Source organism: Ochotona curzoniae, unplaced genomic scaffold (genome assembly GCF_017591425.1).
Source record: "Ochotona curzoniae isolate NIBS_2020 unplaced genomic scaffold, NIBS_Ocur_1.0 scaffold_4506, whole genome shotgun sequence".
NCBI classification, from domain to species: Eukaryota; Metazoa; Chordata; class Mammalia; order Lagomorpha; family Ochotonidae; genus Ochotona; species Ochotona curzoniae.
Window position 1 is genome coordinate 74,267,483 of NW_024467119.1, and position 126,440 is coordinate 74,393,922.

At 40.3% G+C, this 126,440-nt stretch overlaps 1 protein-coding gene across 2 annotated transcripts; it reads left to right on the plus strand.

The window, feature by feature from the left end:
• Positions 1-42,903: 42,903 nt before the first annotated feature.
• On the plus strand, positions 42,904-103,564 carry EDNRA (endothelin receptor type A). 2 transcript variants are annotated; one of them, XM_040966869.1, is made up of 7 exons: positions 42,904-43,554; positions 78,791-78,918; positions 91,067-91,265; positions 94,993-95,145; positions 99,816-99,949; positions 100,717-100,825; positions 102,528-103,564. In XM_040966869.1, the coding sequence occupies exons 1-7, from the start codon at positions 43,135-43,137 to the stop codon at positions 102,666-102,668; spliced, it is 1,284 nt and encodes a 427-aa protein (XP_040822803.1). In that variant the 5' UTR covers positions 42,904-43,134; the 3' UTR covers positions 102,669-103,564. The 2 variants fall into 2 exon arrangements, with proteins under 2 accessions (XP_040822803.1, XP_040822804.1); XM_040966870.1 differs by lacking the exons at positions 78,791-78,918; positions 91,067-91,265.
• Positions 103,565-126,440: the final 22,876 nt, after the last annotated feature.

Consider the following 126,440-nt stretch of genomic DNA (forward strand, 5'->3'; position numbering starts at 1 on the left):
CATAGATAAATTCTATTATTTGCCTTAAAATAGCCAATGTAGATACTACAGTTCTCCAACTGTATGAAATGCATGAAGGGAGAATACAATTTAGAAAACACTCCTCACTGTTCTTCTTCACTTCCCACTTCAAGTTAAAACTATCTGTATGGACAATTTATATCAGCTTCTAAGGAATATATATACTATGGATCTTGTTAAAGTGAAGCTTCTGGATCTGTGAGATTCTATACGTGCAAGAAGCTCATAGGAGTTGCTAATGGGCCCAAGATCTCACTTATAAGCATAAAGGAGACACACCTTTTCACATCAAAATACACAGAAAAAAAGACTTGCTTTAACTTGGATAGAAGTAGATTGGAAAATGGTGTTTGGAGATGCAAATGAATTTCTGCTGTACAATTTGGTAACTTTTAGCCTGTGTGGCTATTTAAGTTTCAATGATTTTAAATTTAATAAAATTTAAAATTCAACTCCTCATTTACATTTCAGTTTAACAGTCACAGTGACAGGTAGTTCCCATACTGGACAGCATGGACACATGTTGTCATTAATCTGTTACTGAATGGTGCACTGAGATGGTTTGTGTATCATGCCAAAATTTTTACAATATAAGGTTTACTTTGAAACAAAGGAAAAAGTGAAATCTTGAACTGTCATCTGTAAAATCCCGGCCATATTTTCTCAGGAGAGACAAAACAAAGATCAGAACAACATGATACCCATTAATAAAGATGCTTACATTCCTTCTTCCTAGCAAAGGGCAGCACAACTCAATCTCAGATGGAACATGACATCAATGGGCTAAGAGGGAAAGATGAGGAGCAGGGAGCAGTGAAGCTAAACAGAGTAGGTACACATAACACACTAAACATTTGATGCCAAAACCATTTCATTACCCTTTGTTCTCATCTGTCATTTCTTCACCTGATGGAGAAAACTTTTCAACAAAAAAGGTATAGGTGAGGTGAAGCACACTTTATGCTCAGCCTACATGGAACCCTCAATCCTGATCACTCAACACAAGCATCAGTAAGAAACAAAAACAAAACAAAGGGTATATTAGAGTTCTCTAGAGTAACAGATCAATGGAGTGTGTGTGTGTGTGTGTGTGTGTGTGTGTGTGTGTGTGTAAAGAGAGAGAGAGATAAAATTTCAAAAAGTTCTAAGAAAAATAAAATCCTTTCAGGATGGTCATTGTAGAGCTATGGACTAAATCAACACCTGAGACACTGGAATTCTTTATCAGAATGTTTGATCCAAGCTACTCCACCTTCAAGCCTGCATCCTGCTAATGTACCTGGGAAGTAGGAATGATGGCTCAAGAAATTGAGTGGTTGCCTCCTTCATGGAAGGCTGGCTTTCTCTCCTCTCTCTCTCTCTCTCTCTCTCCCTATCCATTTCAAATAAATAATTTTTAATGTACGAAAGAATTTGAAACCCATACATAGACATTTTTTTCATATTGAACATTTTCTGTGAGTTTTTAGAAAACCCCTATATGCATGGACTTCAATTTTTTGCACTAAAACTTAACTTTTAATTGCACTTCTGTAAACTTTTTGAAGTGCTCTCATGTTTATTTTAAGGAATCAAGTCATGTAATTGTGGTGACTGGTCAGTCTGGATGATCAGGATGTTCCAAGGGAGTGGAAACTGAGGGAAACTCTACAAGCAAATTTCCTTATTCCTTGAGGAATCTGTTTTTCACTCCAGGCTTTTGATTAGGTTAGGTACATCAACACTGTGAAGATAGATTGGTGATACTCAAAATCTACTAATTTAAATGTTGATCACACCTGAAAGATGCATTCACAGCAATAACTATAATATTTGACCAAACAACTTAATGTCAGAGCCTTAAGTGAACATATTCATTTAATTATCACGTGGGGACAGAGCTTATAAAAATCTTTTGTTCTGGGCATCTCATGTTTGCGGCCTCTCTTTGATCTTCCATTCTTACAGTTTTCCCAAACCTCAACAGCAACATCAGTGCAGACTATAGCAACGGTGAGGACTGAAATAATGGTATACCTAGCCAAGGTCACCCATCACCTGTCCCATTTAAAAGTTTGTTGACAGTCCTGAGATCTCAATGAGCTTTAAGAATAAGACACTTAACGTCAGCACTAAGATTGTTATGGGATAAGGGAGCAGTGAAGAAACTGCCTTCTGTATGGATTGAACACGATTTGGCACTAGAACTCATGCAGAGATAGAGAGAGAGATCATAAGCTTGCAAATCTATTCTCAGAGCACAAACGTTGAGTTTTGAGATGATCAAGTTCTGGGACCTGATATACACCATGTAACACAGCTACAACATAGATTAAACTATATGTACACATATACATTTCTTCAAGAATCCTGTCAAAGATGTAGAGATCTTAAAGGTGTGAATTTCAGGTTCACCTGACTAAATAGTGTATTAATTTAGCTGAAGAGACAACTTTGGGGAAAGATAAGTGACAATGAGAATTCTCTCCTGACTAATCTAAGTAGGTCAACAGAAGGAACTATTAAATGGAGCACTTAATCCCTTTCCACCTCACCCCTACCAGTATCAAATGATGCCATTAGGGCTTAGAGAAAACTAAGCCCTTCAATTCTGAAGAACAACATCAAGAAAGTTATAGGTCATGGGTAGTCAAATGAACCAACAAAAACTACTGCCTCCTTTCTGATAAAATGGAAGAAATTAAAGATTTAGTAACAGAGTTGATATATAGATCATGCACATACAGGTATGAATTTTAACACCAAGTATAATCAAGTTCTAACTTGCTACCAGAAAAATAAAACCTAGATCAATATTTTTTAGTTATAAAAAAAGTGAAAATGAATTACATTTGATGTCTGACATCATGGCCAGAGCTGGTTAAGCTGCTGCTTGTGACACATTCATACCATACTGGAGTGCTAGTTCAAGTGGCGACTGCTCCACTTCTTAGATTCTTTAGGATGCAGCTTCCTGCTAATGTGCCTAGAAAAACAACAAATGATGTCCCAAGGGCTTGGTCCCCTGCCATTCATGTGGGAGACTAGATTGTAGATCCTGGCTGCTGGCTTTGGTCTGGCCCATCCCCAGCAAATGTGATCATGTGCGGAATGAAGCAGCATCCTGTTTCTCACTGTCTATTCCCCTCATTCTCTGTAACTCTGTCTTTCAAACAAACAAATCTTTTAGAAAGTTAATTATATTTTATCCAGAGAATTAAACTCATTTCATTTATTATGACTATTATTATAACTTCTTTCTCCTTTAAAAGAGAGAATTTAATATAGCTTTCTAAGACGGGTATGATTTTGAAATAGAAATTAAATGCTGTTGAAATAGAAATAAAAACCAGAAAAGAAAGAAGCAAACATCCTAAATCACAAAGGGGAACAGTTACTGTGATTGAGTTATACACTTGGCCCCAAGCTTGGCAGTTAATACTAAAAGGAAAGCACAGTGAGTTATTTAAAGCCAATGGAAAAAACTATGCAGATGCTTCAAGGGAGAAAACCTTTGCTTCTGATCATAAATTGTCCTCAAATCATTCATCATCAAGTTAAGCAATAATTGATAACACTTGAGGTCTTGTGGAAGGAGTTGCTTATTTCTTAAAAATATTTTATTTCGACAAATTTATTTTCCACCCTTATTTCTGAAATATTAGTATTATCTTAGTGAGGTTACAATTTGTGTTGCTACAGAAAAATATATGAGAATGTGGACAATGTGGTGAAGACTTAATTCTCAGTTACTCAAAAACAAACATTACACTTTGACCAAAGCTAGATGCCAGTCATGGTTAGATGCTAGATGGCATTAAACAGAATTTGTTTTCATCCTAAAGAATCTAAGAAACTGCCACTGTCTTCAAAAGCAAGTAAGCTTTAAAAAAAATAGTAATTGTGGGATTTTAAAGTAGCTTATCTATTTTACTATATCCCAAAACCTTTTGGAGTGTAGTGGTATTGTCTCCATTTTAATATCAGAAGGAGGGAATTGGGTTTGTTCCTCTTCCATGGAATGATACGCAGAAATGTTTACAACAGTAAGACACTGGCACGTGTGAAAGGTCATAGAAAAGATTAGCAAGTGGAAGATGAAAGTTTATACCAAGAGGCAAAACAAAAGAATGCAGATATCCCCACAGACAGAACACAGGAAAGAGACACAAGCATGTTTTTCAGAGCGAAGGTAAGTTATAAAAAGAAACTTTTGCGATTTGCTGAAAAGCCTGCCTTACAAAGAGAACTAAGAATAAGTGGAAACACAATTTGCAATGACGATGGAGATTTTGGAGCTCCATGGAATACCTTGGGAAAGAAGAAAAGATGCATCACTTTAAGTGTACCACCATTTTAGTTCTGTGAATTCAGAGTAATTATATCCAGATGAGAATTTGAAACCTTGAGACAGTTGCTATCACAGTCAAGAAAAAAAAAGAAAGAAAAGTGGAGAAGGAAAGAATCCTATAAGTGATTCAGTACATAAATAGGGACAGACAAGAGAGTGACTCGAGAAAAAGCAGTAGCATGACAGAAAGAACATGGATTTGGAATTTGATTTGGATGTGAATCAGTTTTTGTCACTCACCAGATCTGTTCTAGAGGAAAAGTTACAAAACTTCAATCTTCGGTGACCTCATTCACAAAATGGAGAATAGAAAACTAAATGAAAAAAAATTTAAGTAGGGATAAAAACAGAATTATAGATAAAGGTAAGTGGAACAGTGTGAAAAAATTTTAGCAGTCACTTCTATATACATTATCAATGTACTTATAGAGCAAAGGAAAGTGAGGAAGGGTTGGGGAATCTAGAAACAAGGAAAAGAGGAAGGGCAGAAAGGGAAAAAATAGACAGGAAAGAGATAATAGAGGAAAAAGAAAGAAATTTTTATTTGTGAAGCCTTGAATAAATATCAGAGTAAGTAAAACAGAGGATGAATCTCATGCTGTTAAATACTGTTGGAAGACATAGAGAAGATTTATTTAATTTAATCTCCTTTAAAATTATTGAGTCCAGGTTCAGCCTGATGGCCCAGTAACTAAATCCTCACTTTGCAAGTGCCAGGATACCATATGGATGCCAGCTCAAGACCTAGCTGCTCTGCTGCCCATCCAGCTCTCTGCCTGTGGCCTGGAAAGGTATCAGAGGATGTCCCAAAGCCTTGGGATGCTGCACCTGCGTGGGAAACTCAAAAGAAGCTCCTGGCTCATGGCTTCGGATCAGCTCAGCTACGGCTGTTGTGGCTGTTTAGGGAGTGAACCCGTAAATGGCAGAGCTTTCTCCTTGTCTCTCTTTCTCTGTGTAGATCTTCCTTCCAATTAAAGTAAATATTTAAAAAAAAAAAATGCCTAAAAGCTCCACAGCCACTCCTGGCCATTTTTTTTTTTAAACTATTGAATACAGCTTCAGTTTTGTAGATACCTAAACTGAGGTTCAAACTGATATTAGCTCAACATGACAGCCTTTTACAGTTTTTGGTGTTTCTTTGTTTTTGTAGTTTTAAAGTATTTTGTCTCCCAAGGTTCATTAACTGGAAGCCTGGTCAGCCACGTGGCAGTGCTAAGGTGTTAGGAGGTGGACCTAGTGGAAAGGAAGTTAGGTCATGAGGGACTCTACCTTGTGATTGGATTAATGCTGATCTCAAGGATTATGTTAGTTCTCTTCAGAGTAGATTGCAGGGAGGCAAGACCACCTAATGCATTTGGCCCCTTTGACATGCAAATGGTTCTCTTTCTCCTTCTCTATATGCTGTGACTTAAGCAGGGGCCCTCACCAGATGTTGATATTATCAGCCAACAATCAAATTTGTGAGCCAACAGTGTTTTGCTGTTGTTTTGTTTTGTTTTTTGCCAGAGTTATCTTAGGAAACAAATTTTTTCAGGCGAGGCAGAATGACTTGCATATGGCCACATGACAGGATGAACATGAGCCCTTACTGACCAACATTTGTAAGATGTATTACCTGAGTACTTTGCCTACTTGGGCCTACATGCCTGACAACACTCTAAATTCAATGAACAGTGTTGCATTTTCCATTAAGTTTAAGTATAAATAAATATAAAGAATCTACTGATCATTGTATTCATTATAAGATTGCCAAGACTGGGCGTGTAGTTCTTTGGAGTAAATAATTATTATCTTTTGTTCCTTTAACAACTGCCTCTGGATTCAATTTAGCCCAGACATGTCAATTAATGCCAGAATCATTGCTTCTTGGAAGCCATGGCTTCATGATACCATTCCAAATCCCAGCAGCTGTAATCCCAGAGATTCTTTTCAATGGAGTACATCCTGCCTCCTATTTTTAAATTGTACAGAGTTTATCTCAATGGGAAAAAAAAGGAAGGGGGCTTTTTTTTGGAGGTAATGAGATATTTTACAGTGAATTATACTGTAAAAACTCAAACTTGTACTGTTGCTGTTGTTGTTGTTGTCACTGTTGTTATTATTGTTGTTACTTGAGCAGCAAAGAAAGAGAAAAGGAGGGCACACAGACCCCTCACCCATTGTTTCACTCTATAAGTGGCCATGATAGCTAAGGCTGGGTGGCTGGAGCCAGAAGCTGTCAATCCAAATGACATATGAGTGGCAGCAGCCCAATATCTGAAGCCATCACTACTGTCTGCCAGGGTTTGCTATAGCAGGAAGCTGGAATCAGGTGTCAGAACCAGGAATGAGTGCAAGACACTCTGATATCGAATGCAGGCATCTTAATTAATAGGCCAAACACCCACAGCAAGGAATATTATTGGCTTGTTGCTTTATAGAATATGTCTCAATTCTTTTGTTCTTGTGATATGTGAATCACACATAGAAAAAACACTACACAAACTTGGAATAAAATTTTGATTTATGCTATTTTTTCATCAGCATATACAACTATATTGACTCAGGCTGATTTCATGTTAGGAGATTCTCAAACACTCTTGGTTCTAATTTTTTAAATCAGATTTCTTGACTTTTCACTTAGTAACCAGTTTCCATCTTCTTTTAATCCAATAGTTAAGCATTCTCAAGCTCTTTAAATCTTTATAGAAAAGGATCGGAAAGATCCCACTATTCTCATGAAAAAGTTTGCCACCTAAACAGATAATACTGAAATAATTTGAAAGATAGAAAATTTCTTTCTCTTACTAAAGCAGTAAATATAAAACCAGTGATTTAATTAATAAATGTTGAGTTTAAAAAAGGATGTTGGGGGACCAGCATGATGCCTCAACTGGCTAATCCTTCACCTGCAAGTGTTGGTTCATGACCCAGCTACTCCAATTTCCATTCAGTTCCCTTTTTATGACCTGGGAAAACAGCAGAGAATGGTACAAGTCTGTGGGATCCTGTACCCACTTGGGAGACCTAGAAGAAACTCCTGGCTCCTGGCTTCATATCAGCTCATTTCCAGCCTTGTGGCCATTTGAGGAGTGAGCCAACAGATGGAACATCTTTCTTTGTCTCACTTCTCCCTGTAAATCTACCTTTCCAATAAAAACAAATAATTCTTAGTAAAAAGAAAGAGGGACATGAGACAGTCAAGACCTACATTATCACTGACTGTCATCACCACTAGATATAGCATTTTGAAAGTGCTTATTATGTGTCATGAGCTAGCTTTAATAGTTTACACGTATTAATTCATTTCATTTTTGCACAAAATCTCTAAGATAGATCATATTACCCTATGCAATACGAAAAGTGAAGCTCAGAAAAACAAAGTGGCATGTCCAGGGTCATACAACTATCAGTAGATTTGAGATTGGAATTAGACCTTCTGGCTTCAGGACATAAACCCACAGGAAGCACAGGGGAAGTAGACTTGAGAATTAGATAAGATGTCACCAAGTGTAAAGCAGACTGGTGGGAAAGGCATGAGCAAAAGCACAAAAGGTGAGAAGAGCCAGTTTGCCAGAAGTGGGAAAACGTAAGATTGAGAAGATTGGCTGGTATAACTTAGTGTTGACAACAACTGAAACAATTACGCAAGAAACAGACAAACCAAAATGGCATTTTAGAAAGATTCATCTATCAATGACAGCAATATGGATTCAAATGGCTAGGGTATTAGCTAGCTGACCTTCATGACAAGTCAGATCTATGGGAAGAAAATGATGAATGGCAAATTGTACAAAAGAAAGTGTCAGATCTTGGTCACGCTATGAAGCTATGAAGCTAAGGAGTCAAAAAAAACAAGCCATGAAGCATGTTTCTGAGCTAAACATGGACAAATGAGAATCTGATATATCTGATATCACTCTTGAAAAAAAATTGGAGAGTTGCTTTTTCAAGGACAAGGATGAGCTAAATAAATCATTACTTGAAGCCACTGGTTCTCCTACACATATGAGTTTTCCTTGAAGCCCTACTTTTGTCTCTAGCAATCTAAGTTGGTACTTCCTTGTATATTCTTTCTCATCATTCACTGTGACAATTCATCATTCTTGTAGCTTCAGTATTCATTTCTATACTCATGATTCCTTCTAACTCTCTGACCACCACCTGCCCACTGGAGGTCACCATCTATTCTGATGTGCAAGTACTTGCACGTAAGGTTGCATCCATCATCCAGAGGTAACAACTTTTCAAATAAATGCCAGCAGACGATGAAGACAAAAGGACAAACCATTGTTGCAAGAATATGAGCCGTAGACTTTGATCCCAGCAATACATGAGAATAAACTGCGAAGTATATACAACTCAGACACAACTACCAGACTTCACAATCTCTAGGGGAAGGATGTGAATGCCTGGGTTTGAAGCCATCTCTGAGTCTTTTCATTTTAACATGCATGTTCAGAATAACTGGCCTAAAAGGAGATGTTCCAAGGTCTGGAAACAAATACAACAATGAAAAACTCAAACCCAGCTAACAGAGCTGTTTCTTGATAAAAACAACACCAGTAAATATGTAAAATATAATTTTGTTAGACACACAAAAGAGCAGAAATGGCCAGGGTATTGGACCAAACAGTCACGAGTAATAGAGGAAATGGCATAATTCTGCAAGTGTAATACCTATGCCAGTTTCAGCATAACTAAGAAGCTTGGAAACACAAAATGCCTGGACTATTGAATTTCTGATTCCCTTAAAGCAACACCAGTGCCCGGGGGGCCCAACCACACGTGTGCTAACAAGTCCCCAGGCCCAGGTGGTACTCACTAAGCTTTGAGAACCACTGGTTTAGAATGCCTGAGCATTCTAGAAAGCTTCTAGAGAGGAGACAATCTGAAGACGTTAAATTTCTTCCAGAATCACACTGAAATCTTATTAAATAACCTTGCCTTATACCACAAAGGAAGTTTCTAAGAGTTAAAAAATTGTTATCAGGGGCTGATGTTGTGGCATAGCAAATCAATCTGCTGCCATGCTAGCATTTCATATGCACAATGGATCATTTCCTGGCAGCTTCACTTTATTAAAAATATTTTTTATTATTTTCTAGGACACAGTTTTGGAGGTATAGAAATTTCCCTCTTTTGCTCTGCTCTCTCCCTCCCCAACTTCCCCTTCCACTATTCTTGCTTCCTATATTATTTATTACAACTATTTAACCATTTCCTGGGAGTCTTCCCTTTATTTGAGAGGTGTCTTCTCTTCCAAGGTGTCTTCTCTTCCAAGTCTTCTCTTCCAAGTATGCTAGCCTCATTATACAGTTCATTATGACCAGCTAAAACTATAAAGCCCATTCTACAAAACAAGGTACTAAAATTATCCCACTTATTCTGATGAACAATAATGATGTTACTTATATTTATTATTCATGGTTAAATGGGTATTCATAGATGATGTTAGTAGTAGCTATGCTAGCATGTATTGCTTAAATTATTTCATTCTCACTTTACAAAAAGATGGTATAAAACTCTTCTGAGATCAGGCATGTTCAGAGTGGTATGGCCATAGACAAAAAAAAGGTGGTATGAAAATCTGATGCACCCTGTAGCTTGCACACTTCAGGGTAGCACCTTTGCTACTCTGATCAGTCTTATGTTCAGTTTTAAATTCAGGTGGTTTGGGTTGTCTGGAGGTTGATTCTAGAATCCTTGTATTATCATGTTTGCATTGGTGATGTTTGAAACAAGGTATGGTGAGAATATCTAAAAACACAAAGTTTGTTTTTCAAGATTTTCTAGAAATCCATCAATCAGAGGTAACAACTTTTAGAGATTTAGAGAGGATAGGCAGAGTGAAAGACCTTCTGTTCTCTGGTTCACTCCCCAAGTGGCTGCAACAGCCAGAACCCAGCTAATCTGAAGCCAGGAGCCAGGAGCTTCTTCAGGGTCTCCCACGCGCTTTCCCAAGCCACAAGCAGGGATCTAGGTGGGAAATGGAGCAGCCAGGACACGAACCTGTGTCCATATGGGATCCTGCTGCTTACAAGGTGAGGATTTAGCCACTGGGCCACCATGCTGGGCCCAGATGGAGTTTTTGACACATTTTGTACCTGTTTGGTATTCATAAAAGTTGTGCATGTTTCATAAACTTCTTTGAAGCTCACTTTCATTACAACCTAGTAGTGAGGTGGTAATGGAATAGCAAGGCACCTTATACTCTCTTTATGACTATTACAACCTACAGAAAGATCTAATACACAGAATGGTTCTGTTTTGTCTCATTTCCAGTGGATTAAAGCAATAACAGGAAAGAGAAACCAGGCAAATGGAATATAGACAATTCCTTTAAGAAATTTCACAATGTATGCCAAAAAATAGAGTGATAGTTAGAAAAAGAAAGTGAAGACAAAAAAGATTACTGCATCTTTCTAAGCAGTCAAGGGAGTAATGCTTTTATCTATATTTTCTAATATTCTTCCAATATATTGAAAATCTCTCTCATTCTCTATCTCTCTCACTCTCTCTCTCTCTCCCTCTATCAACACACACACACACACACACACACACACACACACACACACACACACACACTCAAATTGTAAGTTCAGGTTACCTACAACATGTTAGTCAGTGGTAAATTAGTACACATTCTTAATCTGTAACTTCTACATTTAATGACGCACATACGTAATTTATCATTTCAAAGAGTCTGATCAATTAGGAAGTGAAGTTCAAAATTATCTTTTGAGGTTTTTTCATATTTTTTTACTTCTTTTTATTATTATCATTTTATGCTACAGTTTCATAGACCCTGGGATTTCCCTTATCTCCTCCCCAATTCCCCACCAGTCACTGAGTTCCCCTATATCATTATCATACTACAGTTCCCCATACACAGTCCTACATCCATCCTTGCAGGCATGGATAATGGCAGAATCCAATATCCTATTGTCAAGCTATAGTAAACAGTTTCATTGGGAGTCCATCTTTGTCTGGAAGTAGAGAGGCATATTGCATTGTATCCTCACATCTGGATATAATAGTCTCCATTGCACAGTTACTATACATCCCCAGAATCAACAACAGGAAGAAAAATAAAAATTTACAATACCATGAACTTAAATTACATGCTGGTAGATATAATAGTCTCCATTACACAGTTACAATATATCCCCTTAAATGAAGAGCCACAAAACAAAATCAACAACAGGAAGATAAAAGAAATTAACAACACCACAAAGTTGAATAACATGCTACTAAATGACTAACATGTAGCTGAAGAAATGGAAAAAAAAGCAACAACCTTCTTGAAGAAAATGTTTCTATATGACATATGAGTCACTGAAGAATTTAATGAGAAGAAAGTGTTTTCAAGAGATGAAACTAACAAAAAAAAAAATCAAAATCCGTGGGATACAATTTCCACTGATCTCTGTTGGTGAAATGTGTCTCCTGTAGGCTACAATTAGATCGTTTTACTCCAGTCTACTAATTTAAGGCATTTGATTGAGCTTAAGCCATTTACACTCAGGGTTAATATGTACAGGTGGTATTTTGGTCCCGTCATTTTAGAAATGGGTTGTTCATTGGTTTAGTCTTCTGCTGTTATTTTACTGGGATGTTCTTCACATTTGCCTTTGGTTTTGGTAGGTGCTATTCCTCTTCTCTGTCAAGAGAACACCTTGAAGTATCATTTGTAGGGCAGGTTTGGAAGATGCAAATTCTTTTAATTTTTCTTTACTGTGGAAGAATTTTATTTCATCTTGGAAGACAAAAGAAAGATTTGCTGGATATGTTATCCTGGGCTGACAATTTTTTTCTTTTAGAATCTTGAATATGTCGCTCCATTCTCTTCTTGCCTGTACAGTTTCCTGTGAGAGATCTCCTGTGAGTTTATTGGCATTCCTTTATATGTCAATTGATTTTTTTCACGTGTACATTTAAGGCTCTATCCTCATGTTCAGCTGAAAAGATTTGATTATCGTGTGTCTTGGTGAAGATCGCTTTGGATCAAGCCTGCTGAGAGTTCTGTGCCCCTCCTGGACGTTTTTTCCCAATTCTTTCTCTAGGTTAGGCAATTTTCCTTTATTATTTCATTAAGTATATTTGTAAAACCAGTTTCTCTTTCTGTACCTTCTGTGACTTCCATAACTCTTATATCAAGCCTCTTAATAGTGTCTTTCAATTCTTGAATACTTTTCTTGGCCTGATCCAGCTCTGCTTCCAGCTTTTTGTTTGCTTCACCCTGGTGACAGGAAATATCTTCCAATTCTGAGATTCTTTATTCAGCCTCCTTCATTCGATTTTAGGGACTCCCCTCTGTATTTTTTATTTGCTCCACTGTATTCTTCTTTTCTGATAGATCAGCTTTCATTTGATTCATTTCCAGTATGATATATTCCTTAAATTCCTTGAACGCCTGCTTTACATGCTTCTCATTGTTGATAAGAAGCTTTATAACAAATATTCGAATTCTGTATCCCCCAATTTCTTGGTGTCTTCCTTGGGGAACTCTTAAGTTGGCAATGGGTTTTGCTCCTTTGCAGGGGAGTCTTCAGTAATATTCATTGTGCCTCTGCCTCTTCTTTTGCTCTTGGTCATTGTACTTCTGGATAGCAGAGTCTTCTGCTTGGGGCAGGGTTCTAAGCTCTGTCACCCACAGGTCTACAGTTTGATTTTACTTATTGCAGTTGGTACACAACTCTTTGCTTGCAGTCAGTTGTGTCACTCCCTCTGGTGAGTTCAAGGTCTGCGTTCTTATGTTAGATTCCCACCATGGTCTCCATAGCCCCAGCTCCTGGCTCATCAGTCTCCACCTCCTGTGATGCCATGCTGAGGCTGCGCCAGTGTCTGTACAACTTTTCTACCACTTCCAGTTGGAGCAGGTCCCAGGATTAAGGAGACACCAGGTGTCCTATATAGCTAGGTTGTTGGTGGTGCTGATCTTGCCGGAACCTGCCTGCCATTAGGTCTGAGGACCACACAGACCTATTTTGACCCATACGATACCATAGTCGGTATTATTTTCCTGTGGGACCAGCACAATGCTCTGAGTTCAGAGAGTTCTCACCCAGCTCAGCACATGTTTAGCTCACTATTGTCCCCTGCAGTCTTAAATTCTTTGCCACACTGTAAGAAATGGCACTACTAGTGTTCTTGATGTGCTGATTGTCAGATTTGAGGGCTACCCAGACCTCTTGGGTGGAACTTGCTTGCTGGTGGAGTTCTGACTGCTGGTGTAGTTCAGATCGCTGTTTGCTGAATGCCACTGGGGTATCAGTCACCACACTGTTGTGACCACTACTTTCCTGTGTAGGTCTGTTTCTGGGTTCCACTCTGCTGTTCTGTCCTCTCCTATTTCCTGGAATGTGCCCTCTCTGCTTCACATTGGCTGATATTTCTCCATCTGTTTAAACGTGTCCTTAGTCTATCCCGCCATCTTGATTCTTGAAGTTGAAATTTATTAACATTTATTTAGTTTTATCTATTTCAAAGACAAAGTAACACACACAGAGAAAGAGTAAGAGACAACAAGAATGTTTCTGCTTCACTCCCCTGAACAACTGCTGTATCCAACATCAAGCCAGATTGAAGCCAGGATCCAAGAATTCTATATGAGTCTCCAATGTGGGTGATAAGCAGCCAAGTTCTTGAGCCATCATTGCTACCTTCTACTTTCTGTATATCAGCAGAAGCAGAAGTGGAATTCAGACCAAACACTCCAATAGGGAATGCAGACATCCAAAATAGTGGCTTAATCCATTTCAGTAAATCACACATTCCTGAAGTCTATTTGTAACTACTTGTACATTGCCATCCAGAGATTCAGTCTGTGAAACAAAAGGTGCTTGGGCCTTCAATCTTAATGTGAGCCTCCCTCAGCAATTGCAACTCAGCTGGAAGCTATTGCTTATAACACTGGCATGTCTGAATGTTCCTTCTAGTCCCTGCTGCTCAACTTCTGATTCAGTCCCCTGCTAAAGTACCTGCAAAATTATGATCAAATACTTGGACTCTTTGATGGAATTCCAGCTCTTGGCTTGGACCTGGCTCAGCACTGGCTATTGCAGCCACTTGGGTAATGAACCAGTGAGCAGAAGATTCTCTCTCTCTCTCTCTCTCTCTCTCTCTCTCTCTCTCTCTCTTGCTCTGCCTTTCAATTAAATAAATCATACACAGGTTGTTTGTGAAGAATTATGAGTGGAGGATTTGTTTCCATTGATAGTTCATTGGTCCAGCACAAACCAGCTCAACCCATACCATTGTTCTAGAAATGTGTTTGGTTTCTACAATCCTTGGACTGTTCTTTTTCAGCAAATGACTTTATTTTGACAAGTCAGCAAGTTCACAGAGTGAGCCCTCCAGCACAAGATGGAGTTTGGACCATAAAATGGAAGTACGGTGGTTAGCTTTCTTTCACAAGTTTTAGCCACTGAGGGAATGGGACGGAGTCTGTTGTTCTGTTCTGCTTCTTTGGAATGCCATTCCTCTTCAATCACCACAAACTTTCAACAGTTATGATTCTTCAGAGTGTTCTTTTTCCATAACTTCAAGTCCCAAGAAGGTTGCATAGGAAAGAAGGAGCTATTGCTAATGAATTCTTCTCTTTTTCCAAAGGCTTAACCTTGATCCATTAGAATGCTTCTTTTTTTTTTTTTTCAACAATAAATATACCCCAAGGTTATTTTCCCTGGCGAATTAGCCAGGCGCAAATGAATCCTGAGTTTTCATGGCCCGACTTCAAAAATTTTCTTTTACAATTCCTTGGCTGGCAGACTCCTCAAACTGAGGCCTGACTCACACAGACTGCTCAATGAAGCACTCTGATTAGAAGAAGGGTCTTTTCAGGTGACACTGGTTATTACAAGGCAATAACCAAGGAAAGGTAAATCCTAAACCTTTATTATAGACAAAGGTCTCTCTCAGCCAAAACAAAGTAAATAGACTCAAACCTGGCACATTCTAAACATTGTTAATCACCACCATCCAGATGCTTCTATGAAAATATCTCCAAATTGATTGCTTTGGGAAAGAATAATTTTGAAACATTAATGAAAACAAACATCTCTCAGATCTAATTAACTATTTCATTTCACTAACTAAAGAACATACTATTTTGCTTTTGTCTTTTTCTCATTATCAAAATTTCATTTTTAATAATCAAAAATAATAAATGTTACAGTTCAAAGGGTCATCTTTAAGGAATCCAAACATTTGATTGATTTTGAAGATCCAATCTATGCTCAAGGAAATCATTGGCAAAGCATAAGAATATTTAGTACTACCTCATATTCATCCCTCTTTCTTTTTTTAAGGACCATCATTCATACTCATTCTGTCATGTGACTGTCACAAGAAAACTGTAACACAGGGAAAGCAAGCGTAATTATTGCCACTTTGCAAATTAGAAAACTGAGACTCAGAAATTTTCAGGGAATTGCTTAAAGTCCCACAGCCAGTAAATGCCAAAGGCCAAAGCTAATTGTAAGACTCCAGACTCCAAACCCAATGATGCCTTTATCACATCACTTCACGTGCCTTTTGCACAGCTAAGCAGAAGAATAAATTGCCCAGTATTGTTGCATTTTTCAAGAGAATATAAATCAATCTTTTCTCAGTTAATTTAGTCAATGAGTTCTATACTGCCTTACTGAATGGGCTTCCTTAAAGATTACAAGTTTTTATTTAAATAAAAAGAATATTCAATAAGTTCAAGTTTAGTCACTTTTAGAAATGACTAAAGAAACACTTTTATCCAATACTATATCATACTGTTTAAAAGTTTTTTTTTAAAAAAACTACTTAGATTAGTTCATTAATAGGAGGCAAAGTAAATGGTGAAAATGAGACTTATAACGAGTCTAATAAAGTAAAAGCAATTGTTACACAGACACAAACAAGCCTTCAGTCCAAGGTGATGACCAAACACATGTGTTTATCCTCATTCCTTTCCAAATCCCACTTGAAAACACAGAAAAATGATTATTTTTTAAAGATTAAATGTCTAACAGCACTGGAAACATGAAAAAAATATAATCAATGGACCAGAAATGTTGAGGAAATTAAAAGCAGATGTAATTGGACTAAAGAAAAAGCTGAAGCAGAGGAAGTTGCCACACACACGAGGTATGGGTGAGACATCTGTGAAAGCTGTGTATCTCTAGGGACTCTTGGAGAAAGAGTGAGCGTGGAGTCCACAAACACTGGATTAAGAGCAGAGGATGAGATCACCAGGATGATAAAGAAATACATAGAGAACAGCCAGGCCAGCTATGTCTCCTCTTCTCCCTGTCTCTGGATATCTTTTGGTTGGGTATTCACCTCAGAGGAGTTAACAGGATGAGACTCCTGAAACAGGCAGAAACCAAAGTGCAGCAGAGTCCCAGCAAATACCAGATATCCTCCAGGTGTATACAAAACGCATGCACACTCAAAAAATGGAGAACACTGACAAATGTTAAAACTAACCAGAGTTTCACAGGGAACCAAGATACAAGAAAACTATACCAAAACTACATTATTACTATAAATTATCAGCAATTTATGAACTATAGTAAAATACCATAGTTGTAATAACAAAACTTTTTATATACAAATATGAGAATAAACAAACTGGGAAATGTAAGAAAATTACTAAACATTTCTGAAAAGCCTCTTAAAAAGATCAGAACAAAATCAGTATCTTATTCCTTTTTTATAAGAAAGTTTTATTGGTAATAAAGTTTTATTGCCAAACTGACAGCTATAAACCCAGACAATTCTGACAAAAATTCAAACTATTTTCAGTGGAATTGGAAAAGTTGATTCTAAAGTTTATTTGCAACAGTGAACCTGACTAAAAAGACCTTAGAAATTGGAAATAGAATAATGTTGAAGGATTTTCTCTAGCATTTAACAAATCAATCTATAAAGGCATGCTGATTAAAATGCAGAAACTACAGTAATTATGGATACAGCCACATCCATATGTATATTTATATAGAGACACACACATACACACACTCCATGAGAATGCCATTATCAAAAATGGTAAAGAAATATATGAAACAAGAATAATTGATGTCTTCCTAAGCTTTCCCTCTTCAGCAAATAAGGGCTAGCTAGAATAATCACTAGCAAATGAAAGTCAATGGGATGATGCAATTCAACGTTGCCTTAAATATACAATAAGGTACATGAAGACCAGATGTTTGCAGACTCCAACAGAATTATATAAAATCTAATCAGAATGATGTAGTTAAGGGTGGCCATTTAATTGTTGGTAAGAACAAGTCCATCTTCTGAATTTTGACCCCTTGGTACTAATCAAGGGCTGAGAAAATACTTGCCCTGTGAACTTGTGGACCAAGGATTCTTATCTTCACACCACTATAATTGGGTACCTCTCATTTTTAGTTGTGGGCAATTAAGCTCTGCATTACAGGATGTTTAGCAGCATTGCTGGCTTTGTTTTTATAAAGAAACCAAATTATCTCCCTTATTCAAAACCCCTCAGTGATTTCTCTACTGTGCTGTGGCTGCCAAAATAGTGTACCAAAAAGACCTCCAACTCCTAATCCTAGTAAAACTGCCTTCTATCTTCACAACTGAAATTAAAACTGTCTCCACACATTGCCAGATCCCTTTTGGGAACAAATTGGCCTCCAGTTACGAATCAATGCACAAACAATTGCAAGAAATAACACTCAGTGGCTGCACAGATCTTTTTAAGAATTGATGACAGAAATCTCAGATGGACTCAATGGGTCCATCACTCTCCCACTCTCTTGGAGTTTAGAACTACAGGGAATTATTTAAGCTCTTCTCTTTTCTCAAAACTTTATCAATTCATCCTCAATCATCACTTCCAACTAAATAGCTTCTTATTTCAGTATGAAAATAGAATAAACCTGAAAATAGCTTCCTTATCATTCTACCACAAAATCCATTCTCTTTAATGTGTCAATTCCTTTACATTAATAAGCCTTGCAATGCAATGCACAATTCCACCTTGTTTACAAGAAAACTCAGCTCACCTGCTTTGCTGCATTGTAAAGTCTTTGCAGAACCCTGTTCAAAAATAGTGTTTTCCTCTGCATACTTAACCTTCTTTTCTCTTAGTAACATCTGTAAAAATATAAATATGTTCTGATACCATCCTATTTTCCCCCCCTGTGGTGTACTTTTCTCCAAAGTTCTGTCACCATCTGCATTAACTCAGCACCCATTCTCCATTTCATCTGCCTACATTCCTACTTTTCTAATGATTTCACTTTAATTGAAGTCATCAAGACCTTTATCTTGCCTAACTCAGAGGTTTGGAGAACTCTTCAATTTCTCAGGAATATGATCATAATACTTTGTTCCCCTCTGTTCTGGAATACTACATTCATTTCTCCACCCATGTAAGTAGGCATTCCTTTCATGTTGTCTTCCCTGCCTCTTCCTTTTACTCACCTCCTGGAGTTAATACCAAAGGCTCTGTGCCTACATTCCTCTCATTTTGTCACTACTACACTCTTTCTAGATGAACCCTTTCAAGTTCATGGTTTAAACACTGGAAATAAACCCTCCCAAAATTATATTTCATATCAAGACAACTCCTCCATTGCTCAAACTCAGATGTCCAACTTCCAGCTCAGTCCTTACCCTAGGAATATTCTACTATGGTGGGTTGTTAACAGTTATATGTTGTGGGATCAGAGAGAACACCTACTATATTCTTGTCCATTGCAAAATACAAATGAGAAAAGCAACAAAAAGAGAATATAATGAAACATGCATTTATGGATTCTATAAGAGAGAATAAATACATTCTGATCCCTCAATGAGTGAGTCTCAGCATCCCAAATGCCCAGTGTAGGAAGAGCTACTAGTGAGATGTGATACAGAGGTGAGAAAGTGCTCCCCAAAACTAGCAGGGAGAGCATGCAGTCAGAACTGGTGACCCACATGGGAACCACAGGCAAGGAAAGGTGGAAGATGCATAGCATTTGAACATAAGTTGTTAAAAACATATTTTTCTGAATAAACCAAAGAGCATGTAGACTCAAAGAAGAGATTTCCTATCACAAAAAAATAATAAATACATGTAGGAAATGTGAAATGCTGATGCAGAGATAAAACCATTGCAAGTTTGTTCTATGGCATATGAGATGGAAGGAAGTATATGTGCTTCTAGGACTCCAGAACAAGAGTGCAGATGAAAGCCTCCATGCCCCAGAACTTTGGATCCCTACAAAATGCAGATGTTGAAATCCTAGTCCCTGAAGTAATGCTATCAGAAGGTGGTATCTGAAAATATATAATGTGGGCTAACTGGTGATAAGATGGATTGGTAAGCTTATAAAGGAGACCCAAAGGAACTTGGTGGACACAGTGAGAAGTCCCATGTCTGAACTAGGCCCTCACCAGACAGCTGATAAGCTAGTGCCTTGATGGTGGACTGCACAGCTCTAAAACTGGGAGAAATTCCTGCTGTTTCTAAGAAACCCATTCTATAGTATTTTGTTACAGTCACCTGAGAGATGAACTAAGAAGAGACACGCTAACAACACAGTGTCTGTGATTTTTAACTGCTTCTGAATAAAGATAGATGTGATGGCTGGAAATGGAGTCCCCATGAGAAGTCTTATGTTAATTATAACAAAGTATGAAGGATAGAGAAAACAAATGCTTCAGGGAAACATTAACACAGCTGAAATTGAAAGACAGATTATCTCCAAAGAATTAAGTAGGTTATAGCTAGTCTCATACAGATGAAGTTCACAAATAAAAGCATGAGTAAATTTTACCTGAACTAGCATCAACAGGTATCACTAAATGATGAGTAATCACACATAACCACATCCTTAAGACTCACCTACATCAGAATTTCCCAGTATCACTGACCACAGAATGCATTAGGAATTACAAAAGGTTGATGAAACAGCAACTTAGATTTCACATACACTTGATCAAAAGAAGATTGTCTTAAAATATGAATGCCTTGGGGCCAGCATTGTGGTATGGTTGGATAAGCCTCCACCTACAATGCTGGCATCCCATGTTAGCATTGGTTCCAATCTCATTACTCCATTTTCTTTTTTTTTAAGATTTATTTATATTTATTGGAAACAGATTTACACAGAGAAGGAGATACAGATAGAAAGATCTTCCATCTACTGGTTCACTCTCCAAATGTCCACAACAGTCAGAGCTGACTTGATCTAAAGTCAGGAGCTTTTTCCTGGTCTCCCACACAGGTGCAGGTGCTTGCACTGTCTTCCCCAACCATAAGCAGAGAGCTGGATAGGGAAATGGAGCAACCAGGACATGGTGCTTGCAGGTAGAGGATTACCCAGTTGAGGTATCACATTGGTCCCGCCCCTCCACTTTCAATCCAGTTCTCTTAAGAAGCCTTGAGAAGGCAGTGAAAAATGGTTCAAGTGCTCAGGACTCTGCACCTAGGTGGGAGACACAAATCAAACTCTTGCTGCTGGCTTCAGCCTGGCCTAGTCCCAACAGAAACAGTAATTTGGGGAATGAATTAACAGATATAAGAATAATTCTCATTTGCTCTAGCGCTGCCTTCAAACAAATAAATTGCTTTTTTAAAGAATGGTTCAAGAAAACATCGAAATTAAATTCGTATGTTTAGCAAAAGTTAAATATCGAATAAAATCACAAATAAATTAAGTAGGAAAGTGTCCTTATGTTTTAGAGATACATAATGAAATCCAGGCAACCCTCCATGTCTGTGCTTCTGTATCCATAGATCCTGCCAACCCAGGATTGTAAACATAGTTAACCCCATAATGGTATTGTCTGTAGTGAACATGTGCAGATTTCTCACTCTTTACATTATTCTCTAAACAATCAGAATAATGATGGTTTACATAGACTTACATTGTATTGCATATTATAAACAATTTAGAGATGATTAAAAACAGACGAGCAAATACAGGTATCTTATATGCAAATATGAGCACCCACCAATTTCAGCATCCACAAATGCATTTAGGAATAACTGTCAAAATGTTTTTACTTCACATATACTGCAAAGTATTTCTACAGAAATATGCATACTTAATAAGCATATAAAGAAAGTCATGAGCATTTTAGTATCATTCAAATCGAAAGAGCAATGCATGAGACAACAGGTTGGATAAAAATTATGCAGGCTGTATTTCAGTGATGTGTGCAAATGTGCAAAAAGCCATGCAAGCAATAGAATGCTTTGGGCTGAATCATGTTCCCCAAACTGCATATGCCAAAGGCCTCACCCTAACAGCTCAAATGCTACTGTATGCAGAGAAAGGGCTTTAGAGAGATCATTGTGACCAAATAAAGGTGCACAAATGGGCTTTTCCAACACAGGTGATGTCCTTACAAGAGATTGTAAGACATATTCACAAGACAGTGATGTGGACACTCACAGAGGAAAGACTATGAGAAGATATGGCTATATGCAAACCTCAGAGAAAAGCCTCAGGAGAAATCTAATCTGCTAACATCCTGACATGGCTTTCTTGCCTCCAGATACTGAAATGTAGGTTTCTGTTGTTTAAGTCATCCAGGCTATAGTATTTCGTTAAAGCAGCCACTAGAAAATGTCCTTCCAAATGTATTCCAATTAGAGAGTCCTAATTGGAAGCCAGCAATGTGTCTAAGCAGGTCAAGTTGCCACCTGTGATGCTGCCATTTGGTTAAGTCCCACCTGCTCATTTTCTTTCTTTTTTAAATGCATTTATTTTTATTTGAAAGGTAGATTTTACAGAGAGACAGAGAGATCTTCCATCCACTGGTTCACTTCCCACCCAAATGGACACAACTGCCAGAGATGACCAGATCCAAAGTTAGGAGCCAGGAGCTCTTTTTGGTCTCTTACACAGGGGTAGAGGAATTCAATGACTTGGGCCATCCTCTGCTACTTCCCCAGATTGTAAGCAGAGAGTTGGATCTGAAGTAGAGCAGTTGGGACATGCACTGTCACCCATGTGGGATTTGTGGTACCACCACACCAACACCAGCTTCTACATTTCAATTCATCTCCCTGTCTAATGTGCCTGGAAATGTAGTGCAAGATGATTCAAGTGTTTGAGCTCCTGCCAAACATGTAGGAAACCTGGAAGAAGCTCCTGGCTCCTGGCTCCTGGCTTCAAATCTATCCAGGTCTGGCCATTACATTTATTTGGTAAGTGAACCAGAGAGTGGAAGATCTGTTTGTCTATCCTTTACTATTTGTAAACTTTACAAATAAATACGTAAAATCTTTCAAGAAAAAATTATACTAAATATCCCCAAGTTACTGTCTAATATATCCATCACCTTTATGCAAGGCCACCTATGATCTTCCAATAAGGAGATAAAGCAAAGGATGTCTGGAAAGAAGAGTTGATAACATCAGAAAATGCCTGAGCTGTTGGAGATGGCACAGTAAGAACCAGAATTTTGAAGTCTTGATTCTAATTCTTTATAGCACAAAACATATCTATTTCAGAACTGTAGTTAGGAAGCCTTAGTTGACATTTTTCAAAAAAAAAAAATAGAAGTCTTTGCTATAGGACATATTCTTTGTTAAGCATAACAGAATTTAACTGACATATTAAAACTATAAACCTTCATGGGTAGCCACTTGACTAGTGATTAAGACAACAGTTGGGATGCCCCACAGCCCACATCAGAACGCCTGGGTGTGAGCTCTGTCTCTCCTCCTGATTTGAGCTTTCTGCAAATGCTTACACTGAGACACAACAGGCAATGATTTAAGTAGCTCTTGGGTCCCTGCCAACCAAACAGGAAACTTGGATTGGGTTCCTGGCCCCTGGCACTAGCTTGTTCCAGCCATGGCCATTAAGGACATTTGAGGACTGAACCAACAGATGCAAATATGTAAAAACATGCATGTATACATACAAAAAGTCTCAATTATTGCCTTTAACTCAAAACTCCAACAGGTAGTGAAAAACATCTTCAAACTCAGAATTGGAATTAGAAATTAGAAAAAGGATCGATCTAAATTTCACCTCCAAACTTCATCCTACTTATCACTTCTATAGAAAGCCACAAGCAGAATTGTTTCCCAATGAAGCTATTTTTCCAAGTTACCAAAAGGTCTTGAAAAGCCTGGTGTAGCAAGTGCTAATTGTGGAAGTGCTGATTTTTACTTCTACAAATGACACACATAAAGTTAGCAAAAAGATTTATTCTCACTACTAAGCAACATTTCTTCGTGTCTTTTTGTACTGTTTCTAATTACTAACTTGTTTCAAATGTGTGTAAAACAGAAGAGTTTGCCTAAGGCAAGGCTGGCCCTCTTTAGACAATAGCCCCTCTTTGCCCATCTCCATGACCTGCTCTCATTCTGCATTCCCTCTGACCTCTCTTGACCAACCCTTCATTCCTCAAGCTCTCTTCTGTCTTCCTGTCACAGGCACTGCCCCACTTCCCTGAGAGCTTCTCTGATGTTTCTGCTTTTGACAAGCTTCTAGTTGTTGCTCATCATGACTGGATGCTTTGTACAAGGATAGCCCTGGTCTCTTTGCCCTTTTCTTTCCCATATTCTGTCTCCAAATGAAACCCACTCCACTCATGCTTCAGTGACTAATCACTGCCCTTCATATTGCAAGCCCGAAGCCCGAAGCCCTCCCCTGGACCTAGCTCTTTAGTTCCTTGCATCTGCAGATGAATATCAGCCACCTCCACTTTAATGTTTTCAGACTATTTCAGAACTAAATTCCTTTTCTTTTTACCAGACCTCCCAAACCTGGCCTCCTTTCCAACTACCCTAATGGATTCACTGTCAGTCCTTCTATGAGGCTTGATGAAGTTGGTAGGAAAATGAAATTAAAAGTTAAGTTTCCTCCTCCCCTTCCCTTCCCTGTCCTTTCACTTTATTCCCTTTCTCCTCCTCCTTCTCCTGCTCCTTCCCCTTCTCGTCTCCCTTTGCCTCTTCACCTGACTCTCCCCCGTTCTCCCCATCTTGCCCTCCCGTCCTGCCACCATGGCAGGGGATGTTTCCCTTCCAGTTTTCTCCTCCTTTACCCTCACTCCCATTCCTAACCTGATGGAAAAATATTTTAAAAAGTAAAAACAGAAAAAGGTAAGTTTATTTTGGTGTAAAATATGCATTGATGCATTGTTGTTGCAGTTGTTTTTTAATGACATTCATTTTCCTGAACTTTTTAAGACCTGGCTCCTATCATTAATCAACAGCAGAGTACAATGGTTTTGACAAAAACCGAGTGATCTGCAGAAAACATTTCCTGATTTTCCATTTAGTAGGTTCCTCTAACCTAAATTTGGAGATTTATTTCTAAGTGGTTCACCACCTCTTACCCACATCAGTCTCCAGGCTTCTTTAGAATCAAGTAACATTTTATTCATTTTTTAAAGATTTATTCATTTTTATTACAAAGTCAGAAATATAGACAGGAGGAGAGACAGAGAGGAAGATCTTCCATCCGATGATTCACTCCCCAAGTGAGCGCAACGGCCGATGCTATGCCGATCCGAAGCGAGGATCCAGGATCCAGGAACTAGTTCTGGGTATCCCACATGGTTGCAGGGTCCCAAAGCTTTGGGCCGTCCTCGGCTGCTTTCCCAGGTCAAAAGCAGGGAGCTGGATGGAAAGTGGAGCTGCTGGGATTAGAACCAGCAGCCGATTTGGGATCCCAGGGCATTCAAGGCGAGGACTTTAGCCGGTAGGCCACGCCGCTGGGCCCACATTTTATTCATTTTTTTTAAAAAACCCTGTATAGCTAACACAGCACCTGATCCATAGTATTTACCTACCAAGTATCCTCAAACTATTTTGAAGTCCCTCCAGTAAGATTTAGTCATTCTTTGACTCTTGATTTTTCAGTCCTAATGCCAATATGCCCATCCTCCCTGCCCAAGATTCTTTGTTGCATTACTCTTCTGCAAAAATGACTATAAGAGAGACTGCTATTGTGGCACAGCAGATCCCATATTAGCACCAGTTCCAGTTCCAACAGCTCTACTTCAGATCCAGCTTCCTGTTTATGTACCTAGGATGACAGCATAAGCTGCCTTCGCAGATGCCTTAGCAGGGAGCTGAGTCAAAAGAGGAGTAGCCAATGTTCAAAGCAGAGCTTATATGGATTCTGATATTTCAGGCAGGCAGCAGCTTAACCTGTTGTACATACTAGCCTCTACAATAAACATTTTGATTGAAAGCATTCACACATGGTAAGACCAGACTTTCCATTAGTCTCCAAGCTACAGACAAGCCATAGAGCTTTTGGAACAGAACCAATTCATCACAACCCCTTCTCCTTTACCCAACAAGTGCCAGCCTCAGTTTCACCTCCAAGTCCTGCCATGATACCCTCACACTTACAGCTCACTACTTTCTAAGAACTATCATTTCTGCTTTGAAGACAGCAACTTCCACTTGTAATGATCAATCTTGGAAGAGTAACTTACACATTATCACAGGAGAAAATGTACATGATTGTTCATTTCAACCCTGTTTGTTTAAAAAAAAGGCACAAAGAACCTAAACACTGTAAACAGCTGATTGATTAAAGAACATCCACACTGCTTTGTAGTGTGGATGGCATTGTGATGCAGTAGACTAAGCCAACACCTGCCAATGCCAGCATCCCACCTGGGCACTGGTTCCAGTCATGGTTGCCCCATTTCTGATCCAGTGCCTGCTAACATGCTTGGAAAGTAGTAGAACGAGAGCCCCTGCACCCACATGGGACCAGAGGATGGAAGATCTCCCCAACCCCAGCTTTGCCTTTCAAATACGTAAATTTTTTTAATAGAGATTTATTTATTTCTATTGGAAAGCCAGATATAGTGAGAGGAGAGACAGATCTTCTGTCTGATGATTCACTCCCCAAGTGGTTACAATGGCCGGTACTGAGCCGACCCGAAGCTGGCCTGAAGCCAGGAGCCAGGAACCTCTTCCGGGTCTCCAACGTGGGTACAGGGTCCCAAGGCTTTGGGTAATCCTCAATTGCTTTCCCAGGCCACAAGCAGGGAGCTGGATGGGAAATGGGGCTGCTGGGACATGCACCAACACCCATATGGGATCCTGGTGCATGCAAGGCAAGAATTTTAACCACTACGCTACCATGCCAGGCCCCACAAATCTTTTTTTTTTTTTTTAAGAAAAAACACTAAGTTATCAAAAACAATGAACTCTAGGAGGGACAGCAGACTTGAAAAATGTGATGAAAGGCCTTTTTAATATTACTTTATATATTTCTTTACTTTGTGAAGCTTTCTAAGAACCTATCTTTATATAGTTCCACATGGCCTGACATGACAATCTATGTAGGCATTCCTTGTGTAAATTTTGGTAAGGTGAGAATTCTTCTCCCCAAAGAAAGCACAAGGAAGCTCTGGCATGCTCCGTAATGGTTGTCACTCTGCAAGCTAGCTTACTAACTTGGGGCCCTCTGTGTTAGAGGGCGGCAGACACAGCTCCACATTGGTCTTACAAATAGCTATTGAAATGCAGCCCATATTTGTTTACATTTTGTCTAAGACTGCTATTAAACTGCAAGGAGGCCACAGACACCACAGGGCCCTGAGAGTCACACATATTTAAAAACTGAATCTTCATACATGCACACACATTCTCTCTCTCTCTCTCTCTGTCTCTCTCTCTGTCTCTCTCTCTCTCTCTCTCTCTCTCTCACACACACACACACACACACACACACACAAAGGCTGCTAATCACTGCTGTAGGACAACAGCATGGAGAAATTTAACAGACCCCATGAGGCTCAGATTTATGATCTACCCTACTTTGGCCATGTTTTAATCACCTTAACTGCCACATACATTATCTAAACCATAAAATACATGTCAGAGAGCTAGATGACTTTTTTTCCTAAAGACTTTTCAGTTGTATTTAATTCTTAAGTGTCAACATGATTTTTAAAATATACAGTGTTTTGATTGGATTCCATTTTCTGTATGTCTAGACAAAACCTCTTATCTCTTCTATTAATTGAAACTGGAGCAGTTAATTTTCTAATACAGCTTGTCTGCCAGCTGCACATACTACATTGTTTTATTTACCTAGAAAAAAGTGTGTGGACTGTCTATATAAATTTTAAAGCTGCTTGCTTCTTAAAGAGTTCCATCCATCCTAGCCATAGGATTTTTTTTAAAGATTTATTTTTATTTTTTTTTATTGGAAAGGCGGATATACAGAGAGGAGAGACAGAGAGGAAGATCTTCCGACCGATGATTCACTCCCCAAGTGAGCCGCAACGGGCCGATACTATGCCGATCCGAACCCAGGAGCCTCTTCCGGGTCTCCCGCGCGGGTGCAGGTTCCCAAAGCTTTGGGCCGTCCTCGACTGCTTTCCCAGGCCACAGGCAGGGAGCTGGAAGGGAAGCGGGGCTGCCGGGATTAGAACCGGCGCCCATATGGGATCCCGGGCGGACGTGCAAGGCGAGGACCTTTAACCACTTGCGCCACCGCGCCGGGCCCAGGATTTAAGATTCAAAAGATCTTTGGGTTACTATATGTTCTTACAAAGCACAAAGAAGTAAAATCTCCACTCTTCATGTTAAGGTAGACCAAATCAATAAAATTAGCAGAACATGATAAAAGACAGTAGCAAAGCATCAATATGTGGCATGAGCAGAGGTTTAATGTCTACACAGGGTGCAGAAATCAATTAAACATGACATTATGGGGAATTTACTATGGAGACATTATAATACAGTAGCTTTCCTTAATGGTTTGTTAACAGGTTATTAGGGCTCTTACCAGGAATTAGAAAACTTATATCACTAGCAGTCATTGGCACCACTGAAAACTGAAATCACTTGCATTGTTTTCTCACTGCAAACCTGAGGACTTGGTATAGATGGTTGTTAAGGCTCATAAGAACACACACACACACACACACACACACACACACACACACACACAGAGCCACACAGCTTCTGCCTAAGTGCTACTCTCTAAGTTTTTTTTTGTTTTTTGGTTTTGTTTTGTTTTTTTTTAATCTTTGTGCTGCATTGGCAAAAAAACTGACATTGGGTAATCAGTCAAACACAGCAATTTATTTCTCACGGCTCTGGGGGTTGGAAAGTCCCAGATCAAGGCACTGGCATACTCAGTGTCCAGGGGGGCTTCTCTCTGTATCCATGACGGTGCCCCCTCCAAAGGCAAGGAAGGCTGTGCCACATGGCAAGTGAGACAAGAGGACTTAAAGCGGCTCTGGAGAGTTTATTCCAACATGCTTCACAAGCACACTAATGCACTCATGAGGTCAGAGCCCTCATGACTTAAACACTGCCTTCAAAGGCCCTACTTTTTAATGAAACCAAAATGGCCATTCAGTTTCTTCCCCTCTCCTACCCACACCCAGGAACTCTTGTTTCTATCCTTTTTGTTTTTTAAATTTTTATTTTTCATACTACAGTTCCATAGGCTCAAGGATTTACTCTTCCACCCTCACCATTTCCCCTCCACCCACTACTGTTTTCCCCCATATTATGACAATAGTACAGTCCTTCAGCAACAGTCACAAGTCCATCATTCTGCTATTCAAGAGTGTTATAACATTGAGAGTTCTGTAGGCAATGGTCCAGTATCCTATTGTCAACATTTGTTTTTAAAAGTTTCATTGGGAGTTCATCTTTTATTCAAAAGCAGAGATGCATACTGCACTGTATCTTTATTTCTCAGTATGCTAGTCTCCCTTATGCAGTTCCTCTAGATGGCTATATTAATTAATTAATTAATTAATTAACTTGTTCTGTCCTTTTGGGATTGGTTTATTTCACTGAGCATAACAGTCTCTTGTAGGGACTATTTGGTTGCAAATGGTAGAATTTCACAGCTATAAGAGAAATACAAATAAAAACTGCATTACACCTCAGACGAAGTTTCTTTGGTGATCTCCCCAATTGAAATGCCAGACTCAGAACCCTAACCATGAAGGGACAGAAGATGGAACAAGTTAATCAAACACCTCAGCTATAGGTTGGCAACAACATACCAGGCAAATAGAGATGATATGATGGACAATGTCAATTAATGAATTTTTCAACAACCTCATCGTGTTTGGAGAGGCAAGATTGGCAGCAATTTCAAAACTGGTGACCTATTGAAACCACTTCAATGAGTATCTCGGAGCATGCCCCACATGCGGGACTTGGGGTGGGTGGGAAACCGGGTGGGGCTTCTCCCTCAATATCCCCCTTTACCTTGGATACATGAAGGAAACAATATGGAAATAATAGTCTTACCCACTTTCCTGTAGCCCTTGACCCTTTTTCCCCAATTTAACTATGTAAAGATTGTCAAAATAAAAAAAATTATAAATCAAAAAAAGAAGAAAAAAATTTATATGCCATGAAATTAAATAACATGCTACTGAATGATTTCTTTTACATTTTATTATTATTATTATTATCATTTTATGCTACAGTTCCATATTCCTTTTTCCCCTCCCCAATTCCCTTCCCCATTCCTAGTTCCTCTAAATCATTATTAACATATAGTTCTTCATATTCAGTCATATGTCCATCATTGCGGGCACAGACAATGTCAGAGAGTCCAGCATCCTATTGTCAAGATATAGTAAACTGTTTCATTTCAAGTCCATCTTTGTCTGGAAGCAGAAATGCATACTACACTGCATCCTCACATTTGGATGTTAGTCTCCATTTCACAGTTACTACACATCCCCTTAAATGAAAAGTCATACTACAAAATCAACAACAGAAAGAAAAATAGAAATTTACAATGCCATGAAGTTAAAGGACATGTTACTAGACTTGACAGTCTCCCATTACACAGCTACTATACATCTGCTTAAATGAAGAGCCACAAAACAAAATCAACAATTGGAAGCAAAAAGAAATTAGCAACACCAAGAAGTTAAATAACATGCTATTAAATGACTAACGTGTAGCTGAAGAAATAAAAATCAAGAACCTTTTTGAAGAAAATTATGCCACTGCATGATCTATGAGTCACTGAATGATTTAATCAGAAGAAAGTGTTTTGAAGAAATGAAACCAACAGAAAACAACAAAACCCATTTGATATAGTTTCTGCTGATCTTTGTTGAAGTGTGTCTCCTCCAGATAATAAACAGATGGGTTTTGTTTTTTAAAAAAAAAAAACTGCATTAAGATTCCACCTAACTCCCATGAGATTGTCCAACATTCAGAAATCTCCTAACAACACCTGCTGGCATGGATATGGGGAAAGGGGTACCCTGCTTCAGTGTTGGTGAGAGGTTGTTTGTAGAGTCACTAAGGAAGCAAGCATGTAAGTGCTAAGAACTGAAAATTGATCTACCTTACAACCCAGCTATCTCATTTCTGGGAATATATCCAATGGAAATGAAATCTGCACATGACATGTAATCTTATATTTACAGCAGCACTGTCTACAACAGTGAGAGCGTGAAAACAAAACAGATGGTCATTAAAAAAGGAATAGATAAAGAAACTGTGGTACATCTACTCAGCCATTAAAAACAATGAAATTCTACCACCCAGTTTCATCACTGAACTCTGGAGGGAACACATTAAAACTATAGCACTTAAGTTTATAACAATGGACAAGCTTCCTACACTTCAATTTTTTTATTACATAAAATAGGGACCTGGGCAGAACTGTTATAATAACCACATGACATAGCAGCTACAAAACAGTAATTACCATGTTCATATGTAACAGGTATGTAAAGAGCATTTAATATTATGAAGAACCCTTCCATTATCATTGTTACTATCTGCCAACCATGGAAATTAGGAAAAGAGCCTTACAGCAAAGGTAATACAGTCTGCCAAAGAAATATGTCCATCAAGATTAGTCCTACTCACAAAGATTAGTTAAGCCTCACTAAGTTATTGAATATTTCTCTGCAAGCCCCTCCTAAAACTGTTCTGCACCTCAACTGTTGACATATGCCTTGTTAGAGTTATAACCCAGTTTAGACTATCCTAAAATATGCCAAGTTCAGCAGAATTATGCTTCAACACTATAAACTGCTAAATACTAAAATGAAAATAGACATGAGACAGCTGAATAGTACCCTATTGCCATTTTAAGGTGTATAGAAGCCGGTTCTGTGTATAAACTGAAATTGAAATGTCAATGAAGTAGTCACAGGATGTGGTTAAGAACTTGCATTTTCTTTTTTTTTAATTTTTTTTAAAGATTTATTTTTATTATTATTTTTTTTTATTGGAAAGGCGGATATACAGAGAGGAGAGACAGAGAGGAAGATCTTCCGTCCGATAATGCACTCCCCAAGTGAGCTGCAACGGCCGATGCTATGCCAATCTGAACCAGGAGACTCTTCCGGGTATCCCATGTGGGTGCAGGGTCCCAAAGCTTTGGGCCATCCTCGACTGCTTTCCCGGGCTACAGGCAGGGAGCTAGAAGGGAAGCGGGGCTGCTGGGATAGAACCGGCGCCCATATGGGATCCCGGGCATGCAAGGCGAGGACCTTAACCACTTGCGCCACCATGCCGGGCCCGAACTTACATTTTCTAACATATTTATTACTCAATACCATGTCAATTAATTCCATAATGTTGTAAATTGTTGTTGATGTTATGTTGTGGCTTTTAATTAATCAGAATGATATTCTGCCGGCTCTGCCTTCAGACCAGAGATGGTCTCCCCAAGAAACCGTTGAATTTATCTGGACAATAAGATGCTGCACTCTATGCTTGCAATGAAAGAATTTTGACTGAATTTGAATTGTGGTAATGCAATAAGGTGGAGGAATCCACCATGGGGGGAGGGTACAGGGAGCCATTGGGGGAGTCCCAGAGCCTATGAGACAGTGTCACATAATGCAATGTAATTAATAAAAACAAAAAATAGAGAGAAAAAATTAGTCCTACTAAGAGCACAAAGAAAAATTCAAGAAATCTGAATATATAAGCAATCAAAATGCTGAAAAAAATTACAAATAAATGTAAAATTGGTATCCCAGTCAGTTGTAACAAACTGGGCAGCTTAAACAATAGACTTTTATTTTCTCATAATTCTGAAAATTGGAGTCCAAACACAGGATGTTAGTTTACTCAGATGCTGGTAAGATCTCTTCCAAAAGCACTAATTCCATCTCAAGGTTCCCATCTTTATGACTCATCTAACCATATACATCTAAAGTACTCACCACCACAGATACCATCTCAATGGGGACTGGAGTTTCAACACAGGATTCGGGGAGGGACACAAACATTGAGTTCCTAACATTCTGTCCCTGGGCCCTCAAAATTCACGATCTTCTTGTGTGTAAAATACATTCATTCCATGTCAGAAGTCCCATAAGCCACAATTCATTAAAGCATGAATGCTAAAGTGGAAGTGAGATGGGAAGTACAATTCATCCTAGTACAAAATTCTTTCTCAGGTATTAACTCAAACTGGTCATGTTACATGCTTTCAGGCATGGTACAGACATTTGCAACCCCCAAGGGAGAAATCAGAAACAGGAAGAGGTGACAGGTCTCAAGCAAATCCAAAACCTAGCAAGGAAAATTCCATTCCCTCTTAAGTCTGGAGCCTCCAAGCCCCGTGGGTGGCAGTGTCACCACCACAGCTCTGCGGTCGTATAACTCACACCTGGAACACTGACAGTTGCCATTCTGACCGGCTGCAATCCAGAGGAAATGGAGGAGGAGGCCAACTTGCCACATGGGCCAGTGGGGGGAGTGGTAGCTCTGACAATCTGGGAAACGTGTTTTGAGTCAATCTTCCTTTTGCTTTAAGAGTAGGACATTTTGCTCAAGAATTCCATATTCCTTCCAATTCCTCCTTTCTGGCATGGGAACATAGACCTAATTCATGTTCGCCATTGGATTTTATTGTATCATTGAATCTTTTAAGCTCATAACATTTCTGTTTATACTTTAGAAGTGAAAAGTAAATCACACCTCCCCCAAAGTAATCTCCAAACTATATGACCATTCTTTTGGATATTCATTTATTTCACAAATTCATCATGTCTTCAGTGCATCCAAACTCAGAGTATCACAGCAGTCTGAATAAAAAGAGTTTTTACTGACAAATCAGTTTCCAATCTGTCTTATTCCTGTTCCTACCCTATTGCTTGAAAAAAATTCACTTGTCATGAACTTATTGAAAAGACCAAACTAGTTGCCCTACAAAATGTCATCCTACCGGATTAACCTATTCCTTGTGATATTTAACTTGTTCATCTCTTCTCCATCTTTGTTGGGCACTGAAAGTTATAATTAAATATGTGAGTTAAATATTTTCAGAAAGATGGAATATAACATCATGAAACACTGAATATCTAATGACCCCTGTCAACATTGATGCTAAGATTAATTTCTCTGAGCCCTCCCCCCCCCGTGGAGCTACCAGCAATTTACAAATCATTTAGCTATCTTATGCACTAAATATTTTCTGAGGAAATAACCTGTAATCTATACAATCAGTCGCAATGTTATCACTTTAGACTCTTCAGCAACATCTCTAAAAAGTCTTCCTTTAGAAAACAAAACTGAGGGTCTGGCGTGATGGCCCAGCTGTTTAAGTCCTCACCTTGCATGCGCCGGGATCCCATATGGGCTCCGGTTCTAATCCTGACTGCCCCACTTTCCATCCAGCTCCCTGCTTGTAGCCTGGAAAAGCAGTCGAGGAAAGGCCAAAGCCTTGGGACCCTGCACCCACATGGGAGACCTGCAGGAAGTTCCTGGTTCCTGGCTTCAGATCGGCATAGCACCAGCCATTGCATTCACTTTGGGAGTGAATCGTCTGATGGAAGATCTTCCTCTCTGTCTCTCCTCCTCTGTGTCTGACTTTGCAATAGAATAAATCTTTTTTAAAAAGGAAAACAAACCAAATGTAGTCACTTTTGTTGTCTACAACACTGTTGAATGTGAAATGTCCAGTGATAGGTCCTGGTCTTTTGAAGTACATTCCCCCAAGTCCTTTACCTTGCCCCTTACAACCAACTCCCCAACCTGTCTTTTCTCTTTGCAGTCCATCTCTGAATCCTTTACATTCTGTTTCTATCCAGGAAGCTCAAACATGAACACAACATTCACAGCAAATGCTGTGAAACTGAGATCTTTTATTGCATTTCAACTTTGACAATTTGGACAGTTTACAATCGTGAAATAGATTTACAAGTTTGAATCAAGAGACAGATTCTGAAGAACATTTGCCCTAAGGACACATGAAAAAAATATGATTTTAAGTGCTTTCTTGAGTACTTCTTAATCTACAGCTATTATTACCCCTGAAATCGATCTGTAAGAAGTCATTGTAACTGTGTTACAGTAATGCTCCACTTAGTGGACTGCTTGAATTAGAAGTCAAGTGTGATTAAGTCTCCCTGAAATCCAGACCTGCCATTCTGCATCCAATCTATCTACAGAGGCAGGAGAAGGTAACCTTCGGATATCAAGTTTTAAAAGCTAATCAGATATCTTAATTACCTGTTCTTCAAAAGCACAAGGACTGCAGAAATGAAGGAAGTATACAAAGTCTTGGTTATAGGGTTAACTTGACAAAAAACAAACAAACAACCCTTGTTCAACCCCACTGAATTTACTTCCCTCAAAGTAAATCAGAGAAAATGAGGACAAAAGTCCCCAGCAGCCAAGGACTGCTTAATTGCTCTCAGTTGCAGTGAATCCACCCTGGTCTTATAAAAGTAGGTCTCCACCAGAAAGTCACATAAAAAACACTGACTTATATTTGAAGTTCATTCTTAGAAGAGGCAATAAACTCATTTTATGAACAGGAAGGGTAGAACAACATCATAGGACAGTACATCTCAGGACACAAAGAGGAATTTTTGCAGTCCAGAAAAACATCCATCATTCATTGTATCAAGTTAACCATGTTTTCAGGGTACAGTTCATTAGCATTATGTACACTCACATTGTGTTGTAGCCCTTACCACTATTCTCCAGGACCTTTTCATCATCCCAAAACAAACCTCATAAACAAAGTAAACAGTGAGGCCTCTTCTCTCTTCCCTCCCTCAATTCCCTAGTCAGTATTAGTCTACCTCCTGTCCTTCTGAACTTAACCACTCTAGGCTCCAACTACAAGTGGAGTCACACAATTTGACTGAAATTAGAGGAGACCACTGTTTTTGCACTAAGCTACTGATCAGATCAGGCTAAAAGTCACAGTCAAGTTCCCTGGCAGGAAGCCGAAGCTAAGCCGCTCATATGAACTTGAGAAATTAGGATTAAAGAGATAACAGCTAAATTTCCCAAACAAGCCACTTCCAGTGGCATCCTAATGAACTTCCTCCTTTTTTAATCCTTACATAGAAAAGGCAACCTAAAGTAGCATAATGATAACCAATCAGCCTTCTATTGCTCCAATGTGTTCCCACCTTACAAGAGAAGCCATTTAGAAATGACTAATTCACTTTTTGTTTTTAGTTCTACTGTCTTCAGCCTTTCTCTGTGTGTAAAAACAATGTCTTCTACTGGGTCCTTTAGAATACTTCTATTTTACAGAGTGAACTGTCAGCCAATTCTAGGATCAAAAACAAATCCAAATAAGCTCTTTCAGCTGCTCTAATTTTGCCCTGGACAATATAGCCTGTATTATTTTGGATGTTCATCTGGTACAATATCTTTGAGTTCATCAATGATTTAGCATGTAGCAGAATTTCATTCTTCTATACAGCTAATATTCCAATGTATGTATTGACCACAATTTATCTATTCATCCAAATCAATCAATGCACAACTGGGTTACTGCCATCTTTCAGCCTTTGTGAATAATGGCTAATGAATACGGATATGCTAAAATCTGTTAAAGTCTATATTTTCAATTATTTTAAGCATGTAGCCAAAGTGGAACTGCTAAGACATAGAATAATTTATATTTAATTTTGTGTTGTTTAATTTAATTGTGTTTAATTTTCTGTTGTTTTCCATAGATGCTACACTATTTTACTTTCCAACCAGTAATGGAGAAGAGTTCAAATTTCGTAACACCCGGGCCAGCATTGTGACGTGAAGCTGCCTCCTGTGACCTGGCATCCCATAGGGGAGTCAGCTTGAGTCCTTAGGGGTGTCCGCTTGCTCCACTTCTGATATGGCTCCCTGCTAATATGCTTGGCAAAGCAACAGAAAATGGCCTGAATGGGAGACCCAGAAGAAGTTCCTGACTCCTTGCTTACACCTGGCCCAGCCCTGGCTGTTGCAGGCATTTAGGGGATGAATCAATGGGTGGAAGATATCTTTCTTTCACTTTCTTTTTCTCTCACTCTGTCTCTTCTCTCTGTTACCCAAATAAATAAATTAATAAATTTTTTAAAATCTCAACATCTTCGACAACATTTATAATTTCCGATTGCCTTTTTAAAGTGATAACCATTCATGGTTATTAATGAAGGGAACATTTTTAGTTACTAATCCTGTACCATAGTAGGATCACTGGTCTAATCGATTAGACCAATTGATATGTTCAGCGTTGTAGGCTGTTCACTGGTCACAGTGTGCATAGGGACTGAAATCAAACATGTTTCATGTCTCAAGATGTAAACTGCCACTTCTAGAATGAGGCAGAAACTTTTTATTCCTGGAAAGGCATATCTAGAGGATTATCTATTTTTATTATAAAGTAAAGCATTTATAAAAGCTACTAGTTGGGGCCCGGCGCGGTGGCGCAAGTGGTTAAGGTCCTCGCCTAGCACGCCTGGGATCCCATATGGGCGCCGGTTCTAATCCCGGCAGCCCCGCTTCCCATCCAGCTCCCTGCCTGTGGCCTGGGAAAGCAGTCGAGGACGGCCCAAAGCTTTGGGACCCTGCACCCACGTGGGAGACCCGGAAGAGGCTCCTGGCTTCGGATCGGCATAGCATCGGCTGTGGCGCTCACTTGGGGAGTGAATCATCAGAAGGAAGATCTTCCTCTCTGTCTCTCCTCTCTGTATATCCGCCTTTCCAATAAAAAATAATAAAAATAAATCTTTAAAAGCTACTAGTTATAGTGGCTGACTGACCCACTTCTGCTAGAGAACCTAGAGATAAAATGGATTAGTGTACTGGGTAGTATCTAATCCAACTGTTTGGCTGTTAAGCTCCCTCTCATGGTGGTATTCTGTGCATCTCTTTGATGGCTTTCTAGAAAGGTCTCCAAATTCACTGACGTGTCCCAGATTGACAGGCGAAGTCTACGTAACCTCACCTTAAATTTTCTTGACTAAAGCAACTGAGTAGGAGGACACGATTTCTATTCAGAAACTGTCAGCCTCCATTTCTTATCTCTTGGGACACACATTGTTGGATTCCAGCCACATAAGAAAGCCCAAACCACTTTACGAAGAAAAGCCAACAAGTAAATGAACTCTCTCAAAGTACACCCTCCCAGGACTGGCCTTGTGGTACAGCAAGTTCGGCCACTGCCTGCAACACAGGCATCGCATACCAGAGCCTAGGATCCAGCTCCCTACTAATGTATCTGAGAAAGCAGTGGAAAGATGGCCCAAGTACTTGGGCCCGTCACTCAGGTGAGAGACCTAGATACAATTTCAACCTCCTAGTTTCAGCTTGGCCTAACCAGGGACTTTGTGGCCATCTGGTTTCAGGCCCCATGTTCAGTTCAGGAGCAAGCCCCCGACCTGATAAAGATGCTGAAAACCTTCTTTTGCAGGGCCTGCACCTCCTTGTGTGGGTTTGTTAAAGAATCCCTGGACTACACACTCTGGGACACCGAACTTAGGGTCGCCACTTCAAGGGTCAGACCAGGAACTTACCCCTATCTGATCCGATAAAACGTGCTGTCCGCTAGGCTCCCTAACTTGCTATGAGCTTAACAGGGAGCCCACATGCCAAACGAATGGGTGAGGGAAGCAAGACACAGTACCCTGGGACTTGGCTCTGAGGAGGTCCTGGTTCTGGGTCCGGTTGCTCAGGTCACATTCGCTGGCATCCACTGATCAGGAGCTAAGTGATTCTGCAGGGTTCCCTCAGGGGGACTACTCACATCTGTTAAACTACCCTCCCTTCTGATCCCTTCCTTCTCCCCGCCCCCCACCCCCTGCATTTCGGGAAGGAAAGAGTTAAAAGACCGCGACCCATCAGGGTCTTGGAAGAGGGCTGCAGCTGTGTGTCTGCACTGGCCGCTTCCAGGGAGGGCTGGAAGGTTGAGTCCCAGGGCGCAGCAGAAGGTCTGGGAGCCTGGGAGGGACGCGGAGGCCGGGCGGGAGGCGTGTTCCTGCGCGGCTGCCTTTTACTTGGCGAAGCCCTAGCGCGCCGACGCTCATCACTCGGGTCTGGCTGGCAGAGAGGAGTTGGAGACGCTCCCTCGGACCCACCCGGTCGTCGCTGGAGGCTGCAGGCTCGGTAGGACCTCCCCCAGTGAAGCCGTGCCCTGCCAGGGAAGTGTGCCGAAGTCCAGGAGGCTGTGCAGCTGGGGCCGCCGCCGTGCCGGAGCCCGGGACACCGGCCACTCTCCCGCGGCGCGCACCCTCGCTGGTTCCATCTGCCTCCCCACCCCGGCGCCGCTCAGACCGGCTGCGGTGTGCCGCCGCCGAACAGCAGCACGGTGGGTGCGAGTCTTTCCTATGGAGACTGGGACTGGGGCGGCGTGTGGGGAGTCGCCGTCCGGACCCCTGGGTGGGGAGGAACCAGGAGCTGGGGGACCGACCGTGCGGGTGGCTGCACCCACCTGCCCAAGGGCGCCCCCTCTGCACACTTTGGGGTGCTGGGAGCAGACTGAAAGCATCTCACCTCCCCAAGCGGGACTCGAATCTAGTCAAAGGCAGCCCAAGGTTTTCCCTGAAGTCCCCTGGCCGGGACGTGCGAAAACTTTGAGAACCGTCCCGCCCTGTCGCTTGCTGCAGTCTGCGGGTGAAGTCGGCTCCAGTCTTTGCTTACCAGCTGGCTTCTCCGTTGCTCGCACACCCCGGGTTAAGCCAAGGGGAGCCAGGGGCACTGGTCGGTGTGTGGGACTCAGGTCCTTTGGAAAAGCTCCCTCCAGGGCCATGGGCTTTGGAAACCTACCGGGGGCGGCGGGGGGGAGGGGGCGAGGATGGAGGCTGGGCGTTTGTTCTGTGCATTCCTTTAAAGGGCACTTGTTGCCTTTCACGTGCAAACCCAAGGACTATGTCTAAATCATAAGCCCCTTTTGAATGTCCCTATGAATGTCCCCTGATGGAGCTGGGGCTGCCACGCATAATCTAATCAACAGTCAAGCCTTGTCACTAAGAGGAGTTGCTAATTTCTTTCCCAAAGAACAAAACTACAGAAAACTTGTGTTTATTGCTTTTTTTTTTACGTTCGTTTGAATCACACACACACACACACACACACACACACACACACACACACACACACACACACACCTATTTTGTTTTAACTATTAGGTAACTGAGAAACACCTTGACAATTGTTTTATGTAAATTACCCACTCCCAGCTCATGTCATTTACTAAGTTTGGAATTTCCAAATTACTAATTCCAGGTTTGCTTTGAGCCTAGAGATCCAATATGCTAAATGGTAGAATTGTATTCCAAAGGATTCAGTCTCTCTTCCTTTAATAACAGCTTTTGCATTCTGGCAAAGCTGTAGACTCTCAGATAAGGACAGTGACTCTACAGACCATGTCCTTCAGGTCTGAATCTGAGCCGCTCACTGCAGCTGTGACCCACGGCTGTAAACATGGCTGGACTGATCCACAGGCGCCAGTGACAACCCGGTCCTTAGGGCAACACATATTTGAGAGGGTTCTCTCACTTGGTTTTGCATGCATTCTTCAATGATAACACGGTATCCACACATCTTTCCCGTGTGTTCCATAGTTTTGCAGCTTAAACTGTGTGGAGTGGAGAGCACAGTTGCCATGGGTAATGATTTCTGATATTTAATGGCAGTTGGAACACAGCAAGATGAGAACCCACGGCCTTGGCCTTCTTTGCTCCTGCTGTGATCAGCTGACCACACAAGCCACCATGCTCATGCTGAAAGCAGCACAGGAACCTTGGTCCTGACATGGTACCCACAACAGACGGGTCAGCTCACCAAACAGCCTCGTGGCTGACTAATGGGCAAAAAGCCATTCCATTTCTCAAAAAGGCCTTCTCTTCATTCTTTTTTTTTTTTCCAGAAAACTATTAGTAAGGTTCCATTCCGATTGAGAAACCCAGTGGTGTTAGTCACTAAATAGCATAAGAGAGTGAAACATTTCTTTTCTCCCACTTTTGGGCTCTCAAGAGAAGAGCACTAAGCTTTGCCCTTGGGGTCCTGGTCTCCATGTTGGGATGAAAATGGTGGCATTTTGTCATTATCTGGTCAGACACTCTTGACATTAAGACGTACGGAAAAACTACAAACTATCTGCAATTAAGCCCAGTCAAAATTGATGGGTGCACGACATGCTTGTACCTTTGCAAATATTATATATATTTTTAAATTTCTGAATCAGATTGAGTCAAGTCCCATAAGTTAAGTGAGGTCCTTACTTAAGAACTGTCCGGCCACCTCCTTGTCAGTTTACTTAAGACTCCCCTTTCCCTTGAGTAAAAAGGTGATACCACTCCTTCTGCCTGGAATTGTGATGCTCAGGATAGAAAAGAGATATGTATATAATATGTTACTGTCTTTAAACGCTGTTACTATTACTAGTTCTGAAGGAGAAGACAGCTCTTGAAAGAAAAAAGATATGCAGTTTGTACTTTTTATTTACCTTGTGTCTCCTGTACAGCTCAAACAAATCTTCTTTTATCTACCTATTTATTAAACTTAGGCTTTCCTGATGTCCCAAGGTAAGTTTTAAAATGCCTGACTTTTCATAGACTTAGGAATAGGATACAATTTTTAACAACCGAATTACAACCCACACATTTTGTTACAGATGCATACACACAACATGGCATAAGTGAGGTCTTCATCCAGAAGGGTCTTAGAGTCCCACTGGAAGAAGAAATATACAAAGTATCAAAATGAGTGGAGCTGTTTTTATTTACCTTTGGTTTTTACCCCCCAACCTCCCTTTTTCCCAATGTCTTTTCTATAAGGACTAAAAGAAGAACATAGACTTTGCAGACAAATAGGACCACTTGCTGATTCCTGCAAGTACTTTTAAAAAACAAAAAATGAAATATACCAGATGGTCTCTTAAAAATGTTTAACTACTCTCCCACGGCTGTTGCTTCATCTAAATGCTGGATACTCTTGAAAAACATCTTAGGTACAAATAAGGCACAAGAATGAGAGACAGGACGGTCTGGTGGTTAAGAGCTTGGCTGTGCAGTCAAGCTGACCTGCCCTGAAATCAGAGTGTTGACAACCACCACCTGTGGTCTTGGGAAGCCACTTCACCTGCCAGAGCCACAGTTTTCTTCTAGAAGGGATCTTCAAAAAGTTTGTGGGAAATACATGACCTGAAAAAGCACATGAGTGACTTCTAAAACTATGTTGCATAAAAATAAGCTTATCTTGTGATTAATTTTTATGTTAACTTCTTGAAGTCCCATCCTCCTTCCCAGGATCAGTTTACGAATTAGAAGTACTCAGAACCGATTGACACATAATAAATGTAGCTGTATGTAGGCTGTTTAAAAAATGACCTACAGTCTGATATACCTGGAAAAGCCAGGTAGTATAAAAAGACTTAACAAGCCCATCATTCCTATTTTACTCATCTGGTGATAATTTTTGAGGAACATAAAACAACAATAACAACAAAAACTGTTAGAAACAAACAAACAAAAAAGCAAAATACACAAGAATGCCCATTAGGAGAAGTAGATTTTACACATAAATTATCAAGGTTTTTAAAATATATTGTCAATTATATCATCTTAGCTGAAACAGATTGTTCAGTGCAGTTGATGGTGACTGCCAGAGTTTTGACTTTAAATTAGTATTTTATAACACTCTGGATGGATGGCTGTGCTGCATTTATTTTTCATTATTACTTATTCCAAAGGCATAAACACAAAAATAAAAATCGTTGTATGTTGATTCACTCCTCAAATGCCTGCCAACAGCTGCAGTTGGACCAGGCTGAAGCCAGGAGCTCAAAACTCACTCATGTAGGTGGCAGGAATGCCATGTTTCCAGGTGCATAGTAGCAAGAGGCTAGACTTAAGGCAGAGATGGGATTCAAACCCAGGCACTGTGAAATGACATGCAGGCATCCAAAGATGTGTTTTACCTGCAGAATGAAATGCCAAGCCCCTCTGCTGCATTTTACTCCCATGTTCAATCACCGCGATTAAAGCAGCACAGATCACGAAACACTGAATTTCTAAACTCAGAATTTGGCAATTTTGTGTTATGCTTCAATCCTGTGCAACTTCTGCTTAGCATATAAGGTTTTTTTTAAATTTATTTATATCAGACAGAAGACTTTTACAGAGCAGGATAGAGAACCAAAAACTATACTTGAAGAAAACATTAACATACCCTGTCCATATGATGAACTAGCTATCGGTTCAGCTATAAAGAGAACTGAGCTGGAGAAGAACTAGAGATGATAGCAAAAGAAATAGAGCTGGAGATGGAGATGGGAGGGATGCAGCGGAGATAACACGGATGTATAAGAAAGAGGGAGCGACAGTGGGAGTCTATCACAGGGATATTAGACATACTAATGGAGGTGCAAATGACAACCACCTGTAGCTTTCCATAATAGAACTTTTATCTTTTCTGTTTTGGTTTTGGCATCAGTTAGACTACATAGCATGCTTTATCAAATTATCAAATATTTCCTCTGTTTTAATTAAAGCTATAAATACTCACTGATTTTTCTGGCAGGTGATGTTTGTAAAAAATTGTTTTTCCTCTTTGCTTTTTCCAGGTGAGAAAAAAGAAAGTGAAGGTGTAAAAGCAACACAGTGGGAGACATTTCCTCAGATTTCCTAAGATGGAAACCTTTTGCTTTAGGGCATCCTTATGGCTGGTACTGGTCGGATGTGTGAGCAGTGATAATCCTGAGAGACACAGCACAAACCTAAGCCATAACATGGATGATTTCACTACTTATCATGGGACAGAGCTCAACCTCCTGGTTACCACTCACCGACCCACTAATTTAGTCCTGCCCAGCAATGGGTCAAGGCACAGCTACTGCCCGCAGCAGACTAAAATTACTTCAGCTTTCAAATACATTAACACGGTGATATCTTGTACTATTTTCATCGTGGGAATGGTGGGGAATGCAACTCTGCTCAGGATCATTTACCAGAACAAGTGCATGAGGAACGGCCCCAACGCGCTGATAGCCAGCCTTGCCCTCGGAGACCTTATCTACGTGGTTATTGATCTCCCTATCAATGTATTCAAGGTAAGAAGTTACCATCAATGTATTTGCAGACTTGAACACATGCTCTGATTCCACTGCACACTTTTTGTAACCTTTGAACCTGTGATCTGTATTTTCCCTGAGAACTCTCTGTTCTCTGAAGAACCAGCAGCATTTTAAAAATCGGATTCTTTATCATAGGGTACTCTTATTTTGTAACTTGTCAATGAAGTAGTATTTCTAGATTGACTCTTCAAATTCATGGAATCCCAATGAATTGGATTCTGAATGCCAGCCCTGAATTTATCAGTTAATTTGGAGAGGTTTTGGAGAGAGCGCTCTATGTTTCTGAAATTCAGCTTCCAGAGTGAGACCTACTGAGACTCAAAATCACTTAACATAAATAGATTCTCAGTCTCAGTTACCTTTTAATGCAGTCCTGCTCCAAAGACAGATATCCACAGGATGGCTTGAAACGAAAAGTCCCCACTTTATGGCGGCTCTCTGGATTGACGGCTAAAGCCAAAGGGCTTTTCTCAGTTATCTGGGTGACTTAGAGATCATCGTGTCCATGTGATAGCAGGCCAGGCTTGACCTCGGTTGAGCAGTATTACTGACTAAAAACGCATTGAAAATAGGCCTCGGTTTACTGTTGTCTCCTTCCTGGCTTCTGTTTACACTGACCAAGTGCCCGCTGTGTGCCTGTCCCTGAGCTAGGCAATAACCCTCCAAGGACAAATAAGATATAGGGAGTGCCTCTGTGGGAGAAGGGAGATAACTAAGAAAATTTACTCTGATTCCCTTGCTTTCCAGACTGCTAAAGGAATTAGATGTTCCGTATTTGGGCTGGTGGGTCAGAAGGAAAAATAGCTGCAAGGATTCAAATACACTTAAACTCCAATGAAATTGATGACGTACACCAGATCTGAGGAAATGTCTTTCCCCTAAACCCAGAGAAAGCAATTTTCTCAGTCTTGGTTTTATTTTTTTGTTGTTGTTGTTTTCTTCCTCCTATGTATTAAGTACAGAACCATACTAGTGTGGGCATTGGTATTCTGAACTGTTACTTTTGATGGCAAATTTTGCCAATTGAAGATGTGATCTATTTTACATTTTTGATAGATACACTTATGCTATGATGAAATTATGCAAGTCTGTAAGAAAAGTCAGTGGCCTACCCGTAAAGCTTAAAACAAAGATCAAAATTTTGAACATCACAAATAAAGACCTTTCAAAATTACTCCACACACTGTTTGCAAAATTGGAGAAATTAGACAATAGATAGTAAAAAAAGAAAAATTCCATCTCTTCCCACAAAAGAGCCCAAATACATGTGTTTTCTATTTGAACTTAAAACAGGATTCTGAAAACAAACAATGGGGCAAAATTGAGAATGTGTCATGAATTTAAATGTTTAGCATATGTTACAGAACTTTAATTTTTCCCTTTTAAAAGTTACTTTTCTTTTAACAAAACTCTTTGTGTATTCAATTCTTGGTTTCTCTGCAGACATCTCTCTTTCATGTTGGCATGATTATTCAACATTGTTTCCTATTTTTGCACAAGTTAATCACTTTTCATGAGAAAATAATGGACCATCTCTGCGTTCATAGCTCCCTGCTATGTGCACTGGAGGACACTGCACAGATTCGACCACATGCAAAGCAGTTTCTTGCCAAATCAGCATCTACAACTGCTGAGGAAGAGAGCTTTATCTCTTTCAGATATAACTGCTGATCCCCAGAATAAACCTCCTTTTTGTCCAACAGCTGCATTTTCAGTCTACAAGATCTCTGAGTGTGGTGCAAACTCCAAGTAAAACTTTGCTTTACCTTCATGTAACAGTGGATAAAACTGCGTGCATTCTTATTGGACCATGTGATTCTCCCCCACTGGGAATCCAACCCTTTGAATGCCTTATCGTAATCATGAATTATATAGATCGCTGGTGATGTTTTTACATTACAGGGATACATTTATGTGATTCCTGATTTTCCGAAACTCCTGGCATGAGTCATTGGGACAATATTAATTTTGAAAGTCAACCTTTTGTTCTTGAAACAAATACTCTTTAGCCGTTTCAATCTTCTTCTGAAGGCAAAGGCAGAGGAAAGCACTAGAATGAGCTAAAAAGCTTCAGCATTTTCAGAGATTATTTCTACTTCTTGGTGTCAGTCTTGTTGTAATGTGTTGCTATTCTATGGCTTCTGCCCAGGACAAGCAACAGGGGTCCTTCCAGCAATGTGAAATACTCCTTCCCCTCAAGATGTCTGTTGCTAGATTCAATGTTTTCAAGTCTCCTATGTATCAAACCTGTGGAGGCTTTTCTGCCAAGTTCATTAGCTCTGTATGGCAGGGCAGGGTAGCCACTGTCCGTCTTACTTCCCTGTTACAGTCAGACACCAATAACAGTGCATAGACGTGGAGAACATTCTGGTACAGGGATGATGTCTCCTTTTGCTAGAAGAATTGACTCAAAGCTGTCTGTCACACTCCTCAAAAAACATTGAATTTCTGAGTGTTTAACAATCCTGTCAGTTTTATATTCTGCTCTAAGTTATCTCCAGACAGAGGCCATTGCCTTGAGTCATATTAGAACAATCTGAGGAAAGAGACAATGTCAAGATTGGCTGCTAGAGAACCTAGGTTAGACTGTGGCAATGGGACAATAGTAAGAGGGGGGCATGATAAAATACTCCTTCTCATAGCATTTTCTTCCCTTTCAAGAAACTGTTTCATAAACCAGTGTGATGGAAAATGAACTGAAAAGCGATGCAGAGTATCAAAAACCCGGGCTGTGGCTACCTAGTCACTAGGGAGAGGAGTTATGTAGAGTATCTCATAGAAGTGTGTGGGCAATTCTTGCATTGCTAAGAAGTTTCTGAATTGGACCAAAGATTCTTTTTTGCCCTCAAACTCACCCTGGACTCTGCTACTTACTGTCACTGCCTGCTCAGAAGCACGAAGAGCTTTCACCTGGGCCATGGTCTCCCATACTGAACAGTCCAAGCTCTGTGCACCTGGCCACATTTGTACTTACTTCTCATGAGGTCTCTGTGTGCTTGTTTACCCCTTGTTGGAATGTTGTCACCATCCCCAAGGAACACTCTTTGCCCTCAATGACATCTTCAGAGAGGGTGGATGGGGTCACCAAAATACTACTCCCTGAGGCATGTGCAAGTCCCACATTGAAAAATGAGTTCAGTCTCCAGTTACGTATAGGGCATCAAGAAGCAGTAAATCCTGAAGTGGGGGCGGGGAGGGGGAAGCCAGTACATGTACACATACACACACTGGTGACTAAAGAGAAATCAGATAAACCAAAAAAAAAAAAGTTAAAGCAGGATAAGCCAAAGAAAATAAATCAAATGCCAGTTGCCTTCTGGATTTTTAAACATACAGAGGCCTGGCAAGAGTGATGTTGAACAAACCTATTGCTAAGTTTTTCAAATAGAATTCTCAATTTTCACTGTAGGGGAAAAAAGAAAACATGATAGCATTAGTTACAAGAGAAAAACCTGACAAAAACTGGAGGGAGACAGGGAAAGGAACTAGCAGGCTGTTTTATATACCTGAGCTTATGGTCGAAACTGATGATGGATTTAATGTATAAAGAAATCACTTCCTCTGATGACCTAAATTTCTAAGAAATCCAAAAATCTGGCCAAGTAAATTGATCTGTGTATAAAATAGGTATATTTTACTAGAAAGGCAAAACAAAGTATTTCTTTGTGCTCCAGGACTGGAAATAATCTTTAATTACTACATGGGGATGTAGATTAGAAGTTTAGAAATCAATTCTTTTGTTTAATGCTTCATAAGGTTCTATTTACAGCATAGGATGTTGTCTGTTATAAGTTTGAATAGAATGGAAACCTTGTACCTGCACCAAGGCTTGGCAGCAGGCTGTGGTCTCAAGATGATGACTCACCTATACAGGCACACTGACATTCCCATGAGCCCACTGTGCCTTGCCTAGGCACCAGAAACAGAAATATGAAGAAAAAGCTAAAGGATTGAAGTAAAAGGAGATAGAATGGCGGCCACAGACTGAAGCAAGAGTTAAAGCCAGTGGCCTGGCATGGAAACTTCTGTCATCCCATAGCAGGATATCAAAACCAATTTGGGATACAGAATAAAGCAAATTTCTGAGAGTCACAGTGACAGCATCCAGCCATTTGGAGTGGTGATTACCAATTCTGTCCATTCCAAGCAACCAGCTCTTTTTCAGGACAACAATGAAAAATAAACAAATGCAATTTCTGTCTGGAGTTATCAGAAATATTTTGCAATGAAAAGTCAAGACTCTCAATATGTTGTCCTGGCAGGGGATCTGAGCCATGTGGAAGCCAGAGACACTCACATAGAGCTTGTTATCTCCATATTCGCACAGCCTTTGACATCCCGAGCAGCTGAGATCCATCCTTCGGGGCAGCCATACAAAAGCTGTTTCTTGACATACCACATCACCACGGCAATCTCTGTCTCAAACATAAATTGCCATCACTTATATCCGAGAACTTCAGAAAATTTATGGAAAGTGTATAATATTTAAAAACTGAATAGATTTCAAAATCTTTTTGCACCAAAATTATCTTTTAATTCCATTGCTCCATGAACTTTTTGAAGTCTCCCATAAGTACAGATGCTTGAAAAAAAAAGAGTGGCTGCCTGAAACACAGATGGTCAGGAATGTTTGGTGCTATGATTTGATTTTCATAGAGCCTTTACTATTCAAATTAATTTCTAATCAGATTTTTCTGAATCTTTCAAATTAAAATGATGATTGGGCAAAGGGATTCTCTACTGAGAGACAAAATGTAAGATACTCATTGTGTGGTCAGCACTTATTATTCCCAAAATGTAATCCATTTATGCACCAAATTCCACATGTGATAAAGGTGTTGTTTCTTTTATTTATCCTAGCACAAATAAAAACAGACCTTTCTCATGTACTTCGGTAGAAGTACTGTGTCCCCTGGATCTTAAGATGGAGCGTGTTTCCTTAACTGAGGTTCTCTCCCTTACTGGTGCCTTGTATTTTCACCAACATTTTCCCATCCAGTTTCTCCTACCCTGCCTGTTTCTCAGGCACAGCTCTCTCCTTGCTGTGCTTCTACCTTGGTTGGCACCAGCTATTCCCCTGAGAACATCAGGGTGATTCTTTCACTTGGAATAATTTTCCTTGTGCCTTCTCTGACTTATCCCACTTGATTCTTCAGATCTCAGCTTAATCTCTTTGGCAAGCATCCATGACGCACACTGGGCCATGGCCTTTCCCATGTGCTTGCAAGACATCCTCTGTTAACCCTGTGATAGCGTGTGGCAAATACTCGGTTGTACCTGCCAACTCTTTTGTCTGTCTGTAAGTTCCTTGAGGCGAGCTGTTTGTATTCTCAGTCATCCTTGTGTCTCCTAAGCTTAAAAAGGGTTTGATGAATGAGTAGAAAAAGGCAAAATACTGCGGTTATGTCTGTTGGAACGTTTTACTCCCATGAAATTCCAGATGTAAAAGCAGAGGTTATTAAAATTACTCAACTGCTGTGGGTTTTTCTGCAAACCATAATGTCTCCTGTCTATAAATCTGAGCAAACCTTGGAAGCAGAGCAGCAGGGTGCTTTCCCCCCTTCCCTTCTTTCTAGAGGTCAAGAGTCCTTTTTATGGCTCAGGCACTATGTTGTTTAACTTCCTGTCTCCCTGGTACATGTAACCAGTCAAGAAAGTGGCTCTCCAAGGTTTCTGTGCTGTGTTCACTCTTGAAGCACCCTTGTAATGGTGATTTCTATTGAAATACTCAAGCTACAAGTCATCTGGATTTCCAGACAAACATTCATATTGTGGAAGACTGTATTTGCTCTTTACAGAAGAGTAAGCAGGCTGATTTTATGTCACTGCTAAGACATATGCACATTTGGAAAGTTCATTATGCTAACTAGCTGACTTAAGAATATATGCACAGAGAAAATGACAGAGTGGCAAATTTATTAGCCAGTTTGCTGTTTGTTGGAAGGAAGTTGCTGTCTGGAAAGAGTTCAGAACCCTGTCCAGCTCTACCTCCCCTTCTGACTGTTCGCTTCCTGTGTCTGGGAACCTCATTGCCGTCTCTCATGGTCATGCTAAGTAATTATTCTCATGTGAAGTTACTCTGCTAGCCCTCAGCTCTTGGCTCCCAGCACAGCTCCTCCTGTGTCAGTGATGGGGGAGGGGAAGCATCCACCACTACTCCCTCATTCCCATGGCCAAGGAGGGAGAGTTGGTCCCAGGCTTGCTCCTGCTTGTAAGCTGTCAGAAGATTCATAGCTGATTATATTCCTCCGTTCAGACTGTTGAGAAGGTCACCACATGGTAAACTTAACATAAAATGTTAATGCATACAAGTTTCACATATGGGAAAAGAATTTCTACATTGTGCATGTGTGTGTGTGTGTGTGTGTGTGTGTGTGAGTGTGTGAATGCTGCCCAAGTTCCCCATTGTGATCAATAAAAGCAGATGCTATGGGTATTTTGTGCTAGAGAATTTCTTCAGTGTAATTTCATAAGTTGTCTTCCTGTATAAAGTGTGCACAGTTGGTGCAGAGGGTGCCAGCTAGGATGAAGCAGGGAGGGGATGTCAAGTTTATTGTCACTGACAAAGTTGACTTTTCAAGACTAGAGTGGTTAAATAAGGAATGTTCTAAGAAAATTCCATCAAAATAAATCTGATTCCCTACCAGACACTCTACTACTACTGTCTCCAGATCTGCCAGATTCTTTTGGGAGTTTAAATGACTTCTTGCTACGGTTTAAAAGCTACGGTTTTATTTTTCACAAGATCTAGTGTTTGTTGCAAAAACCATCCCTACCTAAAATAGTTAACAGTTGAAATTAAAATCGGTAATAAAAATGTAATGTGTTGTTCAGTGTCCATTTTGGTAGCTTTATGTTTGCATTTGAATTTGAAGAATTTTTACAGAGCCATATGCTCTGAACTGTTTATTTAAATGTGAAAGGTTAGAAGCTCCCAGACTCAGGAACCTAAAAATCAGATACTCCTCAGGAAAACTTCATGTGTTCAAATGCGCTAATGGAGAGGTCACTGTTCAGAATGTAAACACCTGTAAGAGTTTCATCACCAGTCTGACTTCTGAAACAACATATGTAAAGATGAGTGCCACTAATAAGAGTAAATCAATCCTATCTCCCATAATAGTTGCCCTAAATATGGGACTTCTATTATTTTAGATCAAATTTACCCCCAGAAGGCAATAGAAAAAGGCCTCTGATCAGTCATTTGGCTAAGTCAGTTATAACGGATCTTCTCTGCTCTTATTTATCCATTCAGTAATGATATTAAGGAAGCAACAATGAACAAAACCAACATACCATAGCCTCACAGACAATACATTCTAGCAGAAGAGCAAGAGAATTAAAAAAAAAAAAACAACTAAATGGAAGAGTGTAGTATGTGTGACAAGTATTAAGAATGAAGGTAAACTGGTAAGAGAAAGAAAGGCAATCTGAGTTGGGCATTGTCATCCAGCAAGTTTCACTGCTGTGGCACACACCTGCCCGTCAGAGTGGGATGGGAATCCCAGGCACAACGTGTATCCCGGGTACCTTCCTGCCAGTGTCCATCCTGGCAGGCGGCTGATCGTGACTCAAGCATGTGGGAGACCAAGATGAAGCTCCTACTCCCGGCTTCAACTTGACACAGTTTGGCCATATAGGGATTAGAGGACTAAACAACCAAAGGAAATATCTTTCCTTCCCTTTCCTTCCTTCCTTCCCCTTTCCTTTCCACTACCTCCTTCTGTCTTTATTCCCTCTCCCCTGCACTCTTTCAAACAGGTAAAAAAAAAGGGGGGGTTTGGGGGAGATTACAGGAACTTTGAGTAAAAGCTCAAAAGTCATAAAGAGGCAAGCCTACCATTATTTAAGTAAGAGCATTGCGATTGGAGGAAACAAGTGCAAATGCCCTGAGCAAAAAGGACCCTGCAGGGTAAATGGGGCTGCCAGGAGGCCAGTGGAGCTGAGTGAAGAATAGTCGCAGAGGAGGATGGGGCAAGAATGAAGAGGCAGATCATATGGAGTCTAAGAATGGGATGACCATGTAATTTAGTGTGCAAACCAGGACACTTTAAAAGACACTGCCAATAATCATATCTGGACAATTGGCATCAATCAGGAAAACTGTTACCCTTTACAAAACCAATGGAAATTTCCTTTGCATGGAAGATTTTTTTTAATGTTAATATACATAACCTGGTCTGCATCTGGTGTAGTACATCCTGGTAGTTATGTTGGGAAGCATTTCCTAAATAAGCAAAGGAAAAACATGTCAGTATCTAAATCGAAAAGAATGTTGCCTAAAATGTTACTGGTGCTTACGTTATCAAGCTAACTTCTTTACATTTTCAGAAAAAAAAACTATGATATGCCATTGTTGCCTGAGGGTTTTTCTTAAGAGATTTACTTATTTTTATTGGAAAGGCACATTATGGAGAAAAGGAAAGACAGACAGAATGATCTTCCCTCCACTGGTTCACTCCCCAGATAGCCACAATAGCTGGAGCTGAGCCCATCTGAAGCCAGGAGCCAGAAGCCTCTTCCAGGTCTCCCACATGGGTGCAGGATCCAAAAGCTTTGGGCCGTCCTCTACTGCTTTCCCAGGCCACAGGCAGGGAGCCAGAAGGGAAGTGAAGCAGCCTGGTCAAAACCCGGTACCAACATGGGATCCTGCCACTTGGAGGTAGAAGATTAGCCACTCAAGCTGTTGTGCTGGGCCCTGCCTGAAATTTTTTTTAAACAGATTTATTTCTTTGAAAGTTGGAATTACACACAGGGGTAGAAAGAGGGAGAGAGATCTTCCACTCATTGGTTCACTGCTCAAATGGCCACTACAGCTGACCCTGGGCCAAGCCAAAGCCAGGAGCTAGGAGTTTCTTCCAGGTCTCCCCATGTGAGTGGCAGAAATTTAAACACTTGAGCCATTTTCTGTCCATTTTATCAGGGAGCTGAATCGGAAGTGAAGCAGCCAGAACTCAAACGGGCCCCCATATGGGATGCTGACATTGTAGCCCGTAGTTTAACCCGCTCGGCCACAATGCCGGCCCTTACTGCTTAGATTTTTTTTTAAATGAGGAAATTGAGACACACAGTGTTGAAGTAATTTCCTCACATTCACACAGCTAGCAAATGGCAGAACAACACTTGGATACAGGGGGCCTAGCAATGGGGTCATTGGCCAAGCTGCCATCCAGTTTCTCTCCCAAACTGTATATCTATTGAAATAGTATCCCTAAAACAGAAATGTTTGTTAAAGACTATTCAAAGAAGAAAAGCATTCCCTTTTCCCCATTAAACTCAACAGCATCTTTAGTTCCTTACTGAAGACAGAAGAAACACATTAAAAAGGAAAAAATCTGTACAATAAAGAGATTGCTCCCCAAAATAACATGGATGTTCTAAGTCTTGCAGCTTGGAGACATATGGCAAGCAAAGTTTTTGTATCCTATACTTTCTGTCATTTTAGTGAGGTCAACTGACAAAAGTCAGAAAACCAAAATAAATCAATAAGCTCGGAAAAGAAGTTGAGTTCTTGGATGGACTGGCTGCCTAGACATATCTGCTCAGAGGAGACGTGCCAAATGAATCGCTCACCCAGCTCTCACCTGAAGGGCTAGGCAGTTAGTCTCTGGACCATGAATAAGAAAAAGGAATATCTATGGATGGTGCATAGTTTGAATTGGGGTAGAAATCTGAGGCTTTATGGAGACAGCCAAATGTGTTCTTTCTAAACCTTCCTCCCCTGTGAAGTTGGCCAGATGCATAGGAATTAAAAGGAGAATGTGGAAGCATGGTATGTGGCAGTACTTCCAAACTGATCATAAAAAGGAACGTTCTTGCTAATTGTAAAAACAACAAATACAGAAAACAATATTGGGCATGTTGACAATGTCAATCTCATTGCTTGTGGGTGTATGAAATGGAGACACTGTCTCTTTACCAAATATTGATTTACACATTATGATTAAATATGAGTTTTATGTAACATAAAATAATTCTACAAAATGTACTATTAAAAAGAAATATGACCTCTATGAAAGTTCAGCTTGCAGGAACTTTTAAGATTCATTTTTGCAAAATAAAATTGTCTAGACTACATCGAAGTTTCTCCTCTAAAATGGCATGTATGTCATGAATGTGGCATTTGTTGCCAGTGTCCAGTTTCCACAAATTGTATTTTCTCTTCTTACAAGACTAGAGCAGTTACATGATTTAAAAGCCTATTATTTTTTTAAACTTTTAAACATCTCATTGAAGTATATTGTCTGCCTACAGAAAACCATGATGCATGTCATTTCTCTGAATTTCTACAAAATGAGCACATGGTTCACAAGGATCAAGAAACAACATTAGCAGGGGCCCGGCGCGGTGGCGCAAGTGGTTAAGGTCCTCACCTAGCACGCCCGGGATCCCATATGGGCACCGGTTCTAATCCCGGCAGCCCCGCTTCCCTTCCAGCTCCCTGCCTGTGGCCTGGGAAAGCAGTCGAGGACGGCCCAAGGCTTTGGGACCCTGCACCCACGTGGGAGACCCGGAAGAGGCTCCTGGCTTCGGATCGGCATAGTATCGGCCCATTGCGCTCACTTGGGGAGTGAATCATCGGATGGAAGATCTTCCTCTCTGTCTCTCCTCTCTGTATATCCGCCTTTCCAATGAAAAAATAATAAAAAAATAAATCTTTAAAAAAAAAAAAAAAGAAACAACATTAGGATCTGGTGCGGTAGCCTAGTGGCTGAAGTCCTCACCTTGCATGCACCGGGATCCCATTTGGGCACCAGTACTAATCCCAGAAGCCCTGCTTCCCAGCCAGCTCCCTGCTTATGGCCTGGGAAAGCAGTCAAGGATGTCCCAAAGCTTTGCACTCATGTGGGAGACCTGGAAGAGGCTCTGGGCTCCTGGCTTCAGATCAGCTTGGCTCCAGTCAGTTGCAGTCATTTGGGGAATGAATCATCAGACAAAAGATCTTCCTCTCTGTTTCTCCTCTTCTCTATATCTCTGACTTTGCAATAAAAATAAATCTTAAAAAAAAATACCCAGAAGAACTCCAGCCACTTATCAAACTCCTAAAGTCCCCACTTTGTCAACTTCTAACAGCATGAATTTGTTGCATATTTCTGTGTTTCATCAGTATGGGGCATGTATGTTATTTGATTTTGCATGTTTTTAACACAAGATGAAGTTTGCAAGAGTCAAATTGTCATACTTAAGTGTAGTTCATTCATTTTCCCTAAAATAGTGCTTCACTAAATAAATGTCACTACTTATTTTTTCCTACCACTTTAGGTGGGCATTTAAACACTTTCCAGCTATTGTGAACAGTACATATATGGGCTGGCTCCTATGCATTTTTAAAATAAATATATAGAAATATATATGTGTGTGCATGTGCATATATATACACACACATATATATACACATTTCTATTTCCATATATATACACATATGTGTATATGCATTTCTATTGTGTATACATATTGAATATGTGTATATAGTCTATAGTACTCTACGTCAACATATAATTTTATAATTTAATCAGTAATTTGATGTCTCGATTATTGATTTTGACAAGCTGTGTACAAAAGCATGGTACAGAATTGGGAACAAGGTAGAATTTCCTAGATAGTTGTTTTCTAATTCTAAAAACTTGGTAGCTCTGTGTGGCCTTTTTATGAACTTTGCTCTTTATAATTCTTCCTTGCCTTGCAAGAAAATCTGTTTTTCTACCTCTATAATGGGACAATTCCAAGATCAACTCACACATCTGCTTAGCGTCTATAAAAATAGAGCCTCAGGAATAGCTGTGCCTTGGAGTTGCTCACATTATATTTGAGGATAACAGCAAATGTTCAGAAAAGGTAGCCTGGATACCAGAAAAATTTTATATTCAAGTGTTTTACTGAACTTTTCAAGACCATAAAACACAAAACATTTTCTTTAAAAACAGAAAAACTATCATCTGTCCTCCCAGAGTAAAATAATATAGCTAAAACGAAATTAATCAATTTAAGGAGATACAGAAATAAAATTGGGTTACTACACTTTCTATTACTCTTATAATAAATGATTATTTTTAAAAAATACACCATGGAAAACAGATTAGGAAGGACTGATTACAAACAGCAAATGTTACAAGAGTCAGAAAGTTGGACTGATATTTTCCAGACAATCTCTCTGAATTTATTTTGTAAAATGCATGTCTTGGATTTCCCAACTGCTAGGTAAAACTTTGAAGTAATATGGTATTCCTTTAGCATTTAGTATAATGCAAGGCTGGAATGGTGGATAGGGCCATTATGGAAACTTAAATTATAACCCATGAAGATAGATCTAAGAGAAAAAATTGCCCTTCGTGGCATCAGCAAAATTTGCAATATTGTGTCCCCTTCCCCACAAATGAAATTTTATTTATTAAAAACAAAAGAAAACACTGGCCGCCTAAGAGATGGAGCTGCCTTAGAACGTCAGTGACACCTCTTCCTAGGAAAGCATTGAGGACTGTGAGGAACATCTTAGTCCGGACAGTCACTGACATTCTTGCTACTTTGTGTTCTGGATAAGCACTCAGCTTCACAGTATCATTTTCATGGATTCATGGAGTGACTTCCAAGTAGCCTCTGGCTCCTGGACCACGGCAAGGGAGGGGAAGCGGATCCAGAAGGAGTTCTGACCACGAAGGTGATTCCAGGGCTCAGTTCGCACACTGAGCACTCTGCTCTTGAGCTCCCTCCTGATTCCCTGACCCTGCACATTGTGGCCAACAGGTGCTGATCTGCCACCTATTGTTGAAATGAAGCATTACTGAAACACAGCCACACCCATTGCTTACATATTCATTATGACACCTTTAGTGAGCTGTTTTGACACATCCCCGTTGGTCCAGAAAGCCTAAAATCAAAGCCATGTACAGAGAAAGTTCGTCCATCCTGAGGCAACGCAGCAAGTGCCCTGCCCTGCCTTCCAGTTACCTCTACTTGGTTTCATAGGGAGTCAGAGTTCAAGGCCTGAACTTCAAGAATATTGCCAGACTTCATAACCTTGGTGTCTTTAAGTGGCTTATGCAGCAGTCCCAAAAAGTAAAAGACATAATCCTGAGAAATCAAAATGTTTTTTTCTTTTTAAAAATGGTTTACACTGATCTTGAATAAATTGCTTGCTCTCGCAAGTCATCATCTTCCTGTGAAAAAAAATGGGGCCCTGTAAGGCATAAAGACGCTACTAAGAAGATCATTTTCCATAGACAGCTAACATCAGAATAACCGAGACAGAGCTGTTGTTATGTTCAAGAAATTCAGAACTTTGGCTACTTTGGACATCTTAGCAACCAGATAGCCTTGAAACCTGTTGGAAAAATCACGCATTTTCTTTTTAATAAATTTAGACAAGTTGTCTTTCAAGTGATTCAGAGTGGCAGCAAGCCAGGTGGCCAGACTTTGGGATAGCTAAAAAGGAGAAAGCAGGAAGGAAATAATGACGATGTTTTTTATTTGTTTGAGAGAAATTTCATATTGAAAGAATAACTTCTTTTAAAGAATAACTTCTTTTCTTTTGAAGGATATTTTAGATAAAAAATTAGCACACTTGAAATAATTCAATCAGAAAATCACTGCACTAGATGTTTCTTTGGGTAGATCAATTAAATTAAGGTGCCATAACTAAATATGGCCACATTTCTCCTTTCATGTTATAAAGGCAAGAGACTATTTCTGTTATAATGGAGGGAAAATAGTGTTCTATAGAAAAAGAAGAAGGCAGGGAAAAGGTAAGAAATATTTCCCAACCTCACTGCTTTAATGCTCTATATGCATACAATTTTGTGGTACCAATATTCTCTATGCATCCGACCTTCCTACAGTGTCGGGGAATGGAGGAAGGGACTTTAGAGGTGGAGGGGAAAAAAATCCAAGGTGGGGATGGAGAATAAGGACAGACTGAGAATGCAAGGAGTCAATATGTGCAGCTTCAGCTTTGTGAGAACAGCTGGGGAAACCAGAATATTGAGCTGTTTATAATATTACAGAGACATTCATCGGCATGTTGGAGTACTGCCTCTCCTGTGATTTTTGGAATTTTTTACTTGTTTGCAATTAGTTACTCTAGTGAGCTTTCATGAGGTGATAAATATTCCATTTCTTAATGGCGTGTCCTAGAAAAGAACTGAAGGTACGTAATAAAGTGTTACTTCTTAACCAGAACTTCCCAACAAAAGAAGAGTAAGTGTCTTCTTACTCAATATGTGTCACTACAGTTTTGCAGATTGATTAATTCACTGATTTGGAAAGCAGAACAAGTTAGTGGGAAGGACAGAGAGAGACATCAGTCTATCTTCCACCTCCCAGTTCTTTCCCCAAATGTCCACAACTGCCTAGCCTGAGCCAGGCTGAAGCCATCAGCCAAGAAGTTCAGGTCTCCTCATGCGTGACAGAGCCCAAGCAGTGGGACCATCTTCTGTGACCTCCCGAGGCACCTCGGAAGATGCTGTGTGCAAAGCAGAGCAGCCAGAACTCAAAAGGCGCTCCTGTGGGATGCTGCCTTGGCCAGCGGTGACTTCACTCACTGTGCTGCTGGCTGACTCCCATAGAACACTTTAGGTCCTGTGGTCCTTGGCTCAGCACACATTCTCTTTCTGTCACCTCTGCTATGCTGAAGACATGACCTTGCAGGTTACTCCCTGCTGTGTCAGGAGCTCTCATGCATGTATCCCAAGTGGCAATCATAAATTAGAGAAAGAGCCTAGTTTTATGAATAAGGAAAAGTATTCACAAGGATAAAAACTAAAGAAATAGGGGGGGAAAAGCACACAGAGAAGCTATAATATTTTCCTTAACAAAAATTTGCTTACTTTAAGAGTCCAAATTAGAGAAAGATAGGGGGGAAGGCAGGAGAGAGATAGAGAAGTAGGGAGAAACAGAGAGATCTTATATTCGTCAGTTCACTCCTCACATGGCCACTATTGCCACAGATGGACCAATCTGAAACCAGGAGCCAGGAGCTTCTTCTGGGTCTCCCACGCAGGTGCAGAGGTCCAAGGTTTTGGGCCATCCTCTGCTGCTTTCCCAGGTTAACACAGGGAGCTGGATCAGAAGTGGGGTAGCCAGAACATGAACTCTTTGGGATGCCAGCACTACAGATAAAGGATTAGTCTCTTGCACCATTGTGCCTGCCCTGAGAGGTTATGATCTTGAACCTGTCTCAGCTTCTTACCAGCCTTGCTAGAGAACTGCTTTTACAAGATTCTCATAGACTCCAGTGTTTCAGCATGCACGTAAAATAAAATCCAAATACATACTCTTATTCTCTCCCTTTAGTTTGTAAAAATGTTCTGCCCCTTGCTTTTTTTTTTTAATTGAAATCACATCCTGGAAATCCTTGAATACCAACAGGTAAAAGGTTACTTTATTCTTTGTTACAGTTTCATAGTATCCTATTTGTAGGAGAGTGCCACAGCTCAGATAATCAGTTGTCCTGATTTTTTTTTCCAGACAGTGCTACAGTTATAAACATATAAGGGTGCTTCAAAAAGTTCTTGGAAAATGAAATTAAAAGATTATATTGGGGCCTGATGCGATAGTATAGCGGTTAAAGTCCTCACCTTGAACACGCCAGGATCCCATGTGGTCACCGGTTCTAATCCCGGCAGCCCCACTTTCCATCCAGCTCCCTGCTTTGGCCTGGGAAAGGAGTCGAGGATGGGCCAAAGCCTTGGGACCCTGCACCCGCATGAGAGACCTGGAAGAGAGTACAGGCTCCTGGCTTCAGTTTGGCTCAAGTTCCAGCCGTTGCAGCCCCTTGGGGAGTAAATCATTGGATGGAAAATCTTCCTCTCTGTATATCATCCTATCTGTATATCTGCCTTTCCAATAAAAAAAAATCAATCTTTTTAAAAAAGATTATATTATTTTGGTAGAACAATTGTGAAATCCAAGCACAGTGTGGTCTTCAAAAATTCATGGAAAATATTTGTTATGGGAAAAAAAATCATGTAAGCTGTTGACCTAAGTTGTTTTAGTTAAGGTCCATGCAAGGAAAAAAAAATCTGGCCTTACTCATATATATAATTCAAAAAGAACTTTGGCAGTCATTCTAGATAATTATGAATATCCTTTGAAACTATATCAAAGTTCCCCCAATGAAGACTTTTTCCAAACATTGTATTGTGAAATTAAAAGCTATATTAACGAGGGTTTTCATGCACTGTTACATTAAAATCTACTTTTCTCTCTTGTACTTTGCATGGATGTTTTTTTTTTAGATTTATTTTTTTTTTATTATTTTTTCATTGGAAAGGCGGATATACAGAGAGGAGAGACAGAGAGGAAGATCTTCCGTCCGATGATTCACTCCCCAAGTGAGCGCAACGGGCCGATACTATGCCGATCCGAAGCCAGGAGCCTCTTCCGGGTCTCCCACGTGGGGGCAGGTTCCCAAAGCTTTGGGCCGTCCTCGACTGCTTTCCCAGGCCACAGGCAGGGAGCTGGAAGGGAAGCGGGGCTGCCGGGATTAGAACCGGCGCCCATATGGGATCCCGGGCGTGCAAGGCGAGGACCTTTAACCACTTGCGCCACCGCGCCGGGCCCTGCATGGATGTTTTATATACACATGGTTTTGTAAGATCAGTTAATGATCAATAGAAAATATTAGCTTTTGGAGCTATACAAATTTTTTTAGAGTTATGGAGGAGATGGGGGAGAGGGAAGACGGAGATCTTCATGTAACCCGTTCAGTCCCTGAAATGACCGCAAGAGCCACAACTGGGCCAAGTTGAAGCCAGGGGTAGAACTTAAAACAAAACAACAACAAAAAAAAAAAACCTTCAAAGTATTTATACACAATTTAAAGAAACTTCTGTCAACATTTTTGCTAGTCTTTTTTTGGAGACATGGATAAGCTTATTCTAAATTTGAGATGGAAAAGTACAGATTTAGAATAACTAAAACAATTTTCAAGAAGGATAAAGTGGGAGGGACTACACCACCCAATAATAAGATCTGTTGTTTAATGACAACAGTTGAAACAAAGTGGGAATTGAGAGTGGGATAGACACATAGATAAGAAAACTAAAACAGAACCCAGAAATAGACTTGCACAACTGCCTAACTGATCTTTGACAAAGCTGAAAAATCCATGGAAGAGCATCCTTTTCCTTACGTAGCTTTTTAAAAAAGACTTATTTCTTTTTATTGGAAAGGCAGATTTTACAGAAGGAAGGAAAGACAGAGAGAGAAAACTTCCAACTACTGGTTCACTCCTCAAAAAGTCACAATGGCCAGAGCTAAGCTGATCTGAATCCGGGAGCCAGGACCCAGGTCTTCTTTCAGGTCTCCCATATGGGTGTAGGGTGCCAAGGGATATGAGCCATCCTCCTCTTTCTTCCCAGGCCATAGCAGAGAGTTGGATCAGAAGTGAAGCAGCTGGGACATGAATTGGCATCCATATGGGATGCTGGTGACACAAGATGGAGGATTAGTCTGCCATGCCACAATGCAAGCCCTAAATGGCATTCTTTTCAGCAAAGATGCTGGAAAATTGAACTTTCAATATAAAAAATAAAAATCACATCAAAATCTTAAATAAAAATTAACTCAAAATGAATCTTGTTGGAGAATATATTTGCTCTAGTTTTTGTGAATCTGACTACTACTGCTGTTTATGTATGTGTCAAATAGTCATATTGCTAATTTTAATATTTTCTTAGAAATGCAGATATACAGAGAGAAGGAGGGACAGAGAAAAAAGATTTCCTGGTTCATTCCCCAAGTGGCCACAGTGGCCAACTCTATGCCCAGGGGATTGGAGGACAGGGGAATGAAGGGTTTATGGTTAATGGCGCAATGCTTTGAGACTCTGCACTCATGGTGGGAGACCTGGAGGAGGTTCCTGGCTCCTGGCTCCGGATTGGCATAGCTCCGGCTGTTGCGCTCACTTTGGGAGTCAGTCATTGGACGAAAGAGCTTCCTCTCTGTCTCTCTTCCTCTCTGTATATCTGACCTTCCAACAAATAAATAAATCTTTTTAAAAAAAGACTAGCTCCTAACTTAAGCTTCCTCCTAATGCAGCACCTAGGAGAAAGCAGGCAATGGCTTAACCAGTTGGATCCCTGGCATTCACTCAGAAAACCTGGACTGACTGGGCTCGTGGTTTGTACCCCAGCCCAGCTGCCACAGCATTTGGGGTATAAACCATTAGATGCGAATCATCCCTCCATGTCTCAAATCCATTCATTCACTCATTCCTTCCTTTTTAAAAAAAAAATTACTCTACAAAAGACTTTATTAAGAGAATGAAAAGACAAGATACAAGCTTGGAGACATTATTTGCAAACCACATGTCAAATAAAGGATTAGTATTTAAAATATATACAAAGCTCTCTCAAGGTCAGTAGTAAAAACAATCCAATAGAAAATGAGCATAGGATACACATGGAAATTCTATTGAAAAACTGATACAGATGACAAACAGGAACACAAAAGATGTTCTGTGCCATTAGCAATTCACAAGTCAAAACCTCAATGTGGTATCACCACACACCCATTGGAATGGCTATATTTTCCTTTCATTTTTTTAAAAACTTTTTATTTGAAATACAAACTTTAAAAAGGAGAGAGAGAGAGAGATCTTTTTATCCACTGGTTCACTCACCAAATGGTCACAAAGGTCAGAGGTATGACAGACAAAGCCAGGAACCCCAGGTTTCATCCAGGTCTCCTACATGGGTGGCTGGAGACCAAGTATTTGGCCACCTTCCACTGCTGTCCAAGGCATATTTAGCAGAGAACTGGAATAGAAGTGGAGCATCTGGGACTTGAATTGGCCTTCATATAGGATGCGAGCATCACAGCAGCCACTCAATCCACTGTGTGACAGCCCACGAATAATGAAAATTTAGCAAACAATGTTATCTAATGTTGGCAAGGATAAGGAGGAACTCAGTCATTCATACAGAAATGGAGTTATAAGTGATCCTTTGGTTTGTTAATTCTTTACTTATGCTTAGTACTAATATGGAATTATCATAAGACATTATAATAGCTCTCTTGTACATTTAACCCAAATAAATGCGAGGCAAAAACCTCTACATAGAAACATTCTCAGTAGCTTATTTGTAATAGGCAAACTATGGAAATGGATCAGATGTTTTTCATTGGATGAGTGGCTAAACAACTAATGGTACATCCAAACCATGAAATACTACTTAGTAATAATAAGGAATAAGCTATTGATACACACAAGTTGGATGACTCTCAAAAGAAAGCCTGTCTGCAAAGACTGCATACTGTATGATGCCATTTATTTTAGCCACTGAGCCATTGCACTGGGTCCTAATTCCCTCTATTTTAACATTCTTGGCATAGTAGAGTTATAGAGATGGATAATTAATGATTGCCAAGCATTAGACATGGCAAGGGGAAACTCAGTTTTAGCACAGCATCACAATATCCTCATGGTGATAGGCCTGTTCTGTATCTAGACTGGTGACACATACACAACCTACACTTGATAAAATTACATATAGCTATACATAAATAGAAGTAAAACTGGGGAAATGTGATATTAGTGGATGATATCAGTGCCCAAAATTGCATTCTAACTTACATTTTATCAATGATTAAGGATGTTGAGCATTTTTTTATGTCCTTAGCGATTTGTCTTCAGTAAAATATCTATTGTAAACTCTTTGTACAGGGGAGAATGTTTGGACTAGTGGCAAAGATGCCAGGATACCTGTATCCCCAATCAGACTGACTGGATTCCTTACCCAGCTTTGGCCCTGGATTAGCCGCAGCCATTGAGGGCTGGCATTTGGGAAATAAAATATGGGATGGGCTTTTCCTCTCCAGCCCCCCTCTCCCTCCCTTCTTTCTCTTTGACTCAAATAACATACCAACTGGATTATTTTACATTTATCCATTATAGGACTTCTTTATATATTTGGCTAGGAATCCACCAGATAAATGATCTGCAAATATTTTTCCAATTAAAAGCTTTCCATTTTCTTAATGTCTCTAAAAAAAGAAAAACTAAAATTTTGATTAATTCCAATTAATCAATTTTTCTTTTATGAATCATACTTCTGGTGTCCTAGCTCTAAAATCTGTCTAACTGAAGATCACAAATAATTTATTCTGTGTTCTTCAAAGTTCTAGCTCTCAGCTTTAGGTCCATGACCTTTTGAACTAATTTTTGTGTGTTTTGTGAGGCAAGTGTCTGTGTTCATTTTTTTGCACGTAGATAATCAGTTGTTTCAACTCCAGTTGTGAAAGAGATTATCCATTATCACTTAACTGCTTAAAATTTGGCAAAATTCAATTAACAATAAATACAAGAATCTATTTCTGGATTTACCTATGTCCTATTACTATCCCATACATTTTTGTGTACATTTTAAGATGAACTCTGCTTTAGATTTCCTTTGCTTTAGATAGGAATTACACTGACCCTTTAGATGAATTTGGAGAAAAGTTGCCATCTTAATATTGATCTGTCTATTGTTAAGCTTATTCCAAGGTATATTATTTCTTTTTGATACCATGTTAACTTTTTGTTTGTTTTAACCTTTTGTTTTTTTAGTAAAGGCAGAGGGTTTGCCAACAGATTTCTTGCCCACTATTTCAATCTTCAAACATCCACAACAGCTGTGTTAGGCCAAGTCCAAGCTGGAAGCCAGGAACTCCATCTGAGTCTCCCTTGTGGGTGTCAGGGACCCAACAATTTGACCTGCTGCCCCCTATGCTGTGCTTTATCAGGAAGCTGAACTCCAGAGCAGGGCTTGGCACTCTGATATGGGATGCGTATATCCCAAGGGACGTAATCTCTAAAGCAAATGTCTAGCCCTTTGTAGTATTTTGAATGGAATTTTTTAAAATTTTGTTTTTACATTTTTTTAAAATTTGGGAAATATGGAAGCACAGTTGACTTTTTGTATGTTTATCCTGAACTCTCCATTTCTCTGTATCATTAGTTGTTGTTGTTGTTTTCTCACTGATTGTGTGAAAAATGCAATGCCATTGGTTCGGTTCAGTGCTCTTGCCCTGATTCTCTCTAAAGCACCAGCAGTTTCACCAATGGTTCAAATGTCAATCAGTGAAAGAGGCGGTGATCTCAGACTTGAATCTTGAGTTCACAGCCCCCGTGGAAAGACGCTACAGAACCCCAGGGTACGCTGAGAGAACTATTGAGCTACACAGTCTCCAAATTTCTGTCCAAGTCTAAAACATATTCACTTTTTAAAAGGTGGATAAAAGTTGATTGATGGGTTTATCTTTATACCATTTGCTTAAATGACTGGTACTGGCACTTAATATTCCTTAGACTGCTGCTTTCGGAATGTCGTTGCATGTTTTTGAGATGAAAGTAGACCACTGGTCCACATCTTAAGGAAACAGTGCTAGCAATCTGTCCAGATCCACGCGTATGTAGGAAAGGAATCTTGGCATCACTCTAGGCCACTTACATTAGACCCCAAATCTGTTTTATTTTTGTCATAGATGACACTAAAAATAAAAAAAATGCTTGTTGGTGCAGTTACCATAATTATCAAACATGGAGACTAGACATGAAACCGATTGAAATCTTTTTTCTTGGTTGTTAATGTTATCTATTTCCAAATGATTGTAAATAAGACATAAAATATCAAACCAATTTACAAAACCTTTTTAAATGGTTTATTTTGAGGAGGGCTCTAACATAGAGTGGGTAAAGCCACAGCCCATGACACTGGCTTTTCATATGGACACTGGTTCATGTCCCAGCTGCTTCTTTTCCCATCTGGATCCCTGCTAATGCCCCTGGGAAGGCATTGGAAGATGGCCCGCATTCTTGGGTCCCTGCCATCTCTCCTTGTGCGAGGCCTGAGTAAAGTTCCTGGTTTTGGCCTGGCCCAGCCTCAGCCAGAGTGGCCATTTGGAGAATGAGTCAGTTGATGGAAAATGTCACTGTGTCTCTCCCAGAAAATCTGGTTTGCAAATAAATAGATTTTTTAAAGCTTTTATTTTTTATTATTAATACTAGACCCTTAAATAAAAGCTAAACAGGGTAACCTCTTTGATATTTCCCTTGCATTTAATATACAGTCAGAATAGCATTTGCAGTAAGATGCAGGTAACTCAATGTTTACTATTTTAACTTTTCCTTTGAAAATAATACACTGTTTCTATGTTCAAAGTAGCAAGACTGTTACTTTGTCTCAAGACTGACATCTTTAATATTTTTGCATATAAGAAAGAGGAAAAAGTGACAAGAGCATTCATTGATGGAAGAATAAGAGACATTGAAAAATCAAAACTAATCATATGGAATAGAAGAAACAATAAAACTTAGAGACTAATAAAGTTAATAATAGTTTCAGAAGAACCAGTTATAGACTAGAGAACTGATATGAAAACAATTATATAGTTTAAAAGCTGGCAGGAAATTTAGAAATAACGTGTGAGAAAAGCTTTTATTTGGCAATAGAGAGAAGTGAGGTTCAATTTTTTAATGATTGAAGAAACACAGCAAGAAAGAGAATGACCACAATGACTAGGCCTGCGCCATGCTGAAGCTGGGAGTCTGAAGTCAATTCAGATCTTCCACATGTGTGGCAGCATCCCTCTACTTGAAGCATTACTGCTGGCTTCCCAGATACACATTAGCAGGAATCTAGAATCATAACTGGAGTCACTTGTGATTCAGTATCCTTTCCACTACACCAAGTGCCTACCCCTCAAAGGCTATCATAGAACTAGAGCTGGAAACCAAGATTCTAACTCTCCCTTCAATCTGTTTCCTCCTTCCCTCTCTGCATTAAAGATAATGATTTCCTAATGATTAAGACCCCAGTTGGGACATTAGAAAAAGAAAAAAAATTAAAAAGAACTTTCATAGCTTTACCACACTTGGTACCATATGTATCCTTTCTCTAGAAGACAGCCAGGCTTCTAAAACATTAATGGGCAGATTTTTGAAAATGTCATGCTTCTTTCACAGTATCATTAACTCAGACATTGAGCTTGCCTTTCTGTTTTACTTTATGCCTCGACTCTTAGTAAGTGTGAAGTTTTTTCTTTAAGGTATTTCTGTTATTAAATACTCAGGTCGCCTCAACCTTGCTTATCACCACATGCCAGCTAGAACATCAACTGTGTCCTTTCTTTCCCCTCTTCACACACATGTGGTATCGCTTTCCCCATGCAGCCTACCCTATCTTTTTGGACTCACTGTTTCCATCTGCACAGCATAATTGCCACCACATGACACACTTAGCAATACAGAACTGACTTCCGGAGAATGTACACATTAAATCATTAGATAAAGCAGCAAGCTTTCTAGCTTACCGTTGGTCTTTGCTGTGCCATGTTCATCACCACTGTCATCGTTGGTGGGTTCTGAGAATGCCTAAGTGTGCCTGCGGGGAACTTGGCTCATGTTTGCTTTCATTTTGTTTCACTTTGTTTTTGCCTGCTTCTTTCTTTTAAATAAACAACAGGATGTATTACCCCAGATGGTGATTTTGTAAACCAGGAATATTTTCCATGAAGTTTTGGATCTTCTTGGAAGTCCACATCAGGGCACCCATTTTCTGTAATAAATGAGGCTTTTCTACCAAAATGTAGGATGCATTTCCAATGTGTTTGTGAAATCTTTTTTCCTTTCAAAGCAAGCCAGCATTCTTTTCTTTACAACATAAAACTTCTCACTTATGAATTAAAGTGTTGACACATATACTGAAATCTTACATGTGTAATTCCAGTTTTGATGAGGTCTAATTTTCTGTTTTGGAAGTTTTGTTGTTCTCCATTCAATGATTCTTTGGTTTTATGCTGGTAAGACAGGTAGCAGTCTGTACACCATAGATTGGTATCCTTCCAATAGATTTATTTTAAAAAATATTCTTTTGATTCCCAGCTTTTGAGTGCCTGAGTTTCTCATGGATGAAAGCCCATCTCTTTGGAGCAGAATCTTTCCTCTAAGGAAAATAATCCTCATGCCTCTGGAACCCTGTCCTTAATGTTTTTTTCCTCCCTTTTCTCCCCTCCACCTGTTTGTTATTAACATCTGTGTGTTTCAGATGCTAAAAACAAAACAAAAAAAAAAACAGCAAAAATGCAGTCACTGAATATTCACTAGGGAAAGCTGTGAGTAGCTAGTAGCAGCAACCATTCCACATTTTCTCATCTCAGTGTAGAGGAACAAGAAACAGCTCCTCATCCCATCTTCTTTTTTTTTTTTAAGATTTATTTTTTTTATTATTTTTTTATTGGAAAGGCGGATATATAGAGAGGAGAGACAGAGAGGAAGATCTTCCTTCCGATGATTCACTCCCCAAGTGAGCGCAACAGGCCGATACTATGCCGATCCGAAGCCAGGAGACTCTTCCGGGTCTCCCACACGGGTGCAGGTTCCCAAAGCTTTGGGCTGTCCTCGGCTGCTTTCCCAGGCCATAGGCAGGGAGCTGGAAGGGAAGCGGGGCTGCCGGGATTAGAACCGGTGCCCATATGGGATCCCGGGCGTGCAAGGCGAGGACCTTTAACCACTTGCGCCACCGTGCCGGGCCCTCATCCCATCTTCTTAAGAACTACTGTTTATGGGCCCAGCAGCGTGGTCTAGCAGCTAAAGTCCTCGCCTTGAACGTGCCAGGATCCCATGTAAGCACTGGTTCTAATCCCAGCCGCTCCGCTTCCCATCCAGCTCCCTGCTTGTGGCCTGGGAAAGCAGTTGAGGACAGCCCAATGCTTTGGGACCCTGCACTCGTGTGGGAGGCCTGGAGGAAGTTTCTGGCAACGGGCTCTGGCTCGGCACAGCACCGGCCGTTGCAGTCACTTGGGGAGTGAATCTCTGGACAGAACATCTTCCTCTCTATCTCTCCTCCTCTCTGTATATCTGACTTTGTAATAAAAATAAATAAATCTTAAGAAAAAAAAGAACTAATGTTTATGATGTGCTGTGCGCTTAACTCTTGTCCAAGGGAAGTGCCTTGCACAAATTCATTTGTTCATATCAGCCACAGGGTTTAGGTCCTCTCTTTAGTTTTCATCAAACAGCAGTTAATGTGTCTAAGTCACACCAGAAGACAACAAGCCTGTTCCGTGAACCTGTACTGCCTTCTCTTGTTAATTTCCATGGAGTATCACCTAGAACTTCTTCAAGAGCCCTTGATTTAGGCTCATCTTCCTGGGAGAGAGTTCCTTAAAGCCCAAGATCTTTTGTGTTAGTGCAGGCTGCCACCTTCCTGTACCTGGGGCCCAGGAGAATCCTCCTCTGCCATCTCCTTGGGAAGATGGGACAAGCAGAGGACATTGGTAACTGTAGGCTGCCCATGGTCTTGGCTCACATGTACATACTTCTGTTAAACCCTGACCACAGTAATTCTCTGACATGGCTACATACCTGTCTCTAGAGAATGACACTGAGAGGCCCATCACACCAAAGCCACAGCACAACTCAAGCCCAGTCCCACCCTAGGAGCCCAGCTTCAGGCCTATCCCAGGCCATGCACATCTTCATTACACTTAGAGCTTTTCCACCTGTGGGTAATCAAGGGCTCAGAGGGCCACGGTGGAGAACATCTGTGAGCTTATTGCTCTGCTCTGTAGTTGACAGCCACCTCAATTCTTGAACTGAACAGAAGCAAGAAGAGCTGTTAAATGAAAGAGGCATGGAGAAAGTAGAAACCACTGGTTTTAGTCCATCTGTCTGAGAGCTCTGTCTCAATGCCGAAACAATGAAAGCATAATGGAGCTGTGCAGACCATCCTCTGTCACATGAAGTGATTGATGTGACGGCATCTGACTTGAGCTTTGTCAATGGCCACAGAGCACATTGTCACCAAAGGCCTGTCCTGGGCACTGCAGCCTTCATAACCAACCAAGGACTTTGCTGTTGTGAGAGATTTGTGTTTAGTACTGCTCTAGCTATCAGCCAACTTCCATATCCCACACCAGACCCACCCCCAAAAAGAGAAAAAACAACAGAACCTCCCTATTGAAGATGGGAACTGTGGTCAGCCATGTCCAGCTCACAGTGAATCTACACTGCAAGTGGCAGCGAAGGGAAATGTTTATTAGTGTTGAGGTTTTTAAGCTCTTACAGTCTTTACTCATAAATCCCTCATTCCTGTCTAGGATGGGTGGAATGAGAAGAAGGAGCAGAGTGGAAGCCATTATCCTCATCAGACAGGGTAGAGGGGAACTTAGCACACAAAAAGTGTGCCACTAGTTTTATTTATGGAATTTTTAAATGGCATGTTTTAAAATGTCCAAGTAATGGGATTAAGTAGGAGGGGATGTTACCATGCGGAATAGATAAAGAAGGTTAAACCCATTTATATTATCCTTTTCATTAGGTCGCATATAAATGGTACATTATAGCTGATGATGCCAAATCAATAATTCAAAGTAACTCATGTGTGTATGGTGCACAAAAGTCACTTTTCCAGAACTCTTCCATAGACATTGTCCTCTTTGAGCCTCCCAAATGTCATCATCTACCATTGTAGCAGTTATGCAAGCCACCCCACTTAACTCATGCCGAAAGAGAAAAGTTTGCCACCAATCTTGAATGTAGGGGAAGATCAGTCTTACTGTGCATCACTGAGCTGGCGGGGCCTGGGATATTTCAGATTTGTTATTAAACTCTACCTTTAGGTGCTAATACCTTCAGAGACTTACTGTGATAAGCCAATGAGATGCATGCCATGTGGCCCCAAACTTCAAAGTTTTTTTTTTATTCACTATATTGTGTAATTTTTTTCTACTCATCTTCTTGTGCTACTGACTGCTGGCTGTCATTCTGGCTGATCACAGTGCCTCTGTGGTAACATGGGACTAGTGGGCTGGTAGATTCAACCCCATTTGGGAACTTCCCAGCATCCTCTCAGACTCCTTACCCACACACTAAGTCAGAAACTCTGGGCATGCAGCCAATACTCTGTGTTTCAGTGAGCCCTGCTTCCTGTGAGTCCCAGAGCTGCTGAGTCTAGGGAACGACCCTGCTCTGGGGCAATGCTTTCCCAACCTCTGCCGTGTAATTGGAGTCATCTAGGGAATTCAGAACTGACTGAAGCATATGTCCCAACTCCATAGATTCTTATTTCACTGGCCTCAGATGTGACTTTTTTTTTGAGTCTTGACACATATGACATTTTGAGCTCGATGATTATTTGTTGAGAGCTAATCCTGCACACAGTGAGGTATCTGAGGCTTCCTTGGCTTCTATGTCCAGATTCTAATGCCATTTCCCCATGAGCTGCACTTACCAAAACTATCTCAGATATTGCCTAGTATAATCTGCGGGTGGAAAGCAAAATTATCTATTGTGTTCTTAGTAAGCACCGGTCTAGGTTCATGGCCCAAGCTCCCTAAATAATTGTTTGCTTGTTTAAAAGAAAAAATGGAGAAGAGGGGGCCAAGCATGGCAACCTAGCAGCTAAAGTCCTTGCCTTGAACACACTGGGATCCACACATAGTGCTGCCAGTTCTAATCAAAGTAGTCCCTTCTTCCCAAATAGCTCCCTCTTTGTGGCCTGGGAAAGCAGCTGAGGACAGCCCAAGGCCTTGGGACCCTGCACCCACGAGGGAAACCCAAAACAGGCTCTGGACTTCTGGCTTTGGATTGGCTCAGCTCTGGCCATTGCAGCCACATGAGGAGTGAATCATCAGACAGAGGATCTTCCTCTCTCTATATATGTTTCTCCTCTTCTCTATATATGTCACTTTCCAATTAAAATAAATCAATCTTTTTTTTAAAAAAAAAGGAAAAGATTTGTTTGTTTTAAAGGCAAAGGTAGGGAGATATTTCCCAATCACTGGTTCAATCTGCAAATGGCCACAATGGAAGGGCTGGGCCAGACCTAAACTAGGAACCTCTAATTCCATCTGGGTCTCTTGCATGGGTGGAATTAAGTCCAAATACTTTGGCCATCTTGCTCTGTTTTCCCAAATACATTAGCAAACCACTGGGTAGAAAGCAGAGTCAAAACTGCACCCATATGGGTGCCAGTGACACAGGCAACAACATAACACGCTGTGCTGCAATGACAGCCCTATTTTCTTTTTTTCCCCTAAGATTTGGGGCCTATGTTGTAACATTTCAGGTAAAGCCGCTGCCTGCAATGTCAGCATCCCATATGCATGCCAGTTCACCACTTTCAGTCCAGCTCCCTGCTGATGTGCCTGAGGAAGCAACAGAGGATGGTCCAAGTACTTGGCCCCTGCACTTAAATGAAAGACCTGGAAGAAGCTTCTGGCTGTGAACAGGCCCAGCTCTGGCCTTATTGACCATTTAGGGAGTGAACCAGTATGCAGATCTCTCAATGTCTGTCTGTCTGTCTGTCTGTCTCTCTCTCTCTGTAAACTCTTTCTGATACATAAATAAATAAATCTTTTAAAATATTTATTTGTTTATTTGAAACTATAATCAAGAAATAGAAAGTCAGATCCTCCACCCACTGATTCAGCCACCAAAGGGTTGCAATGGCCAGAGCTGGTGCCTGGAATTTCATCCTTGTCTCCCATGTGGGTAGCAGGGACCCAAGCACATGGGCTCTCATCTGCTGCATTCCCAGCCACATTGGCATGAATCTGGGTCAGAAGAAGAGCAGCCAGCAGTCAAGCCAGCATTCAATTATTCTGTGTCACAATGCCAGCCCACCAGCCCCCTACATAATTCTAGTAACACTGAAAACAAGGGTATGACTTTGTGGCACGGGCAGTTAGCTTCCCTGGCATCCCATATCAGGGTGCCTGTTTTTAGTCCCAACTGCTCTGCTTCTGATCGAGCTTCCTGCTAATGAACCTAGGGAAGCAGGGGAAGGTGGCCCAAGTACATGGGTCCTTGCCATTCTTGTTGGAGACCAAGATGGAGTTCTTGGCTCCTAGCTTCAGCTTGACACAGTCCTGAATGTTGTGGCCATTTGGGAAGTGAGTCAGCAGATGAAAGATATCTCTCTGGCTCTGGAGCTCTCCCCCTCCTTCTCTCTCACTCTCACCTCTGCCCTCTTTTTTATTTTTCCTCTTTATCTGTCACTTTGCTAGCAGATAAATAAATCTGTTTTTAAAAGCTGAAAATAATTGCCCTGGACAGTTCTATGAATAAGAAGCTTTGGATTTGAGCAGGGTTAAAGAATAAAAGCTGAGGGCCCAGCACAGTAGCCTAGCAACTACAGTCCTCACCTTGTACATGCTGGGATCCCATATGGGCGCCGTTTCTAATCCTGGCAGTCCTGCTTCCCATTCAGCCCCTGTCTGTGGCCTGGGAGAGCAGTCAAGGACAGCCCAAGGCCTTGGGATCCTGCACTCACATGGGAGACCTAAAAGAAGCTCCTGGCCCCTTGTTTCAGATTGGCTCAGTTCCAGGCATTGTGGCCACTTGGGGAGTGAATCATTGAAATGGAAGATCTTCCTCTGTTTCTCTCCTCCTCTCTGTGTATCTCACTTTCCAAAAAAAGTAAATAGTAATGCTTAAAAAAAGAATAAAAGCTGAGATTTATAGCAATGGGTAAAAATATCCCTGTAGACAATGTTAATATGCTATAAATTTCTGTATTTAAAAAAAGAAAGAACGAACCCAGGAGGTAGAATTTTGTATACTTTCACTAAAAAGGAATCTTAAAAGCTTGAAAAGTTAAATATATTTACCTTCATTGTATTTTCACAATTTATACAGGTTATGAAACATCACAATGTACAGTATAAATACATAGTATTTACATGTCAAAATTTAAATATTTTTCAAGTTTGTAAAAACTGCATATTACATATGGATTTCAATTTTTTGTACCAAAATAAACTTATTTTTAATTTCACTTTCCACAAACTTTTACAAATGTCCTCCTAATTCAATTGTAGTGAAATCTCTCCCACGAGAACCAAGGCCTATGCTCTTCCATAGGATCCCTTCTCACCAGGTGACTCCGTGGCTCCCTCAGTGACATTCTGTGATCCCTTGGGAAGCAGAATGCATGACGAGCATCTGAATGGTGAATGTGCCCCCTCTCTGTGTGGCTCCTCTGCCACCGTGATGAAACCTGGTGCCCCATCGTCACAACCCACTGCAAGACGTTCTCTGTGCAGAGTTGTGACACCTGTTCTTCAACCCCAGTTCCCACTTCCCCCAACAATTAAATGGGGTATATAATGTTTCTTTCAACATGAAGAGTGAAAATTCTACTCTGTGATGCTAAAAAGTTCTAAAATGATAAATGTTTTTAGGGAAAAAAATGCTACCACTTCATTTCAAAATATGAAACTACTATCCTGAAATAATGAATTGGATTCATGGATTTATTGAACACCTACTATGTGCTAGGTACTGTGTGATGTCCTAAGAAGTTATATATATATGTATATATATATATATATAAAACTGTGTGTGTGTATATATATATATACACACACACAGATATGTATATGTACATATATATACATATATATGTGTGTGTATATAATATAACGCAGACTCTCTTGTGGCAAAAAAAAAAAAAGCCATGACTGTTCAAATATGACAGAATAACCTTTGAAGCCAATTTGACTTTTTCGTTTGTCAGGCTAGTTGGAATTAGTAGTTTGTTAACATGAAAGAAATCAGCTAGTTCTTTTTCCATGGTCTAGATATTATCTAAACAGTTACTTAACTCCTGTCCTGGTCTAAATTGTTTTACAAACTTGCTTTTAAATGTCAAAAATTTTAATTAGGTAATAGTGCTTCCCAGAAAACTACCCTAGGAAAAAAAAAAGATCATAGCTGAGAGTTATAAAGTATTATTTTCTCATTTTCCCCATATTTTTTTTTAAAGCAAATGGTTTGTATACACAAGACATTTGCTGGAAGAAACACTTGGCAATTAATAGGGGCTGCCTCTGGGCAGGGTGTTTTGAGGTCTTGATTGGGAGCCTGACTTGATTATAGCAGTTTTTAGACAGCTTAGTTTTTCCCATTTTAAACATCACACTTTCAATTTCAAGTACTAGTAGAAAACAGAAGGGAGACATTTCCAGCAGTCAAAAGTTCCAGAATGCCTCTTCTGATAAAGGTAACAGGCAAGTTAGGCTGTTCCTACTATTCATGTCCTTTCCTTAGTGTATGTCTTCTTGCTAAATATGAGTGAGTTGGTTTTGCTGGGTTTTTAAAAACTTTTTGCAGTTTGTTTAAAGGCAGATATACTTAGATCTTCCATCTGTTAGTTCATTTTCCAAATGCCCACAATAGCCAGTGCTGGATCCTGCTGAAGCCAAGCACCCAGCACTCAACCCAGACCTCCTATGTGGATGGCAGGGCTCAAGTACATCAGCCATCATCCGCTGCCTCCCAAAGATGGACAGTGGCAGGAAGCTGGATTCGAAACAGAGTAGCAAAGACTCCACCCAGGCACTGCAGTGTGTGATGCAGGCATCCCAAGCCACTGGAACACATGCCAACAATTTCCTCCACCTATTGATTTCCTTACCTTTTGTGTGTACTTCTAAGAACCAGTGTCCAGTCCCGAAGAAAAGAAAAATACCTCCACCACCAGCACCACCAGACCTGTTTGTGTCAAAGACAAACATTCCATTAACAGCTTTCCTCTCTATCCTTCCTTTATACCCAGCTCTAACCTGTCTTGAGTTAAAAGTCCAAGGAAATGTGAAAAAGGAGAAGTTTAATTGAGATTGAAAGCATCTGAATCATTGCCTGTTGGGATATGGTTTCCCTCCACCCCGTTGTGAGCTGTTGTCACTTATTGTTGCAAGCTTCCAGCTTTCCCCATTAAACAAGAAGCATCCTTTTGTTTTCTCTCACTTTGTTGCATACAGCAATTGGAAAACCTACTCATATGACTTTCAGAATCCTCTTTTAAAAATATATTTATTTGAAGGTCAGAGCTGAAGAGAAAGACAGAGAAGGAGAGAGATCTTGTATCCACTGATTCACTCCCCAAATGACTGGAATTGCTGACTCTGGGCCAGACCCAAGCCAGGAACCAACAGTTTCATCTGGGTTTCCCACATGTATGGCAGAGGCCCATGCACTTGGGTCATCTTCTGCTGCCTTTCCCTTAGCAGGGATCTGAATGGGAAGTGGAACAGCAGGGAACACAAAGCAATGCCTATGTGAGATGGCAACGTGTCAGGCAGCAGCTTCACCAGCTGACCCACAGCACTGGCCCCAAGAATCCTCCCAATCTCCGGCAATGTGACAATACAAACCATTCATCTATTCCAAGGCATATCCTGGAACGATTCCTACAGAATTTAATTACATCTCTGTGGTCTTTATGGGAGAATTGCAATTCTGGGCCAAAATACTAAACTCTTATTCTATAAACAGCTATTTCCAAGTTTTCTTATTCTTATTGGAGTGGTTCATTCCCTGAATGGTTTTGTATGTCTCTATTTATGACAGGCATCAATAAACAGCAGACAGCAATGATGTAATTATTTGTTAACTTGATGAAATCTGTGAGAATTTAGCACTGTGTCTCTGTAAACAGCCTTTTAATTTCCTCGGACAAAACTTTATGTGGAAATTCTGAGAAGATGCCCATCTAGGCTGATTATGCTGAGGTAAAAGAAGAAACTGGAGGCAAGAAAGATTGGAGACAAAGGTCCTTTTAGGAAACCATTTAGAAGAAAGGATTTAGGGGCTGACAGGCTAATCCTGTGCCTGTGGAACCAACATCCCATGTGAGTACCAGTTCATGTCCCAGCTGCTCCATTTCCAATTCAGCTCCCTGCTAATATGCGTGGGAAAGCAACAGAGGATGGCCAAATCCTCTGGCCCCTGTACCCATGTGGGTGACCCAGAAGAAGCTCTTGGTTTTCCAATCAGTTCAGCACCAGCACATGCAGCAATTTGGGGAGTGAGCCATTGTATGGAAGATCTCTCTCTCTCTCTTCATCTCCTTCCATCACTATCAAATCTGTCTTTCAAATAAATAAATCTTTAAAAAACTAAAAAGAAGAAGCTATGAAATTACTCATACAGGATCTTAGCATTAACAGTAGAATTACAAAAAGCCAATGTTACCAAATTCTTAAAACATGGAATACTCTGATTTTTTAGTCTATGGAGTACTGGTTTCCCAATGCCTTTCCTTGGATTCATGCTAATGATGACACTGATCATGAAATTAAACCTTGTGTGATCTTCTAAAAATAATAGGAGAAAAATCTAAAGCTCAACTTACGACGACTGTGTCAACAGGTAGTTTGCAAAAAGAAGAAAAGCACTCTTGTCCAGTTTTTAAGGAAGATACTGTTGGCTGTTAAATGAAGTCAGCCTAATTCTGAGTCACTACGCAAGAACTAGACAGGAAATCAGTACCATTTTTTTACTCTTGGAAAGGCATGCCATATTCTGCAGACTTCCTTCCCCCTTCAGGTAATCGAACTGTTATTTAATCCTGTGCTTCTAGTGTAATACCTAATGAGATTAGTAGCAACCACTCACAGGGAACTGCTCACTGCAACCACTACAGCATGTCCACCCTTACCTGGGGGCAAAAATTCCAAATCGTCAGCAAGAAGGATAGATTTGCCTGTAAAGGATGTGAAGAGATCTCAGCCACTGTGTTATTCTCTAAAAGAAGCGCTTTGAGCAAGGCCACTTAGGTCACACTTGGTGAAGCAAAGTCACATCCCAAGTACAGAATAATTTGTAAAGTTCAGAATGCCCTTAGGGGCCGGTCCCATGGCAGAGTAGATGAAGCCTGTTCCCATAGTGAGCACTGGTTTGGTCCCGTCTGTTCCGGCTGTTCCGCTTCCCATCTAGCACCCTGCTGGTGTGCCTTGGAAGGCAGCAGAGGAGGGCCAAAATACTTGAGACCCTGCACCTCTATGGGAGACCCAGAGGAAACTCCAGACTGAACTTAGCTCTAGTCATTGCAACCATCTGGGGAATGAATCAAGGGATGAAAGCCCCTCTTGCTCTCACTCTCCTTCTTTGTCTGTAAATCTGCCCTTTATATAAACTAAATTGAGGCCACATGCAGACTAATACTCTGCCTGAGGCACCAGAATCCTGGCTGTTTCATTTCTGATCCAGCTTCCTGCTAATCATGGCCTGGGAAAGCAGCGAAGGATAGCTCAAGTCCTTGGACTGCTGCATCCATATGAGAGACCCGGAGGAAGCTCCTGGCTCCCAGCTTCCAAGCAGCCCAGCTCTGACCATTGTGACTGTTTTGGTAGTAACCCAGCAAAAGGAAGATACCTTTTTCTGCTTCTCTGTCTCTGTGGTTCTTTCAAGTAAAATAAATTTTAAAAAATCTTTATTAAGATTGGCTTTAAGTGTTAACTAGCTGATAAAATCAGCTCAGCTTAAACCATTTCACTTTTCTAGCATTCTTATTCAGTTCTCATTCGTAGTTTTGCCTGTCTGCCTTGAGATAATGCAATCCCCCAGTGCCACTGGTCAGGGCAGCTTGCTTTACTTATGGATTAGTAAGGACTGATAAGAGACCATGCACTGTCTGCCTCTCCATTAAGCTGTGCTCCCATATCTGAAACTTGTGCTGCTCTCTGAAAAGCAGGCAACATGACTTTCAAATGACTCCCAATGCTTAGATCTTCTGTTCTACGTAGTTCTCATAACTTACATTTAGTGTATAATATATGGCATATGTGTTGAGTTCATTAGGTTATAAGCATTTAAATTACCACTTTAATTTCTACTATATGACTACAGATACTTCACTCTGCCCAGACCAAAACTCACTGAGTCTTTAATGCATGAAAGAGATTATTTCATTCATGTGTGGAATCCAGACAAAGTTGATCTCACTGAGTAGAATGGTGATTCTCACGGGCTGGAGAGAGAAGCTGGGAGCGAGGTATGGGAAGGACTGATCAATAGATACTAAGTTGTAGTTAGAGAAGAACAATCAATTCTATTCTGTCACACAGAAGAGTGACTACAAATAAGGACGTTGTACTATATATTTCTCTAAGCAACACAAGACTAAAATGATTTTGAATAATTTTATCATAAGAAATATCCTGTGTTTGCCAAGATAGATATGCTTATTCTGATTGTATATTATGCCATATATGCATGTAGAGAACATCACACGATACCCCAATGATGGTACAATTTTTATGTGTCAGTTAAAAATTTTTAAGTAAAAAAAAAAATTATCTACCAAAAAGGGGGGAAATGGTCAAGTAATCCGCTGCTCCCTGCCAACTTGGAAAGCACATTGAATAATGTTGAGAGCTGGGACATGTGTGCCTGAGCTCGGGGGTTCCAGGGCTCTGCCTTTCTGACTGTGCCATCTCCTCTTTGCAGCTGCTGGCTGGACGCTGGCCCTTTGAACACAGTGAATTCGGAGTGTTTCTCTGCAAGCTGTTTCCATTTCTGCAGAAGTCCTCAGTGGGCATCACCGTCCTCAATCTCTGCGCTCTGAGTGTGGACAGGTAACATGGCTCTTTCCCTTTGCTCCTGCATGGGGTTTAGAAAATCATGGTTCTCCAACACAAAAGGGCTCAAGAGGGCTGGTGCCCACAAGGGACATTAATGGGCTCTAAGTGAAGCGAAACAGCAATAGTCTCGCCTCAGTTGTTTAGAACTACAGTACACATTTGCTGGTTATTCGCTGACCCAGGCGAGATGAATCTGAGCAGTTTTGCCAGTATCTGCGTGTCCTCCTTACAGTGCCGAAGGAAAGCCGAACATAATGCTGTGTGGGATAACCTTTGACAAAAGGAAATCGAAGGGCTTGGAAATCTTGTATCTTCAATGGATGAACTTAACATTAGAAAAATGAAGATACTCTTTAGATTTGTGATGGTGGCTATTGAGCTAAGTGGTGAATACACAATGTTGTTATGTTCTCTGGTGTTTTTCATACCTAAATCATTTCGTAATTTTTTTGACAACATAAATATTCCTTTATCTCATTCTGGAAAACCCTTCATGTAGCTCCTAGGCCTTTCCTGAATGCTCACATATGGCTGTCAGGAATTTAGTAAAAAGGCCACCTGGATTTCATGGCAGGAACTATACAGAATTAAGTTAGAACATCACAATGTTTTAGAGGGGAATCCCAGCCTATTCGAAATTGTACCACATAATTCAAAATTCAAACTAAACATATATTTTAAAAAGAACTTCACAATGTATTATGTGATTCTTTTATTTTTAATACAGTGCTGTGCAGATAATTTCTAATGTACTATTTAATTAGTTGACATTAAATTTAAAAGAACGTTCAGGCCCAGAGTGATAGCCTAGTGGTTAAGTCCTCAACTTGCATGCGCCCTGGGATCCCATATGGGTACCAGTTCCTGTCCTGGCTGCTCCACTTTCCTTGCAGCTCCCTGCTTGTGGCCCTGGAAAGCAGCAGTGGATGGCTCAAAGCCTTGGAACCCTGCACCCACATGGGAGACCCAGAAAAAGCTCCCAGTTCTTTGCTTCGGATAGGAGCTCTTCCGGCCATTGCGGTGATTTGGGAGTGAACCAGGGGATGAAAGATTTTTCTCTCTGTCTCTTCTTCTCTCTGTAAATCTGTCTTTCCAATAAAAATAAATAAATCTTTAAAAAAATTTTAAAGAACTTTCAACTTTTTCAAACACGTGCTCCTGACAATCGCCTTGTCTCAAGGAGTCCCATTACCACAGCAATTAGAGACCCACTCTCTCGATGAACATGTAGGTGCCTACAGATGCTGTGATCATTTACAATTAATCTTAAAATTGTTATTGTTTGAAAAGCCCATTCCATTAGTCGTTAAAATTAAAATGAATATTCTTGGTATGAATTTATGACTATTATTGAAACAAGTGTTTAATATCATTACTAAAAATGAATTCATCACTGAAACGAAAAATAAAAAAAAAATCCATTGGTAGCTTAAAATGCAGTAATGCTTTTGACAAAAATGCCCCACTGTAATCGTTAAACACAAAGATCAGAAATAAATCTATCACTTATTAGTGGGCAACTCCTGGGAGAATCTGAGGTTTACCTTCCACAACACATCCAATGGTAAGAGTTTTGCATAGCACAGGTGGCAACTGTCTAATTTCTATTTGACTTAATAGATAATGGTATTGATGACCAAAAGTTGAGTAGACACTGATGATCTGAACTTCATTCACTAATAAGTTTCCATTCTGACATTCCCATTCCTAGCATCCTAACAGCATTTCTTCTTTCATCCGAAGTACTCTAGTACTTAAAATGAAAGGCTTAAGTTGTATGGAGTACATTACTAATATAAGTAAATATTTACCTGTAAAGTAAATAAGTAGATATTTCTGATATTCTGAAATATCAGACTGTATATTTGAATATAATCATGTATTCTCATTACAATATCTGGTTAAAATGTTTAACAATACCACAGGGAAGAGATGAAAAAGTAGTTATGACACCAAGCAAAAATTTAAAAATATATACGATAGGGGCTGTTGGTATACTAGGCTAAGCCTCTGCCTTTGGTGTTGGCATCCCATGTGGGTGCCAGTTCGTGTGACACCTGGTCTGCTTCCAGTCCAGCCCCTTGCTTATGACCTGGGAAAGCAGCATGGGATGGCTCAAATCCTTGGGCCTCTGTACCCATGTGGGAGACCTGGAAAAAGCTTCTGCTTCCTGGCTCCTACCTTCAGCTCAGCTCAGCTCCAGCTATAGCAGCCATCTGGGGAATGAACCAACAGGTGGATGATTTCTCTATCTATCTCTGCCTCTCCTTCTCTCTATAACTCTGCCTTTCAAATAAAAAAAAAGTAATAATAATCTTTTAAAAATAGAACAATGTGGGGTCCAGTGCATTAGCCTTGCAGTTAAAGTCCTCACCTTCCAAGTGCCAGGATCCCATATGGGCGCCACTAATCCAAGAGACCCCACTTCCCATCCAGTTCCCTGCTTGTGGCATGGGAAAACAATCAAGGATGGCCCAAAGCCGTGGCACCCTGCACCCGCATGGGAGACCTGGAAGAAGTTCCTGGCTCCTGGCTTCAGACTGGGTTAGCTCCAGCTGTTGTGGCCACTTGGGTAGTGAATCATCAAATGGAAGATCTTCCTCTTTCAAATAAATAAATAAATAAATAAATAAATAAATAAATAAATATTTTGAAAAGTCATACAATGTAATATATGCACACTCTTCCTATTCATATTGCTAAAATGTTATAAAGCTATGTAGTATTTAAGACATTGTGGTATACATGCATGAATGTGCAGATAAACCACAGAAAGATGTAGGAACAGCTGCTGGAGTCTGCACTCGTATGTAGTAAGATAGGCTGATACCACTTTAAATAAAATGAAGGAAGGAAAGATTTGTTACTAAGTAGTGCTATTCCCCAGCCCTCTGGGCATAGAAAAGCCTGATAAGGTTTATTTCTTGTGCTGTCAATAATATGTATAATAATGATCAGGTGTTGAGTAGCAGTAAATATAAGGCCTTATTAAAAATACTTCACAGAAAGTATCCTATTTAATCCTGACCAGTGCTAGAGTTATCCCCATTTCCCAGGTAGGGAAGCTGAGGCTGAAAAAGGTTAACTAAGTACATGTGGTTGGAGCCAATAGTTAAGTGTAGGCAGTCTACATTCTCACCCACTCTCCTCAGGAATGTAGAAACCCAAACCACAAAGCCATAAAAGAAAACAAACCTATCTTTTTCATTTCCAGAAAAAGGAGGATCTGAACTTAAACAGTAGTAATATGATTCTGAATTGTTTTACAAGAGATAAAACAGCTCAAATTCACAAAATCTGAAAACACATACAGCAATGAATTGGGGAAATACTCCCACATTGTGCTTCTCGGTCAGGCTTGTTCTTCCCCATCTTTTTGTTTTGTTTGTTTCCTATCTGTTTTTCCACTTGGGGACTCTTAGGGTCCAAAGAATCAGCTTATTAAGCTGCCGGCATCTCTAGGCTACCTCCTACCAGTGTATGGAGTGGGGACAGGACAGGGTAGGTCACAAATTCCTATTCCTGGTGCAGAGTCACCTCACATATGCCACCTCCTCTCCCTGTCTAATGCCTGAAGCAAGAGTCATGTACCAAATGATGAGTCAGTCTTAAAAAAAATCAATTTTTAAAAATGCCAAAAATCTATATCATTAAGATTTGGTCTGAGTTTTAGAACAAGGAGATGTACCATTTTAATACTCTGTTCCCACAAAACCCACCCTTTATCTGGGAGAGATTTTTTTCTTGGTAAGGAAGACATCATATTTTGGTCCTGTTACCCACTCTTTACTATTTTACACATTCTATTTGGCATTGACTCAGCTTTGGGACCTGTATGTAGGGAATCTACTTGTCACGTCTATTTCAAAAGCTTTCACACTAAAGAATGAGTCACTCACACTTAATTTCTGGAGATAAGATGCCATTTGCTGGAATCTTCATTTGGTTTCCTTATACTCCCTTTTTTTTTTCTTAAAGAGTGTCACTTTATTTCAAATGAAACTAACAATCAAAAGAGGGAAATTGAAACTTACAGAAAATAATTTGCAGTATAAATCCTTGCTTTCATTTTTATAAGATGAACTAAAATGTGATATAGTAAGAAGAGTTCCTAAAACTTTTTACAGTCTTGTTTAAGAATATGATAATTCCTCATTTCACAATTAAGGGAAAATGAAATAACCTATATATCCAACTTATGCATAGAATTTCTTCATTACTTCATTAGTCCTTCAATGATGGTAGAGTATTATAAAGTCAAAGAAAATGTCCCCTCACATTCTCATAATCCACTTTAATCTGAACAAGGTAAACAAGAGAGTCAGAGAAAGTGCACTATTTGTGTTACAGTGAATGAGATTACACTGTTTATTTCCACTGTAGACTCATCTCAGTTTAATGTTTTTACTACTTCCTCCTTAAATGTTAAGATTTACCTCCTTGTTTACTAACTCAAAGTAAGAATTTCAGGAGAAAAAAAAAACTGAAGAAATCTGGGAAACAATTTTTAAACCTACCCAGTTTTATCAGTGAAAATGTTTTGAATGCAGGAAGTATTCTAATAGGAAAGATAGCCAGCCATTGCCAAAAATTAAAATACATATTCTTGCATGCCATACATAACAAGTTTCATGTGTGGCTTTGATTTGGGTGGGGGAGGGGAATTCAGTGTTACTCTTTATGCAGCTGTGCTTAAAGAGGAAGATGATAATGACAGGATCAGACCGTAAAAAACTCTGGATACAGATCCAGCTTGTAGCTAAATGATGCCTGGAGAAGGAGGCTGTAAAAAGATAAAACTCTTCTTAACAACTGTTCCAGAAGGGTGTGCAATTAGAATCCTGGAAAAGTTGTAAAAGTCCATGAGTGAAGCCACTTTGTTTTCTATTCCTGATCCTCAGAAGCTGGAGTCTCTTCTTCAAGACATCATTCCAGACAACTGCCTGGTAGTCTGTGTGATAATCTCAAAAGTTTGTCCTAATTTAAAAGAAGCATAAAGGAGCTTTCAAGAAGGAAAAAAAAAACCCTCATTTTGATTTGTTTAGACTTGAACTTGGTCCGCCACATTCTGAGTATCCCCAAGCTGACTAGCTACAGTGGAGAACCCACGTGGCTCAACCAGAAGAAGGCTAGGCAGGGACAGAGTTCAGTGGCTGGCAGGAATCCCAGCGCTTTTTAAGTCCACTTCATGTTACACGTAACTACTAACATAATTCATTCCTGTTATCTTACTCTGTTGTCAAGATCAGGCAGCTGTTTGGTTTTGCTACCTCCTTTCTCTTGATAACAAACAACCCCCAAACCTAACAGCTTTATCTCTACCATCCCTTATCCTGTCTCTCCATGTTGCCTATCAGCAGTTTGGACAATTTTACACTTAGTGCATTTCAGCGGGCTCTGAGCTGGCCTGGTTGGGTCCAACACTCCCATGGCTGCAACCCTGGCAGAGTCAGCTGGGTGTCTGAGCCCAGCAGACCCCACCATCCTCTCCTTGGAATCTCAGAGCCTTTCACTCCAGCAGGCTCAAGGATCTGGGTGGAGCCTGCCACTCCTTCCGGAAGTCAGGCTTGGCACTGGTGAAGGATCATTCTATTTGCACCTCGTTGGTTGTAACCATCACGGCCTAGCCCAGTGTAACAGCTCAGCTGAAGAACTGCTAGGAGGCATTTTTATTGCTGCTGTTGCTGTTGTTGCTATGACACTATTTTTTTCATGATATTGTAATATTAATACAAAGAACAGGTTCACTGACAATGTTCATATGACAACAGGTCATAGACAATGCTAAGAATATTCATTTAGTCCACTACATGTGGCTTCTCTTTGAAATTCTTTGTTATATCTTAACTTTCATACGTCCTTATGAAAATTGGTTTATCACCTAGCAGATATGAATCTTGATCATTATAAAGAGTCGGTTTGCTGTTAATAAATTACGTGAAGGGTTAAAGATAAAAATGCCACTTTATAGGAGTGACAAATTTTGTAAAGAGTTTGTAACACAAGAAAGCATTCACTGACAGATGCTAGACAAATCTTTTTTGTTACAATTTTAAGTTTTATTTGAGAGGCAAAGAGTCAGAATCAGAGGAATCTTTCATCTGTCAGTTCACTCCCTACAAAGCAGCGGGTTGGGCCAGACAGAAGCCAGAGCCAAGAATTGAATCCAGGTCTCCCACATGGGTGGCAAGGGCCCAGCTACTTGAGTCATCATCAGCTGCTTAGCAGGAGACTCATTAGCAAGAAGCAGAAATGAGAGTAGAGTTAGGACTTGAACCCATGACTCAGACACGGAATGCAGGCTTCCTTTGCAGGGTCGTCACTACCATGGCCATGCTTTTTGGATTTTGTTTTTTTAAGAATCAATGCTTCACTTGCTTATGTATTTATTTGAAAGGCAGTGTGATAGGGAGAGAGCAGTGATGGAAAAAGGGAGGGGGGGGGGAAAGGGAGAGAGAAAGTGAGAGAGAGAGAGAGAGAGGGAGGGAGGAGACAGCAAGATGGAGAGATATCAAACTTCTATCCACTGATTTAGTTCCCAAATGATCATAACAGCCCTGGGTGGCCCAGACCAAAGCCAGGAGGCAGGAATTCTCTCCAGGCTTATCATGTGAGTGGAGAAACTCAAGTCCTTGAGCCACCATCTGCTGCTTACCAGACACATTAGCAGGAAACTGGATCACATGCAGAGTAGCCAACACTCAATTCAACACTCAGATGTCATCGTGCACAGATGTCCCACACTGCATCTCAACCAGGTATGTCACAACACCAACCTCCCAGAAGAGTTAATAAAGACATCTGAACTGCCTTTTAATTCCCTTAATGCAGAAATCCCTTTTGAATGAATGAATCCAGGAAAATCATTCAATAAGAATGAAAGTTTTATATGAAGACATAATTTTAGGCATGTTATTCACAACACCAGAAGTGATATGAATACAGGAAAAAGATTTAAGTAAATTATCCCTGTGTCTATTCTACTGTGGGTTAAATTGGTGAGTGCTATGGCTTTGTAGAAACATAGGAGAGTGTTTTTCCATGTAAATAAAGCTAAAAATAAAATAGCAACCAATATTATTATAGTCTATGTCCAAACCATGCCTATAAGAATAGAAATGGGCAGAGGATAAGAAATAAAAATAGACTCTGTTGAAGTAATGCCTTTCAGTTTATTCTAGCTTATAATATTTTAAAGGTCTTTCAGTCCTAAAGTATCTTAAAGTAATGACTGTTCCAGATCAAATCTTAAAGTATTAATAAGCATTCATTGAATACCTCTGGTCTTGAAAACATGTGAACATCCATTTATAAACACTGAGAGTAACAAGTATCTTTTACATAAATAAAACATAAAATTCATACTTTTATTTTGTCATATCACATGACCAGATATAAAGTGATGTAATGGGAAAAGACTACTGGGAGTTGGCAACCCAAAGGCCTGACCCTGCCTCCCAGTGAACACTGGAGCCCAGGCAGAAGCCTTGGCAGCTTGCCAGTCTCTGGGCTCCCAGTCCTCAGGTTCCCAGCCAGAACACCACGGAGACGATCATCACCCCAGAGGTCGCCCCTTGTTTTTATAATATCTGACTCTGAGTTTCTAAAAGTAGCAACTTTTCATCTGTTGCCTAACTCAGGGCTAGCCTGAAAAATGGGGGAATATTCAGACCATAATACGGTCCGTTCAGCATCTTTTGTTCTAAACATGCTGACCACCCTACAAAGTGCCTGCTCTGGGGAAGTTATGTTCTTAAGGGGAGAAAGTACATAGAAAATAACAATATAAATAGGCAAAACATTCAGTTTGTCACATGGTAGCAAATGTTATGGGAAAAAGAAAACTGCGAACAGGAACATTCTGGGAGAAGAGTTATATGCCGGGGCAGGTGTTTGGTACAGTAGTTATGACATCCTTTGTGACACCCACGTCTCATCCCATGAGTGCATGGCTTCAGGTCCTGGCTCAATTCCTGCTTCCTGCTTCCTGCTGATGTGCATCCTAGGAGGCGGCAGATGATGGCTCAACTACTTGGATCCTTGCCTCTTACAAGGGAGACCCAGATTAAGTTCCCAGCGCCTGGCCCATCCCTGAACTGTGACAGGCATTTGAGGGAGTGAACCAAGGGACAGAAGATTACTCTTCCTTTCTTTCCTTCAAAGGACAATGTAAATGAATATGTAAGGGTCTCCATGAAAAGACATAACTGAGTAAAAACCGAAGGAAATAAAAAAGCAGCTCTGAGGATCGTGGGGTGTTCCCATATAGATGGAAAAGCATCGGAGGGTTTGAGGCAAGGGTGCCATGATCAGACTGAAAGGCTCATCTTGGCTGCTGTAGAATATGGCAAGGCAAAGTAGACACAGGGAAACCAGTTAAGGCAGAACATTGAACAGTGAGATGGTGAGGAGTAGAGGCATTCAACCATATCTCAAGGGAAGACATGAGACTTGCTAAAGGATAGGACGCAGGGGCAATAAAGGCCAACCCTGTGGTTTGGGCCTAGCATGGCAAAGAGTAGAGAAAGGACATGTCTTGAAATGCAGGGAAGCCCACTGGAGGTCCTAGTGAGCAGCTGGACCCATGAGTCTAGAACTGGAGGTGAAATTCCAAAGTGAGTTACACATTTGGGAATTTGCAGTATGCCAAGGGTTTAAATAACAATGTAGCCATGGATTGGATGAGATCATGGAGAGTGAGCATACAGATTTAAAAAGAGAGTTGCAGGATTATATTGTAAGAGAAATCCAGTTGTAAGAATGTGGGGAGAGGGTTGGGTACTGCCATGGAAAGGAGGCTTGGCCAATAAGCCAGGAGGGAAACCAAAAGAACACAGTGTAAGCCATGTGAACAAAGTAATGCAGAACAGGGGCATTGTTTCTGGAAGAGGTGCTGTTGGATCTGTACCTGCAAATTTTTTGTGACAAGTGAAAATGTCGTAGCTACTGATTCAAAGCTTATAAACGAAGTTATAAACAAAGTATCACACCTGGCAAGAAGGGCATGTTTGTGTGTATGTGTCTTGTGTCATATCTCAAATAGAAATCACTTTGGGGACATCTGAGACTTCATATTTTTTACACCTTTCCCCACCTCCACAATCACAAATATTAATCTTGATTGACTTCAACTGTCTTGTTGTTTTTTGTTGTTGTTGTTGTTTTGTTTTGTTTTCCTTATCTCCTGGAGATGTTAGCAGGATCAGTGTAGTTAGCAATGGAAAATAACCTAAGTCTCCCTTAAGTGAATTCATGAAGGATATGACTGAATCATTTGCAAAACTATACTCTAAGAATTACTTCTACTTATTTTTTAAAGAGTTATTTTTTATTAGAAAGGCAGATTTACAGAGAGAAGGAGATCTTCTGTCTGCTGGTTCACTCCCCAAGTGGCTGCAATGGCCAGAGCTGAGCTGATCCCAAGCCAGTAGGCAGGAGCCTCCTTCGGGTCTCCCAAGCAGGTACAGGTCCCAAGGCTTTGGGCCATCCTCTACTGCTTTCCCAGGCCACAATCAGGGAACTAGACGAGAAGTGAAGCATCTGGAACAGAAACTGGCACTTAAATAGGATCGCAACATGTGCAAGGTGAGGATTCAGCTGCTGAGCCATCATGCCAGCCCCACTTTTACTTATTAAAAATGTTTAAATTCTATTGGATCATGGATATGTAATATCCTGAGAAGTCATGACACATCATAAAATGAAATAGGTTGGTGAATATGAGGAGTCTTCAAAAATTTCCTATTAGAAACTTACCTTGTAATTCTATGTCCCATAAACTTTCTGAAGCTTCCTTATCTATTCATTTATAATATGTTGGGAGGCCAGCACAGTAGCTAAGCAGGCTAATCCTTCCTCTTTGGCATCGGACTCCCATATGGGCACCTGTTCATGTCACAGCTGCTCCACTTCCCATCCAGCTCCCAGCTTATGGCCTAGGAAAACTATGGAGGATTTCCCCAAGTCCTTGGGCCACTGAATTCAGGTGGGAAATCCAGAAAAATCTCTTGGCTCCTCACTTCAAACCAGCTCAGTTCTGGCCATTTCAGTCATGAGGAGTAAACCAACAGACGAAGGATCTCTCTTGCTGTCACTTTTCTCTGTATATCTGCTTTACAAATAAAAATAATTTTTAAAATATGTTGACCACATTTTCTTTCCTAAACCACTTTCCATCTCAAATCTTGGTTAGGAAATCTGACTTTCCCTGTGATGAGATATGGTGTCTTATTTAACTAAGTTTAGACACAAGAAGAAAAAATTAATGCTCACTTGAAAGCTCTGGCATATAGACTTCTTGCCCCCATTCCTTTTAGCTTTTACTGAGCATCAGTCTGTTAATGCAACAAAGAAACATAAACAGAGATGGAAAGCCAAACAAACAGCAATCTTGATCCCACTGGAATAACCATAAATTTTAAAAGGCAATCTCGGCAGTGTCGTAAAAGGATTGTCTTGTTCTGTTTGCACAGCCATTTTTTGTTCTATTCTGAATTAGTCATGACTTTTCCTAGAAGTTTTTCTGGTATATCAATCTTCTTGGTCATAAAAAAAAAACTTTTCCAAAACATTTTTCTAGCAAATTCAGCTGTTTATTGACCATGTGGCATCAGTGTAACGCACCCAAAGCTATAGGTTCTAATCTATAAGCAATTCTACTGAAAAATGAGGCAGTATAATTCCTACAATTGTGTTTTCACAAATGTACCATGTACACATACTGACAGTACACTCAGTATGAGTGATGCAGGCTCACCCTGGGGCTCGTAGGTAGCTTATGTTTTGCCAGGCCTTTGTTGATTAAATCCTCTGCATTAAGTTACATGGCCTGTGCACCCTTGTGCACCTGTCTCCAGTGCCATGATCTTACTGCCTTCTTCCAGAACTAACAAAAACTAGGAAAAGAAAATGTTTCCTTTCCATTACACCAGCAACAAATATTTCAGGAATGAAACCACAAAACTACCATGCCATGTCACAAATCTTTTCTTAATAATACATCTGGAATGAGTTAGCATTAGACCATCACATCAGGTCAAAGAGCATGGTTTTTAAACTAAACCTTTCTTACACCTAATGCTTAAAACTATTATTGTAAAAATACTAAACAATAAAGTAAGCATAAATTCTTAAAACCGTATAGTTCCTTGATTACTATCAAGTTTAATTACATTGATAATCTCTACCAGTAGGAACCATTTTTTTTTTCTCTTAAACTTCAACCCTAAAGATTAGGAACCAAGGTGTCTTTAACTCAGTTTTACATACCCTAGCTCAGGACTGAAATTCAAGAGACTTAGTCATTCTTTGACATTTATCAAAAATATTATTCACTAAAACTGCACTTGAGACTATCCCACTGTGATCATATTATTTACTTACTTACTTACTTCTGTATGTGAGAAAAGGAGATATAGAGATCTCCCATATACTGGGTTGCTCCCCAAATGACTGAAATGTCCCCTACCTCATCCCTGAAGCCTAAAGCCAGGTCTCCTGCAGGGGAAGCAGGAATGCAGTCACCTTTAAGCCATCTCTGCTGCTTTCTAGGGTCTGCATTAGCAAAATGTTGGATCCAGAACCAGGAATTAATCCAGGCACTCCAGTGAAGACACAGGCATCTCTCCACTAGGCCAAATACCCACTGCTCATGATCATATGTTGAAGACAGAAGCATATGTTAGAAATCTATGCTAACTACTCGCTAAGGATATGAAGACACACTTTATAATCCTGCATGCTTTCTTTTATAAGTATATAAAAAGAAGACAGGTTAGTATAACAAGTACCAGCAACTCCCACTACTGTTTCCACGGTCGAGTTTTCCCTCAGGGTAAAAGCAAGAGGCATCCCTATTCCTTGGTTCTGGGCCCAGAACTCTCTTGAGACTCAGCAGTATCTCACATCAGCGAGTGTATCACGCTCAGACCTGCTAGGCAGCTGTTTTCTAAATGTAAGGAGATATAAAAGATTCCACTTGTTTTTCACATTAGAACCCAAAAAATTCCTAAAAGCCAATGGTGGCTTGATGAACATGGGGGAGAACTTTCCAGCATTTGTAATCTTTGTTATAATGGAAATAAATCTAAAAAAAATTTAACAACTTGATTTTATCACCCGATTTTTCTTTGTTTCCTTCCAGGTACAGAGCAGTTGCCTCCTGGAGTCGTGTTCAAGGCATTGGGATTCCCTTGATTACAGCCATTGAAATTGTGTCCATCTGGATCCTTTCCTTTATTCTGGCCATCCCTGAAACCATTGGCTTTGTCATGGTGCCCTTTGAATACAGGGGTGAACAGCACAAAACCTGTATGCTAAATGCCACCTCAAAATTCATGGAGGTACTAATGGTTTGTAAAATGTGTAAAATGCACTGTTTAAAAGTTACTACAGGATAGAATGTCTGCTTCACCATCAGAAGACTTGTTGCATCCTCTCAAGGCAAGATATGCTTCACTCTGTCAGTTCAGTCCAATGTCCTTGAACTGCATGCAATGTAAGTGGTAGATCAGTCTTTATCTTGCCACTCTTGTTTGTTGCATGGCAGTAGACACAACTCTTGTGCTACACCGAACTAAGAATTCTGAAACTGAGAGAAAGCAGGACTGGAGGTACAAGATGACTTCAAAAAGTCTCTGAGAAAATGGAATGATAAATTTAGGGGCTAATGCTGTGACACAGCAAATGAAGCTAGCACCTCCAATGCCAGCTTCTGCTATGAATGCTGGTTCATATCCAGGCCACTCCTCTTCCAGTCCAACTCCCTCTAATGCACTTGGGAAAAGCAACAGATGACTCTAGTGCCTGGGCTGCTGCCACCCAAGCAGGAGACCCAGATGAAACTCTTCACTCCTTGCTTCTGCCTAGCCTAGCCCTGGCCATTGCTACCATCTGGGGAGTTCACCAGTGGTAGAAGCACTCTCTCTTACCATCTCTTGCTTTCTTTCTCTCCTTCTCTGTATCTCTTTCAGATTAAATAAATAAATCTTTTCATAGAATCTATGTTGGTGCCAAAAACCTTAAATATATGATTGTTTTTTTCATGAAACACATTTCCATGAACTTTTTAGAGAACCTGAATTTGTATGGACTTCATTTAGTTTGCACTATGTGGATTTAATTTATTTCTCACCAACATAAACCTACCATTGAATTCTGTTTTTCATGAACCTTTTGAAGTGCTCTCATGGATGTAGCTAACAGTGTTTGCATCTATACTACATTTTTCCTGTGTTACAAAGTGGAACATAAGTTCCACTTGACAGACAGGTGGATGTTCTGTGTTACACAGAGAAACTATGCATTGCTCACTCATAGTTTTAAAGATGTGTTTACTAATTCAAAGTAGCAAGTAGTATTAACATAACAGCATGGATTCTATACTCAATACACAATTAATATAAACATAAATACAATACTTAAAACTGCCAAAATTTTTAGAAGGTGCTGTAGCTTAACAAATTCAGTTATTCTTTAGTACATCTGACCACATTAAAGTTTCTCTGAAAAATGTAATCACATGATTGACTGTATTAGGAAACATGATGAAAATGCATATTTCCTTTGCTAAACTAGTTACATGTGGACTGTGCATGAAAACCAAAAGGATAACTATTTCTCTTAAATCAGCATAATTGGGTGCTTTGATGTGAGTTTCATGCAGCTCAGATTCCACACATAATCATTCACAGATCGTTTCAGGTACATTTTCTTAACTTGGAAAATTCAAAAACTTAGTGGTTTTCAAGTTAACCCATTACTCTGCTAGGAAACTCTGATGTTACGATTAAAAATACCCAGGAATACTGCCAAGCTGGCACCCTTACAATCAAGGTCTTCTCTTATCAACTGACTTTGTAATAAGGTCAGTCTCCACAGTGAAAAACAAAGAAGACAACAGGAGGTTATCAGAACCTAGACTATGTAAATAAGCAATCCAGATATTGCAGACAATTCATCAGAGAAGGAGGCTATTACTAACTCTCAGAGCAAAACAGAATGCGATGACTTCCTTCCTAAAGACTGGCTCTCCTGTATTGCTGTAGTCACGCAGCAATGACTACTGTTTACACAGGTGTGTAGGGTCACAGAAGAGAGGTATGAATGGAAGGAATAGTATCTTAGAGTTCATTTCAAGATGGAAGTCCCATTTTTCCCTTAACTTTATTTCCCCTCTTTTTCCCTCCTTTACGTGCCCTTCCCTAGACGGATCTAAGGCACTCCCACATCTTCGCTGATGACCCCTCTCTCCGGAGTCTCTCCCATGGAAGGGCCAAGTGGACTCCATCACAGCCCTTCTGCAGCTGTCTCTGGGTCATTCACACCCAGCCAGCCATGCCTGGGAAGGAGCTACAAAAGAAGGGGTGGGAATACACAAAGGAGTGTTTGTGTTGTACTTCAAAAAAGCATTTTTTAATAGGCTTTTCTGCTTTTTCTTTTAAGTTCAGGACTGAAATCCATCCAGTGTGATGGGGATATGAAAATATTTATATAAGCATATTTGAGTAAACTAACTCTTTTGGAAGTTTGCACTTAACCTGAGGATACACTGCAAGGATCTGAGCTTGGATGGGAAAAAAATTATGTTTATTTTCACTGACTTCTAACTGAAATTTGTCATTTCCTTTGATTGTGAATATAAGCAACAAATCACAATTGTATTTAAAAGTGCCCCTTTTCACTAATAGAAATAACACATTTTCATGCCCTATACATTTCTACACACATATGTCAAAGTGTCATTTACACCTGTACTACTCCAAAATTCTGGGGATCACTGAAACCACCTTAGTATTTATTATTTTAATAAACACATGTGTTACTATAGAATTTTATTTTTAATATTTTGAGAGCTGTGATTTGCTGTAATTGGTTTATTTTATGTCTTCAAAAGAGATTATAGTATTCACCACACTTCCAAAAGGAGTCTGTGGCATAAAAACAGTTAAGGATCCCAACACCGAAGTTTTTGTCTTTGGGAGCCATTTTTAGATCATTTGAATTGATGTGTTATAAATGTAGCTTACAGGACCTTTTTCTATATTCAGAAACCATCCAGCTTCCAGTATTCACAGAGAGGCAAGATTATTTTTTACTGTGGGAACTGAGATATTACGGGAGGCTGCATTATCCTTAGTAAATAAACAATCTGTAAGGAAAGAAAAGCATTGCTTCCCAAGTTGGTGATTAATTTAGTGGGAAGAAGTATTGAGATTATTTTCCAGCTTCCATTTTTATAGAGTATTAAATTCCCTCCTCTTAAGAGACATAAAACTGAATAATCTTGGTATTTACAAATCCTCTTTACCCCTGGGAGATATGCGTAAATGTGCCTGCAGATAAGGTATGCAGCTTCAATGGCTTCCAGGTGGTAAATATTAAGAGAGGGAAAAAGGGCACAGTTATTGATGGCTGGAACTGACTGGGTGTGAGGTCACATAGCTGGCATGCCAGGCAAAGGGTTAACTCTCATTAACCAAAGCTACACAGATAAGCCATTCACAACCTTCACCATTTCCAAACAATACGTTCACTTAAAATACACTTCAACCACAACAGTCAAAAGTGAAGCAGGCACTAGCAAAAGCTTGAAATTCATCAATAAACAGGCCTCAAATCACGCTTTATGGGCTTTATAAAGAAATTCTTGTTATTCACTGAGGCTCTTCCGTTGTGTAATTGAAATCGACTTCAGTTTATAGAGGTATTTTTGTTGGGATAATTTTTAGATACAATTTCCTCAGGTATTGTTAAAAACCAAGGATCATATATGGAGTTTCAAAGCTGATTCAGTATTGAGCAATACCCAAAGCCCACTAATTAGGTGGATAGTTCAAAAAGCTTATGGAAAATGGAATTATAAGTTGACTTGGGTGCAAAAATATTTTTAAATTGATGCATAGTTTTTTCATAATATATGTTCCCTGTGAATTTTGTGCACACCCCTGCAGATAAGCCAAGAACTTGAAAATGCAAATGTATCTATCTACAATGTAAAGCTGCTAAAGCTCCCAGAGGCCTTTCACAATTGACTTATGTTACTCTGTCCCCTCTCTGCCTTCTTCACAGTTCTACCAAGATGTAAAGGACTGGTGGCTCTTTGGCTTCTATTTCTGTATGCCACTGGTGTGCACCGCAATCTTCTATACCCTCATGACTTGTGAGATGTTGAACCGAAGGAATGGCAGCCTGAGGATTGCCCTCAGCGAACATCTCAAACAGGTACATCTACCGAGATCATGAAAATATGGCCAAGGCTGTTTTGTCCCTGACAATAACAACCTGAGAAATACAAGTACAGTCCTGTGCCAGATACTAATATTCTGGTCCAGTGGCACACTACATAAGAGAGTGGTGGACCCAGAAGATTCTAATGGGTGAAAAATTCCAGTTGCCTGTTCCTGTACAGTTCCTTTTCTAGATTTAGTTTGTTTAAATGCAGAATACCATACTAGGCTTGCCTGTATCAGACAGTAAAATAACAACTTAAAAATGGAGTCATGGAGGTGTTCAAAGTAGCCTGTGCTATACAAAGCTAGTGAGGTTATGAGATAAAATCTCAGGGAAACTTTATTCACGAATGAGGGGAGATTGGTCTGGGCCTTCAAAGAGCCACAGGACTTGGTGAGGAAGAACAAGAACCTAGCTAAAAAAATGGGCACCATTTTTGTGAGAAGTAGGAAACAGGAATTTAAGCTTATTAAAGCAACATCTACAGTAAGACCTTTAATAGGAAATGGGTTCCAAGTTCTAGAACAAATGTAAGCAGATTAATAGGAGGCTAGTGTTGGTAGCTCCTGGAAAGCAAATGGTTAATGCTTTGGTACTTAGAGGGCAAAGCTTGGACTCCTTGGCTCTGCGACCTTGGTCAAACCGCCTCATCTCCAAGCTTCTACTTTTTCATAAAACAGATGTAGTGACATGGCCATGAGGATTACCTAAGGCATCTGAGGTGCCTAATGGTTCCCAGCTCCTGCTAGGAACTCATCAAATGTTAATTTCTGTTAATTCAAAAAGAAAAATTAAGAGTGTTGGCCATATCTCATCCCAATGGAGAATATGAAAATGTCTACCATACCATGTTAATGTGAGTTATTATTGAAGCCTGTTTATCTGTCTTATATAATTTCCACACACCAGCATCATTCCTCATCAGCAGCTCTTTTCAGGTGCTGTATTGCTTTTTCTGAGCCTCAGTTCCCCACCTAGAAATTGGGCATAATAATATGTGAATCAGTATTCCTGTGAACATGAAAGGAATGAATGTGCACGTGTGTACTCTGTAAAGTCTCTCATACCATACAAATGGTAGCTATTATCTTTCATGGACATTGAGCAAGAAAAATGCATTGAGAAACCTTGGTCTGACTTTGTTCAGGCAAGCATGTTCCATATACTCCAAGAAGCGAATACATTAAGCATGTATTACCTTTCACTCCTGCACGGGAGTTCATTTACAATGGACTTTTTTGGGGGAAAAAAGTTTTCATGTTGGGTTTTGTGTTGCCACCATATCAAATGTGATATCTATTCTCACAATAACTGAATCAGCCATGGGAATACTAACGTACTTTACATTTCTATCATGTTTCATTTTTCAAGAGCATTTCCATGACTTTTTCTTATTTGATTCCTCCAAGCGTCCTATGAGATGGGTCAGATATTCTCCATCTTACAACTGGCTAAGAGGTTTACTCAGCTAAATGGAGATAAAAACCGAAGACCTGGTTCTTGCACAGGAGACATTCTATCTACTCACCTTCAGAGCTGTTTCATTCCTACTCGCAGACCAGCAAAGCTGGCTGGGCATCCTTCACTGAGACCATGGCAAGCTCGTGCAGAATAGCGTAGCATTGCAACCCTTTGACTTTGTCTTGTGTCTTGCCGTGTGTCTTACTCTAGTTTCTCTTCATTACAATGGTAACAGCTTTATCAGTTAGATTCTTTGAATGCTGGTTAGAGAAAACTCCAAATTACAGTGAGGCGCCTGAGTAGGGGCTTATCTTCCTCCCACAGCAAGAAGTTCAGATGTCATTGGTTCAGTAGTCCATGAATGCAAAGGCCAGATGTCTGCTCTTTTTCTCATCTTTCCTTCATCCTTGGAAGACAGCAGAGGCTGCTGCAAGGGGATGATTGTAGGAATATATTACTGTGCATGTAGCCAAGGAGTGTGACTCCATTTTCAAATAGCTTTTCCAATGCCCATCACACACACACATACAATAACCACTTGATCTAATTAATTAGATATGCATAGGCCTCATTCCTCTACTGATAGAACAAGATTAGAATGAGGGATGGTGAGGAAGGCAAGAGAATGAATGCTGGTTCAGCAGATACCAGATTGTCATGGTGATATACTGATATTACTTTTTAAAAAAGATGTTATTTATTAGAAAGGCAGAAGAAGAAAGATTACCCATCCACTGATTCAGTCCCCAAACTGACTGCAGTGGTTGAAGCCAGGAAAGGCTGAAGTCAGCACCCTGGCATTTCATCTGTATGACATGTGTGGGTGACGGGGCCACCTTTGCTTCTTTCCCAGGCACATCAGCAGGGAGCTAGCTCAGGAGAAGAGCAGCCAGGGCTTGAACCAGTGCTCTGATATGGGATGTTGGTACAGGAAGAATGGCTTCCAATGTACCCACATGGGAGAGCTAAAAGTTCCTGCCTCCTAGCAGCTCAGCTCTGGCCATTGCAGCCATTTTGGGGAGTGAACCAGCTGATGGACAATCTTTCTGTCTTTCCTCTCTCTCTCTCTCTCTCTGTAACTCTGACTTTCAAGAAAGATAAAGACTTATTTTAAAAGGCATATCTTGGTAATAGTGTTGTGGCAAAGCCCAGCTGCTTGGCTTTCTGACCCAGCTACGTGATAAAGGATCTGGGAAGACATGATGGCCCATGTCATTAGCCTGACCCAGCTTGGGGAGTGAACCAGTGGATGTAAGCTCACTGGCTCACTTGTGTTCTCTTTTTTCTGCCCTCCCCCCAACTCTTTGAAATAAATAAATCAATTTTAAGAGTCTTCTCTGAGGGTGCACTCAGGAAAAGTAACTCTTCCCCATATCCAGCCTTTTTGTCACTCTGAGCACACTGTAGACACAGAAAGACCATTTTAAAAGATCCATCACCCTTGCAGTTTGAAGTCCTCTATTTCCTCCCTTTGACATCACTCCACAGCCATACCCCCACCAGTCCCCTAACTATGAAGTAGTAGAAGTGGAACCATTTGTTGGGTTAAAGTGGGAATTTGTGACAACTGCCATGGAAGCTATTTGAATGGTTCTGCTCAGCGTGTGAGTTTATTGTTGGCTTTCCTGACTTTCTGTGCTTTGGTTGAATCGGCATTACCTTTCCAACCTCTGTTTTCAGCCACTTTTATTTGAATATCAACTGGTCCCAGATACAGACATGCTGGATTTTACGGTCCTAGTCAGGCTTCCAAATGTGTGCAGTATTACACTTGAGCCTAATATACACATTAGTGGCTGCAGACCACTGTTTTTTAACCTATGGATTTTCTGACCCTGATTTGATGCAAAGGCACATAAACTTTCCATTACATTCCATTACAGTCAGTCTATGGTTAGCATGCTCCAGATTTTCTAACCATTGCTGCTGATAATCCTTTACCCTGATCCCTCTGTTTGCAGACACTATATCTTCACAGAAATATCATGACAAAAAAAAAAGAGTTTAAAAAGAAAAAAGAAATCTCCCTGCTAGTTTTCTCCAAGGATGGGGTTAGGAGGAAACCTTCTCCTGCTCCTGTGCTGTCACCTACTCCTGTTGTTCCCCCGAACCTTCTGTGCACTGGGCAATTATGTTCACGCCCCATTCTGTCACCTGGCCTGCTTTGAGCTGCTTCCCCTGTACACTAACCACACATTCACTACAAACACACACAGACTCCACCGCAGACTGGGCTCACCTCTCTCCTGTTCCCAACATTAACCAGAAGCCAGTATCCCTCCTGGCAAATGCCCAAACACATCACTAGCAACTCCTTGATCAGAAAGCCAAACTCAGGAAAACTGTAAAAAAAAATTTTTAGAAGCTGGCACCATGCCATATTGAGTAAAGCTACAACTTTCACCATTAGCATCTTGTGTGGGTGCCAGTTCAAGACCTAGCTGCTCTATTTTCAATCTTGCTCCTTCCAGTGCACCTTGGGAAGCATCTGACGATGGCCCAAATGCATGGGCCTCTGCACCCATGTTGGAGACCCAGATGAATCTCCTGGCTTTGGCCTGACCCACTCCTGGTCATTGAGGCCATTTGGGAAGTGAACTAGCTATGAAATATTCATTTTCTCTTGCTGTCACTCTCTCTGTCACCCTACTCTGTAACTCTTCCTTTTAAATACATAAATTTTAAAAATCTGTCATTGTGGCATGTCACCATGAATGCAGGGAGAAACAACAAGGTTTTAGTTATTGTTGCTTGTTTTTACGTATTTTTGTATGCTATTTATGTATTTACTCTTTTGAGGGAAAGAACTACAGATCTGCTGCTTCACTCCAGAAATGCCTATGATAGCCAGGCTGAAGGTGGGACACAGGAGCTCCATCCAGGTCTTGCACATTCATCCAGGAGCAAACTGCTTGAGCCATCAGAGAGTTGCAGCTCTCTGAGTGCCTGAGCAGGAGGCTGCAGTCAGGGGCCTTGGCAGGCACGGAACCAGGAACTCTGCTACGGAATGCCTGTGCCTGAGCAGCTTGCTAAGCACTTGCCTGTACACCCATCCTGGAATCAGAACCCTGAAGCAGCATATGCCCTGTGAGACGGTCCACTCTCTCAGCTCTTCTCAGAGTCACTTTTCCTGACACCTGCTGCCGCCTTATTGTGCTGCTTGTTGAGCTTACTGTACATTTTTCCCCTCTTTCCTTTAGCGTCGGGAAGTGGCCAAGACAGTTTTCTGCTTGGTTGTTATTTTTGCGCTTTGCTGGTTCCCTCTCCACTTGAGCCGTATTCTGAAGAAAACTGTGTATGACGAGATGGACAAGAACCGATGTGAACTGCTTAGGTATGAGTCTATGTGCTCAGGAGGAAATGGGTTTTTCTGCTCTTTGTGTTTTATAACATTATCACTAAATGATTTTGTCTACATTCTCAGTAGTACTCAAAATTAAAAATTGTGAAGTTGATTCTTTTTTCTCCAGCTGATGGAGCCTGAAGCTGCTCACAGGATGTGGAGCTCCCAGGGCACAGAAGTGTTCTGTACATAAGGATTTGAGTAAACCAAATGGGTGATCTGCTAACATATGACAACAACTGCCATTTTCAAAAATATTTGTATAGTTCGTATTTGTATATCTTTATAGGGTTCAGTGCAATGATTCCATACATGTGTTACATGTGTAGTGATCAAATCGGGGTAACTGACATTTCTACTTTATCACACATTTACCATTTTTATGTCTTGAGAAGTTCTGAACTCTTCCAGTTATTTGGAAATACAACATAGGATTTGGACTATGATTATCCATCTGTGCTATACAGCACCAAGACAAATTTGTCCTTTCCAGCTATGTTTTATTAACTGCTTCCTGAATTTTCTCCACTAGTCTGTCATCATCATCATTCTCTCTTCCACAAAGTTCAAGTTTTTTAGCTTACACAAATGAGAATATGCAATATTTGTCTTAAACAAGCACTTTTTACAAATCCCAACTGCCACCTATAAGAAATAGCTTCTGGGCAAGAAAACTGCTTATGCTAAGGATAAATGCCAGCTAGCAGATTTTAGAATATGTTGCTCTAATCCTTCTACACTTTTCTCTCTTCCTCCAGCTTCTTGCTGCTTATGGATTACATCGGTATTAACCTGGCAACCATGAATTCGTGTATCAACCCAATAGCTCTTTATTTTGTGAGCAAGAAATTTAAAAATTGTTTCCAGGTAAGAATATTTTGCAATCATTTTTTTAAGGACAACTGAATGAGTAATTAATAAGCCAAAAGGCATGGCCAATGCCAGCTGTCTGAGTACTTTAATCAGCTCTATTCCTTTTCAGTAGAAAAGTAAAAATCATATTGTTGTTGCCCTGAAAGAGGTTCAGATTTGTTAACATAGCAGACAAGTGGCATCTGCACTGACAACATTTTCTAAGGTTATAATTAAAAGGACTTAGTGACATGCTGGTTTAGTACCCCCCTTCAGAGATGCTCACATGTCACATTCAGGCCACATAGAGTACATAAAACCTATTCACCCCTTTTATTAGACTTTAAACAAAGTCTCAACAAAACATAAATGTTATGGTTCAGAAAGCACCTGCTAAGCACTATTTATTTACTACTTATTTATTACAAATATATTATTTTATATTACATATATTTATATGTTATAGATATTATTAACTATCTCTTATATAAATGCTAATTAGTTATTAATAATCACCTCAAGGAAAATAATTGCCTCCTGTTCTAGAAAGCTGAGCTAATAATTTCCTTTACCATCAGTTTTCTTCTGTTTTCAAACTTCCTTCCAGCTGTGTCTGCCAGATCTCCAGAAGCTATGAGTGTATCTTATCAGTATGTCATTTTTCCTGTTTCCAGAATGGCTGTAGCATGGATTGCTGGATTCTGTGATCTAGTCCCAGGATGTTTAACTTTAGCTCTTGGTATATACTAAGCAGACTAGCAGAGAGGTCAAAGGCAAACAGCCTTGACTGATATCACAGCTCTGCCCTTGCTGTCTGACCTCAGCCTGCCCAGCGTCCCTCCTGCTTTTTTAGTTTCCTTGCTATGAATCGGATGATCACAGCACTTACTGCATGAGTGTAAAATCTTTGAAACAGTGCTCAATATAAGTTAATAGCATTGGGAACACAGAGAGCACAGTAACTAACCCCATGAAACTTACAATTCAAAAAGAGTCTAAGCTATATTAGCAAAGAATCATAAATAGATGAAACTTGACATGGAAGCTTGTGGCTGTCTTATGTATAAGTGTCCTTAAAGTAGTTTACTAGTCACAAAATACTCTGCATAAAAATGATCAACATGCTGGTTACAATTAATACAGCTTTAAAGCTGAACGTCACTTGCTAATTTGATAATTTCCCCTAATTAATAGGGGAAAAGCGAGACTCAAGGCACAAATTCTTAGAAATCAGAAACATCTTGGCAGCATACCAAGGGGAGAATCTCAGCCTGGGAATCCTGGATTCTGCTTCTTCCAGTTCTGCCTTTTATTTGCCTCCCAGGGCCTTGCTGTCCTCATCCATGAAACTGGGGAAATAGCACTCACACCTGGGGCTCCTGTGAGGAGCAGGTCCTGGATTCTCAAAAGCCTCACAGGCTGTCCTTCCAGCCCTACCCTTCCCATTCCTGCCCTAATCCCAGGAGAGTCCTTCTGCAGGTCAACATTGCCTTCCCTTTCCCTTGCACTTAATGAACACAACTGAAATAACACAAGGGATCTCAGAAATGTACAGTCTGACTTCTGAGATGATAGCAGGGATGGCAGCAATACTGCTCAGGCTGATCATCCTCCAAGAGGTCTACACCTGTCACTCCATGGAAGGGACCGGGGCCTGAAGAGTCAGCTGGCCAGGAGTCGGCAGCTCCTGTTATTTACCATCTCTTCCCTTCCCCAGTCGTGCCTCTGCTGCTGCTGTCACCAGTCCAAAAGCCTGATGACCTCTGTACCCATGAACGGCACAAGCATCCAGTGGAAGAACCACGACCAGAACAACCACAACACAGAGAGGAGCAGCCACAAGGACAGTATCAACTAACTGTGACAGGAGACAGCAAGCAGAAAATCCCCTCCCATGATCCCGCCAGTACCCCTGATCTTCAGAACTCTCTCCTCCAACCCTTTTCCATCGCACAATCCACCTCTTTAAGAAGAAAGGTTTCTAAACATTTGCTAAAAACAACCAGAGGGAGTTAATTTAGTCTCTCCAAGTCTCTGAACCTAACCTCTTTATCTAATTTTCATATTCAATTTTGCAAAACAAACAACAAAACAGGGTTCAAGTGATCAGTTAGGGCAATGTCTCTGCCAACACTTTTTCTTCAACAAATTCTAAAGCTACAAAAATATGGGCACTGAGGCATAGAAAAGCACACACAGCAATTGAATAGCTACTAGTCAAATAAATTTTAAGAACCTTTCCTTTCTTTTCATAGGAGTTCTTTACAGATGTTAAACATTTCTTTCTTAAGTTGAAAAATAACACTTTGAGTTAATTTTTATCAGCCAAATTTTTGCATGAAAGTTTATGTAGAATCAGTATCATATACCCAAATTTATGTGTCATTCAATGATGCCTAAGAATTTTAATATCACTGTACAGGAATTTAAAGCCACAACTAGAAGGAAAAAATAATCAAATATGTTTAGACAATGTTGAAATTTTCATTGAGATTTCATCTAGATAGTAACATATATATTCATATTCAGTGGCACTTCAAAAGGCTCATGGAAATGAAATTGAAAGAGAAGTTGCCGCCTCATGGGTTAAGACACCTGTTTTATTTATCAAGTAATTGGACTCCTGTTGCCCACATAGGAGACCTGGATTAAGTTCCCTGCTCCCAGCTTCAACCCCAGCCCAGCAGATGTCACTAAGAATATTTGGCAAGTGAACTAGCATGTCTTCCATCTCTCTGTACAGCCGTGTGTATGTCTTTCCTGCTGAGATTTACTGGGGAAAAAATTATTTTTTATTGGAAACTCAGATTTACAAAGAAGGAAGAGGGAGAAAGATCTTCAATTCACTGATTCACTTCCCAAATGGCTGCAATGACTGGAGCTAAACCGATCCAAAGCCAGGAGTCAGGAGCTTCTTCCGGGTCTCCCGCATGGGTGCAGGGTCCCAAGGCTTTCAGCTGTTGTTAACAGCTTTCCCAGGCTACAGGCAGGGAGCTGGATGGGAAGTGTGGCAGCCGGGATATGAACTGACGCCCATATGGGATCCCAGCATGTGCAAGGTGAGGACCACTAGACTAACACACCAGGCCCCAAATATATATATATATATATAACTATATATATATATATAATTTTTTAAATATAAAGATATAGAAGCAAGTTTATTTTGGTGCAAAATATTTTTGAAATCTATGCATAGATTTTTTTTTCATAATACATTATCTCCATGAACTTTCCGAACACCTCTTTAACATAAGCATTACACAAATCCCTTGTATTCTCCTTTTCTACAGAAGAAACACAAGTTCAAAGCTGTCAGATGAGCATATCATGTCATTGAAAAGGTTCACCTCAAATACCACTATGAACTTCTGGTTTTTCACTTCTCTAGTATGAACCTTTAGTCCTACGCACCCCATGCCTCAAATGGTCACAATTTCAAAGGGCCCACAGAGAGTTTTGTTGGGTAAGTGTCTAGATGTTTACAGACTGTGAGTATAGCGAAAAAAAAAAAAAACACTTTTACAGTGTGTGTGTATATGTGTATGTATGTATATATATATAAACTGTAAATTTCTTTTACTGTTTTTTCTGTGTCTCCATGGAATGTGTGAGTGTGTAATTGGCATGTAAGTGATATTATGTATGGATTTAACCTAATCTAATAATAATAATGCCCTGTTGTGCCAAAGCACATACTCTGTGTAAATCTGGGTGATTGTTCATCGTGACAACTTGTCTGCAGTGTTCACTATAAAAATCTGTTATCAATCTCATAACCATGTTACCATGTGCATGGAATATGGGATGCAGTATAAAATGAGATGAGCCATGGTATAGGGCATTGATTGATTGGTTGGCTTGATAAAGCAGTATTTGGGGTCATATTTTCTGTATTAATCCTCAATTCAACCTGGTGATAAGACTGACAAGTTGTCGGATCTGTCTGTACTTTATCAGCAGACATATTGCTAATGAAAAATTAGCAAAGGTAATTTTGACACTGTTCTTTGCACAGACACAAGTAAAATGATACCGGTTCCAGTTACTTGGAGGGGAAGGCTAAGAAATCCTTCTCCTTTGTGTGTTTGGAGCCAAATTCAATAATTCCACTGGTGTATCACATGCAGTGACATATGCCTATAGTATAAGCCATAGGCTCTCACCACTTTGTTTATGCAATTATTTTTTAAGATGCTTCATTTTCTTGCATATAAAAACTGTTTTATAAACCCAGAAAGTCACAGATTTCTGAATATCTACACAAGCTTTGATGTACATTGTTTATGGACTGGTTAATAAACATGGTTTACTGGTTTAAAAATATATATATTTCCAATTTCTAACTTTATAAGATCTTTGAAACAAGTAACTTTGTAGAAATGAGCCAAAAGCCAAGGCCCTGAGTTGGCAGTGGCCCGTAGATGATGTAAAATAAAAGTTTACAGAAGCCTCAAAAATGTCTCTTCATTTTGCAAATCTTTTCCTAGAAAATGTTTGTTAAAACTATCTATTACAACTCTCTCCTTAGAATTAGCCAAGTAAGTAAGCTTAGCTTTCTAAAAGACACTTAACAGGATTTTCAGCCTGCTTTGTTGTAGAGTACCTCATTCTCCCATTCATTCCCTCCAACTTTCTAGTAGTAATTTCAAATGATATTTGAGAGGCAGAAAAAGCTCCTATCCCATGCTCATTCCTTAAATGCCTACATTGGCTCCAATCAAAGCCAAGAACCCAGAACTCAGTCAGGGTCTCCCACATGGATGACAGGAAGCCAGATGAGCCACCACCTGCTGTCTCCCAGAGTCGGCCTTACCAGGAAGCTGGAGTCAGAAGCCCGGAACTGACCCAGACACTTGAATGTGAGATGCGGTCATCTTAACCACTGGACCAAATTCCCACACCCTTTCCAGTAAATGCTGTGGAGCATCTACTATGCACCAGGCATTCTTTAATATTGAAGAAACAGAAGTGCTCAATACAGAAAAAAATGCCTGTTCTTACATAGACTGCGTTCTGCATAGGAGTTGGTGATAGCAGCTAAAGTCAACGAACGGTGTCAGACACCTTAAGAGAATCCTGTATATCCAACTGCTTGGCACCCCCAGTGGGATCCAAAATGATGCTCATGATATCTTCCAACCAGCCCCACCTTAAGTCTCTGCTCAAACACAGTTGTATCATTTTGAGTTATTCATGGCAAAAACTTCAAAACCATTTTTCATTCTCACAACATTTCCCCAACATCTACATAAATTCTGTCTTTATTGATTTTATTCTGGACTTAAAAGCAAGCAAATTCAAAGAAGAATACAAGTTAACCATATGCAGTTGATTGTTGCTGAGATTCTAGGACTTTCATGTTGGAAAACCTTTGTGGCTCTAAAATAATCTGACATTTGAGAAATGTTCTGTCACCCTTTCCTCTAAGGATTAACAATGGCAAATTAAAGCGTCTATAGTTAGGTCAGTCCTGATAACTCTTTTTAATTCCTAAAATTGAAGAGAAACGGGCCTTATTTCTTACAATCAGTAGATAATCAAGGATTGAAAATAACAATTGTGACCAGAAAGTTGCCTTTCAACAGAAACCATGATAGCAGAGATAGCAGAGTTCATTTTTAGTTTGGTGACACCAAAACCCATTGTATCTTCTAGTTTCCACAGATTTTTAGCATCAATACTTTTTAGTAGATTCTAGCGACTATGTTTCTTCCTGGGAGGCAGTAAATTAGGAACAGCAGTGCCAATTCTACATATAAACAGAGGACTCATGGAATCTTCCTGGGGGAAATAAAGAGAATTCCACACATTTTTCCTTTTGGTCCTAAACCAACTGTCTCCTGATGTAGTTTATATGTGTGGAATCAGTCATCATTACTTCAATCTCATACTACTATGAGGGTAGATAAAACATGTATTTCATGTTGCGGGTTTGATTATTAGATTGCCAGATGGGAGTAATTACTGCCAGTCTACGCATTGTCAGGCCATCAGCCAAGTCACTGACCCCAGCACCACAAGCACTGACTCATTCTGTTTATGAATTTTTTTTTCAGTATAAGCCAATTCTCCATGGACTATAGATCTTTTTCTCAAAACATGACCATTAGGATTGGCTTTGGTTAAGTTCTTGTGCTTTTAAAATATCCTAAAATGAAGGGAAGAAATGTATTCTTTTAGGTTTTAGGACTGTACCTTTATGCATAACAACGACAAAAACAAATGATCTCCTAGATTTATTCTTATCTGTTAATGAGGCAGGACAGAAATAAAGGACCTCCCAACTTGATTGTGTATGCACCTCCTGACTGGAACAGAGGTACGTCTCCAATCACAGGCTACTAAATCCAGCTCTAAACCAATCGAGCAGGGAGTGTCCACAACACAGCTTCCCTGTTAGAGACGTCCCCAACCTGTGTGCTTGCCCAGAATAGCCCAAAATGACCAATATTTGAACTTCCTGGGAAGCAGTAGTGAGCAAAACAATAATTTTGAGTGTAAGATGTGACAAAAGGAAAAAAAAAACACACACACACAACTTCACCTGCGTAGAACACCAAGTCAGGTGCAAATCAAAGTACTGTGTGTCCTGAGGCGAATGGGCCAGACACAACAAAGGGGCATGATCACACAACCTCAGCAGCATAAAACCCCTGTTCACCTCTCACCAGGAAGCCAGGCATGGAACCTCTCTGCCCTGCTGCACCCTTGTGCCCAGGCAGAAGCCCCTAATAAACTGTCTGGGTTGAACACTGGCCTCTTGTCTGTCTCTGGAAGTGAGTCAAAAGATCTTGGGAGGGTATCATTGTGATACATGGTGGCTCTAAGCCTGGAGCACTGCTCCCCTTCCTCTCCAACTACACCCTGTTGGCAAGGACAGGACTTTGCTCAGTCACTCGGATTTAATCAGGACAATCACCCAAGATGGGGGTTGGGAGAGGACAGGAATGAGTTCCCAAAGAGGAACAAAAATGGCCACTCTACATCCTTTTTCTACCTTTAAGGTCTATATTCATCCGTCATGTAACTCAGCTTCTGCTGTTAACATTTTTAGCTTAGTTTCTCATTTTTTACTACTTCCTATAAAAATAAATTTTTCTTCTCCGTACTGCAAAGAGAATGTATGTGTCCTCAAAAAAAAAATTCATGGAAAGTTTATATTATGAAAAGAACTAAGCCTGGATCTCAAAACATTTTTGCAGCAAAAAATGTTTTAATCCCTTTTTTGTGAACTCATCTATAATGTCATTCAAGCCCTCACAGAACAGTAATGAATGAATGACATGTACATGAGGAAAAAAAATTCTTATATACTGGAAGGCATAGCCATTCCTCAATATCCACAGAGGATCAGTTCCATGACCCCTGAATAGCAAAACCTAAGGATGTTCAAGTCCTTTATGTCAAATAGTGGAATTTCCCTTATAAACAATTATTTTAACTCAACTTATGCACAGCCTCTCATAAACTTTAAACCATCTTTAGATTATTCATAACACTTAATACAATATAAATGCTGTGTAAGCAACTGGGTTCCTATGGAGTTTAACAAATACTGACAAGAATGGAAAACTCTGCCTCTATCTTACATTTAATTTCTCTCAGTCCTTTGCTAGTAAGAACAAGGCCAGAGCACACATCTTTGTACACAGGAACCCTGAAAGAACAATAGGATTACCGCTGGCCCAGAGGGATTGTGCCTTGTTAGCATCCCTAAGTATGAACAGTGTCCACAATGGTCGTTCTGGCCATGGGTTGATCCATTAGGGATGAATTCAGCCACTCTGATTGTCCTGCCATCACTGGAGCCCTTGGGTCAGTGGGAAGAGGCAGTGCCTGGGAGTTACATGTCGTCTTTCACCACAGCCATGACCAGTAGCCATTTATCTGACTTTTCTTTCCCCCAATTGTAACTTTGCCCACCTTTCTCATTTCTGCTGGGAGCTAACCCATAATAGCCATTTATACCCAAGGCTCAAGGTCAACTCCCAAAAGAAACTGATCAAAGGCAGTATATACATTTATTTCACTATAGAACATCAGTGACAAACTCCAGAAATGAAAATACATGATTCTTCAGCATCCTGATATTTGAAATCTATTTTCTATTTGAAAACACTCTTTTAATTCCTTCATCTAGAACACATTGGTATATAACGGGTCAGTCTCTCTGTCTCTCTCTGAATTGGTAATCCAGATGTCTTTACCCAACTCAGTTTCAATGCAGGCTGCTATGAATAAGCCTGGTAATCCTGTGGGCTGGGTGGTCACAATGACCTTGGGGACACCCCACACTCCCAAGGTACTGACAAGAGAGCTTCTCCGTATATCTAAATTTGGTCCTTGGATGGAAAAGCTGCTGAAATCACCCTTAAGAGAACATGTTTCTCCTGAGTAGCTGCCACATGAAGGTCTGGGTCATTTATGAGGCTGGATGCCAAGAGGAGAGGTAACAAGATTAGCCAGCTGGGGGGGGGGGGGTGGTTGGCGGGTGAGGCAGTGCAGGCCTAAGCACAGGCCATTCCCCTGAGGAGTGTGACAGCAAGAGCACAAAAGAACTGGATGGCAGCCTCAGCAAACATCAGGGTCAAAAGAAGAAGCTTTGCTTCTTTGGGAGAAAAATAGCCTGGGCATTTTGAAGACAGGAATTGAGGCCAAGGAAAGGAAAAAAACGTGTAGGAGTGGGTAAAACAAAGACACAGTAATCCCTCCTGTTACAGGGAGTCCACGTCCAAGCATTCAGCCAGCTGAGGAGGGAAGAAATTGCAGCTGCAGTGAGTCTGTGTGGATTTGCTTTTCTTGTCATTATTCCCTAAATAGTTACTTACATATCACTTACATTATAATAAGCATTGTATGTAGCCTAGAGATGATCTGAAGTACATGGAAAAACAGGCATGGGCTTTTACAAATACTATACCATTTTCTATATGGAACTTGGGTATCCATAGATTTTGGTATCCAAGCATGGCCATGGTTGCTGGATTAGGGTCCCAGAGGAGGTAAGAAGAGGAGGTAATAGCAGTCTAGGGGGCAGAGGGGAAATCTCTGCTTTTAGCAGGTCTGTATCTTTAGAAAATGATTTCTAGTGAGCCCAGCACTCACTGTCTGTGTTTAAGGCTTAAGGATAAGAACGGAAGCTGTTTATACTATAGGTAGAATATTGCCATTTCTGAACAGCCCCTTGCAGGAACATCCTAAAAAGATACCCAGCTGCACCTGTATGAACTCATCACCTTGGCTGGTTCCTGGCTGAAGGGATTCAGAGAACCCTGAGCAGAAGTCAGAAAAGGTCTTAGGAGTGGTGTTTGGTCTGGTGGTTGGGATAGTTGCACTCCATGTCAGAGTCCCTGGGTTTCCACAATGTAAATGGTTTACGCATGTGGGAGACCTGGATTATGCTCTTGAGTCCTAGTTTGCATCTGGCCCAGGTGAAACAAGTGAATCTTTTTTAAAAAACAGAAGGCACCACATTCACATTCAAGGCTTTCTATGGGTATCAATAAAAACATAAGTGTGTGGCATTTTTCTACAATGAGTATATAAAGCTTTCATGATAAGCACATATACATACAGGTATTTCCAAAAGTTAATGGAAATAGAATTTAAAAATAAGTGCATTTGGTGCAAAACAATTTTGAAATCTGCATACCTTTAGTAACATACTTTTTATAAACTTTGCAAAACCCTGTAAAATGTGCATGTTTCAAATTCTTATGTCAAAATAAACAATTCTATTTTCCATTAAATACATGGATATATACACATTTTAAATAATTATGTTGAGTTTTTCTCAGATTAACATCTGATTATATAATAAATACATACGATAAGTCAAAATCATTTTGTGAAATTATGTTTTCTTATAAAACTAATCAGGAATAGATGCTTTCAGTAAGCTGAAGATTCAGATTCAGACCCCCTACATAATAATACTACGAACTTTCATTCTGGGTGGGTATTGTGGCACAGTAAGTCCCAAGATTAAGTCCCACCTCAGCATTTAATCCACCTTCTGCTTATGTGCAGCCTTAGAGGTAACAGATAATGGGTCACGTACTCCTGCCATACACATGACAGGACCAGATGAGATTCCTGGATCCTGCCTTCAGGAAGAAAAAACCTCACCAGTTGCATTTGAGAAGTGAACCACCAGATGAAAGCTTTTCTCTCTCTCCCTGTCCCTTGTTCCATTCCTCGCTTTCCTCCTCTTTGTCACTATGCCTTTCAAATAAATACACTTTCCTAATGCCCGAATTCACAGTAAGGGTGACCACAGAAGATGAAGCCCCAAGGCAGTCTTAACATGGCTTATCTTCTGTTCATGTGTATGTCTACCAAGATTCTACTAACCAGAAGATAGAATCTTTTTCCTGATTTTACTTTTTTTTAAGATCTGTTTATTTTATTGGGAAAGTAGATTTTTTAGAGAGGAGAGACACAAAGTTCTTCCATCTGCTGGTTCACTCCCCAAATGACCACAATGGCCAAAGCTAAGCCAATCTGAAGCAAGAACTTTTTCCAGGTCTCCCATATGGGTGCAGGGTCCCAAGGCTTTAAGCCACATTTCACTGCTTTCCCAGGCCTCAAACAGAGCTAGAGCAGAAGTAGCGCAGCTAGGACATTAACTGGTGTCCATATGAGATGCCAGCTCTTGCAGGCAGAGGATTAGCAAATTGAGCCATTGTGTAATTCCCCTGACATATTTATTTTACTTAAAAGAGTTACAGAGGAAGAGATCTTCCATCTGCTGATTCACTCCTCAAATGGCTGTAATGGCCAGAGCAGAGCTAGTCCAAATCTCAGAGCCATGTTCTTCTTCAGGGGCTCTCAGGTGGGTACAGGGACCCAAGCCTTGGGCCATCCGCCACTGCTTCAGACAATTAGCAATGAGAAGGATCAGAAGTGGAACAGCTGAAATTAAAATAGATGCCCAAATGGAATTGCAGCAATGCAGGTGGAAGATTAGCCTTATACAGTACCATAACAGCCCCAAATGTAACTCCCTCCACCCCACAATATACAAAATTTCTAAGTATCCTTGCGCTCTATAATATTCATTATAGAAGAAATCCTGAGTCCACTATTTAACCTCCCTTCCTGCTATTTTCAAATTGCTGGATAACACTGATGATATATAATAATTAATTGCATCACAAATTGCAAAACTCCTAAGGCTTGGCTAATGATGCAGTCACCCACTTTTGTAATCAGCCCGGAGTTCCAGAGGGTTTTTTTTTTTTTTGCATTGAAACATAAAAGGGTCAGGGGAGCTTAACATTCTCCTAAACCGTGCATTGGTTGAGACAAAGTGATGGCATAACTTCTGACCACGCACGGGATCACCAGGTTGTCACAACACCCTATGGAATAGTTTGTTATTATACTCATATTCTCTCATCCAGAAGTTGTCTTGCAAGTTAGTACCTCCGTGGATTAAACAAGATTCACCTTGCAAACAGCCATTTGAACATCGCCTCCTCAGATCTTATCTGACTGCAAGATCCAAATGGGTCACACACTCATATTCTGTTGAATTCCCTGCCCAGCACATGTACTAAATGGTATTTTTATTGCTCATTGAATAGTTTATTGTCTGTCTCCTCCCACTAGATAAAGGACCTAGTCTATCTGGTTAATTGCAATACCACAATGCCTAGGATAATCCTGAATGATACATAGTAAGAATTCAATTATGTGTTTTTTGATGAGTAAATCAAAATAATATAATAGAAAATATGGCTAGGAAGCTACCTAGGATCCAAGAGGATACTTTTTTTGAGATTTGTTTATTTTTATTGGAAAATCAGATCAGATTTACAGACAGGAGAGACAGACAGAAAGATCAGCTGAATGTTGATTCATTTCTCAAATGGCCACCATGGCCACAGCTGAACTGATCCAGAGTCAGGAGCCAGAAGCTTCTTCAGGGTCTTCCATGGGAGTATAGGATCCCAAGGTCTTGGGGCATCTTCTACTGCTTTCTCAGGTCACAAGCAGGGAGCTGGATGGGAAGTGGAATAGCCAGGACACGAACTGGAACCATATATGATCCTGGCACTTGCGAGGTGAGAATTTAGCCATTGAGCAATCGTACCAGGCCCAAGAGGATACTTTTAGTACATAATGGTCAGAGATGATCTTTCTTAGGAGGTGATATTTAAGTGACTTCTATTTAATGACAATTAGATAAGACAATGGGGTTTTGGCTATGAAACTGGTTTACATACTTTCTTTTATTATTAATGAAAATGTTCTTGCTAAGAGATTTTATAACTACGTAAGAGTGAATCAAAAAGTTATGAGCCCAGCCCAGAACAGTTATTGAACTAGATGTACAGAGTGAGCTTCAGAGAGAAAGAAAAAAAAATTTTAACTGCCTCCCATAACATTTACCTTTCTTATAATCTAGGTTAAATTTTAAATCCTTGAAGCCCCTCCCACTGTGGATATACAAACACCCATGGGGGAAGGATGGCACGTTCCACCTAGAACTAAAGAGTCCTCAGTAGGAGACATACAGAGTAGTACAAACAAAACTGAACACACACTTCTACAGAGCAGAGCAAGGACTTAGGGAAAGGGATCTTTACAGTTTACTGCTCCCACCCATACACCCAAGATTTAGCCCGTTGGATATAGCATGGAGCCCAGGTCAGGCAGAGAAGAGAAATGAGTAGAAGCCATGTGCCCTGTGGAGGGAAGGCCTCTAGGCAGCACAAAGGCAAACCATTTCACTTCACCACTAGTCTACGCTGTGACTGGCCACAGCTGAGGAGAAACAAACAGAAGTCATTAGAAGACTGTATCAGGTAGCTTTACTTCCCCCTACACCTTCACCTACATTAAAAATAGGACATTGAAGACCCTACTTGGTCCCTCAGAAGGTTCTATATGCTCTTCAAGATTCAAGTTTGGCTTTGGGTCACTGCAGGGAGAGATGAAATGACACTGAAGGACTCAGGCCACACAAGGTAGGCCAGAAAACCAGTGGAGGACACAAGTGCACATTTTAGCACTGGAAGAAAAGGACAGGAATCAGATATGAGAAACGTGGATTTCAGCTGGTGGTCAATATGAAAATAGGTGGAAAACATGAAAATCATTTGGGCAAGGGGCACTTGAGGAAGTGCCCAAACAGCTATGAAGATAAGTAAGCTACTCCTCTAGCCAGATACCATCTTGTGCATAAGAAGATGGAGAGAAGACTAAAGAAGACTTCGAATTTTGAATGCTGAGAGTACTTCCAAAAGTTTTTAACAGGATCCAGTTCCTAATCATCAATTGCGTAGTCATCCGCCTACAAATGCTGACAGGACATATGGGCACTGGTTCATGTCTCAGCTGCTCTACTTCAAATCCAGCTTCCTGCTAATGGGCTGGAAAAGTGGGAAATGGCCCAAAGCCTTGGAACCCTGTATCTGGATGGGACAGCCAGAAGAAGCTCCTAGCTTCTGGACTGAAATCAGCTCAGCACCAGCCATTGCGGCCATTTGGGGAGTGAACCACTGGATAGAAGACCTTTCTCTCTGTCTTTCTCTCTGTAAATCTGACTTCCAAATAAAAAATAAACCTTAAAAAAAAACCTTCCTAGCAAGGGGTTAAGTTCATTTTGGTGCAAAAACTTTTCCGAGTTCCACACACAGTTTATTCATAATACACATTTTCCATGAATTCTTTGAAGAGACTTCCTATATACACCCATAAATATGAAAGTGTCCAGCTAGAACATAGCAATTTAACTTAAAATCCAAAACTTGCAAAAAACAGTTTGCAGGAATTTAAGCAACTATTGAGGGAGATGGGCTCAGTTCTAGAAACACAGGGGCGCTCCTTTTTACACATGCACTTGAAATGGAATTAATGTTAATCATACTTTTGAACAATAAGTAATTCTCACTTATGTTCAATTCAACCTACAAACCTCCTCTAGGTGTTCTTTGATCTAACAGTTGTCTTGAAGGCAGAAGTAGGCCACATATACAGGTATCATGATCTCTATTTGCTACAAGAGATGCTGAGTCAATTAAGTGTTCCACACCCAACTACCATAGCTGTATGGTTGATTGCAGGATATGTGAGAGAACCACTAAAACTGCCCACCCAGACCAGGACACCCAAGGTGTGACAAAGATCAGTCTACTGTGGCAGTAACCACTGTATCCAGGGGCTCCTAGTGACCACTTCCACACACGCATCTCCCTTCGTGATCTCCTCCACTTTTACTGATGCCCCCATTCTTCAATAGCCACTGATGAAGTTCCACTTCACCTCTAATACAGCACTCTTACAGGCTTGGAGAAAGAGTCCTGGCTATCCAAGAAATCTGCTTGCCACAGCATTGGTTGCTTTTCCTGAAGGATAGGTAGAGCTTTCTCCAAAACACATTTTTTCCAGGTCTTCCATTCCTGGAAGGAAAGAAAGTAGTTTGCTTTCTGTGTCTGTGAAGGCTGCCCAATATTCATTACTACATTTCTCCTACCCCAGAGAGGATGCATTGACTTCTGCTAATGCAAAAAGAGGAAAGGCAAACACAAGATTAGTTTTAGCATCAAAACAGATTGATTCCGAGCTAGGCAAGAGGATGAGGTGCTTCCACCATGATATCTTGGGATGACTGAACAACCAGGTAAGAGAACAAGTAGAGAAGCTCTGAGGCTTCATAAAGACAAAGAAACTGCTGAGCCCAACAAGTCACCAGGCATTGGATCCACCAAACCAGACCAGCCACCAGCTAAAACAGGCCCATGTCCATGCCCTGTGGAACACCAAATATTACCCCACTGTGTCTTATTTGAATTTCTCATCTACAAAGCCATGAGCTATAATAAAAGTGTTGCTAATTTGAGTACATAGTGTAATGTGCATATAGCAACAAATAACTAGAACACAAATTTTTTAGCACTTAGTAATAATAAACCTTCAGTACTAATTGTTAACTCTATGTATAATTTTCACAAAAATAGTCTGATGTGCACAAGGAAACTGGATTATATCACTGTCATGTTCATAACTGAGACATTGTACTATACAAATATATACAATAAATTGGGTAAAGGCATGTAGAATCTCTCTTTAGTATTTCTTATAATTAACTGAGAACAGGGCCCGGCACGGTGGCGCAGTGATTAAGGTCCTCGCCTTGCACGCCCGGGATCCCATATGGGTGCCGGTTCTATCCCAGCAGCCCCGCTTCCCTTCCAGCTCCCTGCCTGTGGCCCGGGAAAGCAGTCGAGGACAGCCCAAAGCTTTGGGACCCTGCACCCGCGTGGGAGAACTGGAAGAGGCTCCTGGCTCCGGATCGGCATAGCATCAGCCGTTGCGCTCACTTGGGGAGTGAATCATCGGACGGAAGATCTTCCTCTCTGTCTCCCCTCTCTGTATATCTGCCTTTCCAATAAAAAAATAATAATAAAAATAAATCTTTTTCAAAAATAATTAACTGAGAACATATAATTATCTCAAAGTAAAACAAATAATTTTAACAATAAAATATATTTTGTCACATTATTATATCTTTTTTTTTTAAATGCTATCATAATGGCCAGTGTTGTAACATAGTGGCACCTGCAATGCTATCATTCTATATGGGACCAAGTTTGAGTCCCAGTTTCTTTACTTTCAGTCCAGCTTCTTGTCATTACACCTGGAAAAGCAGCAGAAGATAATCCAAGTGCTGGAGTCCCTACATCTATATTGGAGGCCAGATAGGGCTCCTGGCTCCTGGCTTCAGCCTAGCCCAGCCTCTGGACATTACAGATATTTGGAAAGTGAACCAGATAATGGAAGATTCCTCTCACTTCCTTTTTGGAAAAGAAATTAAAATAAAAATGAGGGATCCATGGGATGAGAGGAGAGAGGTCAAAAATGCCACTTGCAGCCTACCGCATGGGGCAGTGAGCTGTCATCTGTGGGCTGCCATCTTAACACCACCTCAAGGGAAGAGGAGTCACCACACACCCAGTTGCTTGCAGTATTAGCTGAGAGGGAATTCTGTAGTTACCCACTTTGACGCCACCATGGAGAGCTGACTGGGGTCTGAGTACTGCTGGAGTAGGTGCTGCTTTCCTTTCCTTCCCGCTTCCCCACCCACAGAGAGAGCACCAGCCTTGGCAGCCAAAGCAGTGTGCCTCAGTTCTGCTCCTATCAGCAGCATAATCAGAGTCAGGGCAATGTGTAGACAAAGGTCAGATATGCTACATCTTGCAACTGTGGGAACTGAGGAACTTTAGCTCCAGAACTATGTTTATGCACTCTATGTAAGCAGGGGGACTTGCCTAGCTACTGGAGACTAACACCAGAGGCAGCCCATTAAAATTTAAAAAAAAAAAATTTAAAAAGACTAGCTCCCACCCTAAAAGATCTGGAAAGTGACCCTTCTACATCTTATGACTCTGGGACCAGAACTGTAACGATTCATTCTGGATTTCTCAGTGCCCCCGGAATCGGCCTGGTGGACATAAGGAGCAACCTGTAGTCACCCTTTGGGTTCAGATCACATCTACTCATCCTACAACTTGGGCTGTTGATATTATAGGCCAGAGAACCAGCTGGAGTCTTTGAGCAGGATGTGAGGAGGGGTTCACCCATATCATGTGGTCTTAGGACCACAGCAGTGATGCCAACATCACTCAGGCTTGTCAATGGGACAGGGGAGTAGCCAGCCTTGTCCGCCAAGAGCATTCACCAAGGTGTCTGACACCTAACTCTAGGCTGGGTACACACCACCCAGGCAGGCTCCTGTTAACCTCAAAGCCACACCTCTATCTTTATGAACTATGGCACAATAGACAACTGTGTTACTTAAAGACACAGGCTTGGTGTGATGGCTCAAGGGCTAAATCTTCACCTTGCAAGTGCCGGGATCCCATATGAGTGCCAATTTGTGTCACAGCTGTTCCACTTCCCAATTAGCTCCCTGCTAATGGCCTGGGAAAGCAGTGGAGAATGGTCCAAATCCTTGAGAACCTGTACCCACCTGGGAGACCTGGAAGAATCTTTTGGCTCCTGGCTTTGGATTAGCTCAGCTCGGCATTGCAGCCATTTAGAGAGTGAATCAGCAGATGAAAATTCTTTCTTTGTCTCCCCTTATCTCCATAATCTGATCTGCCTTTTCAATTTTAAAAAAATTTTTTTAAGTGAAGGAGAAATAAAGTATTTTCCAGATAAGCAAAGACAGAGAATTCACCACCACCAGACCAGCTTTACAAGAAATTATTCTGAAAAATGTCATGCATTAGAAGTAAGCAGGAAATACATGTTACCAAGAAATTCACCAACAGAGCAGATAAAATCATTACCCAACCAACATAATGACAGTTCTTTGTTCCTACTGATCAATACTAACCTTGAATATAAATGGATTATATTCCCCAACCAAAAGACTCAAAGGTTAGCTGAATGGATAAAAAATCAGAACTCCTCTGTATACTACCTACAAGAAACTCACTTCACAAAAAGAGATACACACAGGCTGAAAGTGAAGGGTTGGAAAAAAAACTGCAAGTGGACACAAAACATGAGTGCCCATGGCTACCCAGATACTGGATAAAAGAGACTTTAACTTAAAAACCATAAATAGAGATAAAGGACATTATGCTTTGACAAAAGTTTCAGTAAAAAGACATAATAATAAAAAATACACATGTAGCCAATACAAGACCACTCAGATATATACACTGAATGCTGTTAAGTTTTAAAAGAGAGACAGACTCTAATACTATAATGGTAGGTGACTTCAATACCTTACTCTCATCAAGGCACAGATCATCCAGACAGAAAATCAATAGAGACATACTGGAGTTGAAGCATACTATCAAGCAAATAGACCTAACCAGCATTTACAGAAAGTTTTGCCCACAACAGCTACAGTCCACACATTCTCGTCAACTGCATGTGAAGCATTCTCTAGGACAGATTGTGTTACTAGGGCAACACCAAGGCTAAGCAGAGTCGCAAGGACTGAAATCATCCCATGTGCCTCCTCAGACCACAAAGCAAAAAAGCTAGAAATCAACAGCAAGAAAAACAATAGAACATTCATGCTACTGAATGATAAATGGACCATTGAAGAAATTTAAAAGGAAGTTTGTAAAAACTGTTGAAATCAAGGATGTCCACTATCACCACTGCTATTCAACATAGTCCTAGAGGTACTCGCAGAGACCATAAGACAAGACAAAGAAATCAAAGCAATTCAAATGGGAAACGAAGAAGTCAAGCTTTCACTATTCTCAGATGACATGATCCTTTACATAGAAGAACCAAGAGACTCAATATAGAAGACTCCTAGAACTCATACGAGAATTTGGTAGAGTGTTAGGGTACAAAATGAATGAACAAAACAGCCATAGTGTATGCAAACAGCCCCAAGATGGAAGAAGATCTAACCAGCAAGTTACCATTCAAAATAACAGAGAGAAAAGTATGAAGTATCTAGGAATAATTTTAACCAAAAATGTAGGAGACCTTTTTGAAGAAAATTACAAAACACTTAAAAAAGAAATTGAACAAGACCTCAAAAGATGGAGCAACATCCCTTGCTCCTGGATAGGCAAAATCAATATCATTAAAATGTCTATACTACCAAAAGCAATATATACATTCAATGCGATCCCAATCAAATTACCCAAAATATTCTTCATTGAACTGGAAAAAAATGATACAAAGGTTCATCTGGAAACACAAAAAACCACGAATAGCTAGAACCATTCTGAAGAATAGGAACTTAACAGGGGGAATCACAGTCCCAGACCTCTGGACATACTATAGGGCAGTGGTTATCAAAACAGCCTGGTACTGGCACAAAGATAGAGAGGAGGATCAATGGAACAGAATAGAAACAACAGAAGGAAACTCACATAGATACAGCCAATTAATCTTTGACAAAAACAGACGACAATCCAAGCAAATGGGAAGGTCTCTTCAACAAATACTGCTGGGACAACTGGATGATAGCCTGCAGACACAAGAGGAGAGACCCACATCTCTCACCATACACTAAGATCAAATCTAAGTGGATAAAATACTTAAACCTACACCCAGAAACCTTCAAACTTTTGGAAGAAAATGTTGGAAACACATTGCAAGATTTAGGTGTAGGCCCTGACTTCCTAAAATGGACACCAAAAGCACTAGCAATCAAGACCAAAATAAACAAATGGGACTACATCAAACTAAGAAGCTTCTGTACAGCAAGGGAAACAATCAACAAAGTAAAAAAGCAACCCATAGAATGGGAGAACATCTTTGCACACTATGTAATGATAGGGGGTGATAGGGAGCTAATCTCCAGAACATACAAAGATCTCCAGAACAACCAAAACACCAAAACAAACTACTCAAGAAATGGGCAGACGTTTCACAAAGGAACAAACCCAAATGGCAAACAAACATATGAAAAAATGCTCAAGTTCCTTGGCAATAAGGGAAATCTAAATTAAGACAACAATGAGGTACCACCTAACGTCAGCAAGGATGGCTCACATACAAAAAACACCCAACAACACTTGCTGGTGAGGATGCGGGGAAAAGGGAATCCTACTCCACTGTTGGTGGGACTGCAGACTTGTACAGCCTCTATGGAAATCAGTATGGAGAACACTCAAACAACTGAAAATCAGCATACCATATGATCCAGCAATAGCACTCCTAGGAATATATCCAAAACACCTGTTACACGAGAAACCAACATGCACCCCTATGTTTACAGCAGCACAATCAATAATTGCAAAAGCTTGGAAGCAACCAAAATGCCCATCAACAGAAGACTGGATACGAAAGCTATGGTTCATATACTCCATGGAATACTACTCAGCTATTAAAAGAAACAAAATGCCGTTTTTTGTGACCAAATCGGCCCAACTGGAATCCATTATGCTAAGAGAAATGAACCAATCCCAAAAGGTTAAATACCACATGTTTGCCTTAATTTGAGATGAAATGATGTCAATCTGGTAAATAGTACCTGTATATTGTAATATTATTGCAATCTCAAACAGCCTGTATCTAATGCAATAAGATAATGCGATGTAATCTATAAATCAACAATTAATGTGAGTCAGACTGCTTATGATCTACATCAAAAAACTGTAAAACCTAAAACACTCCTAATATCCTATGTTATTCTGTAATGGGGAGGAAGTGCAGAGAAATTTTCCATATTCCTAAAAAGTGTGAGGAAGACGTGAAATATAACCTATCAGGATCATATCTGGTAACTCATACATAACAGACTCCAGTCGGCATGAGACAACAGTAAAGCTACAAAGGCATAAGGGGGGAATCGGGAGTGGTCCTGACAGCCTCTTAACAGGTTGTGCACATGAAGAAATTGGGGAACCCCAGAGTGGAGCAGGTGGACAGGAGGAGGCTCATATCCCAACCCTGAAGATTCCCAGATCCTCACAATGGACTATCAATACAAGCAACAAGGACTACATCCCAACTGCCAAGGAGACCACAGGGAATAGGAGTGCCCTCAGAGGCCAAGAACTCTGAGCTCACCCACCCCCATCTGGAGCTTCAACAGGGGATGGAAGAAGTCCAAACTCTGCCATGCAGGAACCAGCATCATCGGAATGGCAACCAGGAGCCCTGAGCAGTCCGCAGAAACAGAACAATAAACTTCCTTCGGCACTAGAGAGGGGAGCTTTCTCTGGTCCTTGCCTGGTTCCGGCTCTGGGTCCCCACCCTCTCTGGCAATGACCATCAGGATCGCTCCAGAAACCCCTCAAAACAAACAAACATAAATACAAACAAACAAAAAAACCTAGAATAGATAGACTGACAACAACAAGAAAAGCTTAGAATTAGACAGGAAAAGGTCAGCGTGGATTCACTCAGACCTCACTAGGTGGGACACAACAATTAGTTACTCCTCACTGGGGTATTGAGGAGTTCTCTGCACGCTCCTCCTAAAACTGTTCTGCACCTAAACCAGTGAAACATGTCTTGTTAGAGTTATAAGCCAGTTCAGACCACCTGAAAAACAACCAGGTTCAGCAAAACCATGCCTCAACACTATAAACAGCTAAATACTAAAATGAAAATAGACACAAGACAGCTGAATAGTAATCTATAGCCATTTTTAGGTGTATAGAACCCGGTAGTATATAAACCAAAATTGAAATGTCTATGAAGAAGTCACAGGATGTGGTTAAGAACCTGCATTTTCCTTTTAACATACTGGTTAATCAATACCATGTCAATTAATACCATAAAGTTGTAAATTGTTGCTGATGTTATGTTGGGGCTTTTAATTGATTGGGATGATACTCTGCCAGCTCTACCTTCAGACCAGAGATGGTCTCCCCAAGAAACCATTGAATTTATCTGGACAATAAGATGCTGGACTTTATGTTTGGTAAATACTTCCAATGAAAGAACCCCAACTGAATTTGAACTGTGGTAATGCAACAAGGTGGAGAAATCCACCATGGGGAAAGGGTTCGGGGAGGGGTGGGGGGAATCCCAGTGCCTATAACTCTGTGTCACATAATGCAATGTAATTAATAAAATAAAGAAAATTTTAAAAACACAAAAAATATTCACTATTGAAATTTGAAAAAGAATTCTTGAAATCAGTGAAAATAAAAGTGCAACATATCAAAACCTATGGGATCCAGCAGAAGCCATACAGAGAAGGAAGTTTATTATAGAATTTACTGCCTATTTTTTTTTAAAAAGAGGGGAATATCTTAGATTACATATCTAATTATGCATTTTAAAGATTTAGAAAACAACAAACCAAATCCCAAATCAGCAGAGGTATAGATAGATAGATAGATAGATAGATAGATAGATAGATAGATAGATAGATAGATATGAATCTTTCCTGCCAGTTTCAGATGCTACAAAAGTCTCATTTCTGGCCTGGCACAGTGGCCTAGAAGCTAAAGTTCTCACCTTGAACGTGCCAGTATGCCATATTGGTGCCGATTTTAATCTTCACAGCTCCACTTGCCATCCAGCTCCTTGCTTGTGACCTGGGATAGCAGTAGAGGATAGCCCAAAGCCTTGGGACCCTGCACCCACATGGGAGACCTGGAGGAAGTTCCTGGCTCCTGGCTTCAGATTAGTGCAGCACTGGCCGTTGCGGTCACTTGGATGGAAGATCTTCCTCTCTGTCTCTCCTTCTCTCTATTTATCTGACTTTCCAATAAAAATAAATAAGTAAATCTTTCCTTAAAAGTCTCATTTCCACTTACTAAATGCTACTCTAGAATAAGCCAAAACCTGAAACTCTCATCCTTTTAGTTTTTAGTTTGTTTGCCTGACCCACAGCTGAGAGCAGAAGTTGGGAAAGACAGATGATTTTTCTCTTTTACTGTTCTTCCCTCCTTATTGTTGAGTCAGACTGTGGTTGGAGATTGGAGAGAAGACCTTACACAACAGAGCAAAGGGATTGTTGCCAATCACACTGGTCCTTGAGCCAGCATTAGATAGCAATGCCGCTGTTGTGGCAAGTGTTTATTAGAAGCATCCATGAGTAGGAGCTACAAACAAAATCAGAGATCTTGAAGCTGTGCCCTTTCCGGACATGAGCAATATCCTAAATTCGCATTCCAATGGACATCCCCATCAGCACCTTCACCCAGCTGTGCCATGCAGGGATGTGCCCTGCAAGCGTCACTCTGTCGAAAATCTCTCCCAACCACTAAGCCTGGCATGCACTTGACCCACGGTAACCCTTGCTCTCTGAATGATGAAAGCATGACGTGCTCTCACCACTGCCTGCAGTTGCCATAGGAAACTTCTCTTGTGTTCAAAGTTCCCAAGGTAAAAAATAGCACCAGTCTCTGGAGTCACATATGCCCCTGAGCCCCCAGGGACCACAAGAACACTCACCCAGGACCTTTCCCCCAAAACCTACTCTAGTCCCATGCAGTTGCGATTCCATAGCTCAGAAAGTCACTAGTCAAGGATGGCTCTGGATTTGAAGATAGCTAGGTAAGGTCCCTTGGGGATTAGGGTGCAGGCATCACAATCATGTGTAATCTCACAGATAGCCTTGTTTCAGGTAGGCTGTTGGGAAAACAGTAGTTGTACAAGTCTGGCTATCTTGCAGAAAATCCTTAGCAAACATCACCTCCAACACCTTTCTAAAATGTGAGAAACTGAAGCCATTTTTTTCTGCTCTGAGGGTTAGTCAAAGTTTTGAACCAACGGGGAAATTCTTTTCCTACAGCCTATAATTGTAAGAGAAATGAAATACCCACTTTGGAAGCATCCATGAAGACTGTAACTCTCAGAGAACTGAAGCCACTAGATAAACACCAGTTAGCAAGATTGCAGTGTATATATGCGCATCAGGTGTTTTTCACTCCAAATCCTAGATCACATTGTGATACAGAAAAGAAAACAGAAGGAGGAGTTGGAAAGTTTTAAGGAAAAGGTAGAAAATTTTTCCATCTCAATGAAATCAAGGAAATAAGTGGAATCAGACTCAACTCCAGCTGTCATTCAAATTCCCAGTCAAGCACCACTTAGCACCCAGCATCAGTGAGCTAAGGTTTGCTAAGGTGCTCATCAGTCTCTACAAAGCCGAACACTGTGGGGAATGGCAGGAACATAACCAGAAAGCCTCATGCTCCAGGATGAAACTAGGCAAAATTATCCAGAAATTGCACTACTAACCAGAAATTGTATCTGTATTTGAGTTATTTTCACAGAAACTGGAAGTTGAATTATTTGTAGCATAAAATTTTTCTGCTTTTTGAAATTTTCTTATCATTTTGACAACTAAAGACAAGCATGTTTTTAAGTAAAACTTTTTTTTTTTGCTTTGGAAAGCAGACTAAGAGAGAGACTCATATAGCCAGCCACTGATTTACTCTCCCAAATGGACACAGCAGCCTGGACTAGGTTAGAATGAAGCCTAGAGCCTGGAATTTGATCCAGGTCTCCCATGTGTTAGGGCAAAATCCCTAGAATTTGGCCATCTTACACTGCTTTTTAACGTGCTTTAGCAGACAGCTGCATTGGAACTGGAGCACTCATGATCCCAAATGGCACACATTAGGATTCCTGCATTGCAGGTAGCAGTTAAACTCTCTATATCCCAACACCAACCTTATATTTCTGTGCTTTCTATGATGGGAGCCTGCTCTGTTTTGCTCTTAAAACATTTATACAACGGTCATCTAGCAACAACTTTTCATTGTTCTTCCAGTTTCTGCTATTACTGAAATCTGTTTCTGCCTCTGAGACCTTTTTTGCTTGTTTGTTGTTTGTTCCTAGTAAATACTCCTTGGTCAATTTTTCACATGGGAGATTCTAAAAAAGAAAATCATTATTTTCCCTTTAGACTGTATTAATCACTTGACCAGGTCACAAATTCTACACAGATCATTTCCTTTTAAAAGTCTAAAGGCAGTCTGGCATTGTGACATTGCAGACTGTGCTGTCTCCTTTAGTCAAGATCCCATCTGAGCACCGGTTCAAGTCTTGGGTGCTCCACTTCTGATCCTGCTCCCTATTAATGTGCTTGGGAAAGTAGTTGAAGATGAATAAGGTGCTTAGATTCCTGCTACCTCCTGGCTTATCTGGGAACAGAACCCTCCCTTCTTATCATTTTACCTTGTAAATAAAAAATAATACCTTTTAAATCTTAAAATAAAAAAAGTCTGCACATATTGCTTGTATCATCAGTATCCATGACTGTTGAATCAACACCTACTAACAATCACATTCTTATGGAGATCATCTGTTCTTTTTTTCTTTTATTCTCTGCAGACACATTTGTAATTTGCTGCTTGTCTTTGGTATCTTGATACTTTGCTATGATATTTTCACCTGCTCATTTCTTCAATTATTTTGCTGAGCAAATGATACAGCAGTGCAAATGATATAGCTGTGAATTAAACAGACTAAATGCTCTTGATTGGAAAGCTTTTTTGTGATTCTTTGTGCAACCAATGTTGAGGGACATTGCCCTGATGTGAAACTCTAGGTCACCAATCCCATATCACCTTGTAGTCCCCTGTTCTAACCAACTTAACCTGCCCTCTGGTGACAGTTTCTAATGCAAATGAAAAGCCAAACCCAGCAACGTGGAAGAATTTGAAACTATGGGGGTGGGGGAGAGGTTTAAAAGACTGCTATCTCCTCAGAGATTAAAAAAGAGAAGAAATATTAGAAATGAGGAAAAAAACTGTTGAAAAATAAGAAAAAAACTTTAAACTTTATTTATTTATTTATTTAAAAGAGTTACAGAGAAAAAAAAAGAGAAAGATCCACAGGTTCATTCCTCAAATAGTTGCAACAGCCAGGGCTGGTCCAGACTAAAGCCAGGAACTTCATTAACATCTCCACAAGAACTTAGACCACATTTTGTTGCTTTCTCAGGCACATTGGCAGGGAGCAGGATTGCAAGTGGAGAAAACAAGACTTGAACCAACAACCATATAGGAAGTTGGTGGTGTAAATGAAAATTTATCCCACTAAGCTACAATGCCAGCCCCAAAAAAAACATGTTCTTAAAATTAAAAAGTTCAACAGCAAGGATTTTAAGCTGTAATTAAGCAAATAATCCCAAACACAGAGCAAAAAGAAATGAAAGGAATTTTAAGATCAAATCAGGACATTCAATATCCAAGTAACAGGAACCCCAGAAAGAACAAAGAGG

Coding starts and splice junctions, on each gene's coding strand:
- EDNRA (XM_040966869.1), top strand. CDS start 43,135: ATGGAAACCTTTTGCTTTAGGGCATCCTTATGGCTGGTACTGGTCGGA. Junction 91,266..94,992: donor CCACCTCAAAATTCATGGAG/GTACTAATGGTT, acceptor CCTTCTTCACAG/TTCTACCAAGATGTAAAGGA. Junction 99,950..100,716: donor AACCGATGTGAACTGCTTAG/GTATGAGTCTAT, acceptor CTCTTCCTCCAG/CTTCTTGCTGCTTATGGATT.